The sequence below is a fragment of the Ammodytes marinus genome (assembly GCF_949987685.1).
Source record: "Ammodytes marinus genome assembly, chromosome: 2".
Lineage (NCBI taxonomy): Eukaryota > Metazoa > Chordata > Actinopteri > Uranoscopiformes > Ammodytidae > Ammodytes > Ammodytes marinus.
The window spans coordinates 13,087,350-13,207,051 of NC_137231.1; the positions used below are offsets into that span (position 1 = coordinate 13,087,350).

The 119,702-nt window shown below is 40.7% G+C and overlaps 13 protein-coding genes across 19 annotated transcripts; 11 read left to right on the forward strand and 2 right to left on the reverse strand.

Moving 5' to 3' along the window:
* The first annotated feature begins 5,486 nt into the window (after positions 1-5,486).
* Positions 5,487-14,456, forward strand: ube2d4 (ubiquitin conjugating enzyme E2 D4). Its single transcript, XM_080051347.1, has 7 exons — positions 5,487-5,755; positions 7,040-7,103; positions 7,264-7,295; positions 7,405-7,482; positions 9,227-9,332; positions 11,565-11,658; positions 11,774-14,456. Exons 1-7 carry the CDS (start codon positions 5,732-5,734, stop codon positions 11,817-11,819), a joined length of 444 nt encoding a protein of 147 aa, XP_079907473.1. The 5' UTR covers positions 5,487-5,731; the 3' UTR covers positions 11,820-14,456.
* A 524-nt stretch (positions 14,457-14,980) lies between these two features.
* dbnlb (drebrin-like b) lies at positions 14,981-24,512 on the forward strand. 6 transcript variants are annotated; one of them, XM_080040703.1, is made up of 16 exons: positions 14,981-15,114; positions 17,537-17,592; positions 17,828-17,940; positions 18,035-18,109; positions 18,874-19,023; positions 19,582-19,659; positions 20,020-20,171; positions 20,286-20,340; positions 20,541-20,612; positions 20,881-21,007; positions 21,332-21,451; positions 21,766-21,848; positions 21,879-21,945; positions 22,186-22,244; positions 22,342-22,429; positions 23,192-24,512. In XM_080040703.1, exons 1-16 carry the CDS (start codon positions 15,032-15,034, stop codon positions 23,326-23,328), a joined length of 1,515 nt encoding a protein of 504 aa, XP_079896829.1. In that variant the 5' UTR covers positions 14,981-15,031; the 3' UTR covers positions 23,329-24,512. The 6 variants fall into 6 exon arrangements, with proteins under 6 accessions (XP_079896829.1, XP_079896831.1, XP_079896830.1 ...); XM_080040705.1 differs by having other exon boundaries at positions 21,900-21,945; XM_080040704.1 differs by having other exon boundaries at positions 21,766-21,815; positions 21,858-21,945.
* A 3,646-nt stretch (positions 24,513-28,158) lies between these two features.
* On the forward strand, positions 28,159-35,008 carry arid5a (AT-rich interactive domain 5A; the record flags this gene model as incomplete). The annotated part of the gene is made up of 7 exons (XM_080034732.1): positions 28,159-28,183; positions 29,602-29,663; positions 31,917-32,085; positions 32,187-32,239; positions 32,994-33,091; positions 33,183-33,342; positions 33,749-35,008. Exons 1-7 carry the CDS (start codon positions 28,180-28,182, stop codon positions 35,006-35,008), a joined length of 1,806 nt encoding a protein of 601 aa, XP_079890858.1. The 5' UTR covers positions 28,159-28,179.
* A 3,280-nt stretch (positions 35,009-38,288) lies between these two features.
* On the forward strand, positions 38,289-42,807 carry gins4 (GINS complex subunit 4 (Sld5 homolog)). The gene is made up of 8 exons (XM_080051974.1): positions 38,289-38,554; positions 38,705-38,791; positions 40,372-40,485; positions 40,591-40,688; positions 40,782-40,870; positions 41,034-41,124; positions 41,292-41,396; positions 41,630-42,807. The coding sequence occupies exons 1-7, from the start codon at positions 38,456-38,458 to the stop codon at positions 41,386-41,388; spliced, it is 675 nt and encodes a 224-aa protein (XP_079908100.1). The 5' UTR covers positions 38,289-38,455; the 3' UTR covers positions 41,389-41,396; positions 41,630-42,807.
* A 962-nt stretch (positions 42,808-43,769) lies between these two features.
* ppp1r3c2b (protein phosphatase 1 regulatory subunit 3C2, duplicate b) lies at positions 43,770-44,862 on the forward strand (the record flags this gene model as incomplete). Its single annotated transcript, XM_080038168.1, has 2 exons — positions 43,770-43,789; positions 43,982-44,862. The coding sequence occupies 2 exons, from the start codon at positions 43,770-43,772 to the stop codon at positions 44,847-44,849; spliced, it is 888 nt and encodes a 295-aa protein (XP_079894294.1). The 3' UTR covers positions 44,850-44,862.
* A 1,293-nt stretch (positions 44,863-46,155) lies between these two features.
* phyhip (phytanoyl-CoA 2-hydroxylase interacting protein) lies at positions 46,156-51,327 on the reverse strand (the record flags this gene model as incomplete). The annotated part of the gene is made up of 5 exons (XM_080046288.1): positions 51,199-51,327; positions 48,891-49,067; positions 47,644-47,818; positions 47,315-47,432; positions 46,156-46,702 (listed from the first exon to the last, which is right to left on the reverse strand). Exons 2-5 carry the CDS (start codon positions 49,065-49,067, stop codon positions 46,156-46,158), a joined length of 1,017 nt encoding a protein of 338 aa, XP_079902414.1. The 5' UTR covers positions 51,199-51,327.
* Positions 51,328-53,760: 2,433 nt separating this feature from the next.
* On the forward strand, positions 53,761-57,444 carry polr3d (polymerase (RNA) III (DNA directed) polypeptide D). Its single transcript, XM_080037874.1, has 9 exons — positions 53,761-53,893; positions 54,786-54,948; positions 55,145-55,188; positions 55,267-55,421; positions 55,509-55,633; positions 55,734-55,893; positions 56,447-56,694; positions 56,810-56,962; positions 57,060-57,444. The coding sequence occupies exons 2-9, from the start codon at positions 54,793-54,795 to the stop codon at positions 57,201-57,203; spliced, it is 1,185 nt and encodes a 394-aa protein (XP_079894000.1). The 5' UTR covers positions 53,761-53,893; positions 54,786-54,792; the 3' UTR covers positions 57,204-57,444.
* A 302-nt stretch (positions 57,445-57,746) lies between these two features.
* On the forward strand, positions 57,747-68,966 carry LOC307258769 (glycerol-3-phosphate acyltransferase 4). Of its 2 annotated transcripts, XM_080038424.1 has the most exons (14): positions 57,806-57,851; positions 58,276-58,348; positions 58,581-59,207; positions 61,497-61,566; positions 61,673-61,973; positions 63,297-63,371; positions 63,500-63,589; positions 65,756-65,849; positions 65,997-66,112; positions 66,254-66,309; positions 66,439-66,524; positions 66,667-66,795; positions 67,257-67,336; positions 67,622-68,966. In XM_080038424.1, the coding sequence occupies exons 3-14, from the start codon at positions 59,040-59,042 to the stop codon at positions 67,728-67,730; spliced, it is 1,374 nt and encodes a 457-aa protein (XP_079894550.1). In that variant the 5' UTR covers positions 57,806-57,851; positions 58,276-58,348; positions 58,581-59,039; the 3' UTR covers positions 67,731-68,966. The 2 variants fall into 2 exon arrangements, with proteins under 2 accessions (XP_079894549.1, XP_079894550.1); XM_080038423.1 differs by lacking the exon at positions 58,276-58,348 and having other exon boundaries at positions 57,747-57,851.
* Positions 68,967-70,676: 1,710 nt separating this feature from the next.
* inpp5l (inositol polyphosphate-5-phosphatase L) lies at positions 70,677-88,262 on the forward strand. Its single transcript, XM_080037808.1, has 16 exons — positions 70,677-71,113; positions 75,534-75,575; positions 75,996-76,096; positions 76,729-76,816; positions 81,558-81,621; positions 82,251-82,354; positions 82,674-82,726; positions 83,755-83,874; positions 84,067-84,151; positions 84,268-84,363; positions 84,461-84,535; positions 84,913-84,986; positions 85,140-85,251; positions 85,567-85,635; positions 85,727-85,787; positions 86,516-88,262. Exons 1-15 carry the CDS (start codon positions 71,054-71,056, stop codon positions 85,766-85,768), a joined length of 1,185 nt encoding a protein of 394 aa, XP_079893934.1. The 5' UTR covers positions 70,677-71,053; the 3' UTR covers positions 85,769-85,787; positions 86,516-88,262.
* Positions 88,263-90,055: 1,793 nt separating this feature from the next.
* nkx6.3 (NK6 homeobox 3) lies at positions 90,056-91,756 on the reverse strand (the record flags this gene model as incomplete). Its single annotated transcript, XM_080038963.1, has 3 exons — positions 90,056-90,286; positions 90,407-90,576; positions 91,342-91,756. 3 exons carry the CDS (start codon positions 91,754-91,756, stop codon positions 90,056-90,058), a joined length of 816 nt encoding a protein of 271 aa, XP_079895089.1.
* Positions 91,757-98,152: 6,396 nt separating this feature from the next.
* On the forward strand, positions 98,153-101,165 carry LOC307261457 (E3 ubiquitin-protein ligase NEURL3). Its single transcript, XM_080042006.1, has 4 exons — positions 98,153-98,344; positions 99,741-100,253; positions 100,371-100,529; positions 100,650-101,165. Exons 1-4 carry the CDS (start codon positions 98,314-98,316, stop codon positions 100,817-100,819), a joined length of 873 nt encoding a protein of 290 aa, XP_079898132.1. The 5' UTR covers positions 98,153-98,313; the 3' UTR covers positions 100,820-101,165.
* A 3,771-nt stretch (positions 101,166-104,936) lies between these two features.
* LOC307255925 (E3 ubiquitin-protein ligase NEURL3-like) lies at positions 104,937-106,580 on the forward strand (the record flags this gene model as incomplete). The annotated part of the gene is made up of 4 exons (XM_080034756.1): positions 104,937-104,967; positions 105,460-105,972; positions 106,085-106,243; positions 106,405-106,580. 4 exons carry the CDS (start codon positions 104,937-104,939, stop codon positions 106,578-106,580), a joined length of 879 nt encoding a protein of 292 aa, XP_079890882.1.
* Positions 106,581-112,708: 6,128 nt separating this feature from the next.
* On the forward strand, positions 112,709-117,881 carry LOC307255947 (E3 ubiquitin-protein ligase NEURL3-like; the record flags this gene model as incomplete). The annotated part of the gene is made up of 7 exons (XM_080034777.1): positions 112,709-112,744; positions 112,826-112,922; positions 113,030-113,145; positions 113,486-113,690; positions 116,799-117,311; positions 117,426-117,575; positions 117,706-117,881. 7 exons carry the CDS (start codon positions 112,709-112,711, stop codon positions 117,879-117,881), a joined length of 1,293 nt encoding a protein of 430 aa, XP_079890903.1.
* Positions 117,882-119,702: the final 1,821 nt, after the last annotated feature.

Below are 119,702 nucleotides of genomic sequence, written 5' to 3' on the forward strand. Positions count from 1 at the left end.
TTTACATCAAATGTGATATATTACATATGAAAATAAACTATATCAGTTTAGGGACAGTTACAAACATTAAGGATCCCAGCCTATTTGTTGTTGCTGTCGATACGATGTGGATAGCAATCCATTAGTAAACAGCTGATAGAAATGCAATGCAACAAGCATCTGCTATAGTGTTCAAAGCTCCAGTTAGCTTAGCGCCATAAAGAAGATAAATGAGTCTCGGTGAATGTCCCGAGGATATAGCATTTCTGCTCATTCCTCCAGAACAGCCAGGCACAGGACAAGCTACCGGCCCTAAAGCTCATGGTTCAACTGCAATAGAGAAATGAGACTATTACTCTAAAGCCTTCAAAAATTATCTTCACAGGGAATATTGCATGGATGCTGTTTCACGTAGACACAAAAACTGATAAAAAGTGATATGCTTGCTGATACCTCAGAGTGTGCTGTCAGTGTGTATGCACCCTCTAGGGAGGTGCGAGAAGTTTCCATTATGGCAGCATTGGCAGCTCTGTTCAACCATCATAAACGCCTGCCTGTTATGAGGCGACGGGTTTAATTAATCAGGCTGCAAAAACAGCATTTATAAAGCAATTTATGTGCTATGCTGTATAAAACAGGTCACTGCAATCGAAGCATGTATCTGCTGCATAGCCTCAGCCTCTGTCTGTGGGTGAAAGTATACGTGTGTGTGCGGTGGAAACGTTACAATACAACCACTCCTTTCTTGGCTGTTTTTTTCTTCCTCCTTTTAATGATACCCTCTGTTTGCTGCTTAGATTGAATTTCCCATTTTTTGTATGGGAAAGCGTGTATGGGACTATGCCCTCCGTTAAAGATATGCAAAGAACGCACGCAAGGGGACAGAGCTCTACACACACGAAGAAGAAGAAGAAGAAGAACGGACTCGAGGCTATCAGGATGTTCAATATTAAATAGTCAGTCGCGGCTTTGTCCTGACTGCGTTTCCTGAAACTCTTGATAATGACTGGGGGTTTCTAATGAAGGACGGTGGGACAAGGGAGTGAGGGGGAGAAAAAAAGAAGCAATTTTAATGTTTTGTTTTTGAGGGTGGGGGGGGGGGCAAAGAGGGGGTAGTATAGCCCTTTATCATGCCTCACTATCCAACGTCTTACCTCCCCTTTTTGGGCCTTTAGCATCCTGTGACCCCTGACCCGCTGGACAATAGAGGCCAGGACGTTTCCCAGTGAGCGGCGATGGAGCCAACAACAGGAACATGAGGGGTGCTCCTGGGAAACAAACTGTTTATTGTGCGGCAGGATGGACAGCCCCCCCATGTCCCAGTCACTTACTTTCACACACAATCACAAACACTATAACTAACTACACACACACACACCTTTGCATGGTAAAAACCCTGTCTCGCAACAGGTGGCAGCTTTTAATTCTTCAAAACCATGTATAGCAGGAGGGTGCGTGGGTTTGTGTGTGTGTGTGTGTGTGTGTGTGTGTGTGTGTGTGTGTGTGTGTGTGCGCGAGTGTGTGTGTGTGTGTGCGAGTGTGTGTGTGTGTGTGTGTGTGTGTAGAGTGTGTGCGCTCGGCTGTAACAAAAGTACAACGTTACCAAGGATATTTCCGTTTGACCTAGGTCACAAAATAATACCATGTGCTGGGACTGAGAAAATTATTTTTTCCTCACTTTTACACAAATCCACTCTCTTGGTACTGGTCCCAGGAGACTGCCTGTAGAAAGCATGTACACATTGTTTAAACTTTTGCTTTCTCCTTCATTTCTGCACACCGGCTCAGGGCGGCAGATGAGAAGTTTATATTTAGTCAGACTTTCTATTTGATAACAGTACCAAGCAGTTTGTTGGTGCTGCCACTGCCTGTCTGTTTCAGAGGAAATCCCTCCTTTGTCTCTCAAGGAAGCTCGGCAAACTGGGAAAACCTGAATCTGTCGTCAGAACTCAAACAGCTGGAACGCATTTGATTGCAGAGAGTCACCACCGCTAAATGTATTAGTCAACACTCCAGACTAGTTATTACCTCGGCTCGGGAGACTGCTCATTGCAAGAGCAGCCCAGTAAAAAGGTTTTTCCAGAGCTGTCAATCACCGTGCCAGAACTGTGGTGCAACACACAGAGACACAGAGGGCTCTGGGGGCGGCTCTTTAAGTGCTTAACCCCCAAAGGATTACTGGTTCTTTATGACTATATGTGTGGTTTGTGCCTGTGCTCCAGAAGATGCACATCTGATAAGGGCGGATCAGAGGTGACCAACCGAGGGGGACTGGATCTGAGCTCATTCTTTCTGCTAATAAATCATTTTGGGAGATGATGAATCCATAATTCATTCTTGATTTTTAAATGACAGCAATGTGAAGTAATATTGTTTTCATGCAAATGTGGAAACTGAAGTATGTTTGGACAGGAAATGTACATAACAGCAGTTTGGGGCGTCTGTTTTTATAACGTTTATTTTACTTTAGCTAATTTAGTTAATTTACTACATTTTCTTAAAGGCTGAATGTACTTTCCCGATTAAGATGGTACACGCTAAATATATGACAAGTTCAAATTCAGATGCATTGTCATTAACACTGCCTAATAGAAGTTGTGTCTTAAACAACATTGAAAGCAGAAAATAATACATTTGGTCTTTTCAGTCATTGCTGAAAAATGTGTCTAAAAAGTTTTATTCAGCAAACAAGTCATCCTTCAATTTAAAATAGGTTTTGTCTATGAAATGAAACTAAAAATGAAGTATTATTTTTGTGCAAGGACCCCTGCTTGTAAACGAGGCATTCCGTAACCTGCTTTGCAATAAGACCAATAAAATCTGCAGAGTTCTCCACAGCCACAGTTATGCACAGTTAATAAGCACATCCTCGAAGCAATAAATGTTTATATGATTGCATCATTTCAACTTTGCAAGCCAAAAAAAACATGCAGCCATGGTACCAGGTTGTGTTTTCATGCCCAAAACACAAGACGAAGACAAGGGGAAGCTGCGGAAAGCTCTTCTGAAAGCCTTTAAGTTGTTGATCCAAGTTGTAAAAACGAACCAATACTGATACAAAAGTCAAAGGAAGATTTGAGGAATAATTCAGATATTCTCTCTAGGTCAAAGGGCACCTTAACACTGACAAGCAAAATCAAATCACTGCTAAGGAAATGGGCCATGAAACACTGATTGCTCCACACATAATGACCCTTTTTCCAATTGCTTAGCTCAAGAATTATTTGATTGTGCAGAGTGCTGACTTCACTGCAAACATGAGCACTGCTTGCACATATTGCCTGAGTGTATAATCAAATCAAGACCATTGATACAAGGGGTGAACAAATATCTCTCAGTAAGTGGGAACAATGGATCTTTGTTCCATAAGAGAGAGCCCTCAGAAAGCTTATACACTGACCGAAGGTAGAACACCTCTGGGGACTGTGAGCCCGGCTTGTGCTCTGCATTAATTGGTTGTGCTTTTATTGGATAATTCAGACATTAGCGAGATCTATTTAAGTTAATTTTGAAAATGACAGTGAGCATATGTGCTTTGTCGTGGCAACCATGGGAAAAGTTCCACAAAGAGGATGAATACACTTACACAGCTGCAGTAGTATAATCGACACAGTAAGTGGAATGCTTTCTGAGATACAATGGAACTTCTACCAATGATGATTCATGTGACAAAGAAGACAGATCACTGGAGTCTGCTGAGTCTATGGTTTCAAATAACAGCACTATAGGCTATTTTCCTCATGAGACAGGTCAACTAAGCTCCCACCCCCACCCATATCATCCCAGTTCTGACACATTCACACCTCGGCTCATACATCAATTTAGAACTCCTGTAACTAAAAACTCAACTTGTGGCTATAGGTGGGAAATTCCCCTTACAGGTCAGTGATATGTTGCCTAATAGGTAATAGACAGAAAGACATTACTTGCTTATTGCATTTGAACACTTACAATCGCCCAATAACTGAAGGGTTCCCCAGTGCATGTCGACTACAAACCCTATAGGTTTGAAGTACACAGTAGCAAGCAAACCAATGTGATTTGAGATGTTAGAGGAAACTACAGTAGGGGTGACTGTGGGAGGCTTTGTGAACCGAGGCTTCAAGCCAACAAAGTGTGGGCTTGACTGTGCCTGAAAACCTCATGCTGATAAATGGCCTCTCCAAGTAGACAAACTCAGAACACAAGGCCCCTGCTGCACAAGACCCAAACTGCTACCTCTGCTGCTGGCTGAATCTGATTACAGGCAGGCCCCGAGGACAGGCAGGTCATTGAGAGCACAGAGATGAGCAAACAATAAGATATTATCTGAAGGAATCTTCAGCTTTCCAAAGGAAAATGGTCCCTCTCAGTGTCACATTGACGATAGGATCCTCAACCTGACACTGAATCAGCCATTTAAGAAGAATGAACACTGCGACCCATTCATACATACTCACTAAAATAATGAGAGCTCTTTTTTCTCCCTTGTTTAAGACATATAAAGGGAAGCTCATGGGGCTTTGCGAGACAAGGCCGTGCAGAAACCGGAGCACGCAGCTGACTCAGATGAATATGCCTTTACAATGATTCGGTATTGAATGAACAATTCTATAGTCTTTAACTTTATTCTTCTGTACGTGTAAATAATAAACGTGTGTGGCTTTATTGTACTCTGCTGCTCCATTGTCGTTCTCGTTTACGCTAGAACAAATTAATTTGAAGGCAGAAATTTAATTAATTCCATGATTCTAAGCATGCAACATTCAATTTTATAAATGACTAAATGGCAAAAAAAAAAAAAAAGGTTTGCAGTCGAAGCTGTACATAATCTATTCTGGCCATGTCTTTCCTGTGTGTGTGTGTGTGTGTGTGTGTGTGTGTGTGTGTGTGTGTGTGTGTGTGTGTGTGTGTGTGTGTGTGTGCGTGTGTGTGTGTGTGTGTGTGTGTGTGTGTTGATTTAGCTCTTTTCAAACAGTGACATCTTGTGGACAGCTGGCCTCAGTTATCACAGAATGTATATGTTTAAGACCATGCATGATTATTACCCTGTTGTTAAAACACGGTCTACCTTCCTTTATTATTAGGGCTGTGCACCTGATAATAAGGATGATTGTATTGATCATGATGATAAGGCTGTTTAATTATTTAAATATCATAATTAAAAATATATATTATTATACCATTAAGACATAATGTGATAAAGTGGCAATTAGAGGGGACATAATTGGTAGCAACAGCCAAAGTAAAATAAATGAATTCCAGATAAATATTCCTAATTTTTTTGGTTCATATCATACTTAATTTTATCTGAAAGTAGCCTATGCGGTCACATGAAGTTTAGTAAATAATTATTGTAATTATCTGCGAAAATTGTAGTCATATAATTCAGATTTTGTGAACTAGAACGTGTCGAAACTGTACAATTGTTTTATTTATTTTGAACTACATCCATGGAAGCGTTCACTGTCAATTCGCGTTTTCAAGGGTCTCGCGATGTTACCAAAACTGTTTGTCAAGCACGAAGAGGAGTAGGGATGAGAAGAGAGAGCAAAATATCTCGGTTCTGTAGCTGAAGAAAATCACGTTTTAACACACATTTTCTCGTATAGGTCGTTCTAGAAACTAAAAAGCCCTAAGCCTGTTTTATGTTAGACTTGATTTCCTGATAATACGTTGAGTAAGATTTGGAGAGTACGCGTCCACAGAACCCAAATTGTATGTGTCAAGTGCTAGCTGTTAGCTGACAGGCTAGCCAGCAGCCATTGATACAATGGCGTTGAAACGGATTCAGAAGGTGAGTGTGTGTATTTATTCCATTACATTTGAGTAGACGTAGTGTTTCTGAATTTGGGAACCTCTGTGAAAGTCATACCAGTGTGTACCAATTGCTCGACGTAGCCTCTCTTGCGTGCTTTTTTGTGCTCCTTTTTAAAAATATTTCACAGATAAAGACGAGCTAACTACTGATGGCCCTGTTGGTGCATTGCTACAGTAACGCTAGCTACCAATGACCACACAAACAGCGCCATTGTTTCAACTCAATGTGTTTTTTTTTGGTTTTTAAATGTCTAATTTTTTTCTTTTGGACACTTGGCTTCTCATTATATTACTCCAGTAAAGGTGTCTGATGTTAGCTAACGGTCTAAACAAGTGATTTCGCAATACAACGTTAGGCCAGCAGTGAGGCAACGTTAGCAGGTGTTTTGGTTTTTGGCTTGATTGACTGACACGTACAGGATTTGCTTTTTAACTTCTTAGCTTGTCAATTGTCTTAATCCTTATGGTTGGCCGGTGCTGGTATGGATGATGATGTGTTTGGTCGCTGAATGACAGCTGCTCGCTGGTTGCCATAATTGAACCCTAGTGTCAGTGTTGCCTTATATGGATTGGGAAATGGGGCACTGGAGCAGGCCACAGTGTGTTATTTATATAACAGAGTAGCAACCCTCCTTTCAAGAAATGTTTAATAACGGGCTGTTATGTTTTTATTTGGCCATCTGTTATTTCATTGTATGTGAATATTGTGATGGCGTGTACTCTGGTTTCGCCGTGGCGTCAAGTGTTGTTGATATAATAACCCGAGTTCAACACACTACTTTCTGACTTTGCCTTGGTTAGTTAGAACGTACTTGTTTCTCTGTCAAGTCAGCATCCGTGGGACTTATTTGAAGGGATGACTAAAATGTTAATGAAGTCATCCGTCCTAAAGCCCAGCATATACTGTACGTGTCAAAACGCAGGTCAAAAGCCCTGAATCGTGAGTGTACCACGAACATAACTGCCACTAAACACTCTGCTTTTTGTAATTACAACGTGGTTCAAATGTAAAACTACAAAAAAAAACGTTACATACAATAGATTAAGCCCCAGTGATGTTACTAAGGATAAGTTGAAGTTAATGTTTCTCACATTTACCATACATTAATAAATATAACACAACCCTTGTTTGCTTAAGTTCATTTTAAAGTATGTGATTACTTTCATGCAATATGCACAGCTGCTAAATTACTTTAAATGAAATGTAAGACTATTGATTGATTGTGTTGCCTGTTTTATTATGTGATTGTGTTGCCTTTAGGAGCTGTCTGACCTGCAGAGGGACCCGCCTGCTCAGTGCTCCGCTGGACCTGTTGGAGATGACTGTAAGTAGTTTGAAAAATTGCTGCTCCTACATATCAATACCTTATTTTTTTTGATAAATCTTTCTATGATGACATTAGTTTGTAATTGTGTGCCTTTTTTTAAGGACTGACTTTGAATCCAAGTTTATACTAATGGCATTTTTTAACTTTTTTTGCTCAGTGTTCCATTGGCAGGCAACAATAATGGGTCCGGTAAGCAAAACTGTATTTGAACCCAATTCAAATCTGATATAATTGAGTAATGATAACAATGCAAACTGCTGTCTACAAACTTATCTTGTTTCTATTTTTATTTCAATAGAGTGACAGCCCCTACCAGAGCGGAGTGTTTTTCCTCACCATTCACTTCCCAACAGATTACCCCTTCAAACCACCCAAAGTGAGTGAAGGTCTGCCTTGTGTGTCGCATAATGAGGCACATACAGTGGCTTGCAAAAGTATTCATACCCCTTGAAAATTGTCATGTTACAACCACATACCGGTACGTACATTTATTTTATTTGGATTTTATGTGATACACCAACACAAAGTGGCGCAACATTGTGAAGTGGAATGAAAATTAAACGTGGTTTTAATTTTTTTTATAAATAAAAAAACTGAAAAGTGTGGCGTGCAAAAGTATTCAGCCCCCTGAGTCAATGCTTTGTAGAACCACCTATCGCTGCCATTACAGCTGCAAATCTATTTGAGTATTTCTCTACCAGCTTTGCACATCTACAGACTGATATTTATTGCCCATTCTTCTTTGCAAAATAGCTCAAGGTTCAGATTCAGCATCAGCTTGGATGGAGAGCGTCTGTCAACAGCAATTTTCAAGTCTTTCTCAATATTCTCAATTGTATTTAGGTCTGGACTTTGACTGGGCTATTCTAACACATGCATATGCTTTGATTTAAACCATTCCATAGTAGATCTGGCTGTATGTTTAGGATAGTTTTCCTTCTGGAAGGTGAACCTCTGCCCCAGTCTCAAGTCTTTTGCAGACTCTAACAGGTTTTCTGCCCTGTATTTGGCCCCATCCACCTTCCCATCAACTCTAACCAGCTTCCCTGTACCTGCTGAAGAAAAGCATCCCAATAGCATGATGCTGCAACCACCATGTTTCACTGTGGTGATGGTGTGTGTATAGGGTGGTTTGTAGTGTTAGTTTCCACCACACATTGCATTTTGCATTCAGGCCAAAAACCTCACGTTTGGTCTCATCTGACTATGCATGGCTTTTGGCAAGGGTTGGAGGAAGGTGCTCTGTTCGGATGAGATCAAAATTGAAGTTTTTGGCCTTAATGCAAAATGCAATGTGTGGTGGAAAACTAACACTGCACATCACCCTATACACACCATCCCCACCATGAAACGTGGTGGCAGCATCATGCTATGGGGATGCTTTTCTTCAGCAGGTACAGAGAAGCTGGTTAGAGTTGATGAGAAGATGGATGGAGCCAAATACAGAGCATAAAACCTGTTAGTCTGCAAAAGACTTGAGACTGGGTGTAGGTTCACCTTCCAGAAGGACAACTACCCTAAACATACAGCCATATTTACAATGGAATGGTAAATCAAAGCATAGGCATGTGTTTAGAATGGCCCAGTCAAAGTCCAGACCTAAAAACAATTGAGAATATTGAGAAAGACTTGAAAATTGCTGTTGACAGACGCTCTCCATCCAATCTGATGCTGAATCTGTAGTTCGAGCTATTTTGCAAAGAAGAATGGGCAATAAATATCAGTCTGTAGATGTGCAAAGCTGATATAGAAATACTCCAATAGATTTGCAGCTGTAATTGCAGCGATAGGTTGTTCTACAACGTATTGACTCAGGGGGCTGAATACTTTTGCACGCCACACTTTTCAGTTTTTTTATTTATAAAAAATAAATAAAACCATGTTTCATTTTCATTCCACTTCACAATGATGCGCCACTTTGTGTTGGTGTATCACATAAAATTCCAATAAAATAAATGTACGTATGTGGTTGTAACATGACAATTTAAAGGGGTCGAATACTTTTGCAAGCCACTGTAGTTCAACTCACTTAAACTCACTTCAGATTTGTTTGTTTAAATGTGGTATGGGTAATTGGTTTCATTGGAAAATTACAACTTTATTTCCCTGTTATGTCACAGGTTGCATTTACAACAAAGATTTACCACCCTAATATAAACAGCAATGGAAGTATTTGCCTGGATATACTGAGATCACAATGGTCACCTGCGCTTACAGTATCGAAAGGTAAGGGATAACACAAGATTAATACGAGTGTTTTACTAGTTTTAATCCACATTTTTATTTATTAAAAGATGTTACATTTACATACATCATTCACATTACTAGGGCCCTATCACAGCTAAATGTTACTTTTCAGCTGTATTTTGGACTGTCCCCTGCCTTCAGTTGTTAAGTGTACTGCTGCAGTGCTAAAAATACTATACATGTACAGTACTGTGCAAAGGTTTTTAGGCTGGTGTGGAAAAATGCTGTAAACTAAGAATGCTTTGTTGCTTGTTTATTTTTATCAATTTAAAAACATGCTAAGTGAGCGAACAAGCTTTATACTGGATAAGCAAGGTCTCTCCCAGACAAAGATTTCAAAGCTTTAAAGATGTGCTGCTCTTTTGACGAAGCACAAAGAAACGGAATGTTGAGGATCTTAGACACAATGGTCGGCCAAGGAAACTTAAAACAGCACATATAGCTTATTTCCCTTAGAAATAGTATGATGTCCAACAGTGCCAACAGCTCAGAACTGGCGGAAATCAGTGGGGCCAAGGTACCCCTATCTGCTGTCTGGAGAAGTCTGGTCAGAAGTGGTTTTCATGGAGGGTTGCAGCCAATAATCAATACCTCCGACATGGAAACAAGGCCAAGTGACTGAACTATCCAAAAATACATAGGCGCACTGAAAAATGGCAGCAGGTGCTGTTGACTGAGTCAAAATTTAAAAGATTTAGCTATGGCAAAAGGCACATGTTCGCTGAAGGGCTGGAGAGCAGTACAATAACGAGTGTCTGCAGGCAACAGTGAAGCATGGTGGAGGTTCCTTGCAAGTTTCTGCCAATGGATTTGAAGATTTGGTCAGGGTTAATGGTATCCTCAATGCTTAGATCAATAGATGGATGTATCTGGGTCCCACTGGTTTCGGCCAGTTCTGAGCTGATGGCACTGCTGGATTTAGATTTCTCTTCTGTTCATTCACTGCATTTTGTTATTTTTGCACAGCTTCCTTAAACCTTTGCACAGTACTGTATATGTCAGACATTTTAAGACCGCCAATTTTCAAGTAAGTTGTACGGATCATTCCTGATGTTGAAACATTCCCTCTGTTCAACTTTCACTAAGTCGATGTCAGTCTTCAAATCAGACTAATTATGACATTGTGTAATCAGGTCGATGACATTAAGCATCATGTTCAAAAGGAAAAACACTCAAGTCAGAGAAAATGTAAACCAGTTCCGAGTAAAGTTCTGAAATAAGTCTATTTTTATGTGATATTTAAAAATGTGTGTGACTTAATGAATTTGTGCCTGTACTTATTTGATGATCAAAATAATAATCTCAAAGCACCAACACAAGAGCAGTTGTATTTTACAGTATTTAAGGATAAATATTCCCTTTAATCAATATCACTCTGCCCTACCGTGATGATTATTTTAAGGTAATCCCAAATCAAACATTGCTGTGCTGCTGCCAGAAGTATGCCATATACACTAAATCCCCTCTCTTATGCCTCGTTTCCACCAAGTAGAGCGGCTCAGAGCGGGACAGCTCACTTTTAAGAATCTCGTGGTGTTTCCACCGCCGACCCTACCTTACTGGTAGGGCGGGGTTTTAGGCTGGACAGCGATAGCCGCAGACAGAATATGGGTCAAACTATCGGGCGGTGGAACAACTGTGGTCAAGCCAGCGGTCTCTCGTTTTTGCTTGGTCAAACCAGCCGCTTCTTTATTTATTCCCCCGTGTTGTTGTGAGCTTAAACGCACAGAGACGGCTCGGTGCAACTGATAGAGACAGTGAGAGAACAGTGCTGGCTGCGGCAGCTACGTGACATCGTAGCAGTGGGACACAATGTAACCAACTGATTAATTTAATGACGAGGAAAAACACCACACAATAAACAGTGCTGTGCTCACATTTTCGCCAAAACACAAGACTCTCTTCACTCTTGCCGAGGTGACTACACACGGCGGAAATGATTATTTCGACCAATAAACGGACGGCATGTGTAGCGCCGCCTTTTCGGCACCCTTTCAGGCGGCTGGTACCCCAAATTGGAGGAGTACCGAAATTAGGAGCGGCTCAGAGCGGTTAGGTGCGCTTAAACCATACCCTACCCAACTTTTGGCAAATGAAAAGCCGAACCGCTCCGCTCCGACCCACCCTACTTGGTGGAAACGAGGCGTTAGTCACATTTATATTATGTTCATATAATGCAATGTAAATATTTTCCACCTATTTCTTCTACAGTATTATTGTCCATCTGCTCTCTTCTTTGTGATCCAAACCCGGACGACCCACTGGTCCCAGAGATTGCCCATACATACAAGGCTGACAGGGAAAAGTGAGTGAGACTTAACAACATCTCTTTGTTTACTGTCAAACCGACACAATATTGTTAAGGTCTTAGTTTGTGAGTTCACCTAACACTGTTTCCAAACTTTGTATGTGTTTTACAGGTACAACAAATTGGCTCGAGATTGGACACAGAAGTATGCAATGTGAGCGTGCCAGGGAGATCAAAATACAAATGAGAACAAAAGAAACGAGTTTGATTTGTAACTTGAGGCAAATGAGCAACAGAGGGGAGGGGGGGGGGGAACTAGACAACAGCCCAACTTTTGGAGAAGGAAGCGATACAATGAGGTACAGTGCCACCTGGCTTTCCATGTGCTGAGCTGCTACCATGTGCTGTCCTTCATGACATGTATGGATCTGCTGAGCAGGACCTGATGGGCTCCTTAAAGCACTCCCATATGGAATACTGGAAACTCTTCACAGTCCATACTCAGACTTTAAACTGTTACTCCTGCTATTGTGATTATCATTGTTGCTATCCATACGTATTATTTTTTTCAACGTCCTCGAGTCATATCAGCGTGCTGCTCAGAAGCAATTTTTTTTGATTTATTTAAGTTGATTGGTTGTCCCTTCAGTGGTACTGTCTTGTGTCCCACAGGATGTCTCGTTGTTACTGTATTTCCATGTATTTAGTGGCCTTTCTGTGTTATTATTTTCGGTATATGTGCAATTGAGGCAGAATGTTCCCCGTTCAACACATAATGGTGCAGTGCCATCACCAGCAGCTGTTCTGTTGGCACATACTGTCTCTTCCCCGAAACAATGTGAAAGATGTAAAGAATCATTGGTCTCTATCACCCACTGCATTTGAAATAGCAAAAGTATTTAGTGGTTTTGAAGACACTGGAGAGCTGCTTTTAGGAGCTAGCTGGCCCTAACCTCACTTTAGTGGCCCCAATATGGTGAATGTTAACTACCAATTTCTCATACATGCAGTCATTGCCCCTTTTATCCTGTTTAAGTTACCACACATGGTGTTCATAGCGCACAAAATACTACTGTTGTTTTGACTTGTTATGTGATGTGTAGCTATGAACACAGCCATACCCTTTGGCCTATAGCTAAACTGTGTGCCCACTCCTCAATACAGTTACTCAGGTATCTAACCAAATCATCAGCCTTTACATGCAGTGACCCATGGTGAGAAAAATAACCAGGGCTCATATCACCAGGCTTCTAAAAATCAATTCTGATCTAAGCCTCACTGGTTTGTTCATATAAAAGAAAACACTCTCGCTTCCTGAAGAGGCAAACTGTTTATTGACAGATCTTTATGCATATAGGCCTTGCTGTCCTGTGTTGCACAAACATATGCTGTCTCAGAAGTACTGTCATTATGTCAAAAGAGAGGATTTCTTTTATAAACCCTTTCCAGTTCCTTTAATCACCATTAAAGATTTATTTCTGAACAACATTTGGATGTGAACAGCTGTTAAAAGCGGTAAACGTGTAAATGCTACTGTTTTTCTAAAATAAAATGGCCTTTGGTTATAGCTGGTGTCACTTATACTCAAAATGGGAACTTAAACAGACTTTACATCTTGAAGTACTGAATCATTTGAAGTTGTTTGCATCTAGTTACCTGAGGTGAATAATTACAGTAACTTGCCATGACAATGTTATCCGCTTTTAGTTGAGAAGTTTGTCAGCATTTCGTGACGTTTATATTCATGATCAGGTCAGCAGATTTTGTTTTTGTTTTGGGACTCATAATCTGCATTGACAGTAAAACAGTGTCTAGGTCTTTTGTATTACATCTTTAAATTCGTTTAGTTTTAGGCCATTTTTTTTCTACATTCACGTCACCAGAATTGAACATGATTGTGAAGTGTCATAATGTAATATTCATTTTAATATAATCCATTGTGACTGTTGGATAAAGTAGTTAGATAATGCAATTATTATTTTCTTTTTTTAAATCTTGGCTCATAATGTGCTGATGCTGCCAATGTAAAAGGGACATAAAACATGTAATAAAGGGGAATACATTTAGCTGTTGAGTGGATTCATCAAGATAGGTCTATAGTAAAGCATGACAACTTTAGAAGCTTTGATTGTAGAATTAACACCATGGTTTAGGCGCCAAATATAGATTTACATTATTAATGACTGCTGTAGAGAAAATTTGTCCTGAAATACAGTACATACTAAAAGGGTTTGAAAAAATATCCTCTAAATGCAGTGAAATTCTTTTTTTGCTGCCAGACCACAATTGAAAATGACTTGGGTGTAATAGTACTAGTTCAAACTTTGTGTGCTCTGTTGTTTATTCATCTGGCTATTTATTTATTTGAATGCTGAGTATCTTCCAACTGTACGATTGAATGCAGCCTCAATTCATCATGTGGGTGATGTGACATTGACCCTCTTTGTCCAGTGTGCTCAATAGTTTATATAGGCAGCTTGGCATGCTTTGCACTCTGGAAAACCTTATCACAGCCATTTGCCAGATATCAGGGATTTCGTTACAATTCATCCGCCTAACACCTCTGACTAAAATTTTTAGCCTTAACCCTCATTTTGTGTGTGTATATATAGAGAGAGCGATCTCATAAACTGTACATTTGCTATCAGGGCTCTAACCCCTAAATGGGTGATTCATTTCATCAGTAGATATGAAAACCTGCTTTAACAGCACCAATATGTTGGTTGTAAACTTCAGCCTGGCTTTTCTCTGAATGCAGGAACGGCCTTCACGCATCTTAATAAAAAATGTAATATGTGTGCTTGAAATGCCACTATGAACATGTCCTCACTTAGGCTACACAAGTGACTATTGACCATGTCATAACATACGAATAAAGGTCATCTTGGTTTACCATTGTGTGCTGTCAGTTTTTTGTGTCTTACAATTTAAGTAACAATATGAGCCACAGTCTGCTGTGCATTGATTGTGTTGAAGGGGGAACAGAAATACTATTTATAATGAGCAGACGGAAATATTTTACTTATAGCTAATTTTGCTATCCATTTAAGGTCAATTAAAGTACTTTGTGAGGGCTACACTCTAGGGTGCGTTTGATTCAACAAGATCTCGTGCGAGGTTTTTGCGGTGCAAACAACACAGTATTTGCACTGAGCGTAAACGATCATTCAATTCTTCACGCTTTCTCTAATTTAGAATCTGGTCTACCTTAATGATTATACGTAACCCGGATTGTGCACATCCACAGCCACTGCAAATGCAATTTAGCTCCGGGCTACCGGTGTACCCCGCTGTGCCATATTCAGGACGCCGTGTCTGAGATGTAGCCTCCAGCCAAAGCTCGCTTCCTGTACAGCTGAAAGGCAGCATCATCGGCACTCCTCCCCAGTAGGAAGGGCGCATCCCGGACAGCTAGCTGGCTAGCAAAACGATGGCAGTTAACCTCAGCAAAAACGGCCCTGCACTCACAGCTGCATTCAAAGAAGTCGTAGATGAAAAATCCAAAACCAACTGGTAAGAAGCAGTGTTTTTAAAACAGCGTTAGCTTCACAAGGGAGGCATTATATTAGCTGCTGTGTTTGCTAGCTTTGAGCCAGTCGACAAGTAAGTTCACCTACCGATAGATAAACTCAACCAGAGAGACTTAATGGTAATGTGTTCACCTCAGCAGACACTCTACTTATTTTATAAATTACTATGTTAACTCAAAGTCAGCTTTGTTTTTACCTGCGACTTGAGCCTTCTTGCGCTTATTTGCCAATGAGATGAGCTAACTGAGCAGCTAGTAACATTGATATTTAACTAGCTAGCTACAGCGACCAACTAACGGGCTCAGCAATTACCGCACATCTCTAAGCTTTTCATGCATTTTTGAAATATTTCGATTATTTCGTCTGTCTTGAGCTTGAACCATACTGCGGAAAGCTGCCTCGACCTACTTCCTGGTAAGATATCGGAAGTTAAATTTGTGAAAGTAATCTCTGGGTAGTTCCTCTTTGCGTTATTTAACCTCATAGTAATGTGTGTGTGATGTTCCCTGAGGTGAAAATTACACCTGTTGATGACAGCTGCAGTGTTTAATGCTGACCTGAATAATATGAATTAATCTCCGGGAGCAATTGTCAAGGGACTCCTGCGGGGGCCATACTCAGCCTGATAACGCCTCTCTTATGAATGGTAGCCACTCTTTGATAGCCTACCTCAGTTAGGCATTTGGATAGCCGCGCCTGGAAACACCAAAGCTTGTAGCATTTCTATTTCTGAAATGCAGCTGACATGAAAAAGAAATAATTTTAATGAAGTGATCTTGCATCGACTAGTTTCATTGTGAGCGAGTTCTGGCTAGCTCTGAAAGTATGCACTTAATAACTGTAAATGCTTATTAGCCTATATAAATTACATTTTTGCACGAGACCAGGCACAATTAGGATTCTTTTTGTAGTATTGATCTGAGGAACCAATCATATATATATATATATATATATATATATATTACATACACACACACTCACCGGCCACTTTATTAGGTACAGCGGCTCATTTTTGTGACCGCATATAACTTATCAGCCAATCACATGGCAGAAACTCAGTGCATTTAGGCATGTAGACATGGACGGGACAACTTATTGAAATTAAGATGGAGCAACAGAATGGGGAAGAAAGGTGGTTTAAGTGACTTGGAACGTAGGAATGTTGAGGGTGCCAGAAGGGCTGGTCTGAGTATTTCAGAAACTGCTGATCTACTGGGATTTCCACGCACAACAATCTCTAGGGTTTACAGAGAATGGCCCAAAAAAGAAATTTGTGTGGACGTAAAATGCCTTGTTGAAGTCAGAGGTCAGTGGAGGATGAGCATACTGGTTCGAGATGATAGAAAGGCAACAGTAATTCAAATAACTACTCGTTACAACCAGCCAGGGTATGCAGAATACCATCTCTGAACGCAAAACACGACCAACCTTGAAGCAGATGGGCGCTACAGCAACAGAAGACCCCACCGGGTGCCACTCCTGTCAGCTAAAAACAGGAAACTGAGGCTACAATTCTCACAGGATCTTTTCAGTAAATACAAATTAGACAAAACAATTCATTATGAAAATATTTGCAGATTCCATTCATCAACTCATCGTCTCAGCTCTACATTACATTGTAGCTTCACACCTGCCTTACCTTCTAAAAGGCAGCAATGAGTGTTGTTGAGTGCCGTAACATCACAATTAAGGCAACAAAAATGGCAATAACTTAATATAAAGTTACCTTAACAATTTGCCATCCTGACACAGTTAAAGCCTCTGTGGTAAATGTGTCAGCATAATCTTTTGACTACCGGTAGTAGGATTATCAAGTGTTTCTTATTATTCAGTGCCTGTAAAAAAAAAAGAAGCTCTTTGGTTGATATATGTAACCTCAAATAAGCTGTTGGGCCTAACCACACATCAACATCACTGTGTGACAGTATGTCAACTGGAAGAGCAAATAATTCTTCACATTCCTACATGGTAGTAAAAATCACAGAAAAGATGCGACATGTCTTTCCTGCAGATCTAGGAATTCAGAATCAGTTGTATAGGGCTACTAATCTTAAAATATTGTTTTTTCGGCATTTATTATCAATGAAAACTCAGTGAAATGTTTACTGGTGGAGGGGCACCCAACCTGTGCAAGTTACTGACATTGACATGGCTGATTTAAGATGGGATTAAAACTGTAGAGATATTGTATGTATACACCCTTGTTCCCTTGTAAAAATGTATCTTGTTGGAGTACGGCTTAAGACTGTGAGTGAATGTTCAAGAATCAGTTTACAAAACATCCGCCGTTTTTGTTCAGTGTAAATGTGGCACATCAACTTCCAGCACAAACTCTCTTCCGTCTGTCTATATCATGGGTCAAGCTAGTATTTTGATAGCCTTAATCCTGTCTGTGTTTTCCACAGGGCCTTGTTCACCTACGAGGGAAACAGTAATGATATCCGCCTGGCAGAAAAGGGGGGTGAGTACATCCTCGTTATATCAAGTTTTAAAGATCTCAACGCGATATTACCAAAACGTGTGTGTGCAGGAATTTCATTGTCAGCATACAGCTGCAGAACTGGAATATCAGCACAAAACAACTGCGTGCCTGTGCTTTTCTCAACCCATCATTTGTACGGGGCAAAAAAAAATGTCTCCGGTTACACAAGCGACCACAGTAACCATTTGACTTTGCCACAATGTTTATGCTTCAGATGGAGGACTGGAGGAGCTGGTTGAGGAGCTGAACAGTGGAAAAGTGATGTACGCTTTCTGCCGTGTAGAGGATCCAAATTCTGGTCTGCCTAAATACGTCCTCATCAACTGGGTTTGTGCAATGCCTAACTGTCATTTATGCATTTTTGTTGCCCTCTTTGTGGTGGTCACCTCTTGAACATGAAGAGTAATCCTTTGTGTTTCAGACTGGAGAGGGAGTGAAGGATGCCAGGAAAGGACTATGTGCAAATCATGTCAGCTCCATGGCCAACTTTCTCAGGGTAACACTCTGCCCTCATGTTTGAGTCTAGTTTTAAATATGCATTTGATGTTCAACTGTAGTCTCTTTATGTTCACGGAGGAGGTCATTTGTGGGCTAAATTTCATGTTATTGATGGTCTTGAGCAGGACTTAAAATGAAACAACAGCATGTTGCAGGCAATGTTTGAACAATGCAACAGCTTAGTTGGATTTGTCAATAGGGACTTTAAGCAGCGCTGTTTATGGGGGGGCTACGGCGTCCTGGAAAGATTCAAATGGGTTGCTGTAGTAGTTAAATCCAATATCATTATGAAACTTTCACAATGGCTACTTGCTGCATAAACCAACTTTGCTTTGAACATTTTGGCTTCCATGTCTCCTAAAGTGGGCAGCTTTTGACGTATGTTTTAGAAGTGTTTAGAAGACGATTTATTGTTAAATGGGGAGTTTGTATTACTGTACGATAGGAACACATATAGCAGTTTAGATTTGCCTTTGGTGCGTATTGCTCAAAACACTTGTTCCTCAGTTGTAAACAGAGAGACTACGGCGACGGTAGGTAGATGCATACATTCACGAAGGCCCACAGTTGTTCTTGACCTCTGTAGTCGCCCGCTCAACCGTCGCTTGTCAAAGTGGCTTAGGTCATTAGTATCAAACTGGCAAACCATGCATGTAAACAAAGAGCTGGGTGGCGTATGCATAAACTACGATAACAACTGCAGGTGTTTCCCTATTTTATCTTAAGCATCGAAATAAAAATGTCTGTCATGCCATGTTTTAGGGAGCCCATGTCACTATCAATGCCAGATCGGACGATGACGTGGAACCTGAAGTGATCATGGCGAAGGTGGGCAAGGCCTCCGGAGCAAACTACAGCTTCCACAAAGAAGCCTCCAGCCGCTACCAGGACAGCGGTCCTCAGGGTCCCGTGGTATGCAGCTTGTGTTTGCTTGTGTTTCATGTTGGAAAGATAAGCAGGAGAGGCCTGGATCTTAACTAAGCTGCTTAATCTCATAACATGGATACATTTGAGATGTGTTTGTCTTTCTCTTTCATTTACACTTAGCTTTTAGCTTAGTGTAAAGCTTAGCTTTTTACTGTTTTTTTTTTTTTTTTTTTTTTTTTTAAACCTAAATACACTTTTTTTAGTTTCTTTCCTCTTCCTTATTAAAGAAATATATCATTCGTTAATGTCTGATATTTGTTAGATATTTATAAACATATATACAGTGTATATATAAATCAGGCACATTATAAATTATTTGCATTCGATCTGCTTCACTGTAAAACTGTATATAGTGTGTCGTCAGAGAAGCTACAAATATTTCATTTGTATCCACTGAATAAATAATGACAGAATAACAAGCAGTAGGAAGATGCATTAGTGTTATGTAAGTTATGCTAACAGCTCTGAAGGTTTGATGATCATCCTGCATTTGTTTTATCATTATGTGAAATGTTTACACAATTTGTCCCTTCCTTCACGCAGGGCTCGGTGTACCAGAAGACCAACGCTATGTCTGAAATCAAAAAGACCAACAAAGACAACTTCTGGGCCCAGACAGAGGTAGAGAACTAACGCTGACTTCATCATCACCTCTGAGACAGTGTTGACAAAGACTTTAAGCAAAAGTTAGCAGCTTTGAAACATCTGATGCATATTGCCATTTCTCTCAAAATCCTATATAAAATACAAGGCAAGCTGTTTTCGTCCATCATGAATGCTAACGTAGTCAGTAGCAGCATTGTTTTGAACTTTGTCTTTTGTTTGCATTTATGGCTTGTCATCACCATGCCTGTCACAGATGCACCTAGGGAGTGGCTGTCATTGACTTGGACATTTTTTCGATAAACTATTGGGAAATCATTAATGGGGAAAATTACAAAGCACCGTTGACCTGTCCTCTACGGTCTTGTTTTGTTTCAGAAAGATGAGGAGACACGGCGTAAGGAGGAGCGCCGCAAGGCAGACGAGGAGCGCCAGCAGCTGGAGAAGGACAGGAAAGACCGCGAGGCCAAGGAGGCAGTGCAGAGGGACAAGAGGGACAAGGAGAAGGCCACGCAACTCGACCAACAAAAGTAGGTTGCAACTGAAGGCAATGCACTGCAGTTTAGACCACTTTGCAGACGCACCTATTAAAAGGTTCAGATCACATTCCCGCGGTCTTCTAAATGTAATCTTTTGTTTAATAGGAAGTACCAGCAGAAGCAGGACGCTGAGAGTAGAGAGCAGGAGAGACCGCGTGTGGTGAGTGCTCTTGCTCTTACACTTTGTTTAGAACCTAATAGAGACATGAATGGGGATACGTTTAAAATAGTTTTTGTATTAGGTGTTACCAACTTTTCTATAATAATGTTGATGTTTGAAAAAGCTTGGGTAGCGCACACTAAAGTCAGGACGGTAGCTATTAACGTAAGCAGTGCCGATATTGATATTGACGTCATCAGGAGGAGCAAGAGGAGAACTCGGCAGCCCCGAGGAAAGCAGTCAAGAGAGGTGAATCTGTGGAAAAGGCTAATGTGAGTTCCCCGTCCTGAAAGCACTCTCTTCTGGCCGACCTGCTTTCCTTTTTCTCATTAAGAGCTGTCTCTTTACGATCAAATGAGGCTCAATGTAACACACCTGTCTTCCGGTCTTTGCTGCATAATCTCTCCTTTTTCCGCAATCACTCACAGAAGCCAGACATCTGTCTGCCCTGAAGTTTCTCAGCACCACTTGCCACTACATTATTAATAACCTGTGGCGGTCTAATGCTTATTGTAAGCGTTATTATTTTGTTTTTCCCAGGAGGCGGCCTCTCTCATCTCCCAGCGTGCTGTGAACCCCAGAGAGATGTTCAAGCAGAGAGAGAGGGGAATAACTCCCGGTGACTCAGATGTCCCCTCCGCTGCCCCTGCTAGCCCCCAGCAGCCAGGTATCCCCACTAAACACACCATATATTCTCTCCATATATTGTACATCTGTTGCTGCCCATCCTGCATTACTACAAGCCTCTCTCTCCCTCTCTGTCGAGTTGCATATGTACAAACTGGTGATTTTCTTTCCAGAGGAGGTTGTCTCCCAACTATTTCAGTGCTTTAACTTTCCATCGGACTGTCTAATGATCTCATAGTCATATTTAACAGTCTCTATCATGGTGTCTTCTCTTCTTCTGCTCAACCTGTCTGCATTATGTTTTCTCTCTCTCGTCCATGTGTTGTTGTTGAATTTGTTGGGGTCCGTGTGTGTCTCTGCTCAGGGCGTCTGCAAAGCCCTTTTCTGGCTAAGCCCACCATGTATGAAAGTGAGCCGGCCAGCTTACCTCAGCGCCAAGCTTCTCCTGTGCCAGCAGGCACCGCCTCTCCTGTCCGTGCCACAGGTGTGCACTTGCACACACAGAAACACACACACACACACACACACTCGTACACATGTGCACACAGTACATACGAAAATATTGTGTGACACTAAAATCTGCATGCTTCATTCCTCATTGTTGTTTCTGTGTGCAGTCATCTTCACATTCCCTTATAATCAATCATAAGTCATGCTTCCTTTCAGTGTTTTCTCCGTTTCCAAGTAAACAATCCAGACCGTTGTTTTGTTACTCCTCAAGTGAAACGTGCCAAGAATGCCTTTATGTCTGTGAGTAGTGTGTACATGCATGTCTGTGCTTGTGTTTTGGCCTTTAAGAGCCTGATGTGGATGATGGACAGTCCAGGTGTGAGTATGATGAGCCACAGGCGGCCCCTCAGGTGCCCGAGCCGGCCCCTCAGGTGCCAGAGGTGGCCCCTCCGGTGCCGGAGGTGGCCCCTCAGGTGCCCGAGCCGGCCCCTCAGGTGCCCGAGCCGGCCCCTCAGGAGCAGTTGAAAGGTGGGGCCCATTTCACACAACACCTGTCTGTGTCTCACCTTTTATACACCACATTGCAATGCCATCCCTTCCATCTGCCTCCCAACCCCTTATGAGAAATGCTGCTGCAAGTTGTTCTAAACACACATTGTTCCTCGTGCCAAACTGGGCTGTTGGGATCAACTGCTGCTGCTGCCACCTGCTGGTTGACACACAGATCAGCTCAGACAATGTTATACTGATGGCAAACTGTCTTTTCAGAGGCGCCACCGGCTGTCAACTCTTATGTTGAAGAGACGGCTTATGAAGAGCCCCCTCAGGTGATCCCTTACTTCCTTTCAGCCAGCAAATGCTTTGACTTTTTTATTTCCATCATAATAAGTATTGAAACATGATTTAATCTCATTCCACTCCCAGGTAGAGGAGCATAACTCCTACGAGGTGACTGCTACGGAGACACCAGACAGAGGCGTCTCTGCCAGAGCTTTATATGACTACCAGGCTGGTGAGTTTTCTTTCCTTATTTATTTTAGGGCTAGCTAGACCATAACATCAAATGGACTAATATACAGTCACCAGTTTTAAAGAGAGAAGATATTTTTGCTTGGATATGCCCCATTCACAAGAAAATTAATTCAAACCCAGACTCACGATTAACATTTTAATAGCTTTTTAAACTCCCAAATTATTCCCCAATATAAGGTATTACCGTGGGGTAATAGCTATTTCTACTTTTTAACACTATATTTTACAAGATAAAGTTGAACTGATCACGATGGAATTACCTTCGCCTTCATTACATTTTTTACTGAACAGCGCTTGAACACATCACAATGTGACTCAATACAACGGATTGACGGTCAAAATCACTGCATTTAATATACATGTGAAGTATTTTAAGCTGCATTCTGATATTTAACATCCTTAACACAATGATGATTTTTTTGGGGGACCAACTTGTTCATGTTTGTCATCTTTTCTTTCTAATTATTCCTTCTGAGAAGAGGCTGTCACGTGACATGTGATTTATGAGTGTGTCTAAATAGCGAGTCCGCCTTTGACTGGTTCTTTATTTTACAATTAGGCCTATAGCATTTACATAAATTCTGTCATCACTTTTATAGCATCTTCAAACACAGGCATTGGGGGTGCTGCTGGACACGGACACACTCTGGCATTTATTATGTACATGCACACATTACACAGCAGACGCCGTTTAGTCAGTGACAGAAATTCCAAAAGTGTACTGTTTGTTTGTCCCATCCAGCTGACGACACAGAGATTTCATTTGATCCCGACGAAATCATCACCGGGATTGAGATGATAGACGAAGGCTGGTGGCGAGGCTATAGCCTGGACGGCCATTTTGGAATGTTCCCAGCCAATTACGTGGAGCTTATGTAGCCCATCTCCCCCACAAACCCGCCCACCCCCTCCTTTCCCCCAGATGATCAAATTGGCAGCCATGGCAGAGGACTTCTGCAGTTAAACAACTTACAGCAGTCAGTCCTCGCACACAAGTTGAGCTGCTGAGGCTGAAACCAAGCAAATGATCCTCCACATCAAGGACCAAATGATCGGATGGTAATCACAGGCCACACAGGCTTCTGAAATGTCTCCTTTTATAAAGAAATCTATTCCATTTAAATTGTTGATGTTGTAAGAAACTGGTGGCTTAGTTTAGGGATTTGTGAAGACCCATAGGCTGACCAAAATTCCATCCCAGTCCCCTGAGTAAAACATCCCTACCCATGTTTAAATGTGATGCAGTCCAGTATCAGCCTTTGTTCAGTCTTAACTTCAATCGTGAGCACTTCTTGTTAGCATTCCTTACAAAGTGACTTCAGTTCTATTTCAGGTATAATTTAGTTGTTACTTGGTAGCAAATGCTCCTGTACATTTCAGGAGAAGAGAAAAAAAATCAAATATGGTGGTACCAGCTTCTATGTAATCTTTTGCCTTGTTTTTGCCATTGTTTACTGGCAGACTGAATTTTTCCCTTTTTTTTATTTTATGTGATTGAACTTACATCCTGTATGAATTTCAAACCATGTGTTAGTATTGACCTGAATGCGGTGGTGATTATTTAACAAAAAAAAATGATTTTGCTGTGCTCTGGGTGCTTGAATATAGTGGGGGATGGTTTAAACGATTAAGTTTAATTTCTTACTGATTATGTAACGGTTGTTTTCATTTCAAGACCTCCCCCATCTGAACCAGATCATTTCAACATATCTAACTTTTTTCCGGGTCAGCATTGTTTTTCCTTTGTTTTTTTTTTCTTTTTGGGATCTCACTGGTCTGAGGTTAATTTTGACAGAGTATAACGTGATATTATGGTGCCATAATGAGGGGCAATGATTGCTGTGATTGTTGACATTTTAATTGAACAATTTGAATTATGCAAGTTCACCGTTTTTAACATGCAACCAAATTTCTCACTCTTGAGCTTTTAGGTCAGTCGACAAGAAGATGAAATGGATCGATCACGAATAGAAAAAGGGCATCATGTATCCATTGCATTATTCATGTTTTGTTTCTACAGAGTTTATTGTTATGCACAGACATTCTTCATAATAAAATAAATAAATAAACCTGCCGTGTTTTCATGTCTTCTCTTATGGGTCAAAATAAGCTTGAAGTGGTGAAGAAAAACCTTTAGGGATTTTCAGAGGTCTAACAGGAACACAGACACGGTCGGTGCTCTACAATCAGTTTCCTGGAATGAGACAACAGCTGGGGAATTCACCTCTAATGCATAGGTTTCATTTTCACATGAAATATCTGAATTCACTTCTCCCACATCCTCTGTTCGGGTGACTGACAACTAGAGCCAACTTGAATTTTGTGTAATGACTGACAAAAATATGCGAATTTATATTAATACAAATGTATTTACACATTCATATCTGTTAGATATACACGCATTTTGGGCAGGTCATCAGTGAAGTTAACTCATTGGCGTTGAAGGCACTGAAAAATATAGCTTGAGAAGAAAGATTAAAACTTTTAAGTCCAACTGTTTTGTTACAGTTCTGCAATAAAATGTCATCTTAATAGTTTAAGAATGAAAAAATCCAAATATTCAGTTTGAACCTGTATCAAATGTTAATTCATTACTATATATTGGTCACTAAATAAATTAGCCTGTTATTGTGACTTTTCTTTATAACCATAATCCAGCTTTAGTTTAGAATGATTTCCTTTTACACTAAACCATCTACCACTCGACATCAAAGCTATTTAAATAAGAATATATATATATATATACGTTTTACAATTGTGCTTTCAATCATTTCAGATTCTATAGCCCAAGTCCTTCGATGCATCTTTGAAGCCTTTTGTTTTGTGGAAAGCCTCATTCTTCAACACAGCTAATGACAGTTTCTCACCATGACCAGAATCGTGCGAGCCACTTGGTACATGTTTGCAGATTGTTCCCAGGATAGTGACTCACTTAAGACAGGAAATCTTTTGTGTTGGATTCACAATATTTTCTCATTTACATTGTGCTGCCCTCACCTCCACCTCAAATGTTTATGTCAGTGAAAGTCTGAAATGAATAGCCGGGGACTTTCTCACTCTTAAACACCCATGTTATTTTGCTCATCGTCTCATCATCTGCTGTTGGCTGCAGGACACGGAATAGAGTTCTGCATAAACATATTGTCAAAATTCAATAGAATTCAGACACTTTTCTGTGTAAAGCTTCATGACGTTTAATGCAAGTTTAAATCTCGCCACACGCATTAATTCTGCAAGTTACTCTTTTCATTTCTACATTCAAATGGTGAATCAGATATCTAATAAGGATCAAATGTGTTCTGTCTCCACTAAATAACCAGGGGTTGTGTTTTTATAGGAACAGTTTTAATTTCTTCCATTTTTGCAGAAAGCCTTGTTAATCATGTTCACCAAAGAAATTCTCTCAAAAACCAAAAACGTGTCTTGTATCCATCAAATAAAAAAATGTTTAAAAAAAATCCCTCTGAGATTTGGACATTTAGTAGATATTTGGTTATTTTGACATTTAAATGTTAATCTCTTTTTGAAATGTCAAACTCTATCCGCAACAGATGGGGGAATAGGGCATCCCCCTTTTTCAACAGATCAAAAACACTCGGAGGAAATGTGGATAGTGTCGGGTGCAGCTCGACAGTGTTTTTCTCTCCAATTCTGTGTTATTGTACTGAGTGGGGAACAGCCGAGGCACGGTGGAGGGAAAATACAATGGTAAATCTGACTTTGTGAGAACGTATTACAGCTAAACTGTCCCTTTAAGTCAAACATGAAATCCATAAATTCTATGAATATAAACTTGACCCTGTTTTTTTCCAAGGTCAGCACCAACATGTGGACATCAGGATATAGAATCTGATGACATATCTTCCTCTGACTCATAACTGGTAGTAAAAAAATTCATGACTGTTTTCTTCTTCTTCTGCTTCTTCTTCTTGATACTCATCTCTAGTGGAAAAAATTATCTCCTTCTGCTTTGTCCTGGTGTTTTATTTTTAACCAATATCTTTCAGGCAATAACCAGCAGAAACTATTTTAGAGAAGCGGGGCCTCATCTCTTCTTTAAAGTGTCAAGTTTCCCATCCCTACCAGCTACCAGCCAGTCTCAAGTCAATGTGTCAAAGTCAACTTTATTTATGTAGCCCAATATAAAAAAAAAACAATTTGCCCAAGTTTTTTTTTAATCATTTTATCTTAACCATCTGCACAGCATATGACGGCCTCGATTCAAACAAGGAGACACTTTCCAAAAACATTAACAAGTGGAAAGTGATAGAAATCGAAGGAACAGCAGCTACATCAAAAATGTTCGTTACAAAAGTATTACATAGCACTATATTTAGTACTGCAGCCTTTTTGATTTGCTCCCACACAGGTTAGGACAAGTTTTTATTTAATCTCAAACCCCACTGTGCACTCAGACAGCAACATTATGTATACACTTCATCGGAAATGATGAACTAAAAGAGCATCCAAACCGAAATTCTTGTCCTTGCTGAACTCCAGTGGTTTGTTAATTGCTGGCCTCGCTGCAGTAATGTAGGAGTGTACTACCTGTGACATCATCAGTGATGGGTGTGGTTACAGGTGCAACAGGTGTGAAACGTTATCAAGAAAGGAAAGCAAAACATTACTTTTCAGCCTTTATTTATTTTTTATTTATTTTTGTTTTTTTACCTTAACCACTACTCAAACTCCTATAATAATTCTTCATATCGTACCAGGTACATTCAGAATGCATTTTGAGGAAGCACGATGCTTTGCAAATATTTCATTGTGGTATTTCATTCCTCATGTCGCACTTATTGGAAGATATTCTGTGAAGGCAGGAAATGTCTTCACCATTGGATAGGATAAACACAAAATTAATTCCAATGCTAAACTAGCAACACACATTAAAGTATGTCTCATAAAGCCTCATAATGACAATCAACATTACAAAATGTAAAAAGTGTCTCATTTCATTCCATATCACCTCATCTGTTTGATTGTGTAATACTGTATTAGTCAGTAATGTGCCAGTTCCTAGAATAAATGTCAAATGTACTCAAGCAGCAATGCACGTTGACAGTAAATGGTAAACGAATTTCAGTTGAATGTTTCTTTCACTTCCCTAAATGTGGCAATTTTGGTGAGGTCTGTTCACTGAAGGTGAGCGGACTATAACATTTTATCTCAAAACCAACTAACTAGGTTAAGTTAATGCAACATGGAAATTTGTGGACAAACTTTTATTTCGAGAAGTGATTGCTTGAATATATTCTCATCTACAGAATCATTTGTGGTAAAACACACAAACAGTAATTCATTATACAGTTCCCTTTGTTGCTGTAACAACACAGTAAACATAAAACAGCAACTTAATTTTGCTCAGCTTATTTATCTGGAAATAAATAATAAACTACATAGTTGGACAGCTATAGGTCTGGATACAAGATCCGAATGAAGAGTTTGATCCACACATAGAGCAAAACAATTCAAATGCAGCTGCTGTTTTTTGGAATGAAACTTAGGCGATGAAACAGAGAATATACATTGTGAGACTTAAGTGACGTAAAACAAAAAAAACAAAAAAATCTGCTTCCCAGTCATTTGCTGTGCAGCGAACATTCGACCAATGAAACCCTTCCGTGGCGACACCTTCCTTTTTGGTGGTGTGAAGTTGAAGAGGGTGTCGCATGAAGTACTGTCACAATACACTGTCAAGCCCAAGACTATAGAAGACAACCTCTGGAAATGGGTGAGAAGGACTTTATTATCTCTATTGATAGCTGATTACTATTCATATTTAATGTTTTATGGATTTACCACAATGGGTTACATTCTGTGAAGTTTGAGTTACACTGAACTTGATAAACATTTACACCTTGAATGACCTTGTTAATACAACACATGAAACACTGTCTGCTGTTTGTTTTTGTAGAAGCACATCAAAAGTATATCAAGTTAATTTGGGACAGAAATAAAGCATTTGTATTTAGAAAACCATCATGCCTTAGGATTTCACCATCAACCTCAATCTCTTTGGCAACAGCCCAAATTATTATATGACAATATTTTGACCAATATTGAGATCAATATCCACTTCAAACACCACTGCTAATTCATTTGTTAACAGAGAAATAACCTGTAAAATGTAGCGATGTTCAAAATAGGGCTTTTAAAATTGTAAAGTGTATGAAAAATGTGTTTTAAGCACCTGAAATGGAGAAGTTAGAGGCTACTGAAAGCTAAATTAAAGGTTCAAGCCGCAGCACAGGAAACAAGTGATCTCAAAAGAGAAGCATATTGGTTTTGCACACAAATGATTTCACTGTGGGTGGAGGTCTAGCAGTCTGTGAAGAATGACATTCATTCTCAGAATCACGTTTCATTCCCAGGGCTTGTGATTTCTTCATATTTGGGGGGTTTTCTACACATGCTGCATGAATGTGGACCTGATTATATATATATATGATAAAAAATATATATTTGAAACTATGTATCCATTCATTAATAAATATGACATTCATAATTATTTATTTATATAAAATTAAAAATATAAATTATAATATTTATAACTATTTATCAAATATAATCATATACAAATATACATATAAGCACATATTTACAAATATGTAAATAAACATATTTTTACATATGTAAATATATATTAAAACCATTTTTTTGGGGAAAAAAAAGTTCTACAGATTTAAACTTTTTCTGTGCCATTCATTTCACATCTGTTATTACAAATACTACTACATTCCTATCAATGATGATGACGTGCTTTTATTATTATTGTTATGTTGTTTATCTTGGAATAATAGGCTTAACATACTGTACACTGTAGTATTGTTTGTTTATCAGTTTTTTTGCTGGAGATAATCTCCCCCCTGGCACACATTGTTGATGTGTTACGAATACGATACCATTCAGTGCAACATAGGCATACAAGTGGTTTTGTTCAGGTTGAGGAAGTGGTTTTGCAAACTGTGGTTTTATATCAGACGCAGTTACAAGAAAGAAAGAAAAAAGGTTCTACAGATTTAAACTTTTTCTTTTGCTGATCGATCATCTTACGAAAACCTATCAAATTACGAAAACTACTACATTCCCAGACTCCTAAAACTAAAACTGTGAACGTCTCTGCTGTGTGTCTTTTGTCAATGTTTGCAGCTCAAGAGGACCAGAGTGAGACCAATAACGAGACGGATAAAGAGAAAGGGGCAGAGAACCAGGTACTTACCAATCTCACTCATGAAATAGATCAGTGTCAGTTGGCCTATGGTAGCTATCTGGGCAATTTCCATCACTTACAGTTAATCAGTGACTACCGACATGACTACTCAATGACTTGAGCATCGTGTTTTCATTTCCCCTTTCTTTTAAGTCAATTTTAGAGAGTGGCACATTTGCTGATAGTGCGTGTACAGTCGGTGCTTGCCGGACGATTTTGAAATGAGTAACAAGGATTAAGACAGTCTGCTTTTTGATCCTGAGAGGGGCCGGCGAAATGCACGCAATTACACCTCACACACATCACAATATTTCATTGCGCATAGAGAAACTGCAGGAGGTCCTCACCAGCCACTGTTCTGGTAACTGAAATGAGAGTTACAATATGAGAAATACAAATTGGCTCATCAAATTTCCAGGGCTGATGTTAGTTGAAAGCCTGGTGGTTTCTGTGGTGACTTCTGGCCTGCTGATTGCATCAATCCAGCACAAGTGACAATCATTGCGAGAGACACATATCCACACCTTGACATCAACATCAACCCACACGGTTTTCCCCCCCAAAAAAGAAAAGAAAATTCATCTAGTGGAAATCAAGTGAATGTTTCTTTCACAATGATATTCGCTCTCAGGCGTAGAGTGAGATCTGCAGCAAAAAAAGAAAGGGGGGGGGGCTACAGTGTGCAGCTTCGAGTGCAGACGCTTCCTGTTGGAAACCATTGATGAACAAATCTGAAAGTTTTGTGAATCAGATCTGAAAACAATTACTGAAAGTGGAAAGGCCTCTTTTTGAATATCAAAACAATTTGATGGAAGAACCCGAGCATCATTTTGCAGTTTTTCATTATTTTAGATTGGTGGGGCCACATTTCAATATTGCACATGTTCTAACTCTTTCTACCAATAATTCATTTTTCGTTATTTTTACATAATGCCTTTAATTGGAAGAGAGCAGGTGATACAGAACAACAGTGGAAAGTCAGAGCTGCTGTCTGTTAGCTGGGAAACAGCATGTGTGGAGCTGCTGAACTGTGACTCAGTCGGGGTGATCTTGGTTAGAGGCCTGCACCTTCACTATTACTCACTCTAGAGGCCTACTTCTCGGAACCAGGAACCACATTGAGGAACTTGATTCAATATGAAACCACCTTCGAGGCCATGTTGTTGTACAATGACTGCCACAGAAATAAAGCAGCTTCTATATACGTGTGGTGATTCAAAGATGAAATATTGACACCGTCCATTGTGGTCTCTTCTCGCATTCAATCCGTCGAATTTTGAACCGAGGCGGAGGCGATGTGAGATTTCACATTTAAATATCTGCCGTGAGGTATACCGTAATCTACCATTTCACTGAAGTGAGTGTATCAGCAATTGTGTTCACACGGTAAGACTGCTGGTGCGGTGGGAAACCTGCTGCCACATTTTCAAACCAAATACTTCACATTGCTCCACATAAAATGTTCATGGTTGTACATCAACACTACAGCATGGTCAGAGTGAAACTGAACAAAAATAGTTTCGTCCTCACCAACAGTTTCTCTTCTTAAGTCTTCATAGCTTTATACTTCTCTTCCTGAAATTTCTCCAACTGATGGCTTGAATTGTGCATGCCTTCACTGTTTCATTTCTCCTTTCTTTCAAACCACAAATAGTGACATTGTCAATTTCTTATAGCTGAGTTCTGGTTATAGCCTGCTTTGCAACACCTACCGCCTAGCATGAGTTTGTATGCTAAAAATCCTCCTCAAAGACAGGATCACAGTAAACATGCAGCCGGTTACTTTTAGAAATGTTTTAGATATTAGGCCTACAATGCAGTATGTTTATTCAAAACCATGGCTTCTCGTCAGCTATCCCTGATGTAAACTGTTTACGACACCTTTATGTACCCTATGCATTGCACGCACCCTATGTTTGTCTTTCAATGTGACATTTGTGATACCAGCGACAGACAACTCCAGACCAAAAACCCCACAAGTCTGCTGCTGTCTCTCCAGACAGGATGTGTAGCGGTTATCTATTGAAAGTAGCGGTAAAACCCTACTCTCTGATTTCAACATTTGCATCCCATGAGATGACAAGAGAGAGTGTCGTTATTTCCCATCCGTCCCTATACCATCAACTGTAAGACAGGTTCCCATATCGGTGCGGTGGACCATGTCGCGTTCACAGAAGCAGCTTGGTTTTCATGCAAAACATTACAAAATGTTTTACTTTCTCTCTCTTATGCAAACCTGGTTTCTCTACAATAGGCCTCACCGTCCGTCATTGAGATCCATGACTCTATGACTGAATGCGAGGACGAGGAGAGACCCGATCTGTTGCAGATGGAGGAGAAGGTGTTTGTATCAAGTCTGCACTCTTTCATGAAGGACCGAGGCACACCCATAGAAAGGATCCCACATCTGGGCTTCAAGCAGAGTGAGTTCACTATAGCACAGCGCTTTTGCTGTCGAATGAACGCAATACACACGCAATCCGGTAATAACTCGATCCTTATGCGTGTTTCCGTCCACTCCCAGTTCATCTTTGGAGCATCTACAAAGCAGTGGAGAAACTCGGGGGCTACGATTCAGTAAGTGCAAGTTCTTCATTCGACTGATGCAACAAGCGTCAGTGTTTACAAGCTATCTCAGTGGAAAATGAGCTATAGGTCAGGTGCTGGAGCACGGTGGTTTCTACCACATTGAAGCTGCATGCCGAGCCCTCGATGCATCTATCACCGCCCATGCTCTGTTGTCTTTGATGTTGACACTTTGGGACAAGCTGTGAAAGTGAAACTCACATTGAAATGGCACTAGAGCAGATCTGGGGCTCTGAATAGGGCTGACCAATTGCCACTACTGAGATGTAAACACTACACTATAAGACGCCCACATATGTATAAAGTTGATAAAAAAAAGTGAAAGTCCTATTTTAGTTCTGAAAACCAGGCAACATGGCATTTAAACTGAACAACTGAACAGCTTTAAAACTAGATTTGAAAGCAGATATGACTGCTACAAAAGCCTGACACCAACCAAACTCAAGGCACCCTATCTCAGGAGAAATTGAGTTTAAGATAAATGGCAGTGGGACACTGGTTGCTACAGTTTATATAAATCAGCACAAAAAAATCATTTATCCTAAATCATAATGTGTGCATATTGGGGCCTCTTTTATGGCAATCCCAAACCAAGCAGACCTGCCTTTTGGTTTTATTTTTGACTGGGTGTGCTGTGCCCTTCATTCTCCCAAACATCTGTCTTTTAAAACAAATATTTCAACCATTACAGACATTTGTTGTTACTTATCCATATGCACTTTCCCTCCACCTTGTCCTCTGCCAGGTGACGGCGCGACGTCTTTGGAAGAAAGTGTACGACGAGCTGGGAGGAAGTCCAGGTAGCACCAGCGCTGCCACCTGCACCCGCAGACACTATGAGAAGTAAGGATCCTCCTGTTTTTTTAACTGACCTATCCATGCAGTCGCTTTGTGTCCACTGAATCCTGATCAGAAATCCTGTCATTGGTTCTAGGCTGGTGCTGCCATTCGAAAGACACGTAAAAGGAGAGGAGGACAAACCTCTGCCTCCGAGCAAACCGCGGAAGCCATACAAGAGGAATCTGGACGAGAGGGTCACCAAGTCTGAGAGGAAGAGGAAAAGGACGCAGTCGGACAGAGAGATGGATTCTGAGGTGACCGGTCTAAATGACTCAAAAAGAGAGAAGTCTGTTTGAGTGAATACTGTGTCAGCATTGAGTACGCAATTCTGTAAAACAATTGTTGTCGAAATAATTTTTTCAAGATATTGTCTGATTTTTTTTTTTTTTAAGATTTTTTTTTGGGCATTTTTATGCTTTATTGATAGTGTAGAGACAGAGTTGAAATGGGGCAGAGAGGGGAGTGACATGCAGAGAACGACCGCGGGCTGGAATCGAACCCGGGTCCGCTGCTGGCCGAGGCCCATAGGGGGGACGCCCAACCAACTGAGCTAAGGGCGCCCCCATATTCTCTGATTTTGACACAAAGTGATTTTGACAGCAGGCTTTCTCTAGAATCACTGACTCCACATTTTAATATATCCCCTGTATCATTTTACAGACACTCGCCAAGAGGAGTCCAGAGGCTGCCTGCCAGAGTGATGCGTTGATGCTTTCAAACCCAGTTCTTTGGGCCTCCACCGCTGATCGACTCCATTCAGACTGCTCTCAGCCAATCAGAGCAGCCGCCAGTCTTCGCACTTCCGTCTATGCCCGCCTGGTCCCTGTCCCGGTCCCCACGCCCAGCAGCCCCTGGGCCGCTCACATCCCATTGGCCGCCGGCGAGGTCATCTCCCCTCTGGAGAAGAAGAAGCGAATGGCTCAGGCTAGCCTCAACTTGCCGCCTAGTCCTCAGAGCGAGGACAATGAGAGGCCCTCAGTCATCCAACGCTCCCAGTCTCCGGCCCGGGCCTCTCGCTCCGACGGCTCCCCTGTCCCTCTATCCTCCTCCTCTTCACGCAGCCCTTCCCCTTTCTCTGTTTCATCAGAGGACGGTCATGTTGGGAATGAAGATAAACCTGCGTCATCAGGCTCTGAACTTACCCAAAACTATTCCAGCTCTGTGAAAAGTACAAACCAATGTAGTGAGGAAAGCAAGTCTGTGAGCTGCAGTCAGATACACAAGCCCGCTGCAGGACAGAGTAAAGACGTAGTTCACGTCAACTCCCAATCCGCAGACGCCACCAAAATCCAGAGTAAAGACCCTACCTGGAGGCCGATCGAGAAAGGCAAATACTTCACCCATCCTTTCCGCTTGTCCTCCTCTTCCTCCTCGTACACTGTGAAATCTGACTGGGCTCCAACGTCTACCTCTAGTTTCACCAAAGTTATCCCCAAAACTGTGCAGCTCCTGCGGCCCGCTCCTATTCGGCCGGGTTATAAAGTTCACCATGGCAGGCTGATGCAGCAGGACGACTCTGTGACCCGCGCAAAGAATGTTGTGACCAACACTAATCCGTGGCTTTATCAGACAGAGAAGAGGGAGAAATCCAGGACAACGCTGCAAAAAGTTCCTCAATCTCAGCAGAGTCTGTCCCATTCTGCCGGCCCCAGCCTGCCGGTGTCGTGTGTCCTTTCAGGCTACGATAAATCGGGGAGAGACGCCAGACTGCACCAGGCTGCGTTACACCATGCATATTTCCCCAACAGAATGAGACTACCTCAATCCCAGCTAATGTACCGTCATGTCCCAGTGGGCCCAGCTCACACTGCCCTCATTGGTTCTGCTGTTTACCCATATCCCTACTCCATTCCTATGCTAACTCCCCAAGTTGCATATACCCTACCTGCCATGACCCCTATGTATACTCACAAGCGGTGATGCTTGGTCAGCCGTTGAGCTTGTTGGTGCACTTTTCTATTGGTATAATGCTGGTGAAGCCTTCTACTTGTGTTTATAACATGGCATAAGAATGCAATGCTGCGTAAACATTTCGGTTAGCTTTACATGCACGAATCCCCCAGTGGGAAACTAGTTACTGTAATTAGCTGACTGACTGTGTTGAACTTCTGTGACCAAAGCCAGATAAAGGGAAAGGAAGTCCATGGCTAGAGATATTTATAAGATCACAGTAAAACATGTTGAATCGAAGTGCATTCAACCAGTGCCTTACTTTTGAACTCACAGCAAAACTGTCCAAGATTGCTGTTGAAATGTAGGCCTATGTATTATTTCTTATTGTTGTAGTTTGATGGATACAAATAAACCACAGTCTGTTATTTAGGCTACCACAGATTGAAAACTAAATGTACATTTCACTCCAAACAATTACAAAATATCACAAGCTCAAACACATCCAGTTCTACACAAAATTAAATTCTGTCAAAACCGAACCTTTTTTCTCACTTGCACTATTTCAAAACCTTGTGTTCAAAGCACACAACCTTCTCACTGTACTGTATTGTGAAATCTGCTGAATATAATGGTTGTTAATATTATACTCAGTGTTAAATATTATCAAAGATATTATATGCAGATCTAATTGTCATTCAAGTGTATTTAAACAGAAAGTAATTTAAGGATCATACATAGGAAATAAATAAACATAAAAAATACCTCTGGTCCTTTGAATTTAATTATATAAATGTGTAAGAACTAGCATAAGATATTTCACCACAACAGCATTCATGTTGACAAGAAATGCTTTCTTTCAATTGTTTAGGTCTATTGATTTATTAAAGGTGCACTATGTGACTCTGTGTGTGTCAGAGAAGTGAACATTTTCTACGGTATATTCTCATAACTATATAATCTAACCTTCCTCACAGGAAAATTGGATCCCTGGAAAACTGTTAGTTAGAGTTAAAGTTAGAAAGCTATATTTAAATTTGTTGTTTCAATGTTGTTGTTTTTACAGCAACAGGGCCCACCATTTTGTTTACAAACATAGGTCTACTCTAGTCTTCCATTTGGTTCCAGGTGCCTCAAAATAATTTAGTTTTGATTTATGATGATAGCATTACTCAATAAATTACATGTTGAGAAATTATCTTTTGTAAACTAACTGCAAATGTAAACAGATCCCCCTCCTCTTAAACTGCAAAGTGCACCTTAGATAATTTGTACAAGTGAGTGTCATCATCTGGTTATTCAAATGGATTCATATGTTTGTCATGTAAATGAGTAGGTCATCAGTGAATAAGAATAAAGGACATTCATAAGTTAAAATACGTTGACAAAAAAATAGGCAGGACTAGACCGTCTTTTCATGTTTGTCACTAAAATAAACTTTTCTCCTTTCTTCTGGGCATCAATGCCAGCTGCTTTATTAGTGCCTGTTGACCTGCTTTACATAATCACCACAGCCTTCCAGGTTGTGCTCTGGCTAGTGGCTACAACTGGGCTGGCAGGTCTGTTGTAGCACAGATAAAGCCCAAAAGAAGCTACTGCGAGGTGAATATTGATGTGCAATACTGTGCCACATTGGCAGTGCCATGCAGGTCCATGGTGCCATGGCGGATGCAAGATCGTAACTGTTTTCTGTGGCAAGAGCAATGAGGAGGAAAGAGGAAGAGGAAATCGGGCAGCTGGAACAAACAAAGCAGAAAATGTAATTCCCTTTAAATGCACACAAGCGGAGAGAGATAAACGTGGGCGCAAGAGAAACATAAAAAACATGGTGGGGTTCTGAGTTATTAGTATTTGCATATGGCTAATGAATCACATTTCACACAATCAATTTTGTTTTTAATAGTTCTTCAATAAAACAAAATTTAATTTGCTCAATATTTTATAAAGTGCATAAGCATGAGCATTTGTAATTAAAGGTGGATTCCGCGATTCTGGAGAACACTTCTCAAAAGTATCATTATTTTGGAAAGTGAATGAAATTAAATTCTCCTGATATCGAATCACTAGTACAGCACAAATATATTCCCTGAGTGAAGGCTCTCAGGAAGCATTGCCTTCTCCATTAGAAAAAAATGCAGACCTTTAAAGTTATTTTAGGGACTTTTTCGCATATCATAAGTGGATTGTCCAAGTGCTGTAGTTGTAGCAAGCTGGCAAATATGGTGGCCATTCTGCACATCTTCATCTTTAACATAAAAGATGAGGCTGCTCTCACAGGTCCAATAGTAGACACTTGACATAATCTAATTCAGAAACCATGAAGGTGAAGTGTATTGGGCTAATAGTTACAGGAAAAAAGGATATATAAATGTCTTTAATATTTTTTTATTTACTTCTAAATATTGAGGAAGACATTAATACCTGGGCCTGTCAATTATGGACCTATAAAGACCAGACCTCTCCAATCTATCTCTTAGCCCTAAATTCCCTCTTTCCACCATTCTACATTTACCTCACCTAATCTTTCAACCCTCATTCTATTCCTCCCTCCATCTCCTCACCCGCGAGACCTCCTCTTTCAATTTAATTAAAAAAAAACGTTATCGTCTCTCACATAATGACAGAAATTGCCTTCAGTTTGAGGCTCAAAACTAAATAATTATACAACATAAGACTCACCGAAAATGACAAAAACAATTCAGTCTTTTTTCAAAGTTTCCTCCCTCATTCTATTCATCCCTCCATCTCCTCACCCCTTTCCTCTAGTCTTCCCACCCCTCTTTCTCTATCTCCCTAATTCATTTATGTTCCTTTCTAGCTCACCCCTCTGCCTGAAATTCAAAAAATGTTTGCCTTTGTGAATACATACTGTATAGAGAATAAATACAGCTGCATAACATCATGGTCACTATAACGAAGACGTTGTGTTGTCTGGGGACTGGGGTTCAAAATGTTTAAACTAGCTGAAGAAGAAGTATTGGGATTGCTGTAGTCGTTTATGTTTGAATTAAGGTTTGAAAGCTTGGAAAAACTGAAACTGTTATCATGAGTGATCTGAGTGTAGATAAGTTTACATCAACCATGACAGAAACCCAAACCTTCATATTTATAATTTAAAGTATTTAATTGTGTAACCCATATATGTTATACGTTTCATTATTTATTATGATCGGTTTACATTAGCAGTGTGTTTTTAGTAGGCTACACACACATTACAGACAGCCTAGAACGTTGCCTTACAGACCTGACATAGGGTTTAAAATAATCTAAAGAATGATCTCGCGAGAAGAGCTTCAGTGGCGCGAATAAACAAGGAGTTCCTACCAAACACACGCTGTTGTGTTGCTAGTGGCTGTCTCCAGATAAACTTAACAAAGAATTCCTTTTAAACCCGCTACAAATGTACGTGTAAAAGTGTAACACATAGTTTCTTTTTTATCTCGGTGTCTTTGTGCATTCACTTCCGAAAGGAGAACAATGTCGGACGCCTTGTCTGACGACGGCAGCTACAACCACCAAGATGACAGCCAGGAGGATGTTATGACCCCGGCGGAGCTGATCGCTAAACTGGAAGAAGTGAGCTTATGTTGACGAAATTATCCCGTTTAGCATTACCGTGGAGTGCCGTATACCTCCTAAAGTCCCTTGAAAACACGTAACCTTCGTAAGTGACAGTGATATATGATAGCCTTACCGTACGGTGCTTTCCCTCTGTTTCGCCCACAGGCTTGGCGGAATGAGAAGTTCTCCCCGGAGCTGCTGGAGAACAAGTCTGAGGTGGTGGAGTGTGTGATGGAGCAGCTGACTCACATGGTTAGTTACACGGGGAGAACCTCCTGCTCCTGCCGTGGGTTGTGTTTTTATCCTACCTTCAAACTCTCGACTCTAAATGTCACTAAACAGCACACAGGACGTCGTTCATGCTGCAAGGAGTATGCAGGTCCATTTATAAGAAGGCTTTACTACACACGACAAAACTACAGCTACTGTAAAAGCCCTGTATTGAAAAGGTTCCATCAGTATATAAGAGTAATAGCTAAATGTACATTTATTGCATGAGTAATATCACATATCTCTTTTTAAATATGTTTTATTATACAAATTCCATTTATCATCTATGACATTAATTTATTTTTCTCAATGTTTCTGTTTATTTTATGTCCATTGTGTATTCCAGCAGACCACAGCAACTTTGTATTCTCAAGTATATTTCAGTAATATACTGAATTTGAGTACATTTGAAATACTTTAAATAACAGTCTAAAGTTCAATAATAAAAAGTAGAATAATACCCTCTGAGCTGTAGAAGAGTTGAGATACAAAGTAGAATTAAATTGAAATAATGCCATCTCTATTAAACTGTCATTACAGTTTTAGGCTCTAAATCAGAGTTCTCAAACGTTCAAGTCGACACTTTCAGATTTAGCTCGTTTTGTTAAAGCAACCGTCCAAAAAACAAAAACCAAATTAAACAGTAACCAACTACAGATGTTCTGTCTTGTTGAATTTTTCTGTTCATCAGCTAATTGTTTCTGCACATGTTTTAACATATCCCAAATCTGTTGCTTTTCTGGTCGTTGTACGTCACCCTGTAGCAAACAAATGTTAATTTATGAATAGGGGTGTCATGATCTTGATTGTAAGTCGATCGAAATTAAGTCATGGTCTCAACCTTTGAAATTTAAGGTGGATTCTTTTAATTCAGGGTCACGTTCGGCAGGCATGCTAAGAGGGAGAACACAGCATGTTGTAGCTTCTGCAGGTTACTTCCTACTACTATACCTGCAGCCAATTGTATCCAGCTGCAACCAAAAAGACACCATGGCAACTGCTGAAACGTCAACAAAATCACAAGTTATGTTGATTGTGCATCTGTGGGCGTCCGCGGTATCTTCTATGTTAGTTACTTAAAATAAAGGCCAAGTGTATGAAGATGGCGATTTTTACGCCACACGTATCAGAGTGGACCCGGCGCAGACACACGTCACATACGCGTTTTCAGGGACCACAACAAATATGGCAGGACATACACAGGCAGCCTGTGTGTACACTGCAATTACAAAAACAGGCAGTTATTGTTACATTTATTGTAAATAAATGTTGTCAATCTGACAATAAGGCCTTACTGTGGTTAGGTACATTGCAAATAATGCATAATGGAGATTATATCACTCATGACACAGTCACCATCTTTTGAAATAATATATAATAATATAAGTTATCATGGCACAAGACCAATGGTCCGAGACTAGACTGTAAAAGTTTAAAATGGCATATTAATCTGTGCTAAAAGAAGAAAAAAAAGATTGAGAATCGAATCGATTGGTCGACCCTAAATGGAGAATCGTAAAACCCCTGTTTCTGATAAGTGTCCTGGCCTTTTCCTACAACAGGAAGAAAACTTGCAGCGGGTGAAGAAAGGTGACGCAAAGGCCAGCGTCCATCGCATGGAAATAGACAGGATTCGCTTTGTGCTCAGCAGCTACCTGCGCTCTCGGCTGCATAAGGTCAGTCAGGTCAAACGACAACATGGTTCGCAAAATGAAGTGCTTCTCTCACTCTGTGCCTGTTGACTTAAGTGGCCCATATTTGTGCTGTGTTTTCTCCTCAAGATTGAAAAGTTTTTCCCGCACGTCCTGGAGAGAGAAAAGTCTCGCGGGGAGGGAGACCCATCCCTTCTTTCGCCCGAGGAGTTTGCCTTTGCCAAAGAGTGAGTGTACTTTAGGAGAGCAAAGTCAGAGCTATTTGTTTTAAGCACTGCTGTTATTGTGACACATGGGGTAAACACACATTTTGCACACAGGTACTATGCCAACACAGAAACCTACCTGAAGGCTGTAGCACTGAAGCGCATGCCGCCCAACCTACAGACAGTGGACATGCTGAAAGCAGGTGAAATCTCTTTTGTATTCTCTGTATTTCCACCTCACATGCTCCCTTTTTAAGAGTTGAGTATTGGATGACACCAAAACAATGCTATTAGCATGCTCTATCAGATGGTGACATTTCACTGACCGTCACACTAAACCTCTAATGTATCCTCATGGAATCCCAGTGCCAGAGCCCTATCTGGACTCCTTTGTGTTCCTTCGAGTGAAAGAGAGACAGGAGAACATCTTGATTGAGCCTGAAACAGACGATCAGAGGTACATTTCATCCATACGTCACCTGAATTCTTGTCATTGCATTCAAAGTCCCACTAGGTGGCAGCGTTACCTTTTCATGTTCAGTAACTGTACTTTTTTTTCCTGCCTATATATATACTTTTTTTTCTTTTAACTGACGTTATCTCTACTCTTGTCTCTTCTATCAGAGAGTTTGTGGTGGATCTTGAGGAAGGCTCTCAGCATCTAATGCGGTATCGAACAATAGCACCACTCGTCTCGAGTGGAGCTGTGCATTTAATTTGAATGTCGAGGTAAGTAAGAAAGAGCTTGACTCTTCTCATTATGTCAACACTGCCTCTTAAACAGACATCTGCAGATCTTACGTAAGCAACTGCTTGGCAGTGACATCTGGATTTATTTTTAACTCACTTAATTTTTTTTCATTGCAGTGTTCATTGTCTCCTGGCAACAGATTTGTGGAATAAAAGTGTCTTTTTTGAGAATCACAGCGCACAGTAATACAGACTTGTTTTGTACTTTACAGGTCTGTCTGCTGACGTGGACGTTTGTGGCTCCAGGTCAGAAAATGAGCAATGAGCCCATTTTTGTAACACAGCGACAATGAGGAAGGTGCAGATCAACCTGCAGAGCTGATACCTGGAAATGCATCCATCTTTCCCGCTGTTGTCAGGATTGAGGATTCACTTGTGGGACCCAAACAGACATTTGTGGCACCAAGTCTTCAAGTCACTATTGGGTTGAGTGAAAAACCGGATTCTGCAACGCTTTGTTACCATTTTTTAATCATGTCACACATTGTGGTTACATAACTTTATGTGAGACCTATTAATACAGGTCTCTCTTGTCTGCTTATAGTTTCTTCGGTTACACTATCCAGATGACTGACATTATTGGACTGTTTCCTCTGCTGCCTGCCCCATAAACAGATGCGTGAAATGACCCGCAGGGTGAAATTTCATCAGTTCACTTGGAATTGTGGTGCCTCTACCATCCCAGATTGCACCTTAATCTGTGCGTATGTTAATAGAACAGTGTCATTTTGCTCACTACATTCACATTCACATGTTTTCCTGTCATTTAAAAAAACAAATACTTTTAATGTCAAGGTAACCTTTCTGCAACTCTTTACCTTGGCTACCAAATCCAGAATTGTATCTGTGTTTTTCAAATCTTTTCTCCAACTCAAGTTTTTTTCTTTTCTTTTTTCTATTGAGTGTGTGTGTGTTTTAGTTTTATCCCAGGAGGTTGTGTGGGACATTGGCTTCTCTTTGACATAATTGGTATAATAGCATTGTTATGTAAGTGTTTCATAGCAATCAGTGCTTATTTGCCCTCACGCAAAATGCCCAGTAAGTGGAACTAATAGGGGACTGGGGGAGATTGGGCTTTACAAAACATCTAACAACGTGTCAATTGTCTTCTGAACTGCACTTCTAATCTAGCAAATATTGAACCCAGTGTTATTGTGAGATTAGGAAGAATGTTAGAAAACTATTTTCATATAGAGAAATGAAATAAGAAAAAAATCAAGCTGGCTTTGAATCCTGATAACAAACAGAAACATTAGGAGTACATACATGCTCCTATTCATTTGTATATGTTGGAAAATGAAAGAACGCTTCTCTTAGACATCGTATATCTAGATTTTTAGGAGAATAAAACCATTTGTAAATAATTGATTTCATATGAATGAATGTGATTTTTTTTTATTAATTAAACGCAGCACCCAATATCCTTGTTTTGGTCAGCTTTCTGGACTTAATCACGCAGTGTCAGATATGGTCAACTGTGTATCAGCAAAAAAAACTCCACAGGTACAAATTCTAAGTCATCTAAATGTCCTTAAGTTTGGTGTCCAAATACAGGCGTCTCATGGTTTATGTTTACGTAACTCAATACGCACCTTGGACTGATTCTTGGATATCTTACTCAATTTGGTGCTTAGAATTGGTTTGTAATACTGCCCTCCTCCATGTGATGCATTTTGGTGGACGGTGGGGCAGGGATCCTTTTGAGATAGGAGCCAACTAGCACAGGAACCCCTTCCAATGAAATGGTCTTAGAATAGATTCCAGGATGACTGGGATAGTTTCCACAATGCAGAGTGGAATTACATGCAGTGGACGTGCGTGCACTGGAATGGCCTGGTCAGAGCTGAGGTAACGGTAGAGAGGACCCTTCAACATTGATCTTCACAGCTTATATCCCAGCGTGTTCACATGATAGTGTTGTCAAATCCGAGTCAAAACTAGAATTAGTTTGAGTAGAAGTAGCACCTACCGCATGTTAAATACAAGGAATGTCGAAAACAACAGCAGAGAAACATAAAACCATAGGACTAAGCTGATTGGTCAGGAGAATGTAAAGGGTGGAGTCTACAACAGGGCATCTTAACTGGGGTAGTATGGCAAGTATAAATAGGGTCCTGTGCCACATTTGGGTGCAGGGATGACTAAGGCCACGGACAACTTTCTGCTCATGCGAGTTTGTAAGTAAGATTTTAAAAAATAAATCCTTTAACTTTTTTTGGGAGATTATAATTCCAGAATTGCACCCAGAGAGAGGTTTTGCATTTCTAACAACATTGATTTTTTTTCCATTTTCTAGAACTCCAACCAAACATTGAGGACAATATGTTGGCTACTCCGCACCACACTACCAGTATGGAAATCTCCAGTACATCGTAAGCACTTAATGCAAACTGTTGATTTATGTTGCTGTGATCTGTATCATCATGCATAATTTTTGGTATCTTTTTTCCCCTTAATCCTGTGATGCATCCCTTACCTAACAACCCAATGACGGTTTATGCAAAAGTTGAATCAGGCCTTATTGGGAACCGCTTTTATTTAAATAACTTTTTATCTCTTGCTAGTGTCCTGCCAGCGGTTGGCCTCAGGTCAACGGCCCAGTCAGCTGGACTTGCGGAGATCGCCGTCAGGCTGTGCTTGAACCAGCGTAAACAACTGTGTCCTCATGTCTGGGTTCCCATCCTGAAGCCCCAGCGCCCTTGCATCCGTCCTCCAGTTTTGAGTCAGCTATCGTCTGACCTCTTGAGCCAAGCTTATCTGACTCACCCCCTTGCATCTTTCTGGGAGGACTTGGATCTGGATGAGGATGTTTGGCTCCCCATCAAGAACAAACATGTGGCCTTCGCTGACTCGCATGGATTGTCTCTGACCGCTGTGCGAGAGTTTTCTGAAGTAGAGGACCAGTCTGAGCTCGGCCTGCTTCCGTCGTTGCTAGATTTGGAAAACACTTTAGGAGATGGTTACAGCTGCACCGTGAGCACCTGCTGCCCAGGGACACGACTCATACTGGGCTTCCCTCAGCCCTCTGCAGATTTCCAGGCCTTTCGGGCCAAGCTGGCAGCGAGCATGGTGATTCTGGATAGCTGCAGTGTTACAGAGCAGGCGCTCCAAGGTCTCGTCCGAGTCAGGAACATCAGTTTCAAGAAGGATGTGCAGGTACGAATCACCTTCGACTCGTGGCTGAGCTACAGAGATGTTCCGTGCACATACCTGCCAAAACGCTTCGGAGGACCTCAGACAGACATCTTTGAATTTGACATTGCCATTCCTAAAGTGCTAGATGCCAAACGGAAAGTAGAGTTCTGTTTGAGGTACTCTGCAGGAGGGCAGAGCGACCCTTTTTGGGACAACAACAACGGACAGAATTACAGCATTGCTGTGTGTGTGAGCTCACATCTCTGTTGCGGAAAGAATCTAAGTGAAAGGGCATGACTTACTCAGCCAAGAGGGGATCCCTATTTTTGTCACACAGTCCATGTGTGAAGATGAAATGGGTATATTTTATTACATTTGCATTGGTTTCAGTCTGAATTGGTGCTCTTATTTTCTTAAATGTTTTGACATTTTGGTATTGTATTAACTTTGTATAAAAAAAGTCTTCAAAACATGTTGGTTTATTGCATTCAATTTTCTTTTATAATTTTTCTTTTCACATTCAGCATTTCAAATGGGTGAATTTTTTTCCGTCCACACTTGTCATTTTCCTACAATTTGGTCCCTCAACCATAGCATGCATTACTGTTTAGCACCAGGGAGGGGATCCCTTTCTCTTCTGGCAGTTTTGGGATTCCCATATAGGTCTGAGTTTACTGGGCAAGAACAGACATAAGCCCCTCAGCAATAGAGAAGCCAATCTTAACTCAGTCCTGTTTGTAGAGCTGAGGCCCGCTGTCATAGACTGATTGCAGGGAACCTTGTGATATCATCTTCCCCATTACCTTCCTCCTAAAACCCACTGAACGGCCCTGCTTGGCTTTCGCTGTCACGTTGCTTCATTTTTGTCAGCAACATTGAAATTGGATTACAATGCATTTCCTCATATCGCTCAAATTAGCTTTTTAAAACATTAAAGGATTGTGAAAACTAGTGTTAATACTAACACATTTAGCATTGATATGAGACATTTGGCGATCATTCGTCTTTTTTGTTCAAAAGACAAAGACCATCTGGCAGTGACTTTATAGAGATAGAGAGAGGGCCAGTAGAAATAGCAAAACATTTGTTATAAGCTCCATAATTTTTTTAAACCACTGACTTATAAACGCGCCATGCTTCTAGGGTGTACACCTCCAGGTAGATTTGAAGACAAATGTCTTCAAAAGAAGTCCTGCATAACACCAAAAACATCTTCAGGAAAAAATGTAAGTCCAAAAGTTTGGGAAAAGATATTCAGGAAAAGCCAGGAAGACACCAACGAGCACAGATGTTTTCCAGTCTTCTAAAGCCTCATGTCTTCGGTTATGATTTTCTTAGCAGTCACGTATGGATGTGTGATCGTGATGAAGGTCTGCGGTACACATTGTGGAAGTCTTCTACTTAATACTCACTAATCTAGTCCAGGCAGGAGGGAAGAGGGATAGCAGCATGCACACACCCTAAGAGGTGGGCTGTCTCACTGTGTCCTGACCTACACACGATGGGTCATTGTAAGGTCAAAGGTTTTGTCTTGTGCAGCCCTGTATCTTTTAATACTGTAAGCCCACATACTCACAGGTCTGTTGACACATCAGCATCTCCCTCAGCGTCCCACACTGATGTTGCACACTTTGCAGCTTGGGTCTTTCTTGGCGTTGGCTGTGGTCTGACTCTTAAGCTGGTGGTGCCCGCTGATCTGCTCCACACTGCCCTGATCCAAGTGGATCGGCTCTGTGAAAAGCAGCTCAAGGATGACGTCGCTGGCATGGCAGTACAGAGGCTCCTCCCCTGGCCTCTGGGGGGCAGTGTATGTCAGGAACGGGTTGGATGCCAAGTCCAGCATGGGGAGGCTGGTGCGACAGAAGGTATCTCCATCTGAGCCGACCGGGGCCTGCACAAGCACGACGTAGTGGTACGCTGTGTACATACAGTAGAAGTCTGCAAAGTACAGGTTGATGTTGGGGTTCAGCAGGTGTCCAGCTGGGATCTGGAAACGCATGGGGCCGTATGGGGAGTCTTTGGGAGGAAGGCCTGTATCAAACTCTGTGTTGCAGCTGAAAAAGACTCCCTGCAGTTTGCCATTGATTGGAGAACCATGGCTCCCACTGCTGTCCTTAAGGGCTGGACGCATCAGGCCTCCACATTCGCTTCTAATCCAAGATATGAAAACAAAAGATAGTGCATTACACTTAACAAAAAAAGATGTCTTTGACCTTACACTGAATAATAAGATACAGCAAGCAGCCGTTTAGCTTTGCAAAACGACTAGAAACAGCTAGTCTGGCCCTATCCAAAGGTAACAAATCTGCCTATGAGCAGTGCTTATCACTTTTATCAGTGTAAAAAACATTGTGGTTTCACGATGGGTAATGCCATACGCAGTAACTTCTGTCACTATGATGTGCCAGGCAACCGGTGAAAGTTACTGTTCCCAGCCAAGAGACAGTGTGGCACATAATCCCCCGTAAAACCCCAACATGCTGTTTCTGTTTGTACAAATTACAGAAACAAGATCTAGCACCTTAATCTGTGAGCTATCGAAGTGCTTGTGGATTCTATACCATTGGACGGAGCCAAGTTAGCTTTATCCCCTGTTTTCAGTCTTTGTGCTATAGCTAAGCTTACCAACTGTTCGTGGTAGCTTCCCAGTACAGACATGATTAATTGTGTCAATCTTCTCATTCAACTCTAAGCAAGGTAGCAAAATGTCTCACTATCCTTTTAATCGCTGTACAAAGAAGAGAGAAGAATGCAGCACTGACCTGACACGGTCGAAATAGTCTGGGTGCTGGTTGCGATAAAACACAGAGAATTTTAGCAGCCTCCCCGCAGAGCCCTTGGCCTTGTCGAGAAGCTGCTGTAGGTGGTCCATGGCATAGTCTGAAAAGTTGACAGGAGATGAGTCATTCCAAAAAATCTGCATTACTTTGAAATGCAAATGATCAACCGATTCTGAGACAAATTTAGTTGCTGTTTTTTTGCCACTGCAGTGTACTGCGGTTCTTTGTCCTTATCTTGCATTGCTTAGCTTAAAGATGTCATACTTGTGCTGTATAATACATTATCTGTGTCAGGCATTGGTGTGTCATACCCCCGGTGCAGAAATCCACCACCTGGCTCCACTCTGACACCAGGTAGTCACCATCTGGCTGTCGGACAGCAGTTTGGACGGCAACACAATACTCGGTCCGCGGGCTGAGGAACCAGTGTCCCCTCACCGCCATGGGAAGAGGCACAGCCTTGGCCACCAGCTTGGTTGGCACATCCTGAAGGACGAAAGCAGGAAGAAGTTGACATCAGGGTTATAACGGGTTTTCATTTACATGTCAAAATGTTTAGTCATCCCTTTTTTCCCCTCCGTAAACTTTGCCTTATTATCATGATATTCCTTGTTGAGGCTCAAGCTGCTGTAACTAGGATACGTCTAATCAAATCAGCTGCTTTGTTTTGGCCAAGGCCTCTTTGAGAAGAAGCAAAGCTAATTGCCACAGTCTCAGAGGCACCATACTGTATATCCATGGCAACATCTCTGATGCAAAAGTTTGTTTGTGCCACATTGTGCATCGGAAAGAGTGAACATATCCTCCATTCAGGACCAACTCACTCAGTATTACACCTGCCTCGACTTTACACATGAGCAATTTTTCAGCTGTTGGAATGCCAGCTGCAGTATTAGGCCATAATTACTGCCAAAATCTAGCATCTGACGTAAGGGTGATAATGAATGTCGAACACTGAATTCATCACTTTAATGCTAATAGCGTTAATAATTTGTGGGTATTCGGAACAACAATTGTAAATATACACCATATCGGCGGACTGAAGAACCAACCAAAAAGACAGACTGGTTTTTCCATTCTCTTGCTGCTTCCCTGGCTAAAATATAAAGCGTAAACACCTGTATGGCAAAATACATACGTTGTGCATAATGTAGCTAGACTAAATGTTATGTGGTGCAGATGAGTTTGTTAGGTTCTGTCCACTTTAAAAGGAAATAATGTACAAGTGAGTCACTGGCCTGAAGCTGCTGACTGCACTCATCTGCTGTTTTTCGCCTCCAATTGGAAGTGACTGAAAGGGCGCAACCACAGTATTCTGTGTTCAGACTAATGCAGAATATCAAGAGGCAGTTAATGAGGCATGTTACCAAACCAGACCTCAACAAAAGGCACCCTTTCCCTCTTGAATGCCGTGTCGTACAAGAGGTATGTATCTGGTGTGAATGTGGAATATGAACACAGAGCACAGCAGGAGACACTACTTAGTGGGGGAAACAGAGACAGCCAGGGTAAAGGATAGAGAATGGGTGAATGAGGAGGTGCAGAAGATTTGTCAGACCCTGTGTTTAAAGCGGTTGGGGTCACTGCACGCCTTGCGGCTCAGGTCAATGAAGAAGTGTGTGGTTCTAGCGGTGTCCTCGGGCGGCATATCCCACACGATGCGGAAGGAGTCACAGGTCACCTCGCAAATCCGGATGTTGCAGGGGGTGGAGAGGGGGGCGTCCATTTCCGTCATCTGAAAACAAACCAAGAGATAAAAGATGATAGTGAAAACTGGAGTGTAATCTGTGAGCTGTAAACACCAGCGCTGCTAATAAAGATTACAATTGTATCACAAAGGGCTACAAAGGGGACACTACAACAGTTGAGGAACACCACGGCTGACTACCCCTCAGACAGAATCCAATTAACCTTTCATTTGGGGATTTGCTGTATGCCTTTTTTGTTAGCTGGCCTGCTCTCTTCCCCTCCCCTACCCACCCTTTACTTGCCCTTAACTGACATTTCCCACCATTACACAACTCCATATGCTCCCGGCTGAGTGACTGGCCTCTGCTTTCCCCCCGTGCATTTTATAATCCACCTACAGCAGTAGTCTCCCAGCAACCACAAGTCCGCAGCATCCCTCAATCTTCTCCTGTAATTCTCAAGGAAGGAGTTGCCAAACAAAAAACACAGCTGCGGCCGTCAGCAGCAATTTAAAGTAAAGGTAACTCTTTTTTTTAAAGCACCCTTTAGCTGAAGTGCATGCCTTTCAGAACCAACTGAGCAAGTGAACCCTTTGCAACTCAAGGGAAATCTTCCAGCAGCTTTTATATTGTTTGGGCAGATATAGGAGAGGTTTAAGTGTCAGCGGCAGTTGATGTATGATCATATTTCCTTAGGTGCCCATCAGTGGTTTCGATCCAGGCCGGTGCATATAGCCCTGAGCGCCCGGGCTGAGGGCTATCTGTTGCTCAGCCAGTGATTGTGTTTGATTAGCTGTCACCTGGCCTCTCATAAACCATTGGTAAGTCACTGCAGTGTGTGTGTACAATGGTCCTCTTCCTTTGCCCTGAGGCTCGGTGCACATCTTTTCCTCCGCAGCTTGCTTGTAACTTTCATCCATCTTATAATGTGTTATTGCAATTGTCTCCTCCTGCATTGCTTGGGAAACATTTTCTCTTTATTACTCTGGAATGCGAGCATCTTTAAAGCCAGAGGATTCACTGCCTGCATCCCTTATTGAAATCACTCTGGTACTCTCTCACATATGCTAAATCACAGATGTGCCTAAAAATAACCCTACAGCACTCCTTTTGTTGCCCGTCTGATCCTATAGGTGCCTGCTGTAGTATAGTGTCATTGTCTGACTGCCAGGCCTGTGAAGGTCCTCTCCGGGCAGGATGATGGACAGGCTGCAGCAGCTCATTAGAGCCTGTGAACTGTGAAATTCGTTCGGAAGCTCGTTCACTCTGCGACCATGGGAGAGAAACGTTGCATCACGCACGTATGTTTTCACGCGTCTGTTATCCAGCTGCTGCTCCCATTTTCTTACCGTGGTGTCTTTTCAGAGAGAGAGAGAAACTGGGGCAAGAAGGGCAATCTGCCAGGACAAGTCATCAAAGACCTGTGTGTGCGTGTGTGTGTGTGTGTGCGTGTGTGTGTGTGTTTGCTCTACTTTTGGATGCAATACAAAAGCAGGGGGGGAATCGTATAAACAAATAAAATCCCATTTCCCTCATTTATAAATCAGTCTGTCGGAAGAAATGGGAGACAATTATTTCTGCAGCAAAAAACTAGCTTTGATAGCCAGTTGCTCCAAATGATCTGGATCTGATTGATTATATTTATCTAGCGCTCAGTTACCATTCGCACACCACGGAGATGTTGGTATCTCTCTGACACAGCATCATGAAAGAGGCTGCTGCATTCATGCATATGCATCAGTGCACAGAAAGCAACTATGTGGTTCAAAGTCAATTGTTTTTCTGCATCCAAGGAGAATAATTTTAAACACATTTAGATGGCTGCATGGGGGAGGAAGAAAAAGCATCACATGTTGTGAACTAAATGGGTTGAAATGGCATTAAACATTTCAACATAACAACTACTACTCAATGCTGCCGTATGAATTATGCTCAGCACCGGAACCAACGTGAAATTGCATTGGTGGGATGTAATACATGTCCCAAATTGGGAATAAATGTCATCACACCTGTGCGTGTATTAATTAAAACTCATGCGTTGACACCACAACTAATGTAGTCGTCTGACTTTGTGTCTAATACTAGGATTAGACTATATAGACAAGGATTACAAAACAATAGGTTTGTTGTCTGAGCACTACGAGTATGAATGTAGGCAGATTTCAAAGGATAACTTACTTGTATGAGGCTCAAATTAGTGACGAGTGAAGATTGTAGCCGGGGCTGAAATTCTACCCTCTTCTTCTTTCGCTTTTCTACTTGCCTCCTCTGCTGCAGCTGATGATAGATCCCCCAGGAAAACTGATTAGGAGGTGAAACCAACACACAGGCTCTTCTCTCTCTCTCCTCTCCGTCTGTTTCTCTGTATCACACACAAACACTCGCACCCCCCACACATACACCTCCATCCCTCCCTCTCTCCCTCCCTCCCCCTGCCTCCAGTTCTCATTTGTGTTCTGCTCTGAGAATGATGTTGACTCCACTCATATTTGCAGCCACGCAAGCCGAATTTAAACCTAAAATTGTGCAACTGGAGTGTGACCATAGTGCGCTCCATCAAGCCCTTCGTCAGCATCCCACTTTCGCTGGGCAATCACACACAATGCAGTCACTCTGCCCTGAGGCACAAAACTAACACACACACACACACACACACACACACACACACACGGACTGGACACTTACGTAGCTGCTTGCATACATGTCAACGCTCTGATATGGAGACAGTATGGGGCTGTGAGGAAATAAATGAGCCATTTTGAACACGCTCCACTGAGTATTAGGCATTCAAAAGAGATTATGTTGATTGATTCCCCAGTAAATAGCACAGACCACCATTAAGACCTAAAACAACAAATATACTGTACATGTGCCAACTGTCATGCCATATGGACAACCCCCCCCCATCCCAGCAGGAGGAGGAGAGGGATGCCACTATTTAGGTCCAGAGTAAGCAGGTTTCCCCCATCATCCAGTCATAGAGGGATATGTTTTTCTACTGTTTTAACCTCCTGGTGCGACTGCATTTGTGATTTCAATAGACTATGGGGATTAAAGGCTGTAATCTCCATCTGAAACAATGGATATGCCCACAGAATGAAGACAGACAACAACAAAGGGATCAACTGAGAGTAAGAGTGCAGTCCTTTCACAAACTATTTCAAAAATGACAAAGATATATTGCCATAATTCCACTGACTGTGTGTGAGGCACTGAGATGCTTCATTTTGGTCTAGCCAGCCGCAGAGAAGTGATACCCTCTGAGTGTAATTATATGGCAATCATCCATCATTAGTCATGCCATGACAGTCTGCCTCCGTCCGAATAATATCCCTCTCCACTCCAGAGGTAGGAATAGCCATTTTGTTAGGGGAGGGGTGCCTGTGTCTGTAAGGAGGAGAGTTTGGCCCCATTCCTATAAACCATTTGTTGGTGTCTAAAAATGGAAACAACAATGTCCCTCATATTTTAATGTGACCCAAACATAAACACATTTTAACATATTTCCAAAAATGTTTTTTCCACAACCCACCAACAGCATACCAGGCAGGAGACCAAACCATTATCATCAAGAGCAGACACCATTAGTTTGGAGTGAATGTCTGGCCTGGAACCCCAACGTAGACTGGAGCAGCCCGGAGCAAGGCTTTAATTCTCCTTTTTGTTCCTGAGGGGAGATGTGGGATGGCCCCAGAATTTAAGAGAAGTTTAGTCATCCAAACATTTATTAATATGAATCTGTCTGCACCACATTTTGAAGAACTTTCAAATGGGATGCGCTAACTTTATGATTATGGACGTACAGTAACTTTTCATTTTCTTTGGCTACATGCTCAAAGAAGAGATTAACGTCTTGTGATCACTTTGTTGAGTAGATTGGAAACCAATATGTGTCTGATCAGCAGCTAGAATGCAGTGCTGTTGAGAACTTCTCTAAACCTGCTGTGAGAAACCCTGAAGAAAAGTTACTCCTTTTTGCTCAATCAAAGCCAAGTTGTAGGACCAGTGAATTATGACACTAGTTAGTTGGCACTGTTGGACGCACAACAGAGTGTCTTCAGTCAGAGGCTCCTGCAGTTCCACTGCAGTAAGGACAGGTACAGGGGGCCATTCCTGCACACTGCCATATAACCATACGACTCCCCATATGCGCCAAGAGAGGACACTCTCCTGGCAGTGCACAATGTAATGCACATTGTACATTGAATCTGCAAACATTATAGCCATATCTTGTATTAAGTTAGTGTTCATAATATACTATTGCTATTCATTGGCACTGGCAGGCACTCCATTGGTCTATTCTGCATAGGTTACTATTACAGTATAACAGTAGGCCTACTGCTCCAAAAGCAGTATTGCAGCCTACATGGCCTTTATTCACGTGATAAACAACCTTATTTACAGGTAGCTCGAGATATAATTAATCTTAATAAGTTTAGCTCTTATTATAATGATATATTAATAATATGTCCTGTGCATTAGCTTAACTGCGTTACATTTAACACATCAATTGCAATTGGTAGGCTACTCGGTTTCATGCACAAAGCCTACCACAAGGACACACAGTCCCGGATGCTCTCGTGCGTTGATTTTCTCCGCATATTAATTTTGATTTACAAAACAACTACATTATTCGTAGCAACATAGGCCTACTTTTAATAATAATCCACAGGCTAAATAAATTACCCAAATGCACATCTTTGTGCGCAGCTGTGATCCACCTGAGCAGAGGGTGGTGACACTGCGGAAGTGTCATGGCGCCGCACGTCATCATGCCGTGTCAGAAACAGAACTAGCGCTGGACAACTTCTAATGAGTCTCCTTGATCAAGCTTAGAACTAATATCTAATCGGGACATCGGAGAGATCGTTAAGTGAGTATCCGGAGAGGCATGGCGGGTCCAAAGTGTTTCATTTCAGCGTTATGGTTCAACATAACGGCTAGTATCCTCGTATGTGTGTTGATTTAGCCACGTGTTGCTGGGTTACTGCTGCTGTTGACGCAAAATGATGAAATATTACGAGGCATGGTGGCAATACACTTAAAGTTTAAAGGGGTCCTTTGGCTTGCACACATAAAATAGCTTATTGTTATTTGTGTCACTGAACTACAGGCGTTGCTGTGCGTGCTGAAGGACCAGGGGCCCATTTCCCTCAGAGTCATTCATGTCCTATTCATCAAAACACATCTACATTTTTTAGTACCTCTTTGTCAATGTGTCCTGCATTTTAGAACATCATGTGCTGGTGCTTACCACTGAGACAAAAAGGGATTATTCATTTAGGATAGTAGGCCTATACTGTGTAAATACCGTGCAGGAATCTATTTGTATCTATATCTATTTTATAATTTTATCAGATTATTTTTGCCACTGCATTTCAGTTATTCATATAAAAAAGCACCATAAGGCACTAGTGCTTTACTCAATCTGTCCAGGAAAATTACTTTTCTTTAGACTTAGATGGTCAAATTAGTAAAATGGCTAATGAGATAAAACTCAATGAACTTTGACCCTAAATCAATAATACTTGCATATAAACTACATGATGCTAATAATGATTCATACATTGGGAATGAGGATTAATAACCAAGCAGGTTGTCTGAGTTAAGGGTCATACTGTTGCTCTTGTCCATAGCCTATTTCAATACAAAGTAACAGTGATTCAAATAAGAAACGAAAAAACCTGCTGCATTAGTATTTGATTTTGTCAATCAGTCACACATGACACAATGTCTTTTAATTCCCTTTTTTGCCACGTGTTCAGTTTCAGGATGGCAGATCCAGGTGAGGCCGGTGGTCAGCGCACGCCGACCCCTGGAGGGAGCAGTGCAGGACCACTGACGGGCCGCCGACCAGGAGGCGCCATGACGCCCGGCCGTCTGCCCTCCATGCGCTCCAGAGACCTCACCTTGGGAGGAGTCAAGAAGGTAATGTCACAGCGTCTGACTGTGTCGGAAACCTGCTAAAAAATAATCATTGTCATTGTCCTGGAAATGCTCCTCAACTGTTCTCTATGTGATCTAAAAAAAACAGACTAAGCAACAGATATGCATTTTCTATATTTTTTTGGCTGATTTTTTTCATTTAATTCATAAAAAATAAAATAATTCTGTTTTTTTTCAGAAAACATTTACACCCAACATTATTGGCAGGAAAGCCAAAGACGAGTAAGTTTCATGATTGACCCAAAGAGAATATCTTATGTGTTTGTGAGACTGTTGACTCATAACTGTCTGTCGTGACAGCACCAAAGTTGAGAGCGGGGAAAGGAGAGGGAGGAGGGATGGAGAGCGTGGTCGAGGTCGGGGAGAAAGAGGCAGGGGCCGAGGTCGCCCGGAGGTCATCCAGTCCCACTCCATCTTTGAACAGGGGCCCGCAGAGATGATGATGAAAAAGAGAGGTAGGGGTTTAGACACTCTCTCTGTGCTGCTGCATGATGTAATGACTATAATACACATGCATAACTGTCTTCTCTCCTGTCACACAGGCGGCTACGAGAACGAGAGAGATGCTCCGAGCGTGGGTCCGTCGCCCATCATCAATATTAAAAAGGAGAAGAGAGAGACCGAGGAGGAGACCAAAGAGATTCTGCGCAGTCTTGAGCGAGATACCGTGAGTCCCCTGGTTATAGATAGTCGAGTTTATTAAGTCAATTTATTTAACTTTTTTTTTTAATTGATTTGTCTTTTCCTTCGACATGGCATTCTTCCAGTTTGTAGACGACCCCTTCCTGAAGAGCGAGAAGAGCAGCTGCCCCGTCCAGCTCCCCCTCGCCGTGTCAGGATGGGGATTCAAAGAGGAATTTATCCCCCCTGCTGTGAAAATAGAGAAGGTAGACGAGGATGATGAACCCATGGAGCCTGCAGTCGAAGGTAACTGCAGTCACTTTTGTACTTTTGACTTTGAGTATTATTTAAAGCCCCTGTAAACCCATATTCATTCTTACTATGTTATGTAGGCAGTTAGTTGCATGATAGTATGCTATCTGAAAAGAGCCTTTTTATTAATCCAAATTAAAGATATGATCATTTAAGGTTAATAAACTTTACAGAATTTCGATTTTGATGAGGCGGGCTGTGCTCTGGTTCTTATTACACAATAAGTATATTGAACTAGTCACGGCATTCCTCTACCTGAACTTTCTATTAAAAACCATGACTATTGATACCGTTAGATACGGCCACGCGCTCACAGTCATGTCAACTGTCTAGACAGTTAAAAAAAAGTATATATTTTTTAAACTTAAGTTTTAGAATATTTATTAACATTTATTATTTGATATTTTGCATCACTATGAAAAACTATAAGGTCCTTTATTGAGTCACCAGCTTCTGTTTCTTTACTTTATGTCAGGAAAGTACAAGACAAGCATGTTGTTTCACGTAGCTGCTCTCTTCAAAAGATACACATCTTTCTCCTGCTCAGTGAAACCAGAGCCAGAGGAAGGGGAGGTAAAGAAGTCAGAGTGGGCTTTCCGGCCTCCTCCTCTCCCCGAGCCGGAGTTCCTGCCCGACCTGCTGCACCGCTGGAGTCTGAGCAAAGGAGAGGAGCTGTTCTTCATGCAGCTGCCTGATTCGCTGCCCGGCCAGCCCCCCACACAAGAGCTCCGGCCGGTCAAAACAGAGGTTCAGACAGAGGACGGGCAGTCCGTGCTCCTGAAAACAGAGCCTCAGGTTGGAAAAAGCAGCTCTTCTCTACATGTTAAATGCATGCCCATGCAGAGGGTTGTGTGTGTGTGTGTGTGTGTGTGCGTGTGTAATTTAAATGCCATTTTTAAATCAAAAACAGGAGGAGGAAGCAGAAGACAACAGCTGCAATCTGAAAGACCTGCGCGAGGGTGTTGTAGGAAAGCTGCTGGTGCGAAAATCTGGCCGAGTTCAACTCATACTGGGACAAGTGACACTTGATGTGTCTCTAGGAACTACATGCGCTTTCCTTCAGGTATATTTATAGATATGTCTCTCTGTTAACGTAGGATCAGAATTGTTACCGTTTTTTGACTTGCTTTTCTCTTCTTCCCCGCTCCACGTGTCCTCAGGAACTGGTCTCTATAGGCACGGAGGGAAGAACAGGTGACTTGACTGTATTAGGGAACATCAAACACAAAATGGTATGCTCCCCAGACTTTGAGGCTCTACTGGACAGCAGTGCCTTTACTATGCACTGTCCGCCTGGAACCTGATGTTCAAAACAAGTATTATAGCCGTCGATTGAGATTTTGTGATTTCAGATGGGCTACCCTAAAGTAACATATTGAAAAACACTATCTATTAATATGAATTTATTTTCTTCTTGTGGAGTAGGCATATTAATTCAGGGTTCAAAGTTTGAATGCTGTGCCATTTATTTTTTTTAATATGCCTGTATCTGAAACTACTTGACAAGACTGTACATGGATGTAAATGTGTGAATAAAAAAAAAGTTTTTTGTTATTCCAGTATAAGAGTCAAGTGCTTGAAATTGTTGTTGTTACTTAGCATTAATAACGTGTATTATGGTAATATCACTGTCCCACGCCGTCATCAAAACATTGCTCTACAGTGCCACTAGTGGCCAAACGTTTGTTATAAAATACAGTATACAATTCTCGTATAATGTAAAATGTTGGTGTAGTACCGTATTTTGACCACCAGAGGTCAGGTCAGAACTGTGTATGGCGTGACTCGGGCCGTGGGCTGGTCGTTTTAAATACGTAGCCAGCATCGAGCCGCCCGTCATCTGGCCATGTTGTCCGCCGGGTGGAGTTTGGTTCCAGTCTCCAAGACAAAGACCAGTAATAGAACTGTGTAACCCTACTGTACCGGCGCTACTGGACAAAACGTGACTGAAGGTTGGTTTACTAACTCTTTTAAACTACATGTGTGTTAACTGTTGGTTGTAGGAATAGCCTGTAAGATACCAAGTTCACGTAACGAATTTAGGCTGAGGGCAAAAAAGGGTTTCTCAGCATTTTAATGTACACCCGGACGGTTGTACTTTCGAGGGCTGAGCGCGAGCTAGCTGAACGGGGTGGAGCACGCCAGGAGACGTAATTTAGCATAACCGTTAGCTTGCTCCGAGGCCACAAGCAATCTTCTAGTTTAACATTTCCGCGAACAGGAGTCTCGAGTCACACGACCTTACTCGTATCTTAAGTCCTGCCTGTGTTGAATTGCCTTTTGTGGGGTTTGAAAGCTGCTGAATTTTCCTAGTAAGCTTTAACTGTTGGCAGTGATGAGCCCAGTCACAGGCTAACCCAGTGTCTGTTATTTCAGGATGGAGTTAGCCCTCCTGCTGCACCATCACAAGGGATGAGAACGAAGGGCCGCTGAAGCTATCTTTGCACGGGTGCTGATAACACTAACTCAACACAGAAACTTGGCCAGCCTTTTGCTAAAAGTCAAACATACAGCAGTAGCTAACTATACTTGTACATATTTATTTTCTGAATAGCCTGAAGCTGATATTAACTCGGGATGATAGCAAAGGGACACGTTGTCTGTCTTACGAAATGTATTCAGGTAATTGTAAAATATTGTGTAATGGATCATCCTGACCGATTCTTTGTACATCTTGACAGGTCTATATGACACTCTGAGCTGTTGGATCTCCCCACCCAAGACAACAGACGCACCTGCATCGCCCCAGTTTGTTTTTGATCCATTGTTTACATCTTGTCAACCAGCAGGAGGCTTTACATAGACAGCTGCAGCAGGGACCTGCCATCACTTTCATCACAGCTGCTTTTAAAGGCGGAACCTCACTCTTCCTGGAATTGGATTCAACCAGGTTCTAGAAACCGATTGCTGGTGACAACAATGAATTTCACAGATATAGCCCAAGAGGGCGCTGCCAGGATGGTTAATTGTACTCTTATTGGTTTCCTGTCCATTGTGAGGAGAAGCTCTATCCACAGCTCATCTTCATGAAGGCCTTTTTTTGACAAAGGATTAGGGCCACTTGGAGGCCTCCTCCTACTGCCTCTGCCCTTTTGATTTGAACTATTTAATACATTTTACATCGCCATTCCGACTTCAAGATGGCGCTCTTCTTCAACCCGTTTGACAACTTGGTGTGTATCCTGCTGGGCATCTCCCTCACCGTGTGGTTCACCCTGCTGCTGGTCTTCATCATCGTGCCCGCCATCTTTGGGGTGTCCTTTGGCATCCGACGTCTCTACATGAAGTCCTTGTTAAAGCTCTTTGAGGTAAGTCTGAGCTTGCTGGGTAATGAATCACTACTTTCTGTTTATTTGAATAAATAAAAAAAAGATAAGACTGAGCTGAGGAGGATGCAGTGGAAACATTGTATAGACAAAATGAAACCGCATGTCCAAAGGAGTGTTACACTATTCTTGCATAGTCCTGGGTATAATAACATCCTGCCAAACATCCTGATCAACACACTATATATTGTATATACACTGTATTGACTGTTCTTCACTGCCTATATTTGCTCTGGCTGTTCGTTTTCTGTTCGCCCTTTTTAATCAACATGTGTAGCTATTTTACTACTATACGTTGCTATTTTCATTACTTGCAAATATATTTTTAGAGTTGCAGTTCTGGTGAAGTACAGTTTTATAAATGAGCTGGCTTTAACATGCACATCTGGGTCAGGTCAGGTGCAGGCTAAATGCTTGTCTTTATGGCTGTTGCACTGGCTGGCTGAAACGGATTAACATCACAGCCACTGAGTCATTTTCCCTTGTTACGTAATCGGAGAAAAACCGTGGTTCAGACTGTGTCACTCGGTAACTGTCGTCTGTGACAAGACTTCAACAGCCTGGACTATTGCTTACTGATTTCCAATTTTGACTGTCTAGAAATGACCCCCAGAACCAGTTCTCCAGTTTCTCTCCTGCTGCTATCTCTGGTGCTTCTTCACTAGTAAAGCTGTCATCACTTTCCAGCATGCACCTCTTGAGAGAAACTCTTGTGCCAGAAATAAATGCACCAGTGGGAGATATGAGGAGAAGGTGTTCTTACTCTGTGCACGTTATTCCAGTAGTAGGTAGCCATTACATCTAGAGAAAAGGTCAAAGGACAGATTCAGTACAGCTGGTGCTAATGTGCAAAGCTTAAGCAATACTTTCTTCGTTGTACCTTGTGCAAATATTTCATTGTTTGAGAAGGTCTCTATAGGTATCAGCTGTAAATCTACACCTGTAACACTTGGGAGGTAATGAGTAAACAAAACTTACCTCCACATGCAACTCTGGAACAAGGTGAGGTGATGCAATAGAATAGAAGAAGCAGCTCTCCTCCTCTCTCTCTTCTTTTCCCCAAAGAATCACTTCTGTCAACTGCATTGTCAAATGACTGTAACTTGTCAAGGCACGTAGAAAAGGTAGCTGTAAAGGAAAGCAAAATGACTGCTGGATATAGTAAAGTAATGTGTGTCACTGTCCCCTTTCTTTTTGAGTATGGATATTTTACTGCTGTGAGAAGATATTTTTAAATCTTATTTTTCACTGGTCTGCTTCTAGAAAGTTGGTAAATTGTCCATTTAAGGTTTGCTGTAGTAGTGTCAACATAGTCCCAAATTAAATGGGTTTGAGTTTGCACGGTCATAAGATATGTCTTCAGTTGATGTAAGCTGATACATGAAAATCATCTTATTTAGAGGTTATGTTTCTGCAGTGTGCCGCTTGCAGCCATAAGGTGCAGACGATATCACCGAGTTGCTCAACGCATTCTTCAAATTCTTTAAGAAGTCCCTCAGGGCGAATTCCAGGGTTTTTGGGCAAACTAGAAGTACCTACTGTATTAGATACTGACAATCATGCAGCTTTGTTGAACTATAAGGTTATCCCATGACACAGACAAACCTTGGTGTTATCATATGCTGTGGTATTAACCTTAGTCTGAACAGACATTGTATTAGTGAAGGACATCCAACAACTCCTAGTCCATAGTTTGTTGATCTTTTCCTGGTTGCCTTCCAGCTAGAACACTGTGTCCATTTCACGGCTCACTTGAGACAACCCACTTGTTTTTGTCTCAGCATGCAGCATTGCACACAGATGTCTCCACATTGAAGAGGGAGACATGGCGTATGATTGTGTTTGTTTCTTTAAACATGGCTGTGGTCACTGATAAGCTGCCCTGTGTGTTAGTGGCCCATGATGAGGTCATATTTGAAAATGTAACTTCAACCTTTGTTGACATTAACAACCAAGCTCAGACTGAAAATATATTCAGTAGAAAAAAATGAAGCCATTAGCAGTTCTGACTGATCATAATGATAACTAGTTGTGTTTATTGAGGTTCTTGAATGTTCATATTTTAAAAGTCAGACATTACAACAGTTGAGAAACCTTTTGCATCCTGCCTGGAATTCCTTTTCTAAATGCAATATGAGTGTGTTTCAAAATGATGTTAAACAACTTTAAATGTGACAAGTCTTTGTTTGTGAAGTAACCTGAACATTCTCCATTCCACCTATTTGTAGGTCACTAGTGTTTTCAACACCTTTTGTTCTGTCATCCTTATAGTGGGCCACACTCAGGATAGAGAGAGGCGCGAAAGAAAATAATCACCACCTCCACAAACCATATTCAAATGGTAAGATGTGCTGTCGTAGTGTTTATTACATGTGTCTTTGTTTAGTGGGTGTGTTCTTCTTAGAGAACAGTATTGCCAACACCCTGTCTCCTTTGGAATGCTGCAGCTATCATTGCCAAGGAGCCTACCTCTTTGGAGGAGGAGATCAAGGAGATCCGGCGGAGTGGCAGCAACAGAGACCTGGACTCTGCCTCTGAGTTTGAGATGTCTGACATCTTCTATTTTGCCCGGCGAGGAGTGGCGAGCATCATGGACGATGAGGTGACCAAACGCTTCTCTGCTGAGGAGCTGGAGTCCTGGAATCTGCTAACACGCAGCAACAACAACTTCCACTACATCAGCCTGAGGCTCACCGTCCTATGGGGGTTAGGCCTGCTCATCCGCTACGGCTTCCTGCTGCCTCTCAGGTATTAGCTGGACCTCCATACAGGTTGTTCTCTACATAAAACCTGCAGCTGTATCACAGGGCTAACACGTACACATAGGCAACATGTACACATTCATGGTCAATAAGTCTCCAACCCACCCAGCATGACTGAACTGCAGGAGAAGGCCCACAGAGAAAGAAAATAGTCAGAGGGACATTGGCCTGTAGGGTCAGGTTCAAATCCAGGACCTTCTTGCATTCCAAAGAAGTCATGATGCAGACCCTAAAATGAAGAGGTTAAATTCCCCTATAATCCCACTATATGTGGTATTTTATGTCAAGTTATTTTATAGTGCGCTTTCTCTGTGCAATGTGCAATAATGAAAATTCAAAGCATTTATTCAAACTATTGTATGATAGATCAACAGCTTTTTATTTTCCACATTTTCAGTAATGAAATTGGTGTTCATTTATTTTGTCATGTGATTTAATAAAGTTTAAAAACGTCCTTTTGTCTGAGTTTATAAACTTGAGACTGACATGTTCCTTTTTATTTGCTTTGTGAAGAGACAGCATACAGCCTTATTTAAGAAGTGTGCAAATTCTTAGATTTGGCAAAACTGCATTAGAGACTAACATTAAATGATGGCATTATGCTGTGAGTAGCAGAGGGAGATCCCGATGTGGGGTCAGCGTAGGGAGGCACAGGGACAGTGACTCAGTGCTAAGCCTGGCTGGCTCCGTTCCAACTGCCAGTGGGGAGACAAATCAGGCCACCGCTTCACAGAGAGACAGTCATTCTAGTTTCCCGTCAAGCTCATAGATTCTCTCATTCAGTAGAATCAGTACTTGTCCAGTTGAGTATCGGCCTGGCTCACTCACTAGCATTTCACCTTCAATTCCCATTGTTTGTCTGAACCTTGCGCTTATATTTAATAAGCACTTTCTTGAACCCAGGAGGATTGGGTCATCCGGATCAAGTCGACCTGTTGGCCTACTTCACTTTTCCCTTATATTCCCTCGTGCTGCCTCTGGAGTCTATTATCATTGACAATGGAGAGTAAAGGAGAGCATGATTGTTTTCTTTTCATTTAAAAAAAGAATCTTGCTCTCCTCGGATCACATAACCCATGACCTTCTAACATGATATCTGTGTGCTTACTCTTCTCAGCCTGTTGTACACACAGAAACTTAAATAGCCAATGATCATCTTCTTGAAGATAAATGCCAGCCAGTTAAAACACAAATTTCAACTTGTTGAACCAAACCATTAAATCCACCCTGTGTTGTACAGAGGTGGGTTGTTTTGTGTGACATACTATTAAAGGAATATGTGTAACCTGCCGATCTGTCTCTCCACCAGGGTAACTCTTGCCTTTACTGGTGTAGGCCTCCTCGTGGTCCTCACCTGTATTGTAGGACTGCTGCCAAATGGAAGGTAAGACTGATGGCAAGCTGCACTGTTTTCATATCCATAAATAAAAGCTCAGACCCTTGACTTGAAAAAATAAATGTTCTGTCTTGACGCATTAATTAAATCCTGCTATTGTGTGCTCTTCCTTTCAGGATGAAAAACTTTCTGAGTGAGAAAGTCCATCTGATGTGCTACAGAATATGTGTCAGAGCTCTGACTGCCATTATAACCTACCATGACAGGTAAAGGACCTCCGCCGCTGTGCCACACGCTTGATATATATATATATATATATATATATATATATATATATATATATGATTTTATTCAGGACACATGAAGATCCATAGTACAATGTATAAAAAATAGACTCAATACATAAATAACAACAAAAAGCACACCAATGCATGCAGATTAAAAAAAATAAAATAAGAGATCAGCATACAACACTTGCAGTGCACTTGATACATTATGTGACTAATAATTTGCATTGAGCATGAACCCATCCCAAGTAGTTTCGGAGTGGCTCTCCATAGATGGAACAAAACACCGTAGTAGAAGACATTCTGATGAAGTGTTTTACATTCTCTATCAGATGGGTAACAGGGATGATGTGGGAGAGTTAGTTCATTCCTTGAATTGACTCTGAAAGACACTCAGGTATTCTAATGAGATCAGGTTCAAATGACTCATGGCATTGATGCCAGCAGTCATAATAAAGGCCTAACAATGGTCCATAAAAGATCCTTAGCAGCCAGACCGGTTTCATCAAATTTTAACACCCGACAGTTGGGGCACAAACACTTTGACATTAAACAAAGGGTGGTTTATAGCAGCAAGTGTAGTAGTTCTGGTAGTATTTCTGACCTGCCTAATTGCGAAAACATATTTCAAAACCCTGTATATTGGCCAAAGAAAACATTTGAATAATGCAATGTCATACTGTCACTCGTCAATAGAACAAATGTTATCGTCACATTTTGATGTTATAAAGCATTTGGTTTTTCACAAGGTAACAAACATTTCAAGTAACTAACAGCTTTCCAAATGCCATGACATTTAATCCCAAAATCTGAACAATTAGATTTCTGATTGAATCACTCAAATGCTGATCCCAACATTATTTTCTTCAACATGATTTGCTGCAGAGCTATTGCCATGACAGGGGGGAGGTTTACTGGAGATATCATAGTGACAGAGGAGTTATCTTTGGAGAGCTGAAAGCAGGGTGTGTTAGCAGTTGCAATGTGAGCACTAAAGGGTGGGTGCCTGAGGCTGGACTGTCTACACTCATATTCATTGCAGCAGGCAGATGAGCCTAGGTGAAGCACAAAACCTTAGTCTGTAATGCTTTCTGATACACAAAACCAGGGCACACTAAATCCAGCTAGAGTACATTTTTAAACATGATAAATTGGAGCTGCTGAATTCACATAGCTATTGTGCAAGATTCGCTCTCTCCTGAATGGATCTACAGTCACGCATCAGTATAATGCTGGAATTGGATGTTCATTGTAAGGATTATGATTTAAGTGAGGCTTAATAGTTTGCTTTTATTTAAATGCAGTAGAGTTAGAATCTTAAGAGGAACATCAAAGAATAGGTGTAACCTTTTTATAGAGGGGATGGCACTTGCAACAGGATGTGGAGGAGGAAGTGGATGCTTTGTCTATTTGCCCACTTACTGTTGTGTAAAACAGCTGGTGGTGTTTGATGTGCAGTGCAGGCCTTAATTAAACTGATATCGAACTGTGGAAATGTAAGGTGACTTTGTGTGTTTGTGAGATAGCTCATCCTATCTGAACAAAGGTTTGATTACTTTTATTTGCATCTATCTTGAGGAGCTAGCCAAAGGTAGTTTCTGTGAATTTGCATGATGATTGAGTACTGTGATGATTGATTGATTGATTGATTGATAAAGATATAGCACTCATAGCAGATGAGACAGATCTATATAATTCCTTTGGCTTCATTAATGTCTGCCACCAACTCATTCTGTTCTAAAATGTATTCCTCTCTAGTCTGGGGTTAAAAATACATACACAAGTGACATAGGAAGTAACTCTCTCTCTCTCTCTCTCGCTCTCTTTAAGATTGCAACCCTATCTTTGGAATTTGGCATGTTCCATGTCCTGCATTCTCCGGGGGTTAAACTTTTGACATATCCACCGTAGATTTTTTTCTTCCAGGAACAGTGAAAGGGGCAGTGGACCAAAGCAAACTCTTTCTATGAAGAATGGCTTTGACCTCTTATTCCATTGCTTTCTTCTTTGTTGCATTGTTGACTAAAAGTGTATTTTGACAACGCATTCAACATTGTTTCAGTTCTTGATAAGGAAATCCTCCAGGAAGTACCCTAGTGATACATAGATGAACAGTATATTTCCTTCCTGTCTCCACTTTTTCAGTGAGAATAAGCCCAAGAATGGAGGCATCTGTGTTGCCAACCACACCTCACCAATTGATGTCATCATCTTGGCCAGTGATGGCTGCTATGCTATGGTAAGTAGTATACTGCTGCCATGCAGGAAGCTACAGAAACAGTGACACTGGTCCCCTTTTTTTCAATTGCAGCTGCTTGTCTGTTGAAGTGACAAACAAATAGATGGGTTTCTATTTACATGATGTGTTTATATCGTGTTGTGTCAGGTTGGACAAATTCATGGTGGCTTGATGGGGGTCATTCAGAGGTCCATGGTCAAGGCCTGCCCACATGTTTGGTTTGAACGCTCAGAAGTCAAAGACAGACATCTTGTGGCCAAAAGGTAGCACTGCAACCTTTTTGTTTTATTAGCAATTTTTGTTATTGTAAGACGGTTCAGACTTTCAGTGGAATTTTTATATTGAATGCAAGTGTCGGTCTGTCATAATTCTTCGTAATAACCTTCATCATTTTTATATTGCAGATTGACTGACCACGTGGAAGATAAAACTAAACTGCCCATTCTCATCTTCCCAGAAGGTGAGCTTATTCAGTGATCTGATACAGATAGGAAAACTTCCTGATTGCACTGTACTCATGTTTTCTTTTTCTTTTTTTAAAGCCCCACAAGCCTCAATTTATTTTGTATGCATTTTTTTAAATCCCCAGGTACCTGCATTAATAACACATCGGTTATGATGTTTAAGAAGGGCAGTTTTGAGATTGGTGGTACAGTCTACCCTGTGGCCATCAAGGTAAGTGTGAGGTTTTTTTTTTTTTTTTTACCTGCCTCATGTGATTTTAGCCATCAATGTTTCAAGCATTTTAACATTCTTTTCCACTGTCAAAATAATATTGGTCTTGGTTATTCATTCTTGTGCCTTTCAATCCTCACAGTACGACCCTCGATTTGGGGACGCCTTCTGGAATAGCAGCAAGTTTGGCATGGTCAACTACCTGTTACGTATGATGAGCAGCTGGGCCATCGTCTGCAGTGTGTGGTACCTTCCTCCTATGTCTAGAGAGGTGAGATGCTTCCATGGTTAACTCGATTGGTTTACCCACACACACAAAGATTAAACTCTTTGCTATTGAGTAAGTTGTATTCAGCCTCAAGGTGAAGCGACTATTTGAGTCTATTTGAGTCACTTTGCTGACTTTGTCGTTTGGCTGACAATAAGAAGGACAACACTGACAACAAGCACATCATACGTATGTGACCTTATATAAAACATACCAGAAAATCCACCTTTTTATTATTTTACTGCAGAGCCTGTTTTTTTTCTGCTCTTATCTCTACATTAATGAAGTCATACCACTGACAATACCCACCGGGTTTAGGTCGGGTGTGAATTTTTCTGTAAAATCCTAAGCAAATGAAGAGCCTCCATTTAACCAAATGTGTGTAGTCGATCAAATCAATGCTGTTAAATATTTGTCATGACTTCTTCTTTTCTTGTGTTATCTTTGTCAATGTTGTCCAACAGGCAGATGAGGATGCTGTACAGTTTGCTAATCGTGTAAAGGCAGCCATAGCCAGGCAAGGCGGACTGGTCGACCTCCTGTGGTAAGATAACACCCATTCAGCTCAATGCTTCTACCACTTTCGCATATAAAGCTGCTATGCCAAGTTAAAATGCCAGCCAAGAAAAAGCTCAATACCTTGTTGTCAATGTTCTTACATACTCAGGACTGAAACTCACAAATAACAATATAGAAAGTTTACTATATTTGAGTTCATTCCAATATTCTAAATATTTTGTCCCCGATTCAGTGTATTCAGTCTACACTTTAACTGCATAACTCTCTACTATATTCAAACTGGTTTTCACTAATAGCAACTATTTTGTAGGGATGGAGGATTGAAGCGAGACAAGGTAAAAGAGACGTTTAAAGAGGAGCAGCAGAAGCTGTACAGTAAAATGCTGGTGGGCACCCAAGAGGACCGGAGTCGCTCCTGAAGGACCTGTGTGTAGGTGGACTGGCTCAGAGATTGACTCGGGCACCTCAGACTAAAGGAGGCAGACAGCAGGGCTCCCTCTCTATTGGCCCCAGACTGGAAAGTTTCCTCTCGGATGTCAACGGTACTCCATTTGGCTTCCTCGGTCACTGCCTCAGCTTGGCATGTTCAGTTTGCATCACTGTTACGGGTCCTTCTGAGTCTTCTTCCCTTCGTTGGAAGAGCTTGATTGAAGCCCTTCTTGGATAACAACGAGAGTAAGGTGCGCACAGAAAAGTAGCATTGTCTTCCTCGGTGGCAGTCTTTTGGAAAACTTGTATTGTCTCTATCATTGAGTTCCTGCCTTATGTTCTGATAGTTTTTTTTTATCTTACTCTCATGTTTGTATGACACTGTGTTAAAAGTTACAGACCTGATTATACCTGGTACGTATAAGAAAGTTATGGTAGATAAAAACTAGTTTGTTCTAAAGCTAACCTGTGACTGAGTTGTGCTTTTGCATGACTGGCTCGTGCCCATGATTTAGGGCACTATGCCAGATTTTGTTACATTTCAGATATTTGTATGGGCTTTTTCCAAGAGAATGAAACGTGTATTTTAAGCTTTGTGTTTTAAAATAAGACTTGTATCAACACGTCAGGTCACTATCGGAGTTGAGGTGTATGTTTCAGTGTTTTTTCCATGGAATGTGTAAATCCTCACATTATGAAGTGGAAATTGTACACCCATTGTTACCGAGGCAGATATTCCTGTTCCAGCTAATAATGCAGCATAACTGGAGTAGAGGACTTTATTTTGGATCAATTCACCATCCTTCCTTCAAGGCCCATGGTACACCGATAGTGAAGTAGGTTAAAGACCATCACGGTTGGTCTCCTAACTAAAACAGTCGTAATGACAATTAGCTGATACAAATTCAAACTAACAAACGTCCTAACAGCAATTTGAACAAGCAGGAAGCCAGTGAAAACATGCATCCTGCATGTGCAGTGACCATCTTGCTTAATTTTTTTAAAGTGAACTCTAAGAGCTATTGTCTTCATTCCACACCCTCCCATCAATGGTCTTTCACTTACTTGGCAACCACGTCAAGGAGTGCAGCATTTGTTTGGAGTCTCCGTTAAGCTGGAGTTGAGGAAAATGGGGCCTTGGGGGTTCTCGTCCCTCTAGTTTGCTGTTATCAGGGATACTCATTAAGAACACGTAAAATCTGTTTCTTCAAAATAAATGTTCAAAAAATTTGACATTACTTTTGACTTCAGTTTTTTTTGTGTCCATCAATTTTGTTTTCCTCTGATGCAGGCACTATGGTTTTAAGCTTGTTTTTACAGGAACTAGAAACAGCAGCATAATATATTTTTTTAAGTGCAGTTTAAAGTTGCATTTAAGGAATTTGTGTAGAATATAACTCTTCATTTGCAAAATATTGAATTCAAATGGAATGTGTAATAATAATAATAACAAGTAATCGTAAGGGTGTAGGTTCCTTTTTCTCTTTTGATTTATTTTTTAAAGATTTTTTGCTTTGACTTTCTGTGCTATTTTTGGCGATCAAGAACATTTCAAGTCTAATTTTATTTTGTCCAGTAGGCACCAAGCTGCTACAACACAGTCTGGCTTGAGAGCTTTGTTTTTAAGTCAAGTCAAATTTGAACATAATATTTTGTAGTATTTATTCCCTAGCGGACTGTACTCAAAATCACGTCTAAATGTAATGAAACATGGATGTACACAATTGCTGATTCTTTTGCAGCTGCTTCATCCAAATGCCGGTCCTCTCCTCCTGGCTTCAATAAACGGCCTCGGACTCCTTTTCAGGGTTGTTTCCCTTTTAAACAGTCCGGTGATGGACAAGGCAGCATTCTTTTGCATCTCTGTTGCTGCAGTTTCAAATGGATGTGTTGACGTTGGTGAATAAAGCACACAGGGCTCCGAGGCGGAGTAAGAGGAAGCAGGGAACTCAAAGGGTTGGCTGTGTAAACCATGCCATGGTTGAACCACTCACTAACGGCACTCTGGAGAGCCAGCGTCTGTCCCCGGCAGTCTTTTTGCCTTAGCCAGGGCTGGAGCGAAGACTGCTGGATGGCAAAGATCCATCCATTTCAAATGAAGGTTTAAGCTACTGCTCTGAAGTTCTCTGGGTAGGGAGGAAGCTGCTGTAGCTGAGCTGTAAAATATTGTGGTAACTCTGCAGTTGTAATGACTGGACGTTGAAGGACACAGGCTGGTCTGGAAAAATAACCCAAGCTCATAAAAAAACAGTCCCTCTAATGAACTACTAGCTTCTGCTGGTGTATAGCCTTTAACAAGAGCAGTACATGGGCCGAGCAGACGTCGCAATGGGACAAAAGTGACAGCAGTGATTACTGAAGAGCAAACCCCCTAAGGAAAAGTGACAGATAAACCTTGAACCCATGTTAAATAGCTGTTGATGCTTATAACTTGCATAACAGCTGGAGGGAAAAAGCTATTGTGAAAGCAAACTGTTAGTCAGCAGTAAGAGATTTCATTGAAGACAAAAGAAGTTCCACAAAGAGAAAGAACTTCCTGTTGAGACGACACAGAATGAGCACTGTGGTATGTTGACTAGAGGGAGTCCTTCAATATATTTTTACTACCTCGGGTAAAGTTACATAATGTTTTTTTGTATAACGCCGTACACGTTATTGAATCGTGTGTAGGATTTAGGAAGTATTTAGGCAACATAATGTTATGGAAACAAATTATAAGTAGTAAAGACTAAGTAGATACCTCTCAATAGGCTACAGACCACAAACCAGTTTCCATGGCACTCAAATATGAAAAGGGATTATCACTTTGGAGTGATGACCACGATGTTTGCTCAGCGGTGATATAAGGAAGACTGTAATTGACAGCGAGTGGGCGGAGCCCCGGAGTTGACTGCTCTGTCCGTTTATGAGTGTTTGTCTTGTTTGTCTGGGCAGCAGCAGATGCGCCGCCCAGGCTGCTTTTTAAGTCTGCTAAGAAGCCACTAGTCCTATTAACCGAGAGGAGGCGGGGATACACGCATATCGGCAATTAAACCAACTTACTGCTCCTAGTCTAGATGATGGATGTTGTGAGCACTGCTCCGACATACGAGGACGACCTGACACTACAGCCCGCCATCAACATAATTGGACCAGAAGCGACGCTGTATCACCAGTGCGATGTTGGTGTATTTTGAGCGGTGGTAGTTGCAATTTTTGGGCTCACACTAAGCCTTTATAAGTTCCCGGAAAGTCGCTTTTGAGTGCCTGGAGCGCAAGAGCGTCTCTCAACGATACTACGGAGTTTTCTCGAGCTGTTGGTGAAGGCGTTAACATGGAAACACACACTGATGTGCTGCTCGTCACCGCAAATGTCGGGTCTCTCTTTGACAATGTAAGTAGACTGTTACCTACTGTACGACCAACATTAAAACTACACCAGACTGCAAAGCTGCCAGGGGATTATACGTAATGTGTTTAGGCTGACAGATAAATAATTAGCCGAGGGGAAATTAGGTGAGTTTAACCTGGAGCGGGCTACGTTGCTAGCATACTCTTTCTATAATAGGATGCAACAAGTGTGCTAACCTCTTCACGCGCTTTCTTGTTACTACACTTGCAGTTCCCTCTCCACTAGGCCTATGTAGGCTATCCAATGCCATAATGTTTGTTTGATCAGTCGTGTCTCTCTGTCAGGCGTCGGTTGCATGTGCAAGAAAGTGCTCATCCGCTGTTGTATATTGCTAAATGAAAAGGTAGCCTACAAGCAAAAGTTGATCCATTATTATCACCCGCGGGACGAGCAAGATTCACGCCCCACGTGACCTGCTCCCGGTGTTACACCGAAATCTGTGAACCGTCATAAAATACACTGTGACATTGAAAGGTCAGCTTCAGCTATGAAAATATATTGAAATCAGTGAAATGTTAAACAAATACGCCTTTTGTCACTGCAGGTAGGCTACATCATAGCCTATATAACCTGTGACTGTGACAAATATTTAGGCTAGCAGGCCTAGTTAAAAACATTTTCTTTACAATCTGCTTAAAAGTAGGCTACACCAATATAAATACAATATAATAGCCTATAGTATAGGCTTATATAAAATTAAGAGGAGTTAACTTAAATCATGTATGTGACTGTTTGGGGAGGTCTTTCATAAGAACCTTATTTGGAATTTGATTTATGATTTGACAATTTTAAACTTTCTCAATTCTGTGACAGGCTATGTGTCAGCTCATATAATGTTCGTGTTCCTGCTGGCTGCATATCTTTGTCATTTTGGGTTGAACAAAGGTTCAACCCTCACAGATTCTGGCCAATTATTTTTGGTGTAACAGCAGACCTCACATGGACCACAAGACATTTTGACTGTTTACCTAAGTGGATCATTTTCCCCTGAACATCCCTGACATTATTATTATTATTATTATTATTATTATTATTATTATTATTATTATTATTATTATTATTATTATTATTATTATTATTCTTTCGGACAATTCCACACAATACACAATTATCTCTTTCACATCATACATCTTACTTTGTGTTGTCCGAAGGGTGACGGAAGAAGCCAAAGGCTTATCAGGTCCCGCCCCCATTTTCATCAGATTCAGATTCAGATACACAGATCTGTGTATCTGAATCTGAAATACTGTATATATAATACTGAAATATATACTGTATATATAATATTGAAATACTGTATTACCGAAATACTGTATTACATGAGATGTGTATCTATACACATCTCATGTAATACAGTATTTTGGTATGTGTCCAACTGCTGTGCCCTCCCCCCCTCACACACACACATTTGTATGTGGACCCACCTCATAGCCTCCCACAACTGGCAACTACACTTTGTTCAATCAAAATCACTGTTAATCATTTTAGTTCAGGGCAACCCTGTTTTGCTCACTCAATAGTGAGATTACATTATCCTCATTATGCTTTTAAATTGATGGCTCCGTCGTATCACTTTATTTCTATAATGCTATCTAAGTTAAAGTGTAGGCTATAAGCTAGTCTCATGTTACAACGTAGCTCTTAAAAATTAACAGTACGTTTTTTTTTAATAACATATTAAAGAGATTAGAGACTGTAGAGATTTGACTATTTTAAACACAGAATGTGCAGTGGTTTTTTGGTTTGGCCTATTTTGGGCTGACAAAACTCCTCAGACACTGCAGGGAGGCAAGCTCTTCCACTCATGGAAATTTGGCTCAAGACCATGTTTCCGGTGGCCAGATCTGGTTCCAATGAAAACATGTCAGATCCCATTGTGGGAGATATGTAAACAGATTACTATCTCCCCCCCCCCCCCCCCCTCCCCCGGTGGACTTGAGCTTTTACTCAGGCCCCCCTTATTTCTATAAACAAACACTCTTAAACGTTCCCCCAGCCTTTGGGATAAGAGCAAGACCTTAAGAACATCTCAGGAGGATAAATCCTATTGGTTTACACTGTGCTTGACTTACCCCGTTAAGAGTTGTTTAGCGAATTCGACAGTCAACTCTCACAGTTTCTCTGTGCCACCATCAGTGACATTTCTAAGCCACGAGCACACCATAGCAGCAGTAGTCCATTGTTTCTTGTGAGCTTGTGTAATGAATATGTATAGGCTAGGCTCGGCTGTAAATGGATACATATAACATTACACAAACTTTCCTTTTATTTATTCATACAAATGTTGCCAGACTAATGATAATCTGTCTGAGCCTTAGTTTTTCTGCGCTTATTATAGCCAAAAATACATTTCAATAACAGTGCTGCATTCTTATAAGCTAGCACTTTGTAACCTTGCTCCTGTATCAGCTTGCTTAGGATCTCCCTTGTTTAACGGGCCTGGCCTTGTCGTTGCCTGACACAGTGCCACTATAGTTTGCCTCAGAGGGAGGGGGGGGGGTGGATACTGTTTCGTTGCTGGAGATTGCGGATTAAGGTTTTCCTCTTCTAATTTTAAATGCATGAATTGAACATGAATATTAGCTGTAAAACATTTTAAAATGACATGTATGAATGAATCAGGATCACCGATGGCCATGAGTGCGTACAGACTGTGCTTGTAGCCAGTATGACGTGAGAGGAGTCCTTCAGGTTACTGTGGCTGCAGCATGTCACACACCGCCATGCAAATACACTATGCAAAGCCATGTCTCAGCTGGTATGAGTACGCACTACGCATGACATGTTTCCGACCAGCACTGACATTCTGAAGCTTGTGTATAAGACTAGAGGCTTCAGTGAGGTTAAAAACAACACTTTACAGGAGAAATATTTGTCACACCCACTGTGGACCTGTGCTTCCAGTGCCACGGCTCATAAACTAAACTTCAACACAGCGGCATAAATGGAAGTCTACCTGTGGTTACAAACGGGGAAAGGGTCTGCTATGAAAGCCTCAACCTTGTATGACAGATTGCTGCGTTTTTTTCAGCCTGCTTTTTATCATACGTGCTGAACAGTAAACTCAGCTGTCAGGTGGCCCTGCAATAAAATGAAATAAAGTCAGCGTCAGTGATGATTGTGTGGACGGTGGCCAGATTCATGACAGGTGCATGTACACTTGAATAAGATAACATCCTGGAACTCACAACTAATGTAACGAACAGGATAGTTTTTCCATTGTTTGTTCAAACCTGGTCAGTGTTCATCTTGGTTTCCTCTCTGTGATTGATGAAAGCCTGACTTCTACTTGACGTGTCGTCTGGTAGTAAAGTCATTTTAAAGCCTGAAGCTTTTTTGTTTGTTTTTTAATGATTGAATGAATGCCTTAGAAGGCCATAACAGACTTCATTTGTAAAGCTTCTTTAATCAAAATTGTGATGACAACAGATTAAATTAATGATTTACTCTGAAAGGAGTCTCTCATAGCAGTGACAAACCTGAAAATGATGATCTACATGATAAAAGTATGACCGACTCTCACTTTTCTCATCATTATTATTATTATTATTATTATTATTATTATTATTATTATTATTATTATTTTATTTTTTCACAGCGATTAAGCTCAGAAAAATAGAACTGAAACATCAATAAATAAATGGTCCTTGATGGAGACAAAAGACATGCACTTGAAGATGAAGATACTGTGAAACAATGGTAGAATGTGAACCTTCGAATAGTTTTAGCTTGCCAGCTAAAAAATGCTTTAGTGCCTTTACAAGAGTTTATTCTATGATGTTACAGTAGTATGCAGCACATGTTAATGTATAACACTGAGAGCAGTGGCTGGTGTCAATTTGTAATGTAAGTTAACTAATAATATGGTGAGCTGATGCTCAGTGTGTTTAACGTTTCCAGTTGTTCTAGTTAAGCTAGCTTGCCAGACAATCCTTACAATTGCTCCACTATTAAAATGTTAAAAGGGATATGAGAAGGAGAAGATGTGTGGCAAGTAAGTTAAAGATAAAAATTAAGTGTAAAGTTATTTTTAATCAAATGATTGGTGGTAAAGGAAGAAAAAGCTGGGTAAAAAAAAGTTGGGGGATGAAGGAAAAGTAGGCCTAAGCTTTATATTTCTGATTAAACTGACTTTTAATTATTTATATTTAATGTTATTTATTTATGTATTATTCACCTATATTTCTGACTTGGCTCGAGAAGCCTTAATGTGCTTAACCAACTTTGTGCTAACATGATAGCCATAACATCTTTATGTCGGTGTTTTGTTTACAGCTTGTTGCACTGCCCTCAGGTGGTCAGAAAAATAAATACAAGCCGGTTTAGTATTTGGATTTAGACCATTTCTTTCAGACAGATTGCATCCCTGTTTATGACATTTTCTATTTTCTAATTTTTCTAGGTGGGTGAAATTCAAAATGAATGGTTACAAGAATTGTATAAGGTAAGTGAGTTTTGCCCTTCTGGCTCTTGCACTGAAAATTCACAGTTAAACATTCAGTGTTTCTTCTCACATTTCTCTTATTTTTCTCTGACAATTTGTGCATAGTCTGGTGCAGTTCATGCAAATTAAAAAATGTTTCATTGCTGGTTCTGATCCTCCTTTCGTAGACAGCTGGCGTCATTATATGGGTGATGTCCCAACTTACAGGTCCATGTTACTCTGGAAAACGGACATGATGCTGATAACTGATCACACATAGCCACACCACATAGCATAGAAAAACTCCATATTTGATTTTAAAAAGTGACCCCTTACGGATAGTTAACATCAGCCTGTCACACACTGTGTTGCCCCTATTCACTCATGTAATGTTATGTAAAACCTTTTAACACTAACACTGGCTGTGCCTCCATGTTACAGACTATCCACACTCACAAGCCACAGTTCATCGCCCTGCACTTCCAGGAGGTTGGGGGGAAAGATTACATGGTCAACATGGGCCACGCTGAAAACTTCTTCAGGTATGATTAAAGTTCTACTCGTAATCCATGTTGCTCAGTAAAATCTATATTGTAAAGTATTGTGTGTATTCCTTCCTACTTTACCATGCACTTGATATTATAACAAACTTATCTTATTCATTATTGAATAATCTGCCCGATTTATTTTCTGCTTTAATCAGTAACGTTTTTGGTCTATAACTTATCAACAAACAAAAAAAAGACCATCTCAGTTTCCTCAAAGCCCAAGTTGACATATTTACAGTACATATGTTGTTTTAGTAAAAAAAACATTCACGTTTGAGAAGCTGGAACTAGTAATGTTTTTTTTTGCAAAAAAACGACATATTATACTTTACGTTATACTATATACTATACTACGTTTATCCAGGTCTTTTTTTTTATGTTGGACTCCTATAGAGCAGCTGGGCACGATTGACCGCACAGTAAAGTCTGTAGATCTTCAGAAAAATGTGCCCCTCTCCCTCTGTCTACCTTGCATTTTCAGCCTTCTCTCAAATCGTCTAAAGGTCTTTCCAATTCATGTTTCTTTGGCCATCAACTAATCAAACAACTTGTCACTTCAGCTGTACGTACAAGGGAATGAGCTCTCTTTCCTAATAATAGCCTCTGTTTTGGTCTGTTGTCTCCAGGAGGATTGAATCCAGTGAGGAAATGAAAGACTTTGACAGGGTCTGCATCTATGTGGACAACCAGTTCCAAGCAGAAGACAGCTTCACGGTAAGACACACAACCAAGTCCTGATACTCAGAGTAGTTCACATGTTCTTCCACCAGATGGCGCCCTCCTCTAAGTTAGTGGCCAGAGGTAGTTGGAGGGACTCAGCTGTTGACTGGAAAGAGGAAGTCAGAAACGTATGGTTTGCCTCAGCCTATAATGTAACAAAAATGTTGGACTGTAAAACAGCAAGCGTCAATGTGATGACGTCCTTTTTACTGAGTTGATTTGTGATGCACAAAGGCTTTCGTTGTTGCACTGTTGGCTTTGATCATACCTGTATAATAAATTCATGTTAAGGTTTCACAGTACAAGGACTGACAGCTTGTGTAAATTTGTATATTATATTTTTTTTGGGGGGGAGGTATTTTATTTTTTGATTAGTATTTATTTGTTTTATAAGTTCTGAAAATATAAAATATTGAATTGTGATAAACTAAAACGATTTTGCACAAAGGTTATCATGGGGTGTCTTTATTTGTCAGTCTAATTGAGGGTTTTCCGTTTCGATGAGGACCAGGAACTGAAAAAATTAATTAAACTGGGGAAAATTAACAATATCAGAAGGTTCAGATTGACATCATCAGAACGTGTAGATTTATATCATTAAAACGTGCAGGTTTTTCCTATTTGTTATCTGATTTGGTATGTGTGGCTATTTTTGTTTACGGGTTGTGTTAAAAACATCCAGGCTCACTGCACGTGCCGGACATGCAAAACAAACACAGGCTTAACTCAGTGACATGTGAGACAAAGATCTTAAAAGATATAGTTTGTTGTTGCAGTTCCACAGTGTGGGGACAGACCAATGACAGATGACAGGTTTGTTAAGTCATGCCACTATCTACATCTCTTACCGCCATCTTCTCAAGAACCCAGAGTCGGTCTCTAAAAGCGGAAGTTTGAGCTGGCGTTCTTCACTACCTGGGGCATCTCAGGTCGAGAAGGCCATTTCTTGCATCCAAAATATTGTTTCTGTTACCTTCACACAGCACAAGCAAGTTTTCGGAATTGCTCCCATGTTATAACCTCACAGTGGGCATCTGACAGTACGGCTGAGTTGAGATGATTGCTCCTGTTTTTGTCACCATGTTTAGATGTTCTGCTTTTAACGTGGATCGCTGCGGTGAAAGCACTCTCAATGGCTCAGACAGAGCTCAACTGTTCCATTGAAAAATCTTGAGTATTATAGTTTCATAAAGTGTGAAGTTGTGATATTAAAAAAAGGAATTATCAAAGGAACAATACCAGATACGTAATAGTGTTTGCCTAATTAAAAATATATTCTAATATCACTGACAACATTTTCATTAGACTAAACATGTATGTGGAGGTTAAGGTGATTTTCTTTGTGTACTTTGAAGCAAGTGTCTGAAAATAAAAGTGTTAAAACATTTAAAGTGTAATTTTTCGTTTGAATTTCTCAGAACCTTATTGCAGCTGCAAACTTCTGCACTTTCGGGATGTTTTTGATTTACAGTCAAACCGAAACCTATTGGACGTGTTATAACTTTTGCCTTGTGGCCAGAGGTAGTTGGAGGGACTCTGCTGGTGACTGGAAAACGGAAGTCAGAAACTTATGTATGGTTTGCCTCAGCCTATAATGTAACACACATTTTGAACTGTAAAACAGCAAGCGTCCGAATTCATTAGGTCATGTCAAGGAATGTGATGACGTCCTTTTTATTGAGTTAAAGCTGGGGTGGAGGATTTGGGGAGAAAATGGCAGTTGGGATAGAGATTTGAATCCAAATACGTCAAGCGCTCCACCTGTTCTCTTTGGTCCCTCCCCTATGGTCCCTCCCTGACACGTTCTACACCAACAATGTCGTGCCAAAGTGAATGGACAGTCCCAACAGCCAATGAGAACAGAGAATCGGAGCCTCGCTCTGATTGGTCAAAGTGTACAGCCCATGTTAACTTTGACCAGAAATCATATACCCCAGCTTTAATATGTGATGCACAAATGCTTTCGCCGTTGCACCATTGGCTTTGATCATACCTGTATATTTAATTAATTTTAAGGTTTCACCGTACAAGAACTCACACTGGTACAATTTTTTTGGATTAGTATTTGTTTTGTAAATTGTGAAAATATAGATTATAGAATTGTGATAAACAAAAATTATTTTGCACAAAGGTTATCATGTGATGTCTTTATCTGTATATCTAATTGAGGGTTTTCCGTTCCTGATGAGGACCAGGAACTGAAAAAAAAAATTAAACTGGGGAAAATTAACAATATCAGAACGTGTAGATTTATATCATTAAAACGTGCAGGTTTTTCCTATTTGTTATCTGATTTGGTATGTGTGGGTATTTTTTCTTTACGGGTTGTGTTAAAAACATCCAGGCTCACTGCACGTGCCGGACATGCAAAACAAACACAGGCTCACCTCAGTGACATAGTGAGACAAAGATCTTAAAAGATATAGTTTGTTGTTGCAGTTCCACAGTGTGGGGACAGACCAATGACAGATGACAGGTTTGTTTAGTCATGCCACTATCTACATCTCTTACCGCCATCTTCTCAAGAACCCAGAGTCTGTCTCAAAAGCGGAAGTTTGAGCTGGCGTTCTTCACTACCTGGGGCAGGTCGTGAAAGCCATTTCTTGCTTCCAAAATATATTTTTCTGTTACCTTCACACAGCACAAGCAAGTTTTCGGAATAGAAAGTGTGTTTGTAGTTGCTTACGATTGGGTTTTTCCGCATTAGTTTGTCTGAAATTTGGCCCCCCGGTTAAGACGAGTAACACCCCTCCAGTTGAGAAGTGGCTGAGTATTTTGTTAAACTATTAACCCTTGCTCCTCCCATGTTATAACCTCACAGTGGGCGTCTGACAGTAGGGGTCAACAGCTGCATCTGTAGACTGAAGGTGTGTGAAGTAGAACGGGGGAAAGTCAATGGCCAGGTGTGGGGGGGAAAGACAGGCCAAAGTCAATACATTTAACTCTAGATTAAAACTATTGATCCCCAGCCCCATTTGATAAATAAAGTGTGAGGGGATGATGGGGGGGGGCAGAAGACAGCTGGGACTAAGTTTCCCCTGCGCTCGAGTGCTCGCGTGGGCTCTACTGTTTGCCCTGAGCGGGTTGCAGCCGCCTCCCACTCCTCCTAATGCCTCATTCTCATTTCGTCTATGCCACCCGCATTGATTTTCAATTTGTTTCCCCCCCTGGCTGCGGATCATCAGTTATGTGGCCAAGAGAGAGTTTAGGGGGGATTTACTTTCAGGGGGGGGGGGCTTCAGGAGTAGAGGGGGCAGACTCGCCATGCGTTCCCTGTACAAATGGTGTTTTGATAAAAAATCACTTGTAAGTCAATATTTTTTTATTAAACTGTGCACAAACCTGATTGATGAAGATGGGTGTTTGGCCGAGTATGTGGAGGAGAATGTGCATCTGTGTGTTTGTTTGTGTGTATGTGTGTGTGCCCGCATGTGTACTTTGCAGCACTGTTAAAACATGACATTGTCACTGATTCCACATAAACCAGGCCAAATTAAGATCTGTTGTCCCAAGCTAATTATCTGAATATAGCCCTTGAATCATAATTTTACTGAAAATTGTTGACGGAAATGACAATAAAACCTATTTAGCTTTTGAGAAACAGTCTTTGTGAGCTCCTAGTCTTAGCATGAAGTCAACAGGCCTGTCAGAGTCGTTCAAATCGAACCTCGGTTTTGGACAAGTTGGCCGCTAATTGCCGCTCAGTGGAGTTGACCGCTGAGACTCTTCCATTTTGTTAAATGAGGATGCCTTTGGCACTGAAGATAAATGATCTCTTCAGGGAGAGATCTCTCATGCTGGATGTTTAGTGTGTGTGTGTGTGTGTGTGATTGTGTGCGGGCTGGGGAGGTTTGCACAGCGGTTTGTCACGCCCCGAGACCTCCGAGCACCGGCCGATTTTTCTTCGGCCCCCAGTCACAGTGGCAGCGTTGGCAGACAGCAGGCCTACTGCTTAATACCTTTTAAATTGTTTTAATTTTCTGTCTTTATTGATCTCGCAGGGCACGATTAATCAGATCAGTGGAGCAGGCAGTTAGTACATTAAAAATTGTCAGCCTCATGTCAGGGATGATTGGGCGCTGAGGTGCGTGTGTGTGTGTGTACGGGTGGTTTGGTGTGTTTGCTTTGAACGTCTATATTCTTTAAAGTTTCATGCGTCTTTGGGAGAGTAACAATATACTGTGTGGTGCCGGATTGTTCAATATGAGGCTCACAATTCAGCTCACACGATGGGGAAATAATGAACTATTCAATTCATCATCTCAGAGGTTCAAGTTGAGATGATAGCTCGTGTTTTTGTCACCATGTTTAGATGTTCTGCGAGTATTATAGTTTAATAAAGTTTGACGTTGTGATATTAAAAAAAGGAATTCTAACCTTTTACCAGACACGTAATTGTTTTTGCTTAATTGAAAATATATTCTGATATCACTGACATTTTCATTAGACTAAACATGTATGTGGAGGCTAAGGTGATTTTCTTTGTGTACTTTGAAGCAAGTGTGAAAATAAAAGTGCTGAAACATTAAACGTGTCATTTCAGTATGCATTTCTCAGAACCTTATCGCAGCTGCAAACTTCTGCACTTTTGGAATGCTTTCAGATTTACAGTCAAACCAGAACGTATTGGACGTGTTATAATATTTTCTACTGTGACGTTGCCAGGTACTTTCATTAGATGTTGTCAAATATTTGTTCTTTATCTCTCTCTCTCTCTCTCTCTTTCTCTCCACAGGCTTTGGGGAGCATGTACTTCATCCACAAGACACTGAAAAACATCTTTCACTATGATTTTAATGGTAAAAACTTTACTCCTTATGCATGATGTTTTGCATCGATTTTTATCATTTCGGAGTTTGTCAGCTGGTGATGGATTGGTATTGGGCTTTTTCCTTTAAAAACATCAACAACTCCCCTCGTGCCCTGAACTGTTTTGGTTACGGCTAATAAATGGCCGATGCGAGCAGTGTTGCATATGATTGGCAAGATTCTTGTTCTGGATGTTTTAATATCAGGGTTTTTCAGGACATTTCTCTGTGTATGATGACAGTTTGATGGCCTCCCCTTTCCCCAGTCCTGATATCTGCAAAGATCCCTGAATATAAAGTGGAACTGTTATTTTCCTGCTGCATAGTCCAGTCACGTTAGGCGTGAAAAAGCTCCTCAGAAAAGCTTATGGAAGAACCATAAACATCCTGCAGCTGCCACTCGCTGTGTGGCCCAAACCAATTGTTGTTCGCCAAACACTCGTCTAATGGCTCGCTTATAGATCCGCTCATCACGTATGCCGCTCTGATGAGGTTAACACCAGTTTATTGATTGCTGTTTGCATATTTTATCACTCTTTTACATGTCAACCCTCTCTCTCTCTCTCTCTCTCTCTCTCTCATCCCCTCTCTCTCTGTCTCTCTCTCTCACCCACTCACAGTTAAGGATTTTAAAGCAGTGTCAGGGCAGAACAAGCACTTTGGACGTCTGGACGAGGTCACCACTGTGGAGAAAGAGAAATTCCCAAAGAATTTCTGGCCTGATGTGAGTATGTATGCATGAGCGTGTATATGTGTATGCTAGGGTTGTCTAGTGTGTGTGTGTGTGTGTGTGTGTGTGTGTGTGTGTGTGAGTGTGTGTGTGTGTGTGTATAGGGAGGGGTACATGAGGGCCAAAGGGAGATGTTGGGACAAATGAGTCCACTGGGGCTGCAGGGGGCTGTCTGCCTGCCCTGACAGGGAGATGAGACAAATTATGTTGAAGAGACAAATTATGTGGCAGAATCAATAATTATCAGTTTGGCCCTTCACAGACCACGGCTCACTGCTGTTTAGTGACTCACCCTAATTTGTCTCTGTTGCAGTTCAAGTGGTCCAGAAAGGGCTTCGTGAGGACCCGCTGGATCATACACAACCAGTACGTACTGTTCACTGAACCTCACCTTGATTTAAAATAGGTCAAGTTTGGAGTCATTTTCACTTTTGGTTGTCTTGTTGACCTGTTGTGACATCCATTTACTGGAAATACTGCTCTGACTTCTGAGTGATAAATCTTTTACTTCCACAGTAGCACTTTAAACAGCTTTGAAAGCCACGTGTTCATCCGTTACTGGCCCCGGTTCCACGCATTAGCTTTTAGAGTTCTCTGTAATGAGAAATGAAAGAAAAAAAAATTGTGAATGATTTATCAGTCAGCAAACAAAGGAAGATCTGTTTTGTTTTCACTTCTGCTTCCAATTCCAACAACACCGAAGAGGAGATATATGAGATACTTAATATGACATGCCTTGAGATATACTACATGAATTTGTTTTTCTACAAAACCATTTTTCTCGATTTGAAAGCAGTTTTATTTAACTTATAATAATATTTAATTATTATTTGATTAGAAACGTAATTATAATGTGTGATTTGAATCCAGTGAATTGAAATTGTGCTAAATATAACCTAGGAACGGATGAGGAGAAATCACACGGTGCTGCAGCCACAGCCTGTGTTTTGTTTGATAACACAGGTCACTATTTGCTCTGCTGTGTTGTTACCTGGGTCTAGTAACAAAAGGAGCCCACAATCTGTGTGCCACAACATCCCTCTGTGAGTCAACACGGCCCGTTGGTTGGATGCACATTAATTGTTTTCCAGTGACAGCCGGAAGAAAAGGAGTGAACGCGCAGCACGAAAGACAAATGTGTTTGTTTAGCATTAACACGAGGGCACTTACAGATTAGAAAGCTCCACTTAAGTGACATGTGTTGGCACAAGTACACACACACACACACACACACACACACCCACACACACACACACACACACACACACACACCCAGAGACAAACACACATGCACTTATCAGATGCCAGGTTTTGGTGTAATCAGATTGTTTCCCGTGTCCTCTCACCACCTGCCACTATTTCACATGTTTTCTGTTTTGTTTTGTTCCTGGCAGAGGTCTAGACCTGGTCAATGTCCACCTGTTCCATGATGCCTCCAACCTCATTGCCTGCAACTCCAGTCCGTCCATTTACTCAGCCAACCGCAAAAACGCTCTCAGATATGTCATCAACAGGTCAGATATAATTCCAGCTTCACACACCTATGAAAAACATGAGTAAAAAATATACACGATGGCAGAACATAGACACTGAGCTACATCCTTAAATAATATAGTCAGAATACAATGTTGGCCAATTTCCTTGTAACCATGATATTTCAGTTAAAATATGAATTTTTGATTCCTGACTTTGCTGTTTCTCTCCAGGATATCAGACAGCCGCTATACTCCTCTGCCTTTCTTCCTTTTCGGAGATTTCAACTTCCGTCTGGACACACTTAGTCTGGTCCAGGTATGCAAGCACTTCTATCTCTCCTAAAGCCCAGGTGATGAGGATATTTATCAGCCGGGCTTTTTTTCACAAAGACCCTGCGTTTGTATGTGTTTTTTTTTTTTTTTCGTGAGCAGCATCTGTCAACTTCGGCGGATGTGCAGACGGTGAAGAAGGACAGCAGTAACCAAGTGGCCAAAATCATCTGTGAAGAAAAAGACAACGACCACCAGGTGATTAAATGTTTAAACCCAGTTCAGTTGGGGCGGCAACTGGCGTTTTATTTTATTTGTGGAGCTGCTTTTACTTTGTCCACCCTTTCGCCCGCAGGTGCTGCTCCACATTGAGGAGAAGATGTTTGCCTACCTGCACCAGGCGGTTTTCAGGGCGGACAATGGCAAAGCGGTGAGAACACAGTCTTGACCTTTGAACACACAAACATAAACACTCACACACACACACACACACACACACACACACACACACACACACACACACACACACACACACACACACGACTATAACCAAATACCACAGGCTGCTTAGCAACTATCTGACATGTCTTGGCAGATTTTAGATTATATCCTATCAGCGGAAACACATTCTTATGAATGACAGTCGGGTAAACACAACTGCTCGAAAGTACACAATGTTTCGATAACTTAACGATAGGTGAAAATGGGGTTTTCAGCTGTGTTCAAGTTGTACTCGCTCATCTAAACTTGGCCCTTATGCGGGGTGACTTCCTGTAGCGCTAATCAGTAATGGCCTCTATCCCTCAGCTTTTGAAATATGACAAAGAGATCGCAGCCTTTCATGATGTCATTACGGAAGAAGACATCAAGTTTCCACCCAGGTAAGACCAAATGAGCTGTTTGTGGTAAAACACTTCATTGTTATCCCTAAACAAATCCACTGTCTCTTTGGGGTACGACAATTGTATCTGTACTATTGCTCTTTGTCACTCGAAAAAAACAAGGACTGCTCTCTATCTCCCTCTCTCTCTCAGCTACCCCTACAGTGAAGAGTACACTAAGCCGACCCAGTACATGAACACTCGCTGTCCTGCCTGGTGCGATCGTATCCTCATGTCACACACCGCCCAAGAACTCCTTCACAAGGTCAACCACTGATTCTTATTAATGGATTCAAAGCTGAAATACATAACTGTTTTGTTTGTTAGCTTGTAGTAACGCTTCCACACAAGGTGACTTTAAGTGAATAATAGAGGACCTTTAATGCCAGTATCCCCAAAAAATCTGGATATCATCTGCTTTAAGCCGTGGTTGTCAATGTGTGGGTGAACATGTAATATACTGTACCAGCTCTGTCATACTGTCATGTAGTCCAACCCGGGCAAACGTGACTAAAAGCAAAAATTGAAAGAAGTTATTTATACAATAACAGTGTATTTACAAGATTGTTCTTCTTTTCAGAGAGATGACGGTGAGAATAGCGTGGTTTACAACACAGTGGGTCCTAATATCTGTATGGGAGACCATAAGGTAACAGCCTTAATACCATGTAAAAACATGCAGGCAAACAGAGCAGCCATGTGGAGTAACTCCGGTGTGTCCTTTTTGCTTTTTCTTGTAGCCGGTTTTCTCGTTCTTTTCACTGAAGACAAATCACCATTGACTTGGATCCGTCTCTGTGGGTAAGAACATGTGCCACTGCCATCCACTTTCTTTCCAGCATATTGAAGTGTCTATGGTTCTATGTGGGGATTACAGAGTTAGGTTAGGGGATTCAGTGTGTGTGAGAGCGATCACAGTAATCTTGCTTGGGTCCCCAGAGAGCCATAACCCAGGCTGGCCCATTGGAGTGGGGATATGAACTAAGATGAAGTGCCTGCGGGACACGAGCGCTCCTTTTGTGTCCAGCGTAGTCGGACCACAGGCCATCAGCACCTTTTCACTGATCTATGTCTATTGAATCCTCTCCACTGTCACTGTGGCTACAAACACTAAGTGCTGGCCCCCTCTCTTCATTAATTACCACCTGGATGGTCGGCCGGAGAGACATGCATTGTGCCGGACACCGTATATTGGCATTTTTACGGCCATGATTTTGTTTTGCTGCCGTTTTAGATTTATTTTTTTCAAGAATGGACTGCTTTTTCATGAGGGTCCTTCAGTAGAGGGCTGCAAAATGATGAGATCCACACACAATGATAGTGACTTTTAAAATGAGCTGCAACCAGCTCGCTTTTTCCTTTTTAGTATTTGAAACTTTGAGACACAAGGATAATTTAATTAATTAGATAATTCAGTAACCTGGTGGTAGCTACATTTTAGTAGTAAGAGAGACATTTCATCTCATTTCATCTCATCTTGTGTGTGTGTGTGTCTGTGTGTGTGTGTGTGTCTGTCTGTGTGTTTCCAGAAGGTAATCAGCACAATTGGTTACCTGAAACAACCCACCCATCAGCCAGCTCGACACAGTTGGTCCCCTCCCAGTGAAAACCCCGTCTCTCAAATGTGATCTCATTGCCACACACTGTCGACCACAGCTCCAGTGACACCAACAAAGTGTATGCGTATTTCCCACCGACTTGAATTCTCTGAGGATGTTCCTACACTTCCTACCCGCTTGGACCCCACAAAGACTGTTTTTTGAATGCGACCACACGATGACGTAAAGGCTGCAGCGAGTGACTGTAGACCAGGCCCTTTACACGGACCAGTGCACGTGCATATGCAAAACATACAGTACATCTTTTAAAATAACAAATTGACTCTTGTCATCGGCATTAAATCCTTTTTTAAACGGCCGCACTCAGTCCAGCCACCCTTGTAGCAACTGAACTCCCACTCTGTTTTAAATCAGCGTTTGAATTCAGCCAATCAGAATCCAGTATGGTTAAACCCCCATGTAAATATTATGACAAACATTACTGTTGTTATCAGCCACAGTCCAAGTTAAAAACAAAATAATGAAAAGTAAAAGATTAAGGATTTTTAATAACAAGTAGTAGTGCTGACTTGTGGGTGTGCTTTTATGTTGTATTTTAAGCCCTTTTTAGTTCAGGTAATTCATTTTGTTACAGTTATCCATCACTGTGAGCGGGATTCTACAGTCAGTGACGTGTTGTTTTTCCGACACATAGCTACTTCCCTACAGTGGCTTTAATCATGTCTCTGGATTAAATACGGTAACTAAATCCATTTTTAAATTTATTTTGATACAGTAATTTGACAATTTTAATATAGAAATGACACTAGTGGAGTGACAGCGGACAAAGGAAATAAACCGACAACAGCAGTTTTGTCTGTTTATTGAATGCTGTAATATGATCTGAATTCCTTCATAAAACACAGCCGCAGAGTATTTCACCCTGTTGATGTCTTTCTCTGTACCGACTGTACACTTATACCAAGTGCTTTATTCCACAAGTTATAACTTAGATGATTCCTAGTTTTCAAACTGTTAAAGATCTCTACCATTGTTTTCTGGTTGGCGTCGAAATTACATTGCCAAAATAAGTATACTGTGGGCCTCTCATGTTTACTTCTAAATGCAGTTAAAAGAGAGTGTTTTTTTTCCATTGCGTGGTTTCACCTGAACTTCACAACACCCAGTATATATATTTACAGTATATACATACAACACAGAGGGCAGTGTTTGTGTTTGGATTTCTTAGATTTTTGTTTTGTTGATTCATAGTCTCGTACTGTAGTACCAGTGCTGTAATATATACTATTGGGTAGATTTCTTTTTTATGTATTGGGCTTTTTGACTAATTTAAAGAGTTTTTAAAATAGGTTTTTGGTTTGCTACATTCCATCCATCCAATAGGTATACCCTATTGTCATTGAACTGACATTTTATTTAACTTTCTGGATTAAAAAAGAAATCCCTTCTCAGGCATGGATTCACAGAAACTTCACAGATTCACATTTAGATTGTCTGTCACGTTTGTGCTGTGGGACTGAAGCCTGGCCACAACAAGAAAAGTTAAGAACGAGAAAATGTCTGTGTAGATTGATAACAGGTTTGAAACCATTTAGCGGTTTACTGTGGACCAGTCGAGGGGAGCTGGCTTTATTGTTTATTGTAACTTTCACCTTTTAGAATAACTCTGGTCGCACACTACATTATTGTAATAATTCACTTTTGTAAATAAAATATTATCCCCATAAATATGTTGCATTGCTTTTTATTGGCTTTCCCAGCATTGGATATGATGCAATACATGTCAGTGATTTAGAGCTTTGGCTTTTGGGAACAACCACAGTTTAAGTCACCTCTTTGAGGGAAATGGTTTTCTAGATCTACAATCTCATTGGTCTTTTCTACTTTCATGAGGTTGAAAGTAGAGACCAACGATTATGATTATAATCATCCAATTGTAATGCTGGATGGATTTTTGTGTGGGTCCGATTGAAAAATTATAGACCAGAGCCATGCTAGATGGACAATGAAACTGGATTTAATTAATCCAAGGTGCATATATAACTGTACGTCTGTGTCATGCATTCAGTTTTTATAGTTATAGAAATGAGCTGTGCTTATTTCGTGGCAGTAGAAAAATGACGTCTTAAACAGAGGAGGTATTAGGCCTGCCCTCTAAAGCTAGAACAGGCCGGCTATTAGGGACGTTCGGTTTAGATTGAAAGTCTTCAAGGATCAACAAATCAACATACCGATTCAGACTTATATTGCTTTTCAGTTTTGTGTTGATCCAGCAGTCTGACCTGGAAAAATACACATGATGAAATAAAACTTAGCCAATGACTATGTGTTACACTAACATGTGAGTCATCAAAGCAGACGTGTCTCAGTCAGAGCCGCTCCCTCTGCTTTCTCCTATTAGAGAATCATCAGGCTTGAAACACACTCAGCCTAAACGGTAAATGAGCTGATCTGTTGGTATTGATTTCATGTTGAAGTGGGTTGTGGGGGGTGTCATTGTCTTCAATGAAGCCACACCACAATGGTAAATCACACGAGATTGGACCTTTGACCTTTACACTTCTCTCCGGCATTTCATTTTAACTGTCACTTGACAGCAACATAAACTTGCAGAATTAAAGCTATTACAGCCAGATTATGTATGTCACTATGTCAAATCCTTCACTTTAAAGCAGACAACTTGGTTTAATTAATGATTCACAATAATTGATTGTGCAACGTTTCTTTATTTTTTATTTTTTACATGGTCCACCTTAAACTTTGCAAAGTTCAAAAGCCAGTATACACTAATGAAACAGTTTTTTGTTTATTGTAACCAACTTCAAGTATAGATTCAATTTAAGAATTTAGCAGAAGCACCAAAAAATTGTCACAATATTACTTAACCTACAAAGATATGTGCCATCTGTTCTTGATTTTGTATTTGTTCTTTAAATCTTCTAAATTGTTTAACCTTTTTAATGTTTGCACATAATTTAGGTGTATGATTGTTGATAAAGAGGATTTTGTGGTTATTTTGCCATTTTGTAATTTCATAGCAGTTTATGTTGAAATTTAAATCAGCACCAAATGATTACAAACAGCTTCGACTTTTCACAAAGAGAATGTATCAATGACTTCAGATAACTCCTCTTTTTTATTTATCAATATTGCCAATAGCATCATGCAGCTTTTTTTATATTTTCTTTTTTCTTACAAAAATGATATGTGACATAACTAACTTCCCACACACTAGTGTAACATTGGAAAAGGTCAGAGATCATTTCTTACAGTAACAAATTAAAATAATAAAGTAATAAAAGTAGCCTAAATATCTCTTCAGCTTAATTTTTACAGCCCGCTCTTCCGTTAGTTGGATGACCTCGAATGACCCCTTCTGAACATGCTTAACTGCTCAATTAATAAACTTTGAATTCGAAACAGATGACTTTTAATACAGCATGCATGTCTACTGGGAAGCGCACGGCGTGCGAGTGTTCACGTGTGTGTGTGCGTGCGTGCGTGAGTTTGTCAGATGTGGTGCGGCCCGAGGCGCAGGACGGAGAAAGCCCTGCGGTGTTTGCGCAGCAGCAGTCGGATCTTATCGTCGTCAGAGTCGGGGTCCAGAGGCTTGTTGTACTCCTCGTCCTCCACCTCGTTCTCCGAGGCCTCGCCGTCCTGCCCCGCATGCGTGACCTGCGTGGAGCTAGGCTCTAAGGCGCTCTTCTTCCTCCACTTGGTGCGTCGGTTCTGGAACCACACCTAAAAACACAACAGGGCCAGGGGGATACATGTGCTGTGATGTACAACAGTGACAAGTGACTTTACGGATGCACATTTAACCGTAGCACATTTAAAAGTAGACGTGCTGCATTTCTGTACCTTGACTTGTGATTCAGTCATGCCCAGAGAATAAGCCAGTCTCGCCCTCTCAGGCCCGGCCAAGTACTTGGTCTGCTCGAATGTTTTCTCCAGAGCAAATATCTGATGTCCACTAAACGTTGGTCTGGTGTGTTTCTTCCTGCCTGACATCTCCCCCAGTGAAACACTACCTGAAAAAAATCAACAGTAAAAGAAGAGAAATGTCATATGCGAAAAACACAGGATGTAATTATTCTTCTAGGAATTACATTTCCCAAATGTATTATCTCAGTTCATGAAAAAAAGGTGATAAAATATTTTCCTATGCATAACCAAAACGGAAAAATAGAGTTTCATAATTAAACATGCTGTCTCAGATACATTTTTCGTCCCCTTATCGGAACCATTTTGTTACCCATTATTCTGTATACAAATTGGATATTGCAGAAGTTTAATTCAACCATAAATCACAATTGAATGGGCAATATCATCCACATATTATGTGAAAATGACATTTAATTAATATTTAAATGGATGTTTGAAATGCCTCATACTCATCATCCCCCGTCAATTATAATTTTTTGTATAACTTCCTTTTGGAATATACCAATTAGAAATGTGCACTTCAACAATATAATATCAATAACTATAATCATTTTAAGCACCGCTCTGTTTTTAGACCATTTCAAACTAAAAGTTTTGGTCAAATCATGCCTTTAACCTATACAATTGAAATGTTCAAGCTTTTGAAATTGCTCTACATTTCTGTATCTTTTCTCATTTTCACACTATTGTTATTTAAGTTGAATTTGTCTTTTTGAGTAATGACAGATCACACTCTGACAGCCACCACTGTGAACTGTGGAATCCTATGAGACAGACATGGGGGGCAGTTGTAATGTGTTGATGATGCTGGATGCTGAGTCCAGTCTGCGGCATGTGTACAGTACACTCACTGTTGGTGCACTGCTGCCTCCCTCCTCTCCAGTCGCAGCCACTGTCCGCCCAGCAGCTCACACCCCGAGCCTTCATGGCGCACTCTGGGCCGGGCTTGACGAAGCCGCCCAGGTTGGAGTTGTAGTCCCGGTTGTAGTACATGGAAGTGCCGGTGACGGAGGGGCCAAACCCCCCCATGGCGGAGTATCCCGACAGCAGGGTGGTGGTGCCCGTGGAGCCCATCCCCATCATGGTGCGGCTCAGGATGTCGCTGATGCCGTGAGGGGTCCCTGCCTGAAGCTGGCTGTTGAGGCCCGGGTTGAGCTTGTAGAAAGAGTTGGGCACAGAGTACTGACACACGGGGGCCTTCAGGTCCGACTGGAACTGGTTCAGGCTGTTGTTGAACAGGAAAGACCCCTGGATGTTTGGATCCATGGGGAGAACTGTAAACTCTTGCCTCCAGGTCTCAGTCACACATCCAGTAAGATCCAGGCAGGGAAAAGACCTCGGATATGGGGCCCCCCCTCAAGGAGTTCTTCTCTCACCCCAAAGGCGAATGTCAGTATCTGGGATCACGCCCACCGTCCTCAGATAGTCATATGAATAAGAGCACCAAAGAAATGTAAACCCTGGTGTTTGCCAAAGTTTCATCAGAAATAGTTTGGCAGCAGATAAAGTCTTCACTCTCGCCCTTCACCTCCTCTCAGCCACAGTGCAATCTGTGATAATCCCATATCAGAAGCGTCTGGATACTGATTTTTAGTGTTCTCCTAAGGACATGTGCCTCCTGCAGGCGCTCTCCTCAGAAATCATAAATAAGCAGTATGTGGAAATGGAGTGGCACCTTGATAAGGATAGGCCACATTAGAATGCAGCCCGGGATTGGCCTGGGTCTCGCAGCTTTAATGGCATTCTATTGGCTCCCAGCTGCAAGCCGAGCCTTTTATTGGAAGGCAGCAGATTAATAGTGTTTTGAACAGGTGGAGTGGGAACAAGTTGATTTTTTGATGGCCTGCCATGTCTGACCAAGTGTGGTGGAGCTAAGGCAGCTGAGCCCACAGCACACAGAGGAGGAGAAGGAATGCTCGGTTTCCTTCTGGAGAAATTAAACAAAAGATTATTATTATTTTTTGTGCACAACATTAACATAACCCAAATAAAAGAAAATTCCCATTTACGCACCAGTCAATTAAAACATGCTGTGTCTCATTTAATGACTGGGATGTTATCCAAATGATTTTTTTTGTTGTACTTGTGTAATGCTTTCGAAAAATATTTAGCAAACAAAACAAAAAGATTTAAAAAAATAAAGTGTTTTTTAAGATCAAAGCCCCACTCACTCAAATCCAAACCTTGAACCTTATAATACCTGCACAAGTGCATGATATTCACATATTCTCTCACCTACGTCGACCCAACTATATCTTCCAATTCAACACATAGTGCCAATACGCCATATCCTATCCTATCTATGAATGTATCATTTGAGTGTTATAAATGTTATATTTTAATATATTGAGGGGTTTTGTATTTTGGTGCGTGAAAATACAACCAAAGGTCTCTTTTCAATGTTTTTAATTCAACAGCATTTATAAAAGTCCACATTGATTAAGGAAAATAATGATTAATAATATAGACGTGGAAATATAACATCAAAGTAAATCTCTCACTCATGGTAGTGTTTATTGTTTCTGGGAACTTTATTACTGTTTCTGTTATACAGCTGGTGAAATCTCCTCCCTGCAACACATCTAATGTGAGGTGGTCATTGGGCAACATACTTACTTACTTACTCCTCTTCGTCCCCTATGGGACATAAGGCTTCAATGAGCACTCTCCATTGCATTCGGTCCCTGCCAGCATGTTGGGCCTCTCCCCATGACAGGTTCATCTGTTCCAGCTCTTTTGTTACAGTTCTGCGCCAGGTGGTTTTTGGCCTCCCAGGTTTTCTTTTGCCTGGTGGTGTCCATCTTAAGGCGACTTTTGTGATGCGGTCCTGCTCCATCCTCAACACATGTCCTAGCCATCTCAGGCGTCTGTGCGTAATCTCCTTGGTGATGCTCCGGCTTCCCGTTTTTTTGTCAAGGTCAATGTTGGAGATCTTATTAGGCCAAAAGATCTGGCATATTCGTCTGAGGCATCCATTATGGAACACTTCCATTCTCCTCATGTCTGTTTTGACAACTCTCCAGCTCTTTGCACCGTACAGAAGAACAGACTTTACATTGCTGTTGTATATGAGCATCTTTGTTTTAAGGCTGTATTGTTTTGATCTCCAGATGGAACAGAGTTGGGAGAAGGCACCCTGAGCCTTTCCCAGCCTTGCTTTTATGTCTTCTGATGCCCCGCTGTCCTTACTGATGAGGCTGCCAAGATAGGTGAAATCTTCCACAAACTCAAGTGGTTCCTCATTAACAAGGATGGGTGCTGTGGGGATGGAATTGACACACATCACTTGTGTTTTGGAGGTGTTTATATTGAGCCCAACTTGTCGTGCAAAGTTGTTCAGCCTATCCGTTTTAGCCTGTATGTTGCACTGGTTGGGCAACATAGCTGAGATTAAATACATATTTGAATTTATTTAAATAATATTTAGTCATAAACTGAGAATTCAATATGAATGAATGGACGAACTGCGACTATCCACTAGCACAACATGGGAAGAGAGAAGTTGAGGTATTATTCAGCTTAATTCCATGATGCGTTCTAAAGTTGTTATTGTTTTGTGGTGCCTCATAGGAAACGCCAGACACATGTATTCATGAGAATGTCAACTTTGCGACTTACTGTTCTGCCTTTTGAATTGGGTTGGATAGATTTGTTGTTTGGATTGTTTTTGTAGCTATCGCAGTTTTTTTTAAGGTAACCCAAGTTAAATGAACTTAGGCTATAAAAGGTTAAACATAGGCAAATTCTAAAATGTATTATAGGCATCTATTATAGCATGTTTTATTAAGTTAACTACAATTGAACCAAAACTATAAACTCTGCTATAATGTAAAAACCTTTATGCACCTTTTTGATATTGTAATTGGTGTAATGCTCCTTTAGCGAGTGCAGCCGTAAACAACCAATCAGAACGGTGTAGTATGACTTGCTAGTGAGTGAGCAATACAAGCGAGAGAACGAGGAACGAGTGCGAGCTAAATAGCTACAGCAACACAGACACAGAAAACGGAGTAAAAAAAGAGGATAAAACGAGAGTTAAAATAGAAGGAAAGGCGAAAACAAGCTAGATTTTGAGAATTACGGTTTATTTTTCCTTTTCTTTTGGAGTATTTCGGGATTAGGCCTACTTTTTTTTTTCTGTAGGAGGATTCTTCTGTTGACTTCTTCTTTTCCATGCCACAGTACTCTGTACTCTGTTTTCTGTTTGCTGGAGGACTCGGTGAGTTAAACCACATAGGCTTATCATTATTTACCTGTGTGTTCATGCTTTCTGTACTTGTTTAGCTAAGCAACAGGGGTGAATATATCTTATTTTGTGGAGGTTACCTTTATCGTAAGCAACACGAAGCTAGCTAGGCATGGTCAAGTTGAGTGAAAGTGAACGGCGCCGCCATTTTAGGGTGCTGTCTGTCCTATAATAACCTGTATTGAAAATGTATTTTACACAGCTCTTAATTAGGGTATAATGTATGTAAACTATAGGACATGTATTTATAATGCCTGTCAGTGGCGTGCACAGGTAGACCTGAAGTGGTGCTGAAGCACCTACCCTTTTCCCCTGGCCCAATCAAGTGCCCTTTTGAAAAAAAATTGCCCCCAAAGCCTCAGTTGCCAAGCTATAACTTGCATTTATCTGTCTCTGTTTTAAATTAGCCTCTATCATGCAGCGCCACACAGCTGAGCATAAATTAGCCGACTGTCCTGCTTAACAAGCTAGCCCAAAAAAAAAAAAATAGATATGACGACGTGATGAACACAACTAATGTCGGCGGAGTTTGTCACTGGTACAGCATGTGAATCTATCAGTATGCTGAATATTTAGTGTTGTTTAGGTTTACTTTAGGCTATATAATTAACACATGCAGTACTTTATTTGCTAAATGACAAACAGGCAATTCCCAATTGCCTGCAGATAAAGTAGCCTTGTGCCTGGTTGTAATGTAACCAAGCAGTCTTATTGTATATGGTTGGTCTCTTTTTATTTACAAATTGCAGTATAATGCCTAGAAAGGAGAGGTTAAAAAGGCAAAAGAAAGGGAGCTACAGCAGGCATGAAAGCATCCACCAGCAGCAAGGAGGAAGATGAAGATGAAGGGTCAGAGTCAAGACCAGAGTCATGTTAACTGTCCATTCTTAAGCCTGGTCTTAACTACGCCCATTCTTAAGCCTGGTCTTAACTACGCCCTACTTAGCAGTTACAACCAGGCTTAGTTAAGACCAGTTGATGTTATTGAAATATCTTAAAAGCTGTCCACACATTTTATTTTAACTACGCAAAGTGGGTTGGTGGTACTAAATCATGAAGCTATATAAGCTAATTATATTATATTGTCCCAACCATAAGTTATGGTTGCAGTAATCTTGTATTTACCTTAGTAAGATATTATTAGTACGGAGATCAGGGGCCTAACGAAGACTTCAAAGAGATAATTCGGGATAAGGGATTAATTTAAAAAATCCGAAACTGACTGTTTTTTTTTCAAACATGTACATTTTTTCTTTCTGCTTTTTGGTAATTCTGTGTCTCCAAATTATTCCAGAAAATAGTACTAAATAGCCCACATTGACACAGGTGATTTAGCCTTAGCTTTCTTCTCAAAGTGCACCTGATTGATGAATTTTACTTTAAAAGGTTCAAATTTTTCTTCCGGGGGAGCATTCCCCCTGACCCCCCTAGAAGGTCCAGGGTCCCAAACACAGTCTCCCAAATTCCTTTGAGAAACACTATGTGTGGCCGGGTATTAAAAGTCATTAGGCCAGGTGGGGATTTTGTACAAGTACCCTTAAAATGATTTGGTCATTCATCGATAGAATATATTGTGCGCTTTTTTTTGCAATGAGCACCTGCCCCCCAAAATGTCTGTGCACGCCACTGCCTGTTATAAACAGGCCCGTCGTTCTTTTTGGACTGATGAACCGAGGAAAGAAGATGGCGAGCTACCTTGAGCAGAGATCGCGAGCTGTAGCGCTTCCATCTGCAGGACCACGCTCCGGGTTTCCTTGGAAAATGGACATTGAGGAGTGTGGTAGGACCAAATAACTTTCCAAAAATAGCTGCAACATGCAATGGAGCTTCAATTGAAAACGGATTTAACAAAAATACTGATTATTAATCCCTGTGTTGTTGAAAAAGGAAGTAATCCCAGATAATGCTGGTGTAATCTTTAATCTTGTGTTTACTTGGTTGATACACTGAGTTGTATTTTGTTAACTTGCATTTAATTTGTTTATATTGGTATTCCAAATTTGGATATTTGGTGTTTAAACTAAAGACAAAATAGTACTACTCTCAACTAGGCACTAATAAGATATAATGACAGAATAACTAATTTACAGTCACATATTGCTCCTCAGAACCTTACATCTAGCCCTAGTTACTTGTAATCATTAACTACACTTGCCTGTTATCAAACACTTCCTCCACAGGACACATTTTTCCAAGGTTGTAGTGATAGTGGAACAGGCCTACACTTCCAAACTATATCTGGTGTGGCCTGCAGTGTCCTATCAGGGGGAAGGGAAAGTAAGATTTCTCTGGAAAAAACGTAGGATTTTTATTTGTCACAGAAGCAGAAGACCTAGTAACTTTCCAAGAATGGTGATGTCATTTTTTATTTCTAGTCACGCCCCATCCGGTCACAAGCTCGGAACTGCAAACCAATGAGGACGACGTATGCGCCCTGTAGATGGCGACACAGTTTTGTGTGACTAAGCAGCAGTAGTAGAGGTGGAGATTTCAAGTTCATACTCTAATCACAGAAACATGTAGGACATTCCTTCAAAACCAATGAGCCAGACAGGGGAGTGGAAGTGAATGTTGTGGTACTTTCCACAATGTGTTGAATCAGGTGACTTTTGACAGTGTTTCTCTTAAAGCAAATCTCATTGCATCACATTTCCTTGAAGACTACTGTATTGTGGCTGTGGCTCTGATGGAAATTGGGATCAGTGCATTCTAATAATAATGTCACTTCACCTTAGAAAATCAAAGCTCAACATCTCAACAAAGGACACACATGGACCCCATGTTACAAGCAAGTACAGTTAACTGATTATTGAAAGGTAGTTGCAGTGTTGGGGAAGATCAAGCTACTTTGAAAGCATAGCTTTGCAAACTACCTTGTGATACATGTGATGTGAAATTATAACCATATATACATAAAAAAAAGTTGCATGCCAGCAAAAAATGCCATATACTAAAAGTGCTATTTAGTTCTTCACAGATGAACCAAAATATTTAAGACAATATGATTAGTTAGTTAATAACAAATTAAAACAAAAACATTAAAAACAATAATAATAGCTGACAATCCAGCTTCCTGGTAGGTGAATGTCTTCGCTGCCTTCAATATGAAAGAATAAGGGGACCAGGCTTTTGGAAATCGTTTTTTAAAATAACTTTCTGCAGATACATGTTCATAAACATGTCTTTGCATGACCTTGTCTGTCAGCATAAAGAACAAAAAGCGGTGACAAATAATTAAAGCGATACTATTCACGTGGCCGTTTTACAGCTAAATTAAAACAAATAGCTGCTTTAAAGGTTCCAGAGGCCACAAAAGATAGGAAGGAATAAACAAAAAGGGTTGGCACCATGCCCACCTTGCACTGAACTCAAGGTAATTTTCCAATGTTTGGTTCCTCCCCTCAGTCACTCCCCTTTCAGTTTCCTTTTGAGGCAGAGAATGTTTGTGTTTTGAACACACGTGCACCATGTTTTAAAAGCAGCCGACCCTCTCACTACTCATCAGTTCAACCGAGATCCAGACGTGAGCACATCTTCTCTCAAGACACAAAGACAAATCACTACCTGACTCTTCAAGATGGTGAAGGACAATAGCTACGGCTACTCTGGTGAGATGCTAACTCTTTGTCTTAACTCTTTATTGAGAACTTGATAGGAAATGTACACACCTCCTTTAAAGGTCAATAAGGTCATCTGTTCATCACACTTTGTGATGTGTGGGAAATTAGTTTTAGGTAGCAAGAATTAAAGTGATTATTTTGATGTTAGTGTTAGATTAAAAACTATTACTAAAAACAAGTTAATTCCTTAGCCATTTCACATTTTAGCATCACAAATTTAAGTGGAAATAGATTTTTAAACTGCTAATATTCTGTAACATAATTTTATGAAAAATATGTTTTGATTTGAAAGAGGTCGTATAACTAAGTGCATATGTAAATCATCAAAAAGTGCTGGATTTTCCTATTTTTTTTCAAAGCTACGGAAATCCACTATTCTGTGCATCAAGGAAGTTAGCATTATTTCTGAATGAGATGCATAACACAGGAGCGAGTTGTTAACACCAAGCTCTTGTCTTATCAGATAAATGTAGTAAAAGGGAGGATTAGCAGGTAAAGATGTAGGCTTGAAATATAAACCAAAGGTTTATGACTTGGCCTGCTCAGTATAACGTGAGGGAGATAAGAGTCACCTACAAACCCTACCATTTACTGGAAATGTTTCCCTGCACGCGTAACTGACTTGTGAAAGGCTTTACATCCAGTTAGTAGTTAATTCGTGCTATTGCTTCATATGTGTCACTCACTCAAGTTTAAGTTTCATTATCATATGCAAAAAAAAAAGAATGTTCAGAAGAACACACAAGATAACCTTAAGACAAAAAAAATAATAGTGCTAAGATACATTATTGTGCAAAGTATTTTAAATATACATATTAAGTAAAATGTATGAACTAGAATAACTTAAAATACAATATTAATAAAATACTGTACAGTAGAAACAAATATACTTGGGAAGGTAGAGTCGTTGCCTTAGAAGTGAAAGCACTTTGTTGTGGCTGCTACTTTCAGTATTACTGTTTACTATTTTCTCAGCTGATGTTAAGTTTAGAGCTAAATAAACTTTATTGCAGCAATATAGTAAAAGATTAACAAGCATCAGGTTCAAATAACTACCATAAACATCTGTAATATAGTCATTATTTTATTTTGACGATTGAGATAGGGTGTTATAGGGTTATGAAATTACTCTTATCATGAGACTGTTTGACCAAAGGATGCCACTTCACCACAGCTTTATTGTAGAATAAATTGCCTGGGATTGAATTATTTAATTAATGGTACTGATTATCAGCAGCAGCATTACTTCTAAAGAAGATTGAACGGTGGAAGCAAAACTTGTTGCTGTTGTTTTTATTTTCTTAAACGTGACCGTTGTTCGATTAAAAAGGAATTATTGGCTTGACCAGCAAGATTTATAACTATGCTTTTCTTCCTTTTGCAGTTGTTGGGACAGACACGTCACACAGGTGCGGCCAGTCCTGCCTCGGCCCCCTGACCTTCCACCAACAGGTTGTGGGAGACATGGTCCGCCTCAGCCATGGCGGTCTACTTGCAGAGAGGACAGGGGACACATTCAAAAACGGTCTGGTGTTCAGCAGCCGCCAAGTGAAGGTCCAGGAGAGAATCCGTGTGAGGGTGGAGAAGGAATCGTTTCAGTGGCAAGGAGCTCTTAGATTGGGCTTCACCAACGTGCCACCGTCAGCCAGATCACTGCCTCTGCCCCTCATGGCCATCCCCAACCTCACTGAGCAGCCCGGGCACTGGGCTGCTCCCGTACCAGAATCTGTCTGTCAAGAAGGTTCAGAGCTGGAGTTCTGGGTTTCCAATGGAGGCAACGTATACCTCACAAGCAACAATGTCAAACAGAAACATCTAATCCAAGGAGTGGACCTGAGCAAGCCGCTGTGGGCCATGATAGACATCTACGGACAGACAAGCTCCATTCACCTCCTTGGTAGGTGTTATGTTCCGTTAAATATACGTGTTGTTTGCCGTACTGCATCTTCCCACCAGGCATTTCACAAGCGCTGACAATGAGTTGTAGATTTAATGCCTCTAATCTTTGCTGCAGGCTCAGAAAAAAAGGGGCCTTTTAACACCAGAAGGTCCTGCCCTGTACCTGAACACATCACCTCATCCTGTGTTGGCAGACGCGACAGCCCTGAACCCTCCAGCCTCTATGAAAACAGCGATGAATCCATTTCCTGTCTTGACATGGAAGGCCTGTCAGGTGAGAAAAGAAATCTGCTGTAACTTGTGCTTGTGTTTAATTCAAACAAAAGCACACATTTGCTCTGTGTTAGTTGTATTTATTGTGACCTCTCTCTCTCTCTTTCTCTTGTGATCACAGATCACACATTGGTCTGCGTGGTGTGCATGGGAAAACAGGCCACGGTCACTCTGCCTTGCGGCCACCGGTGCATGTGTAGCCTGTGTAACGCCAGGGTCTCGAAGCAGATTGGCAGTTGCCCGCTGTGTCGACACGACATCAGAGCTCCAACATGGGAGGGGAGGCTCTGAGCTCCAAGACACCAGGCAGGAATCGCCAAATATAAGCTGCTAACTGACTTTAATTAAGGAACCACTAGGAGAAGCACATGCGTATTGTTTCCTTGAAGCCCAGCCAGGAACCTTTACCAGGTGTCATTCCACTGTCTCTTCCTTAACGTGTAAATGTTGTACAGCATGTGCTAAGATGACATGTACAGAGATGTTGATCTAAGTGTTTTCTACTCATGTTAAAAGAATGTGAAGAGCTTTACCGCTTGAGAAATGAGGAAACTGCACCTTTACTTTGAAGGAGGATAAAAAACCAAGCAAAACATATTTTGATGAAGACAATCTATGAACTCTAACAAATGTTTGTTGCACTTTAATCATTTAGTCAAACTCACAGTGTGTACAGTATATATTGCCTCCATGACGGCGTAAATGAAAATTCTATTTTTTTATCTGATAAAAATACATCTGTGAAAATAAAACTTGTTTTATCTTTATCGTAATGTTCTCTTTTCTATTATTTTATTTTGTATGTGTGATACAACTTTCTAAAACGTTTGCTGGCAATATTAGCCTTTCAAGCTGCGTTCAAGTTCTGGCTTATTTACAGTATGATATCAAGTATGCAATATTACAGTAAGTGCATTCGTTGACCTAAAAAATAATGTGTTCAGAGGAACACACAAAGAGAATCTTAAGGCAAGGCAAGGCAATTTTATTTATAAAGCACATTTCAGGCACAGGGCCACTCAAGGTGCTTCACAGGGTTAAAATCAAATGAACGTTTTGAGACCCGATTTAAAAGAGCTGAGAGTCTCAGCGGACGTTCCAGACATTGGGCGCATAAACGCTGAATGCCGCCTCTCCATGTTTAGTCCTAGCTCTGGGGACTTTTAAAAGACCTAAGGGCTCTGGGCTCTGGGCGGCTCATAACGTATCAGCAGATCAGTAATGTATCTTAGACAAAAATTACTGAGACACAATAGTGCAAAACATTTAAAATTTATGAATGTTTCAAAGTAGAAAAAAAAATATTGATATATAATAGAATATAACATAAAATAGAATGTTATATAAAATACTAGCCTACAGTAGAACAAATCTATACTTTAAAGTGGGGAGGTAGAGCTGTTCTCTTAGAAGTAAAAGCACTAGTGGCTGCTACTTTCAGTATTACTGTTTACCATTTCTTCAGCTGATGTACAGTTGAGTTTATCTCCATCAGAATAAAACTTTATTGCAGGAATAAAGATAATGATGAACAACATTCCGGTTCAAACATTCGCAATGTAGTCATAATGTGATCTTGAGGATTAAGATATGGTGTAATGGTGTTACAAAATTACTCTATCAAGAGATTGTTTGGGGAAATGAGGCCACTTATCCATCAAGGCTTGAGTTTACAATAAGTTGTCTATGGTTTCAGTGATGGTACATCAGCAGCATTACTTGTAAAGGAGGGTGAGGTAAAGCACTGAGGTAATCCATATTGAGTCTGTGGCTCTGATTGAAATTGGGGTCAGTGCATTCAAATAATAGTATGACTTCAGTTTAGAAAAACAAACATGGACCACATTTTACAAACAAGTACTGTTAACTGATTATTGAAAGGTAGTTACATACAGTGTTGGGAAAGTTTATTTGAAAGAATTTACAACAAAGTGGGTTTTTTGTTTTGTTTTAAAATAACCAATTTTAAATGTTTAAAAAGTTAAAAGGCCGTCAACCCAGGTTAAAAGGAAACTAGGACTCCATAAAAACAACACATGTTCTTAAAATCATTGGTAAACACATTAAAATCACATGACTTAATAAAAGTTAAAAAGATCAGTAAATCTAAATCTAAAATCCCCAGCCCAAATGTAGCGTTCATCCCCTTCTAGACTCTGCCACCCCTTCTTTCCTCAGACTTTCCTTTCTGTCTCTGGTTCACAATGTCACTCTTTACAGGTTTGCAAAAACTGTTAAAACACACACACACACACACACACACACACACACACACACACACACTCTCACACACACACACACACACACACACACACACACACACACACACACACACACACACACACACACACACACACACACACACACACACACACACACACACACACACACACACACACACCATTTCAAAAGAAAAGCATGCCATAAAATCAAATATAAAAAGAAAACAATATAAAACCATGTGATAGAATGAAACCATCAATATGAATAAATTGAACTGCAGTCCCTGCACCTCAGTCTCTGTCTGGACTTGCAGCGCCAAAGGTGCACCAGTAGAAGGCAGGCCTCAAAACAATAAAAAAACAAGGTTAAAATATAACAAAAAAGCACTTGGTTTTAACTCTGCTCAGGCACCGGATCCTGCTGACAACACCAAAAGTAAGAAAGTGTTTTTTGTTTGTTTTAAAATAAGACTTAAGAAAGTTTAAAGATTTCTTTCAATAGATGTAAATCTAAAATCCTCAGCCCAATGTCCTGTATGGCGTTCATCTCATTGTAGGCTTCGCCCTAATTCAAAAAGTTCAAAATTAAAATATTAAAAAACAAATAGATAGATGAAGAAAAGTTACAATTAGGGTCAAGTGTCCCAGATTTACTGTGCTTGATTTGTGTGTGTGCGTTTTTTAATCAAGTTATTCTTTGTGCAGAGAAATGTTCATAAACGTGTTAGCATGACCATGTCTGTCAGCATAAAAAGCTAGGGCTGTCAAAATTAACACGTTAAAGCTGGGGTATATGATTTCTGATTGGTCAAAGTTAACATGAGCTGACACTTTGATCAATCAGAGCGAGTCTCCGATTCTCTGTTCTTATTGGCTGTTGGGACTGTCCATTCACTTTGGCACGACTTTGTTGGTGTAGAGCGTGTCAGGGAGGGACCATAGGGGAGGGACCAAAGAGAACAAGTGGAGTGGTTGAGGTATTTGGATTCGAATCTCTATCCCAACTGCCATTTTCTCCCCAAATCCTCTACCCCAGCTTTAAACGCAGGGTGATTAACGCAATTAACGCATATGCAGAATGATCCGCCCCGTACATCCCACCCGCTCTGCACTACTACAGTCACTCTAACGTTGTGGCTGACCCAGGATCAGTAGCTGCTTGCGGCCAAATCCTTTAAAGGTCCATGGGACAAACATAGCAGCACGCTAGCCTATGTTTTGAACTGCTAACAGCCACGTGTGTCGCGGGTGGCAGTTGCTGTCGGGAGCAACAGGAGGAGAAACATTGTCCGCTCTTTTCAGATCCCTCGAGGACACAAACGTCTGCAGTTTTCAGAGGTGTGTGTGATTAGACATTAACATAACGTCTGCTTTCTGGCACAAATGAATAGTCCTCTAGAACGAGGTCGCGCGTACAAACAAACAAACAAACAAACAAACAAACAAACAAACAAACAAACAAACAAACAAACACACACACACCGCGAACTGCAATCAAGTTGCTTTATTTCAAGTTGCAAAGATTATTTGCTCAAATACATAGCAAAGAGACAGCCAAATTGAATTATGGTGTGGGAAGCATATCTTTTAGTTTGATTTTAATTTATTTTCAGTATTAAAACCATCATTTGGATTTTCAATTAATAAAAAACTAATTTTAAATCTAGATATCCACCTTCTGTCATTTATCTTTCCGTTCATACAACAATATACAGAGAAAATTCGAATTTTTCGGGCATATTTCGAACGGTAGAATTAATCGTGATAAATCCTCAGCACCCTTTGATTAATCTAATAAAAAAATGTAATCGTTTGACAGCCCTATAAAAAACACAATCACAAAGCTGTTACGAATAATACAAGTGATACTATTCATGTGGCAGTTCCGGGTCACAGTAAAATAATTAGCAGCTTTAAAGGTTCCAGAGGCCACAAAAGATAAGAAAGAATAAAATGAAAAGGTCTGCACTATGCACACACTGCATTCAACTCTAGGTAATTTCCAAATGTTTCGATCCTCCCCTCAGTCACTCCCCTTTCATTTTCCATGTGATGCCGAGAATGTTTGTGTTGTGAAATCACATGACTACCATAGTTTTAAAAGCAGCTAACGCTCCCACTACCGAGATCCAGACGTGAGCACATCTTCTTTCAAGACACAAAGAAAAAGAACCTGCCTTTTCAAAATGGTGAAGGACCACGGCAAGCGGGACTCTGGTGAGATGATTACTTTTGGTCTTCAGTCCTTAAGAACTTGATAGGAAACATACAAACCTCCTTTAAAGGGCAATAAAGTCCTCTGTTCATCACACTTTTGATGTCAATCTTGAAGTTTCGGATAGGGTATTAAGAAATGACTATCATGAGATTGTTTGGTCAGAGGATGCTACTTATTCACCGCAGTTTGAGTTCATAATAAATTGCCTTTGATTTCATTGATGGTACTGATTTTCATCAGCAGCATTACTTGTAAAGACGAGGGGGTGAGGTAATGGTAGACGCAAAACTTGTACTTGTGGTTATCTCGTTAAACGTGACCATTGTTATGCAGATGTTACCTGCCAAGTTGGACTGAATTGAAATCATTGACTTGTACGGCAAGATTCATATAGTCAGGGGGCCAATAAAGGGCTTCCGTTAAGACTTTTGCGGACATGTTTTGTTACAAGCTGTCACCCTATTTTATAACTGTTATTCTTATTTTTGCAGTTGTTAGGACCGAGGTGTTACACAATTGCAGCCCGTGCTGCCTCGGCCCCCTGACCTTCCACCAACAGGTTGTGGAGGACAAGGTCCGCCTCAGCCACAGCGGTCTACTCGCAGAGAGGACAGGGGACTCGTTAACGAACGGTCTGGTTTTCAGCAGCCGCAAAGTGGAGATCCAGGAGAGGATCCGTGTGAGGGTGGAGAAGGAATTGTTTCAGTGGCAAGGACCTCTGCGATTGGGCTTCACCAACGTGCCACCGTCAGCCAGATCTCTGCCTCTGCCCCTCATGGCCATCCCCAACCTCACTGAGCAGCCCGGGCACTGGGCTGCTCCCATACCAGAATCTGTCTGTCAAGAAGGTTCAGAGCTGGAGTTCTGGGTTTCCTATGGAGGTAACATATACATCACAAGCAACAATGTCAAAAAGCACAAACTAATCATAGGAGTGGACCTGAGCAAGCCGCTGTGGGCCATGATAGACATCTACGGACATACTAGCTCCATTCTTCTATTGGGTAGGTGTACTGTTAAATAAAGTGTGTTGTGTTGCACTGCGTTTTTCCCTCCGGATATTTTACATGCACTGACAATGAGTGGTAGATTTAATGCCTCTAATCTTTGCTGCAGGCTCAGAAAAAAGGTATACTTTTAACATCAGAAGGTCCTGCCCCGTACCTGAACACATCACCTCATCCCGTGTTGGCAGACGCCACAGCCCTGACATCTCCAGCCTCTTTGAAAACAGCGATGAATCCATTTCCTGTCTTGACATGGAAGGCCTGTCAGGTGAGAAAAGAATCCTTCCAGGAGAGCAGGATGTAAAGAGTGAAATCTGATGTTCTGGTTGTTTAATTTAAAACAAAGGCACACATTTGCTGTGTGTTCCAGTCTTGTATTTATTGTGACCTCTCTCTCTATCTCTCTTTCTCTCTCTCTTGTGATCACAGGTGAATGCAATGTATTGGACTGCGTGGTGTGCATGGGAAAACAGGCCACGGTCACTCTGCCTTGTGGCCACCGTTGTATGTGTAACCTGTGCACCACCAGGGTCTTGAAGGAGTTTGGCAACTGCCCGCTGTGTCGACACAACATAAGAGCTCCAACAGTGGAGGCGAGGCTCTGAGCTCAAGACACCAGGCAGGAATCGCCAAATATAAGCTGCTAACTGACTTTAACTAAGGAACCACTAGGAGAAGCACATGCATATTGTGTCCTGGAAGCCCAGCCAGGAACCTTTACCAGGTGTCATTCCACTGTCTCTTCCTTAACCTGTAAATATTGTACAGCATGTGCTTAAATAAGATGCACAGAGATGTTGATCTGAGTGTTTTCTAGTCATGTAAAAATAATGTAAAAAACCTTACCGCTTGAGAAATGAGGAAACTCCACCTTTACTTTGAAGGAGGATAAAAAAGCAGTCGACAATCTATGAACTCTGACAAAGGTTTATTGCACTTTAAGCATTAAGTCTTACTCACAGTGTGTACAGTATATATTGCCTCCATGATGGTGTAAATATATGAATGAAAATTTTATTTTCTTATCTGATAAATTAACATACGTGAAAATAAAACTTATTTTATATATATCACAATGCTCTCTTTTCTATTATTTTATTTTGTGTGTTTGATACAACTATCTAAAACCTTTCTTACCATTAACCTATAAAGCTGTTCAAGTTTCTATATTTATCATATGCAGGATAAATACAGGTGCAGTCGTTGACAAAAAAGAGAATGTGTTCAGAAGAACACAAAAAAAAGATAATCTAAGACAAAAAACACAAATAATGCAGAGACACACAAGTGCAAAACATTTTAAATCTAAAAATGAAGGCAAGGCCAGGCTTAACACCATAACAAGATCACATTATGACTGCATTGCTCATGTTTGAACTGAACTCGTATAAATCATTATCTTTATTTCTGCAATAAATATTATTTTTGGAGATTTTACAGCTCAGAACTTTACATCAGCTGAGTTAAATTGTAAACAGCAATACTGAAAGTAGCAGCCACTAGTACTTTAACTTCTATAGGAACGGCCTACCACACTAAATTATACCGTTCATCTACTGTACAGTATTTTATTTTCTATTTTAGGTTATTCTTTTTATATACAGACACACAGACCCACACACACAGAGACACACATGTGCATCCCATATTATTAGAATATCATGGAAAAGTTAATTTTAATATTCATTTTATTCAAATAGTGAAACTACGCACCTGTCTTAAGTTACGGATCAGCGAAGGAGCCTTCTGTTTGGTAACTAGATTCCCTACCATTTATTGGAAATGTTTCTCAGTGCACATAACTGACTTGTGTAAGGCTTGAAGTCCAGTAGTTGGTTCATGCTTTTGCTTCATATGTGTCAGCCACTCAAGTTCAAGTTTAAGTTTTCTTTATCATATGCAGAACAAAAAAACTGAATATGTTCAGAAGAACAGAGAACTACGGTGGCGCTGAGCATTCACCAAATAAAAAAAAGTTTCACAGCAGGATCTCGTAATTACGAGATATTATCTCGTAATTACGAGATCCTGCTGTGCTCCCTCAGTACCCGATGCGATCGCTGATTAATGAATGAACAGTAAACAAATATTTAAAATAAGTGTATTGATTATGGGGCCCATTGTAGTCCGGAAACCAAGGCTATTGCCTACGTTTTCCTGTGGCTAGGTTCACCTCGTCTGCACACAAACACACACACACACAGACATCGTTATTGATGAATGAGAGGGTGATCCTTATCTCGTAATTACGAGATCCTTATCTCGTAATTACGAGATCCTTATCTCGTAATTATGAGATATTATCTCGTAACTACGAGATATTATCTCGTAATTACGAGATATTATCTCGTAATGGGCAAAGGTCGCTCATCCAGGTTAGCTTAGCTCAAACACTGGTAGTCAAGGGTAGCGTTAGCATTCCCCCGTTGACAGTCAAAATAAAATATGTACATCACTTAACGCTCCTGTATGCTTGTTGGGACTTATATACCCAGGTAAAAAAGTAATATACTTTAATGTACTAAAAATGTACTTTACTCACTTTGTGTTAAAATAAAGTAAACCAAAAATATATTATAAATGTATTAATTACAAATATATTATTTCCTCAGTAGTACTTTAGTTTACTTAGATAAAGTACACTATTTATTAATTCATATTAAGTATATTCATATAAAATATACTAACACTGAAATATATATAAGTGTTTGATTAGTATATTTATTTATTATGTACTTCGAATGTGTTAAATACAAGTGTAATGTCAGTGTATTTGCATCTACTTTTATCAAGTGCACTTTTAGCACCCTTTCAATAAGTTCACTTTTATAACACTTTTTTTCATATCATTGTTAGCACAGCAGTGTTAAAGTGCACTTAAAATAAGTATATTAATAATTGAATACTACTTCAGTGGTAAATTAATGTATTCTTCATAAGTACACTATAAACCAGAACAAATTCATCAGTATGTAGCCATTTCTTTTAGTGTGCTAAGATCAGTTTAAAGAATGTACAATAACAGTTAATTTCAGCAGCTGACCTTTTCTCTTCAACCTTTTAAAATAATGTATTTTACCAGCAAAATGCAGCAATGCTGTTATGTAACAATACCTTTTCTAATTGAAAAAATATCCTTACTTTTCTATTTAAATTTTAAAATGTTAGCAATTAGAGTTATAAAGTATTTGGATTACTTCAACACCACCGTTGTTTTTATGCAATATTTAAAAATTCATCCATTCTCCAAATTTAATGGTGAATTTTGAATTAACATGAACATCAACAACAGAGCACCTTTCAATTGACCATGTGCTTTTATTTAATGCAGTAGTCACCAGTATTTCTAATAAAAAAACAGTACAACCTATTGTATTTCTTATCATCACATGGAAAGTACTTATTCCAAAGCTTGGATTGTTTCACTTACATTTGACAGCAATCAGAAAACATATTAGACTTATGAACATATTAAGATGTGTAGATAACAGGAAATTTGCTTTGCTGAATCTTTTGAAAGTCTTTGATTTTGCATGAAAACAGTCTGTTAAAGTTCAAAATTTTGAGGCCAGTTACAGTGCCTTGCAAAAGTATTCACCCCTACGATTTTGTTTGTATTTTGTTATACCCAGGGGCGGATCTAGAAAAATATTCATGGGGTGGCAAGAGGGTGGCTGGAGATTTTAAGGGGTGGCAACCTGTGGTGGATGTATACAGTAAGCCGATTTAATTAAAGCCATATAAATAAATATTTACTTGGGAAAGCCCCCACATTTAGATATGTTGACTAAATAATATAATACTTAATGTATTGTAGCACGAGTGAAGCCTTACATTTAAACATAAAAGGTGTCAGACAAAATGTTAAAGATTATTATTACTGGGGGCGACTTTAGCTCAGTTGGTAAGGCGTCCCCCTCCCGGGCCGGGCCCAGCAGCTAACCCGGGTTCGATTCCCACCCGCGGTCGTTCTCTGCATGTCACTCCCCTCTCTGCCCCATTTCACCTCTGTCTCTCTGCACTATCTGGGTTTCTTGAAGGAAAACTATTCCAGCCCTGAGCCGTTACCCCTTTTCACTTGGTGATTTAGCCCCTTGACATTCCAACTAATTAAATTAAGATTGCCCTTCATCTAGCTCAGTTATAGTGAGAATAAAAAGAGTTGCTCCGATAAGAAAAAGAGTAGCAAAATACAGAGGAAAAGAAAAACACACAAAAAAAGGAAAACACAAATGACTGAAAACACAGCAGGTGATAACTTATCAGCTAAACCCCCAGTTAACACCACCCCATCCCACCCAGACCCCACCCCATATATTGCTCTAAACAGCAAACCCCAAAAGACCCTTACTAGTCTCACAACAAACATTCCAAGCCTTAACTTTCTGACCTGTGCTAGCTTCCCACATAAGTCTTGTACAATTCACCCCATAACAGCTAGTAACACTATGAACAATCCAGCAAACTGTCAAAATGACAACACACTAAACAAACATACCGTGCTCACCCAACAAATTCGAAATACAAAAAAAAGAACAAGGTGTGAGTTAGACAATCTGTCCAAATGGCAAACAAATAAATAAATAAAGAACAGACACGCTTATCTAGCCGTTTTAAAATAGAGATACAAATAAAAAAAAAAGCGAGTGAGCTAGACAATACGTCAAAATGACAAGCAACAAAAATGTCACGTTCACCCAGCTAATTTACTCATTTTAAAAAAGGGAGAAAAAATGCGTGTAGTACCATCAGTCTGAGAGTTTGGCTGGGGATATGAAAAGAGCATTTGTCCACATTGTATACTCACAGCAGGCAATCGTATTTACTACGGACTCACACCCAATGTAGATATGTAGTTAGATGCTTTAGAGACAGATCGCAACCACTTTCTCTCGCCGCTCTGGAGAGTAATCCGAAGCCTCGCAGGGTGAAGAAGAGAGGGACGGAGACCGCGCTGATAAAGTTCAGCCAAGACCCCCCTGTATTCAGCCCGCTGCTTCACGACCTCCGCACTGTAGTCCTCGTAGAACCGGAGCTTGTGGCCGTGGTATTCCAGCTCGCCCTGTTTACGTGCCTTTCTCATGATCAGGTCTTTAGTCTGGTATCGGTGAAAGCGGATGACGACGGGTCGCGGCCTCTCATGCGGGCCCGGTTTGGGTGCCAGAGTGCGGTGAGCTCTGTCCAGCTCCGGGGGAGAAGGGAGAACTTGATCACCAAAAACCTTGACGAGGAGCTCGGAGAAAAAGGCGGTGGGGCGTGCACCCTCAAGTGACTCTGGTAAGCCCACAATACGAACGTTCTGTCTCCTGCTTCTCCCTTCCAAATCCGATAGTTTAGCTTTCAACAGCTTGTTATCTTCCTGCAGTGAGGAGCACGTAGCCTCAAGTTGCTCCAGGCGTCCGCAAACAGTTTCTGCATTCTCCTCGAGATCGGTTATACGTTTCCCCTGGCCTGAGACCACGGCCTGGATGTTGTCCAGTTTAGTGTCCATTCTGGCGAACGATGATTTAAACTCAGCGGTGGCTGCTCTATGCTGCTCAAGCAGATCCGAAATGGAAGCCAATGAGCTAGCACCAACGTCCATGCTAACCACGCTGTCCGAGGACATATCTGACTCTGCCGAATCTCTTTTTGCGTTTTTCTTGCTTCTAGGCATTTCTCCAAAACAGTATCAGTGTTACCGGCAACACAAGCACAAAAAAAATCGATGAGAATAGGGTTTAATCAGGTCTGAAATAGTTAGTGGGAGCTATAGAGCGATCGCACCTACCCCATGCTCTGTAACCCGGAAGTTCCTGATGTTTTTTAGTTGAAATGTTTTTCTAAAAAAATCTCTTCACCAGAAAGCATCTATGGTTGGTTCATATGTTGTTGTCATGTAATACATTCTTTCTCTTCGGTACAGAAAAAAAGAATTACTGCAACTTCCAGTCTCACTTCAGATGAAGATGAAACACAGATTGACCCATCACGAGTTCTTAAAAAAAAATTAAGTATTTAAGGGAATATTGTGGGAGGATAAGACATATTTTTCATTATAAGTGGCTGTAGGTTTGACAGCAGTGCAGTTGCAGAAGTGGATGGTGGCACTCCAGCTGTGTTAGTTTTGAAATACTGACTGTTTAGTAAGTACAAAAACTACTACAACACATGACAAATTGTATGATATGAAAAGATAAAATTGTGAGTAGTGAGTACTGTTCCTCTGGTGAAATATGGTCTGACAATACCTTAATAAGCTGTACAGTAGGTGATAGATTCTACAAACATCTACAAAGATGGATATTTACCCCTCTCTTGCCTTTGCAGTTTAACATTTTACTTTTTCTGCCCTTTGTTTAAGAAGCCGAAGATGACGACGGCTGCAAGAGACAGAGCCCTTTCCCAACTGAAATCCTCGCTGCTGAGAAGAAATCCAACAACCTCCACCACCTTGACAAGTGAAGACGATACAGACATAGACACCAATGTGGACTTATTTGACCCACATCAGGCTTTGGGATCAACTATAAGTATTTACAAAACGCAAGAAATAAAAGTAGAATTAGGGCTCTATTGTTTCCGCGATCACAGAATCGTGGACGGAATCGCGGAATTGAGCAATAAAAACGCAATCTACTTTTTAACACGGAATATCACGGAAAATGACATAATTTGACTGAAATGCCCAGCCCTGAAATTCACCTGCGCCCCCTCCCGCTTTAAAACAATCTATGTTTCAAAACATGCGAACATGGTGAAGCGGCTTCACAATAATCCGCCTTCGCTTGTAAGAAAATTTAAGAAACACGACACTACACTCCAGGTGAGTCATACTAACATAGCATTGTTGACATTTTCATTTATGCAGGACCTCTGCCAAGGGGAAAGTGAAGAGGAGAGTGTCCTGATGGATCAGCCCAGATCCAGTGTTGACATGCAACAGGAAGTGATGGATGCTCTGAAAGGTATTCATACAAAGAAGAATTACTTATGTTTTTTATGTCAGTAATTGTATCGATAGGAGCCTTATCTCTCATATATCTGTGACTTGTGTTTTTTTTTCTTAATGCAGAAATACCAGCCTTAGTCAAGTGTGTCAGAGATCTTATTACAACCATGAAGAGAATGCTACCTGTCATGGACACTGACAGTACAAGTTCTGGTTCTTCCAGTCCAGCTCCAGAAATGGTATGTTATGCATTTATACACGTTTTGTAAATACTGCCTTTTTATTACACGAAACATTTCATCCAAAATTGTTGTAAACTACTTGACTGTTAGCAGTTTTGTCTCTGTAGTCTCGACCCACATTTTGCTCGTACTGTATTTGATAGAAACAGTTTTTTCCATTTCAGCATGCAGTTGTTCAGAAATTATACTTTAATTCATTGAAGGCCACTTGCAGAAATTACAACTTAACTAATATTTGGCATTCAATAGTTTGGCTTTGTCTTTTAAGAAATGCATTCCAGCAACGTATTCCTAATACCATTTCTAATAATTGACTAACTCTATTTCCTGGACACAGATTTCCCTGGGCAACACGGGGGTGCAGGTCAGCAAAACCTGTTTCAAAAGACTAAACCGAACAAGAATGTCCCTGTTCACACAGGACTTAGCTGTGCTCATCTTTGGGCGGGATGTTTGGGCATCCTCGACTCTCACAGGAAAACCGGGGCTTACTGGAACAGCAAAAGAGCAGCTAAATCCGGAAAAGCTGAGTGCCCTTGTTGGTAAGTATTGGTTAAGTCTATTTTTCCTTATTATCATTTTGTTTTTATGCCTCTACCCTTGCCTTGGCCATAGCCAGAAGCAACATGTTTCAGATTGCCCTCATGTATGTATGCCCCCTTCTTGCTAATGTGATAACTCTGGAAAAGCATGATTTGTAACACCATTTTATTTGTCCTTTTCTATTTTACAGATACAGTTATTGCTGAATGTCCAGGAACAAATGTATCTGATGTGAGGGCAGTGATTCGGAGAAAATGTAACAATGAGAATTTTGTGAGCAAAAAGAAACAGTAAGCAGTAACATCAGTAACTGTTTGTAATCGGTTTTGTTTGTTTGTTCTTTGGTGGACATACATTTTGAACTGTGTGAATGTTTCACATGTAAAAGTTTCAAAAGTCAGTTTAATGTTCATCCCTGTCATTACTAGCTTCTCTGCGGTGCACAGCTAGCAGGGTAGTGCTAGCACAGCTATTGTCTCTTTTTATTGTTTCCTTTTATTATTGTTTTTAGTCAGGAACAGCAATGGTGTTCCCGGTCAATTTGACCCGGTGCATGTTTAAATCTCCAAAAGATGTCCTAAACCAAAAAAAATCCTAACAAGCAGTGTGAACATGTCATTACCAACTCCATTACTAACTATTCTATCAATATTTAGTGCAATGTGGTGTTCCATACCTCTAACAGGTAATGTTCAATAAGGATAATTCACTCGTTTTTCATTAAAAAAATACATGTTCAAACTTTTTTTGTAATGTTTTACCACTTTATTACTTTTGAAACACTGGAGAAAATGTGAAAAGTCTCCAGAGACATTATGGCTTGAAATATAGCCCTGCCTTCATAGCTTGACTGCTGTGCGTTAAAGGGGCGATGAATGCAATCTTAATAAGAGAATAAATCCAGGCGAACCAAAACATCTCAAAAAGAGCTTAGGGGCAAGGGTTAATAGGGTTAAACTTGTTTAAGAGTCAGCATCAATTATCCTTTCTATAGTAATACACAAGACTCCTTGAATGGGATTTAAGTGCATATTCTCCTCTCAAAGTGCACCAGATTCATGCATTCAAATGTAAAGGGTACAAAAAACTTTCGGCCGGGGGGGCATGCCCCCGGACCCACCTAGAGGGTTCGGGGACCACACCACCGCTGCTGAAAAAAATCCTGCAGGAAACACTAAACAATACTAACATTAACGATATAAACCATCCATGTAGATTTGATATTTGCAATTGTTGCAGATCTCACTTTACACGATGCCCTTCAAAAACAGAACTGGTCAGTTAATATGATTTAACCATTCCAAAAATACTGCAACTTGCAACATTTCTCTTTTTACCTAAGGGTATAAGAAAGTATAACAAATACCAACAAAAAATGAGGTAGGCCTACATTATGGTCACACCATTAACTACAATTGCCTATAGGTATTTTTCAGTATAGAAAAGAAATTACTGCTGCAAACAACCAAGGTCTCCAATAAATTAAATACTTCTCAAATAGAAGTGCAAGTTTCGCTCCGCAATCAAAACAAACCTGTACATTTATCATATTAACACCATGGTGACGCTATTTACACCATAATTACGTATTGCTGTATGGTGCAGTTCGGTACGGTACGGGCTGTGTGGTTCGGTGCGAATATGTGTATTTGTTATACCCCTACTTGTCGTCTGCATGAATATCACAATCACAAAGCTGTGACAAATAATGAAAGTCATACTATTCACGTGGCTGTTTCACAGTTGCATTAAAAAAAATTCTCCTTCAAAGGTTCAAGATGCCACAAAAGATAAAAAAGAAAAATGTTGGCACTGACTGTGCCCACCCACCTGCACTCAACTCTAGGTAAATGTCCAATGTTTGGATCCTCCCTTAGTCACTCCCCTCTCATTTTCCATGTGAGGCAGAGAATGTTTTTGTTTGAAGTCACGTGCACCATGTTTTAAAAGTGGCCGACGCTCTCACTACTTATCAGTTGAACCGAGATCCAGACGTGAGCACATCTTCTCTCAAGACACAAAGATAAATCACTACTTGCCTCTTCAAGATGGTGAAGGACAATGGCTACAGCTACTCTGGTGAGATGCTTACTCTTGGTCTTCAGTCTTTATTGAGAACTTGATAGGAAATGTACAAACCTCTTAAAGGTCAATAAAGTCCTCCGTTGATCACATTTTGTGATGTGTGGAAAGTTACATTTGGGTAGCCAGAATGATAATGAAGTCATTATTTTGATGTTAGTATTACATTTGAGTAACACAAATTTGAGTAAAATAGATTTTATTTTAGCTTTCAGTAAGTGAGCATTATTGTTGGAAATCTGAATAAGATGTTAGACAGGAGCGAGTTGTTTATGCCAAGCCTTTGTCTTATCAGATAAATGTACAGTTAAAGAGATTATTATAAAAATACGGAAGTAGGCTTTAAAGATAAACCAAGGGTTTATGACCTGGGCTGCTCAGTATAACGAATGGAGAGATAGTCAACTAGAAACCCTGCCATTTACTGAAAATGTTTTCCAGCATGCATAACTGACTTGTGAAAGGCTTTACATCCAGTTAGTAGTTGGTTCATACTTTTGTTTCATATATGTCAGTAACTCAAGTAAGTTTAAGTTTATTTATTTATCATATGCAGAATGAAATAAAAGATAAAAATAATTTGTTCAAAAGAACATTTAAGAGAACCTAAGACAAAAAAGACGTATGGTGCAAAGACACAATTGTACAAAATATTTAAAATATACGAATGATATAAAATATAAGATAGAATAACATAAAATAAAGTACTCTACAGTAAAAATAAAAAATCTTGAGGATTAAGATGGGAATTACGGTGTTAAGAAATTACTCTTTATCATGAGATTGTGTGGTCAAAGGATACCAGTTATATTCACCACAGCTTGAGCTTAGAATAAGTTGTTATTTTCACTGATGGTACTGATTTTTATCAGAAGAGGGAATGGTGGAAGCAAAACCTGTTTTTGTTGTGGTTGTCTCGCTAAACGTGACCATTTTTATGCAGATGTTATCTGCAAAGTTGGACTGAAAAGGAATTATTGGCTTTTCAAGCAAGATTGATAACTATGTTTTTCTTCCTTTTGCAGTTGTTGGGACAGACACGTCACACAGGTGCGGCCGGTCCTGCCTCGGCCCTCTGACCTTCCACCAACAGGTTGTGGGAGACAAGGTCCGCCTCAGCCATGGTGGTCTACTCGCAGAGAGGACAGGGGACACATTCAAGAATGGCCTGGTGTTCAGCAGCCGCCAAGTGAAGATTGAGGAGAGGATCCGTGTGAGGGTGGAGAAGGAATTGTTTCAGTGGCAAGGAGCTCTTAGATTGGGCTTCACCAACGTTTCACCGTCAGCCAGATCACTGCCTCTGCCCCTTATGGCCATCCCCAACCTCACTGAGCAGCCCGGGCATTGGGCTTCTCCCGTACCAGAATCTGTCTGTCAAGAAGGTTCAGAGCTGGAGTTCTGGGTTTGCTGTAGAGGCAACGTATACCTCACAAGCAACAATGTCAAACAGAAACAACTAATGACAGGAGTGGACCTGAGCAAGCCGCTGTGGGCCATGATAGACATCTACGGACATACTAGCTCCATTCTTCTACTGGGTAGGTGTACTGTTAAATATAAACGCGTTGTTTGCCGTACTGCATCTTTCCTCTGGACATTTCCCATGCGCTGACAATGAGTGGTAGATTTAATGCCTTTAATCTTTGCTGCAGGCTCAGAAAAAAAGGGGCCTTTTAACACCAACAGAAGGTCCTGCCCTGTACCTGAACACATCACCTCATCCCGTTTTGGCAGACGCCTCTCCAGCCTCTATGAAAACAGCGATGAATCCATTTCCTGTCTTGACATGGAAGGCCTGTCAGGTGAGAAAATATGTAAATCTAATGAGTGAAATCTGATGTACATGTGCAAAATTGCTGTGTGTTCCAGTCTTGTATTTATTGTGACCTCTCTCTCTCTCTCTCTCTCTCTCTCTCTTTCTCGTGATCACAGGTGAAGGCAGTGTATTGGACTGCGTGGTGTGCATGGGAAAACAGGCCACGGTCACTCTGCCTTGTGGCCACCGGTGCATGTGTAACCTGTGTAACGCCAGGGTCTTGAAGCAGTTTGGCAGCTGCCCGCTGTGTCGACAAAACATCAGAGCTCCAACAGTGGAGGCGAGGCTCTGAGCTCAAGACACCAGGCAGGAATCGCCAAATATAAGCTGCTAACTGACTTTAACTAAGGAACCACTAGGAGAAGCACATGCTTATTGTGTCCTGGAAGCCCAGCCAGGAACCTTTACCAGGTGTCATTCCACTGTCACTTCCTTAACCTGTAAATATTGTACAGCATGTGCTAAGATAAGGTGTACAGAGATGTTGATCTGAGTGTTTTCTACTCATGTAAAAATAATGTGAAATACCTTACCGCTTGAGAAATGAGGAAACTGCACCTTTATTTTGAAGGAGGATAAAAAAGCAAGCAAAAATGTTTTTGTTGAAGACAATCTATGAACTCTTACAAAGGTTTGTTGCACTTTAAGCATTAAGTTTAACTCACACTATGTGCAGTAGTCTACATATTGCCTCCATGCTGTTGTAAATATTTAAATCAAAATTCAATTTTTTTTTACCTGATAAAAATACAACTGTGAAAATAAAAGTTATTTTTTCTATTATGTTTTGTTTGTGTGATACAACTTTGTAAAACGTTTTCAGCCATGGGGGGGGCGGGGGGGGCTTGTTGCAAAGAATAATTTGTGATATTAAAGATAAATACAATTGCTGCAATCAGAGGCAAAGTCCATTAGCACTGAACAGAGATGACACCAATATAATCAGATACAAAGTTGAAAACCATTGCTCTATTGTGCCACCAAGAATAGAGTGATTAATCGGTTGGCCTATTAATGGGGCTGATAACATGAATGACTTGACTTAACATGAATACAGTGGTTACATTCAGCATTCTTATTAGGACTTGCGTTTATAATATAGAATGTCTGAGGAGTGTCCTTTCAAGTGTGAAAGTGAAACTACCAGCTATAGTTTCATTATGACTTGTTTACAATTGTAATCAAAGTCAGTGCTATTATTGCAGCGAAGGCCAATGATTAACAAATGTGGTTAAACTACAGCGGGGTGTTTTGTATTGCGAACCCTGTGAACCACCTTTGGCTGATGATGCAAGAAATTAACACCATCCCTGCAGCACCATATAGTTCACGTGACAAGCAACAGCTGGTTTCAACTCAGCGGCCCACTAAAGACCATCGCAGGTACATAAAGTATATATACACAGACATGCTGGGTTTACTGGGTTTGGATATAAGGTTAATTTCCTGTTTGTTGTACGGGCACCTTTTTCTTGTTTTGACATAGCCTTTATGAATTACCAATGAATGAATCCCTTTTCTCCCCCAATCACAGTCGATGTCAGGTATAAAGTATCAAAGATAAAATAATTGTGACAAATGTATCGCCATTTATTGCTTCACACCTTGCGCTCAGGTACACAAACATGTTTTTGAAATTATGTTTAATGTTACTTTTGCACATTCTGTGCTGTAGATTTAATCTTCATAATTCCCATGAATGACAACAGTGGTTGTTCTTAACTGAAACCCTCATGGAATGCAGCTTCCACAGATACACTTGAGGGCGCTGTCTTGTTGACAGTGATCACATGGGCTGATAAATTAATGATAACAATCACGTTCATGTTTATTGCCCAGGATGTTTTCACACAAGGAGTTTGCCTTGACATACTGGCAATAAACATAAAGATATAAAAAGGCAAGTTCTTCCAAGTCAACAAAGGTCATGATATGCAGTTCTAATCCAATTTGAACATGATTAAAACATGTTTTCTCTCTTGCATGTTTACAAATGTATGTACTGACTTCAAGCGACTGGAAGAGTGTATAACGAATGGGGACACGTATTGATTATTTGTCTGTGATAAACCATATATTTAGTGCCAGATTTTTCAGTTTGAATCACTGAAGT

Coding starts and splice junctions, on each gene's coding strand:
- ube2d4 (XM_080051347.1), top strand. CDS start 5,732: ATGGCGTTGAAACGGATTCAGAAG. Junction 9,333..11,564: donor TGCGCTTACAGTATCGAAAG/GTAAGGGATAAC, acceptor TTTCTTCTACAG/TATTATTGTCCATCTGCTCT. Junction 11,659..11,773: donor TACAAGGCTGACAGGGAAAA/GTGAGTGAGACT, acceptor TGTGTTTTACAG/GTACAACAAATTGGCTCGAG.
- dbnlb (XM_080040702.1), top strand. CDS start 15,032: ATGGCAGTTAACCTCAGCAAAAACGGCCCTGCACTCACAGCTGCATTC. Junction 15,115..17,536: donor GAAAAATCCAAAACCAACTG/GTAAGAAGCAGT, acceptor TGTTTTCCACAG/GGCCTTGTTCACCTACGAGG. Junction 21,452..21,765: donor CTCTCCTGTCCGTGCCACAG/GTGTGCACTTGC, acceptor TTGGCCTTTAAG/AGCCTGATGTGGATGATGGA.
- gins4 (XM_080051974.1), top strand. CDS start 38,456: ATGTCGGACGCCTTGTCTGACGACGGCAGCTACAACCACCAAGATGAC. Junction 38,555..38,704: donor TGATCGCTAAACTGGAAGAA/GTGAGCTTATGT, acceptor TTTCGCCCACAG/GCTTGGCGGAATGAGAAGTT. Junction 41,125..41,291: donor CCTGAAACAGACGATCAGAG/GTACATTTCATC, acceptor CTCTTCTATCAG/AGAGTTTGTGGTGGATCTTG.
- polr3d (XM_080037874.1), top strand. CDS start 54,793: ATGGCAGATCCAGGTGAGGCCGGTGGTCAGCGCACGCCGACCCCTGGA. Junction 54,949..55,144: donor CCTTGGGAGGAGTCAAGAAG/GTAATGTCACAG, acceptor GTTTTTTTTCAG/AAAACATTTACACCCAACAT. Junction 56,963..57,059: donor CTACATGCGCTTTCCTTCAG/GTATATTTATAG, acceptor ACGTGTCCTCAG/GAACTGGTCTCTATAGGCAC.
- LOC307258769 (XM_080038423.1), top strand. CDS start 59,040: ATGGCGCTCTTCTTCAACCCGTTTGACAACTTGGTGTGTATCCTGCTG. Junction 59,208..61,496: donor CCTTGTTAAAGCTCTTTGAG/GTAAGTCTGAGC, acceptor TCATCCTTATAG/TGGGCCACACTCAGGATAGA. Junction 65,850..65,996: donor GTGATGGCTGCTATGCTATG/GTAAGTAGTATA, acceptor GTGTTGTGTCAG/GTTGGACAAATTCATGGTGG.
- inpp5l (XM_080037808.1), top strand. CDS start 71,054: ATGGAAACACACACTGATGTGCTGCTCGTCACCGCAAATGTCGGGTCT. Junction 76,817..81,557: donor AAGCAGAAGACAGCTTCACG/GTAAGACACACA, acceptor TTCTCTCCACAG/GCTTTGGGGAGCATGTACTT. Junction 83,875..84,066: donor CTCAGATATGTCATCAACAG/GTCAGATATAAT, acceptor GTTTCTCTCCAG/GATATCAGACAGCCGCTATA.
- LOC307261457 (XM_080042006.1), top strand. CDS start 98,314: ATGGTGAAGGACAATAGCTACGGCTACTCTG. Junction 100,254..100,370: donor AAGCTCCATTCACCTCCTTG/GTAGGTGTTATG, acceptor TCTTTGCTGCAG/GCTCAGAAAAAAAGGGGCCT. Junction 100,530..100,649: donor TGACATGGAAGGCCTGTCAG/GTGAGAAAAGAA, acceptor TTGTGATCACAG/ATCACACATTGGTCTGCGTG.